Here is a 123,720-nt window from a genome sequence, read left to right as displayed (position 1 = left end):
AACTACACCTTTCTTGACCCAATCCTTATCCTCTACCTCCCCCTCTCCCCACACACACACACTTTCCCTCCAGGGCCAGATTCTGCAACAGACAGGTTAAATACCTCATCTAAGTCTGCTATGTATCATCAGGCCCTGAAGAGGTTAACTTACCAGCTGCCATCTAATATGCAGCAGCAGAAAAATAAGACTCAGAACAGAATGTTTTATCAGCCCTTTTCCAAGACTGCCATTAGGAGCCTTCAGAGAAAAGCCAATCTGCTGTGCTTCCCCATCTCCATATTTGGCATAAACCTTTTGTTGACATTTAATATTTTCTCTCTTGTGATCATGTTGCATTTTTGAAAAATGCTATTTGACATTTTATAGCGAATGCCTCGAGGTTGGGGACACACGTTACTTTAAAAGGCATGCGAGTATGTAAATCTGCAGAGCGCAGGCACGGGAGACTTGGTGCCTTGTGGAGAATGTGCAGTGTTTCCATGCCAAGCCATTTGCAGTGGGCTTTATACAACCAGGAAAATCTGGGACAGGGCTATTTTGGTTTTTAAACAAAATAAACTGTTCATTACCTGCACCAAAGGTTCTCAACCTATGTACTATCGTAGGCTGCATAGCCAGCTCTCTATGTGTTATGTTGGCCGCAACCACACAATATATATATACACACTATCTGTATGGCCCTGAGGATGTCACATGGGCTGCAGCTGTGTGCTGATTGGGCCACAAGCAGAACACAGGCCATTGACCTACATGATAACATCCAGTCAGTGCATAAGGGAATCCAACTTTTTCCGATGTCTAAATGCAGATTCAGCCCATGAGATTGTTTTTCCTTTGATTATTGTACAGTGCCTTCAATTTCCCACTGCTTAGGGGATAATTTTTTTCCTCTTAGAAAGAGCTGCAGTCTGCTGAGGGTAATCAGTGGCTTTTGCTAACATCTCGAGGCTTTTAGTTTGAGACTATGGCCAGAAGAGAAACAGAAAATTGACTCTAACATAGAATTGACTCTAAAGCAGTGTTTTTCAAACTGGGGTCTGCCAGGGTACTCCAGTTAGTCCACTGGCCTTGTTGATCAACTCCACCCCCTCCCTCCCAGTGCCTCCTGCATGCAGCAGAACAGCTGTTCAGTGGTGTACAGCAGGTGCTGGGGGGGGAGGAGCAGGGATGGGGCGTGCTTGGGGGAGGGGCGGGGCGGAAAGAAGTGAGGAAGAGGAGGGGCAGGGTGGAGCAGGAGCAGATAGAGGTGGGGCCTTGGGGGAAGGGGTGAAGTGGGGGCAGGGTCTGGGGCTGAGCCAGAGGGCTTGGGGGGGAGGGTCAGCAAAAATTTTTTAATCAAAACAAGGATCCTCGGCTTACCAAAAGTTTGAGAACCACTGTTCTAAAGAGGTTTGCTATTTGCGCAGCCTTCAGACTAGGGCCTTGATCCTGTAATCAGCTCTGGGATTGGCAGACCTCTGCATCCACATACAGCTCCAGGGACTTCAATGGGAGGTGCTTGGTTCTGCCCACACAGTTCCATTTGCATTGTCAGGACCTAGGGTATATCTACATAGTAAATGCTTACCTTCCTGACCTGACTAGTGCAGGTAACAATAGCAGTGAAGGCAGCCCAGCCTGGGCTTCAGTGCGGTAGTACAAGCTCAGCACCGACCCAGGGTACATACTCAGCTTGCCAGACCATGCTGCTCTGTCTTCATTGCTAGTGTTGCCCTTTCTACCTGGATTCAAACTAGTGTGGCTTGGTTAGCCTATACCAAGCTTGGGCTGTATAACTGCACCCCTGAGAGTTGGGGGGACTGCTGTGAAAATATGCCCTGGAGTGCTAGCTGGCTTTTAGAATTTTCTTCACCGCTGCTGTGGGCCTGAAAGTAGGTTACAGAAGTTAAGGAAATAGCCTGAGATTCAGGAGATCTCTATGTTTGGTTCCTGCCTCTGATGTAGACAGTGTGAGACCTGGGTACATTGCTTCCAATCTCTGCACCTCACTTTCCCTGTCAGGAAGCAGGATCATGTCCATTTTACATTCTCCCACCCTTTGTTTTGACTCTTTAGGAGGGGCTCATGGGCCCAGCCATGGTTCTAGCAGCCTCCCACCTGCAGCAGCTGGTGCTCCCCCAGAGGTGTGGCCTTGGGGAAAGAAGGGAAGACCCACTAGAGCACTAAGCTAGCAGGAGCAGTTTAAGCAGGGATCATCAGACACTGATGAAATCAAGCCGCTTTCACTCCAGCCACTCTCCCCTGTGCTGATTCACGGTTCGCTCCTACTCACTCTCAGCTGCTTCCTCACAATCTCTTCACCTCAGCTTCACTCCACCAGCCTTTGTCACCCCAGCCCCTCACCCCTTCCCTTCTTTATCCCCCTCTCCCTTCAGCTAATCCCCTCCTCACTAAACCTCATCTGATAAAAACAAAAATCCATCCACTGCACCCCCATCCCTCCATGGCACTAACCTGCCGTTTGCTGCCATCACTTGTTATGTTGGATCATATTATATTAAAATCACAAATGAGTTTGATTCCCCATAGTTTAAATTCCAGGGTATTACTAATTAAGAGGTTTCTTGGTCTCTTATTTTTACTGTTTCTCTCCCTCTCTGTGTGAAACTTGCAAGCTGCTAATTGTATTAGTACATCCTAAAACAGAGTCTGTTCTCAAAGCAATACTTTGTAACAACAGAAACAGCACACAGAAACTCCCCGCCTTTTGTTGTATTCATCTCACTTTGTTAACAATTGTGATTAAAATAGAGATAGAGGATGTATGTGGGTGGATGGATGCTTGGTGTGAATAATAAATGATCAGGGAGGTGCCAGCCTAAGAATCCAGTGTTGATTGGCTGAAGAAGGCGTCAAGTGGAAACAACCAGAGGACCCCCGGAGGGCAGACTGGAATCCACCCAATAGCCTCAAGGATGGGAAAACCGAAGAACAAGATAACATCTGGCAGCACAGAGCCATCAGGAACGTGCCATCTGCTGATTGATTCAGCAAAGGCATGATGAAGCAATTCTCATAGACTGGCATAGGAAGAAATTCCTATAAAAACGGACTCTAGAAAGTGAGAACTTTGGGGTCTGATTCTGCAAACCAACTTCCAGGAGCATCAGACAAGACCCTGCTCCCTCCTCATGTCCAGGCCACCTGGCTTGACACAAGCAACTCTAAGGCTGGTAACTATGATAACAATCTTGCAGAACCTATGTGTGAATAAATATGAAATTGAATGGAATGTTATAGCTATAATTAACTGCTTATTACGATTCTCCGTTTCAGAGTAGCAGCCGTGTTAGTCTGTATTTGCAAAAAGAAAAGGAGTACTTGTGGCATCTTAGAGACTAACAAATTTATTTGAGCATAAGCTTTCATGAGCTACAGCTTTTTTGCCTTATTCCCTTTAATAAGATCCTGCTGGTTTTTATTTTATGGGTATAACACACTCTGCTGGGGGGTCTGCTTTTCCCATACTCTGTGTCTATTTAGATATCAGATCTGGGTCAGGTTCTGTCTACTGCACTATATTTGTATGGTACCCAGTAAAATGGAGCCCAAATCTTGGTAGGGCCTGCCAGGTGTGCCTGTGGCCCCGGTGAAAAATCAATTGTCATAAATATAAAGTGAAGAGTAAACAACTTTAAAATTCCTCCTGGCCAGAGGAAAATCCCTTGTACCTGTAAAGGGTTAAGAAGCTAGGATAACCTCACTGGCACCTGACAAAAATGACCAATGAGGAGACAAGATACTTTCAAAAGCTTGGGGGAGGAAACAACAAAGACTCTCTCTCTGTCTGTGTGATGCTTTTGCCGGGGACAGAACAGGAATGGAGTCTTAGAACTTAGTAAGTAATCTAGCTAGAGATGCGTTAGATTCTGGTTTCTTTAAATGGCTGAGAAAATAAGCTGTGCTGAATGGAATGGATATTCCTGTTTTTGTATCTTTTTGTAACTTAAGGTTTTGCCTAAAGGGATTCTATATGTTTTGAATCTGATTACCCTGTAAAGTATTTACCATCCTGATTTTACAGAGGTGATTCTTTTACTTCTATTAAAATTCTTCTTCTTTTAAAAAACTTAATGCTTTTTCATTGTTTTTAAGATCCAAGGGTTTCGGTCTGTGGTCACTTATGCAAATTGGTGAAGATTTTTATCAAACCTTCCCCAGGAAAGGAGGTGTAAGATTTGGGAGGATTTTGGGGGGGAAAGATGTTTCCAAATGGACTCGTTCCTAGTAACCGGTGTTAGACGTTTGGTGGTGGCAGCAAAAGTCCAAGGGCAAGAGGTAAAATAGTTTGTAGCGTGGGGAAGTTTTAACCTAAGCTGGTAAAAGTAATCTTAGGAGTTTTTCATGCAGGTCCCCACATCTGTACCCTAGAGTTCAGAGTGGGGAAGGAATCTTGACACCAGTAATGGAAGTGCTTTGATTTTCTTGAAGGTGATTTTTGTTATTAATAAGTTTTGAGGATACTGCAATTTGCTCCTGGATATTTCTTGAAACTCATGACCCATTAGGAGTGATTCATTCAGCTTGGTTCTGAACCACAGCTTTTAAAAAGCCCAATTAAGAACTAATTATGCCCAATTAAAGAACTTTGATGCCAAACAACCACCTTTGTTACTTTTAGACTTGTCTGATTCTTCTGACTGCATTAAGCCAGAAGGAACTCCACTGAAGTCAATGGAGTCCAGGTGCTGTTGATGATCAGAATCAGGCCTAATGTACCCAATTTTATGAACACCCCGCTGCTTTCTGTAAGTAGCAGATGCGTACCCACACCCTCAGAGCTTTGGGGGCAAAGCCACTGTAAAGCCTCTGGAAGATTTCTTCTGCCTAAGGGGGTCCTCAAGTGTCCTGTAGCCACTGCTGTTCCCTCCTTCCTCTGTCCAGCCTAAGGTGTGCTCCCAGGGGAAAGGAGTTTAGCTACAGTGCTATTATGCCTCAGTAATCCAGGACATTACTGGAATGGCCTCTTGAGCCAGTAAATTTCTGGATGAAAGTTAGAGCAGACTCAGAGCTCCAGTTATGCCAGTGACCACACTGGATCCAGCCCCAGGATAGTGGATGTGGAGGGGGTGGTGCAAAGGTGTCTTCCTAAGAGTTCTAGTCAGGGATGACATGCAGATTATAAAATTTCAGGAGAATTGGTCTCCTCTGCGGAAGCTAGGTGGGGTTGAAATTTGGACTTCAAATGCTAAACTAGCTTTAACCTTGCTTATGAAGTGGCCTGGACCACTCCATAATCATCATTACCTGGTCTTTATCAGCACCTGAAGAGTACTAAGTGCTTCAGAAGAGACATAGAAAAACACACCTCTGCCCCAAAACCTTGACACACCGCTTTATCCTGGTAACCAGAATACACTGTCCCCTGGAAGCGGAAATCTGTCTACTGAAAACTTCAGTGAAGGCTTTACCTCCATCACAGCCTCACAAAGCCATGATTACACTGGTCTATGGTTATGTACTGTTATATTTACTGCTAGTATACCATGACAACTAGTTCTTTGACCTGGCTCATTCATTGTGCAAGCTGAGGTGTGGTGCGGTATGCAAGGTTACTAACTCTAAGCTCTGGTACATGGAGCCCAGTAGTCCATGGAGCTGCTTCTGTCACAGCAGCAAAGCATCTGTCCATCTTCATGCAGTGACACTGCTAGCAGTAGCCCAGGCAACCTCAAACCACAATTAAGGTGCTTCAAACCCCGGCAGAACAAATCGGTGGGGGAGGGAGGGTGTGCATATGCACGTGTGTGAGAAGATTTGCACAGGCCCCTGTGGAACAAAAAAAACAGCGCAGGAGCATCTCTATGATTAGGTGAGTTAGAGATGGCATTGGAGCCATGCCAATGACAGTCCTTCTGTGCATGTGTTGGATAAGGAGAACAAGACAAGTATCCCATCGCGAAGCAACAAAAGAACCAATGGGTCAGTGATATTGCCAGTTGCCCAGTGCTGCATACTGCTAACCAAGCCCGACTACAAGATCCATAGATTCCAAAGCCAGAAGGAACCATTACGATCAGCTAGGCCAGAGAACTTCCCCAAAATAATTCCTAGAGCATATCCTTTAGAAGAAACATTCAATCTTGATTTAAAAATGGTCAGTGATGGAGAATCCACCATGACGATTGGTAAATTGTTCCAATTAAAATTAGTCATTATTAAAACTTTAGACTTTAGTTTGTCTGAATTTTTCTAGTTTCAGCATCTAGCCATTGGATCACATTATACTTTCTCTGTTAGAATGCAGAGCCCATCAAATATTTGGTCCCATGTAAGTACTTATAGGATCAACTCTTTTTAGCTTAACAAAGAGAAAGTTAACGGGTGACTTGAACTCAGAGTTCAAGGACTGTAAGGCAGGTTTTCTAATCGGTGTCTTGGCTCTTCTCTGAACTCTCTCCAATTTATCAACATCCTTCTTGAATTGGACAGCAGAACTGGACACAGGATTTCAGCAGCAGTCACCCTAGTGCCAAATATAGAGGTAATAACACATCTTAAAGATGAAAACTTCTGGATATGTACTAAGTGTTTAATGAGGAATGAGCATCAGTAACCTCAAAAGACAGTTATGGAGGATGGACATCTGAACAAGGCAGGTAGAAGAGAGGAGACAGAACAAAACACATGGGCAGTAAGATCAGGCACAAGCAGCCAGGCTTTCAGTTCCAAAGATTAATTCATATTTCCATTAGAGGCCATCAATCATCCAATTTAAGGTTATGTGACAGGGTTCACTTGCCCCCGCACTGGGGAAGAGTTAACCCTACTTTGTTAACCCCTTGATCTACTGGGCATGCTCCAGGTTCACTGGTATAAGAAGGAGCAACTCAGCTCTGTTGATGCTGAAGGATGTACTCCGCTGGTTCCAGCCAAAGATCAGTTGAAGCCCGAGGCAGTGTGGGCTGGAGATGCCATAACCCAGGCAGACACCATGGTACCCACGGAGACCTGGCTGTGTCAGGAATCGCAGGGGACAGCACAGACCTGGGAACCTGGAGGCAGCGGAGACACCCAGACTGCAGCAATGGGAACCATGGTAGGAAGCAGCCCAGGGACATTAGATAGTGGCCGGGTTAGTGAACTGGACTTTTGAGTCAGTGTGTTTTGGTTGGAACCCCCTGCTGACTCAGTGGGATGTGCCAGGGCCCTGGGCTGGGGTACAGTGGAGAGGGAAGGCCTGGACTCCTTGTGTGTGGTGGCCCCCTTCCCGACTGATTTTGGCCACTAGGCCTCATGGCTCTGCCGAGAAGGGCGACTCTAGGAACTCTGGCCGCTAGGCCTTACTACCCTGTCTTCATGGGGCTACTAGGCCTTACTACCCCGCTAAGATGGGTGAATCTACTGACTCTGGCCCACACTCCCCTGCTGAGGAGGGTGAGTAGAGAGGCTGGGGTTAGGAGTGAGATGGGATGCACTCGCCCCACATTGGATGGGGTTTTCTCCCACCCCATCACAGTTACCCACAACTGTGCCTCAGCTGAATGAGAAAGTACAGCAAGGACCAAAAAGCCCTTTGTTGGAAGGCTGAGATCCCTCTTTCACTAACCTGTCATTTACTAGGACCCCGTTGTTTTTGGCATTACTTGGCCTGGAGAATTATGTCTAACTAAAATAGCTACATCCTAGAACTAATAGTCTATGTAATTATTGCTCTCCTTTGCGTTCTTCCTCCCAATTCCTAGAAAGGGCATGTCATTAAACTGTTAGAGGAATGGTACGTGTAGGCAGAGATGAGGTGGGGGGAGGAAGAGAAATCTCAGTACAAATGTTTACCTACCACATGTCTCTGTGTTTGAAAGTGGCAGCTGGATCACAAAGACAAAACCCAAGAGGCCCTTTGATGCAGAGTCTGTTAGTTGCTTTGAGAGTAGTCCCAAGATTCTCAGTAACTGATGAGTACAGAGGGGCGAGTAGCCACTCTTCACATGTAGCTACTTCTAAAATATTTTTGTGACCTTGTAGGGGTTAGTCCAGTTTTTACTGTTGTAGTAGAAGTTTAAATATCAAGGGAATTGTTCTATGTGGTTATTTCTTTATACCTTGCTTAGCAACATATCTAACTGCAGAATAACCACAAGCAAAACCAGGAGTTGGGGAAGTGACTGCTTTAGTGGCTTTCTAATGGGATATGTAAAGTCACCACTTCAAATTCAACTTGAGCCTATACAGCAATGGTACCAGTTAAGGGTACCTGGGGGAGGGGGAATGTCATTTTTTGCACTTGCTCCAAGTCCCATAGGCTGCAGAACTGGGGGAGCCATGATCCAGACCCTTCTAAACAGGGGTACCTTATTAAAGCTGCATGGCTGCTGCCAGAATGTCGCTCCAGCTGTGTGGTTGCAACACCACTGAAATCTGACCCAGCTGCCTCTTCATGCAGACAGTGGCATGAACAAGCCAAGTTTCAGTGAGTGACTTTGCCACCGAGCATATAGGGTTGCAACGCCATTGAAATTTGATCCAGCCCGCAGTCTGTCCAGATGGAGGTGTGGCCAGGCCAAATGGTGTTGTGACCTGGTGCATTGGGAGTCTGTTCACATATAGGGAGGCCCCTGTGAATTTGGCTCCTGGAGGCATCAGCTAATACACTGTGTGGGTAAGAGAAAAGAGATTCCCTGGCCAAGGGAGACCCAGGGTCTCTGCAGGAGTTGGAGGGGAATGGGAAGAAACAAGCTGGGGCTGGAATTTGCCCCCTTCCAGTCCCAGAAATATCTGAATTGGCATCACTGCTATACAGCCCATCTGAGCTATAGCAGCCTGAATTCCCTATTCTAGTGCACATGGCCTCATCACTGCACATTGTTAGCAGCAAGGTCAATGACTGAATGACCAGAGACTGAACTAGTCTCTCACCTCTAGAGCAGAGCTTGGGTACATTGACAGCACAGGGCAATACGGCCAACAAACAGCACTAAGGCAACATCATCTATTTATCCATGGAAGAGGAACAGCACAGGTACCGCCAGCTTCCTCTGGTTCCCCCGCCAATCTGACACTTCCACCAGTAGTCATATAAAGATCTTGTCATGGAACGGCAGCGCGTGTCCATTTCTGCTCTCCAAACGATGGAACTGCTCAACTGTGGACAGTCTGGCCACACCTTTTCTTGCCCAGGGCTGCCCCCTTCTAGGTGCTCCTGAAATGGCTGTTGCAAGCTTGTTCCCTGGTGGAGGCCTAGGGACCTGTGCTGGTTCATGCTGGTCAAGACAATTATGAATCTGCCTCTGTATTCATTTCAGGCCAGATTCTGATACTCCTACATACTGAGTAGTCTCCTGCTCCACAGTTAGTGCCATTGACTTCAGTAGATCAGACACTAATCAGTATGAGTGAGGATAATACTTGGACAGCTACCCCACAAAGCTGTTGTGAGGATTAACAAATGCCACCAGCATACTACTGGTAGGTAGTGAGGGTGCACAACTGGGTCCTTAATTAGGGCTTGTCTACACAGGATAGACATCCTGACTAACTCCTGGTGTGAATGCTCTTAGTCTTGTTCCATAGTATGTCTACACTGCACTTTGTCATTAACTTTTGTCTCTCGGGGTATGAAAAACCCACCCCTGAACGACAAAAGTTTTAACAATAAAGCGCTGGTGTGGACAGGGCTTCTTCAACAGGAGCTGCTGTCCTGGAGACTAAGCAACTGCCCCTCATTTGGGGTGGTTTTATTTTGTCACTGTGAGAGCTCTCTCCTGGCGACAAAGAGGCTACCCTGCGCACTTTACAATGGCATGGCTGCAGCTACGTAGCCGCGCCATTGTAAGGTGTGTGGTGTAGACATAGCTTAAGAATCATAGAATCATAGAATCATAGAATATCAGGGTTGGAAGGGACCCCAGAAGGTCATCTAGTCCAACCCCCTGCTCAAAGCAGGACCAAGTCCCAGTTAAATCATCCCAGCTAGGGCTTTGTCAAGCCTGACCTTAAAAACCTCTAAGGAAGGAGATTCTACCACCTCCCTAGGTAACGCATTCCAGTGTTTCACCACCCTCTTAGTGAAAAAGTTTTTCCTAATATCCAATCTAAACCTCCCCCATTGCAACTTGAGACCATTACTCCTCGTTCTGTCATCTGCTACCATTGAGAACAGTCTAGAGCCATCCTCTTTGAAACCCCCTTTCAGGTAGTTGAAAGCAGCTATCAAATCCCCCCTCATTCTTCTCTTCTGCAGACTAAACAATCCCAGCTCCCTCAGCCTCTCCTCATAAGTCATGTGCTCTAGACCCCTAATCATTTTCGTTGCCCTTCGTTGCACTCTTTCCAATTTATCCACATCCTTCCTGTAGTGTGGGGCCCAAAACTGGACACAGTACTCCAGATGAGGCCTCACCAGTGTCGAATAGAGGGGAACGATCACGTCCCTCGATCTGCTCGCTATGCCCCTACTTATACAACCCAAAATGCCATTGGCCTTCTTGGCAACAAGGGCACACTGCTGACTCATATCCAGCTTCTCGTCCACTGTCACCCCTAGGTCCTTTTCCGCAGAACTGCTGCCGAGCCATTCGGTCCCTAGTCTGTAGCGGTGCATTGGATTCTTCCATCCTAAGTGCAGGACCCTGCATTTATCCTTATTGAAGAGTGCCTTATCCTGAATTAATTTGGTTAGGAGCCAATTCTAAATTAGGAGAATTTGGGCCTCAGAGTCCACACATGGAGTTAATCAGGAATGGTTAATCCACTTTGAATTCACACCCTACTTTGCTATGGGTTAACTTTCATTTGTAGACAAGCCCTTAGTTAATATTTGACAAAATACTTTGCATAGTACTGTAGTAGTTGCTGTAATGCTTTGAAGTGTGTGACTGGACATGCCCTCACTCAGGCAGAGAGGAGACTAAAAAGTTCCTCTGGGTTTATTCAGCACCAGTGAGGTTCACCTGCAAGACTTGTTCTGCCTGGAGGGTGGGGAAGCTTAAAAGGGAAAACCTGCCACAGGAAGGGGCAGTGAAAAGGAAGAAGGCCGCTCCACCTCAGACAGCAGAGAGGGAGACAGCAGAAGGCCTCCCTGCTCCCAAGCTGTGACCCACAAGGAGGGGCTTGAGGTACTCTGTTTTAGACTAAGCCCAAAGGGCTGAACCAGAACAACTTCCATAGGAAAACAGAGGCCATGGCAACTGGGCTATTGGGATGTCCCTCTCACAAGGGAAAGAAGAGGGGAGAGGACTCTTCTGTTTGAAGAACCCCCCCCCCCTTAGGATGCCTTCTGGGAGAGGGAAGAAAGGCATTATAAAGGTCCAGAAGCTGGGTTTAGAGGGGACTGGAGGGAGCCCTTGCCCCGCACAGAGGGAGTCAGATCACAGACCTGTATGGCTGCTTTTGCAGACCATCTATTACTCTGACCTTGGTCTCTGCTGTAGTAAGTGCGCTGGCAATGTAAGAATTGACAAGTTGGGAGAAACATTTAGATCACATAGCCTTGCCCCTCCACCAACCCCGAGATGATGACATTACGTTTTTCTGTTTAATTTTGCTCAGAAGAGAGTGGTTGTCGGATGCTGACCGAAACAAGGCAAAAATGCATTGATTCTCCGATAGGCCCTCAAAGCAGTTTTCTCTGCTTTGATTCCTTGTGCCCTTTCTACCCTCATCTCTTGGGACAATATTTTTTAATCAGAAAACCTGATGACTCTGTTTTCAGATCTGAGTGTGCTTTGAGCAGTGCACACTGCTATGTATATTCATTGTGATTCTGTATTTGGGTCTGTTGTTTAATAGCAAAGAAAACAAAACAACAAAACCCAGCCAGTGAGGTATATACATTTTAGACACCCACCACCCTATATACAATTATCTATAATCTATATAGAGATTATTCCTCTATTGTTGGATATCTTGCACTCTTTGTCCTTCAGAGAATCATAAACAAGGGACCATATCCCTAACTGGTAGGGATCAGCATGACTCTGAGATTGATGGAGCTATACCAGCTATACCTTACATCAGGTCATCTGCCAATATTTTCTCCCTTCTGTGTCTATCCCTCTCCAGTTCCCCACTTTACTGAATTGTCCAGTACCTGTGAGTATATAGGAGACAACACAGTGAAGGGGGATTTTAAATATCCTAGAACAACATGTTTAACATAATGAGGCCTGTGCCATTATTAAAAAGTAAGGTAGCTGACCAGAAATAGATGAACAAATCTGAGCAAAGACCTTAAAGCTTGTGGATAATTAGCAAGAATAAGCTTACGAGAAAAACCAGAATGCACAGTGGAGACACCAGAGTTGGGTGTGTGGAACAGGAACTCCATAAATTATTTTACAGTCTCAATAGCTACATGGACATTCCCAACATCTGCATAATATAGTCATCACCAAAATATATTAATTATATGCCTGAATCAATTGAGAATCACATTAATTTGCTGCAGCATCCATAAGTAGGGGATCCAAGAGGGGCAGAATGGCCTTTTGTTTCCTGCTGCAGAATTATACGCATGACCCACTTTTTCCTAATTCTACAGTGACTGGAGAGGCAAAGCATTGTTTGTTCAACATGGAATGGAAAAAGTGCTCTATTTTGTAACGTACCATAAATAGACATTTGGATTGCAACATAAAACGAGTGTTTCAGAAGGGTGCTGAAGTCCATTTTGTCTTGTTTCTTGATAGTCCTGTTCACAGCAATATTTCCCCTAGCATCTCCTAGCCAGTTACATATCAACTGACCTCACTGCTTAGGGTAAGTGTCAAAACTCCAATAACTTCCTATAAAGGGGGTCAGGGAGTGCACTCATCTTTGGGGCACCTCCTTGCAAATGGGTGCAATACTGAAGTCCTTCTCTCACTCCTGCTGCCCTGGTAGATTGCCAACCACCCTTGTCAGGGTCTTCAATGGTTGGGCCCTCTGGCTAAGTTACAAAGTCCAAATGAACCCCTTCCAGGGTAGCAGAGTCCAGCAACAAATGTTTTTCAGCCCCAGCTCTGGTCCCCTTAAATTCAGCTCTTTGTTGGGGTTCCTAAACAAGCCTTGTCCCCTTCCTGGGGTTCACCAGTGGTGGAACCCAGGCCCACCCATTACTTCCAGTTCTAACCCTATAAACACCAGCTATGTACTGCTTCCTTCAATTTCTTGTTACTATTTCCCTGGGCCTTTTCACACATCACCCCTTTATCCCTTGCCTTAGGGCTAAAATTCTCTCAACCTCTGTCCCAGTTTAAGCAAATTCATCCAGACCCAAACTCTGGCTGTCCCTCAAGATCAGTTGGCTAGCTACCCCCCTTTGATCCTAGTTAGGAACTATCCTGCTAAGCCCCTACAGCTCCTTTTATTTGAGCCTGCTGTCTCTGATTGGCTAGCTCCATGAGGCCTCTCTAGGCAGGCCTGGAGGACCCACCTTCACTGCTCCTTTTCTGGGATGGGACGTGGTAGGGTCACATAGCCTCCTGTAGGGAGCTACAAAGACTAGGTACACCCTATCACACTTCCATTTTTAAATGCCTTGTGATGGGGTGTTCACAGTAGCTAGAGAGTGTTAAAGTGTCTTGAGCTAAGTGATGGGATAGGCCACACCTGCGGGAATTAGGGTTGATAGACAAGTGCTGATTGAGGGTGGAGCCCAGGAGCAGGCAAGGCTAGTATAAAGCCAGAATGTTTGCAGCAGAAAGGGATAGTAGTGTGGATTCCTGCAGTCACCCTCTGAGCTTGGAGAGGGAAAAGGGGAAAACCCAGGGGAAGAGTAGAAACCCTGGGATCCTGGCCCTGAGGGAAGGATGTACCATGGAGAAGGAAGCTTGATAGAGGCCTTGTAGAAAGGAACCCAGGGAAACAGTAGCAGGTTTTTGGCCCAGTAAAGATCTTGGCTGCTGATTGTAGGGTCCCTAGGCTGGAACCCAAAGTAGTGGGCAGGCCTTGGTTCCCCTACCAGCTACTTGGGCAGTGGCATAACCTTGAATTGGAGGACTGTTGGGAATGCAACATGGACAGGTAGTCTGGTGAGACCTTGATACCCTAGAACAGGAAAACTACAGTGACCTGTCTAGAGGGCCCAGCTGTGAAAAGGGAGCATCCTGAGTCATGATAAGAAAATGCTGCAGTGCAACTGACAGCTGGAAGAGGGCTTCAGAGCAAGTGGAGCTATTCCCCAGATGCAGCTACAAGAGGAATTCCTAGCAGTGAATAGAGAAACCTTGTGACATTCCCCATTCATTCAACATGGAGCTATTCTCTGGGAGTTAGGTATTGGCTTTTTTTAATCCGTTGATTTTGGTGCTAGGTGAGATCTGTGATGAAAAGACTCAGTCCTGCTAGTTGCTGAGCAGCCCTGTAAGGTTCTGAAAGCCTTCAATATCCACTGACTACAGTGGGAGTTGAGGTAGCTGAGGATCTGGTCCATGGTGTACTTTTTTGGTGGGGAAAGTGGGATTTTTCAAATGTGTGCACTATTGGCCTAATGTTAGGTCAATGATGAGCGCATTAGACAATTCCATCTTTCTTGCTTTGGTTTCAGTTGGCACCATGGTCTATAAACTGAGTGCTGATATGACTGATTACTATACTCAGAGGTACAATGTACTCCTAATTTATTCTAGTGCACATACCACTCAGTAACAGATTTGTTCTGGGTTCAAATAACTACACAAGATGTGAGGCAGAGGAGAATCAGCTGCCTGATCTCTAGGGCGACATAATAGCAGTAATTAATAGTTCTAATGTTTCATGGACTTTCTTAAATTGCACAAATGATCACTCTTCTTTTTGAAGACTTCAGGCAAAACCCATCCTGGTAACATTATTGACATCACTAGTTACTCTAGGGGTGTATCTGGCCCTGCATCTGGTTGCAATGACAACTAAAACAAACAAATGCAACTCATAAATGCCAAGCCTGCTTATTGTGAAATCCATTGACTATAGAAGGAGAGGGAGGGAGAGTATTGCACAGCACACCTGTGGCATTAAACAACTGTGCACCTGTTACTTGCCCATCCACTCTTGCATCATGACAATATCAGACAGGAGAGTTGCAGGGTGGCAGCCACTAATTATGCTAATCTCCACTGTCTAAACTTGACATCATCATTTCTTCCTCCCTCTGTCCCACCCACATTCTGAATGGCATTAGAAGGCTTGATTCAGCAAATAGGCACAGGTTTCAGAGTAGCAGCCATGTTAGTCTGTATCCACAAAAAGAAAAGGAGGACTTGTGGCACCTTAGAGACTAACAAATTTATTTGAGCATAAGCTTTTGTGAGTGAGCTGTCGCTCATGAAAGCTTATGCTCAAATAAATTTGTTAGTCTCTAAAGCTTTCATGAGCGACAGCTCACTCACAAAAGCTTATGCTCAAATAAATTTGTTAGTCTCTAAGGTGCCACAAGTCCTCTTTCAAATCGGTACACTCTCTCAAGACCTTTCTTGAACTACAGAAGAAACAGAACTGTCTGGTTTGTACACAGCTTCATGTCTAAGGCTGTGTCTTAGTTAGTCGTCATTTCTATGGCAAACGCCGCAGACCTGAGTCTATGTTCTGGCCCACTATATTTTTTTTAAACCACCGTAGTGCTCTGCAGAGCCTGGGATTTCCTCAGGGCCTTCCCAGATCCTGGCATAAATTACAGTAGCCTCTTGGTTGCTCTTCCTTACTTATGCTTAGGTGTAACAGCCTCTAAGATCCACTGCAGCAGACAGGAATAGCCAGAATGCAGTGGCATTTCAGCCATGACCCCACCCTTGACCATGCTTCTGACATGACCTCTATGCTAGCTGGCTATATTAGCTCTTTTTTATTTGCAGAAGCCCCTCTGCTAGGAATATACCCCAGTGAGCAGATATGCTTCCTTTACAGTCCTTTCATGCCATTAGATCACTGTCAAGGACCAAAGAGATGCACGCCCCTAGTTCTGGTTTTCAAATCTATCTTGGATAATAACATCTGAGAACATCGTACTCTTTAGCTTATTTAGCCTTGCAGCACTCCTGTGAGGGAGGGAAGTTCTATATCCCCCTTTTTTGCTTATGGAAGCACAGAGGGCTTGTCTTCACTGCAGCAGGTAACTCAAATTACTGTGTGCAAGCTAGCCTAGCTCAACTGAGAGTGACCCACACTGTGAAACAACACTGGTGCTCCATACGCTGATTGGTTTAGCAGCTCCTGAGTTGTAACTCGATCTGCTGCATCCCACGCACCTGCATTACTAGCTCCAGCATCAGCACTTGAACTTGAACTCACCCTTCCTGCCAGACCAACTAGCTAGAGTTTAGAGCAGTGGTTTTCAAACTTTTTTTCTGGTGACCCAGCTGAAGAAAATTGTTGATGCCCGACGGTATTGGCCTCCAGGAGCTATCCCAGAGTGCTCCCTTGTGGCTACTCTGGACAGCACTTTCAACTCAGATCCACTAGCCAGGTACACAGGAAAAGCCCCGGGAACTTTTGAATTTCATTCCCAGCATGGCGAGCTCATCAGCACAGGTGACCATGCAGTCCCAGAATCACAAAAGAGCTCCAGCATGGACTGAATGGAAGGTACTGGATCTGATCGCTGTATGGGGAGACAAATCTGTGCTATCGGAACTCCGTTCCAAAAGACGAAATGCCAATATATTTGCCAAAATCTCCAAGGGCATGATGGACAGAGGCTACAACAGGGATCTGCAGCAGTGCCGCGTGAAAATTAAGGAGCTCAGGCAAGCCTACCAAAGAGGCAAACGGCTACTCCGTGTCAGAGCCCCAGACATGCCGCTTCTATGATGCGCTCCCTAGAATTGCATGCAGCTCCCCTACTACTACCCCACCCCAGTCCGTGGACACCTGCAAGGGGGGAGTCTCACGCAACAGACATGATGATTTTGGGGATGAGGAAGATGATGAGGAGGAGGATAGCGCACAGCAGGCAAGCAGAGAAACCGTTCTCCCCGACAGCCAGGAGCTGTTTATCACCCTGAACCAATACGCCTCCCAACCCTCCCAAGGCAGGCTCCCGGACCATGAAACCAGAGAAGGCACCGCTGGTGAGTGTACCTTTGTAAATATAATACATGGTTTAAAAGCAAGCGTATTTAATGATTAATTTTCCCTGAAGACTTGGGATGCATTCACAGCCAGTACAGCCCCTCCTTTTAAATGGCCAACCCAACGGGTGCTTGGTATGGGAAAGGAGAGTGCTGGTGTTTGAAACCATTCCCACATGTTATGAAGGTTGAAGAAGCCGAAAGACTGTGGCTTACCATGGCTGCCTGCAAGCCGAATTCTGTTGTCCAGCCCTGCATGTGTGATCTCTCGCACCAAACCGGCAGGCCCTCAATATAAGAGGCAAAATGCGACCTTGTACCGAAAGCACATGTGCTATGTAATGTTAACAGCTTGGTTCACCATGAAAGAATCTACCCATTGTTCTCTAAAATGTCTTTTTAAATACTACTCTCCCTTTTTTTTCCTCTCACAGCTGCAAATGTTTCAATGCTCCACCTATCGTCTCCGTCCCAGAGGCTAACGCAGATAAGAAGGTGGGAAAAAAAAACACACTTGCGATGAAATGTTCTCTGAGCTCATGCAGTCCTCCCGCATTGAAAGAGCTCAGCAGAATGTGTGGAAGCCAACAATGTCAGAGTCCAGGAAAGCAGAAAATGAACGCGAGGACAGGAGGGATAAGCAAGATGAGAGGTGGCGGCAGCGCAATGAGAGGAGGCAGGATGCAATACTGAGGCTACTGGGGGATCAAACTGATATGCTCCGGCATCTGGTGGAGCTGCAGGAAAGGCAGCAGGAGCACAGACCGCCATTGCAGCCCCTGTGTAACCACCTGCCCTCCTCCAAGTTTCATAATCTCCTCACCCAGATGCCCAAGAATCTGGGGGGGAGGGGCAGTGGTCCAGGCAACCAACCACTCCACCCCAGAGGACTGCCCAAGCAACAGAAGGCGGGCATTCAATAAGTTTTGAAATACAGTGTGGCCTTGTCCTTCCCTCCTCCCCCACCCGTCCCGGGCTACCTTGGCAGTTATCCCCCTATTTGTGTGATGAATTAATAAAGAATGCATGATTTTGAAACAACGACTATTGCCTCTGCAAGTGGTGATCGAAGTGCAGAGGGTGGCTGGCTTACAGGGAAGTAGAGTGAACCAAGGGAGTGGGTTTTCTTCAAGGAGAAACAAACAGAACTGTCACACCGTAGCCTGGCCAGTCATGAAACTGGTTTTCAAAGCTTCTCTGATGTGCAGCGTGCCCTGCTGTGCTCTTCTAATTGCCCTAGTGTCTGGCTGCGCATAATCAGTGGCCAGGCGATTTGCCTCAACTTCCCACCCCGCCATAAATGTCTCCCCCTTACTCTCACAGATATTGTGGAGCACACAGCAAGCAGCAATAACATTGGGAATATCAGTTTCGCTGAGGTCTAACTGAGTCAGTAAACTGCACCAGCATGCTTTTAAACATCCAAATGCACATTCTACCACCATTCCGCACTTGCTCAGCCTATAGTTGAACAGCTCCTTACTACTTTCCAGGGTGTCTGTGTATGGCTTCATGAGCCATGGCATTAAGGGGTCCCCAAGGACAACTATAGGCATTTCAACATCCCCAACAGTTATTTTCTGGTCTGGGAAGTAAGTCCCTTCCTGCAGCTGTTCAAACAGACCAGAGTTCCTGAAGATGCGAGCATCATGTACATTTCCCAGCCATCCAACGTTGATGTCGATGAAATGTCCCTTGTGATCCACCAGTGCTTGCAGCACCATTGAAAAGTACCCCTTGCGGTTTATATACTGGCTGCCAAGGTGGTCCAGTCCCAAGATAAGAATATGCGTTCCGTCTATCGCCCCACCACAGTTAGGGAATCCCACTGCAGCAAAGCCATCTGCTATGACCTGCACATTTCCCAGAGTCACTACCCTTGATAGCAGCAACTCAGTGATTGCATTGGGTACTTGCATCACAGCAGCCCCCACAGTAGATTTGCCCACTCCTAATTGATTCCCGACTGACCGGTAGCTGTCTGGCATTACAAGCTTCCAGAGGGCTATCACCACTCGCTTCTCAACTGTGAGGGCTGCTCTCATCTTGGTATTCTTGCACTTCAAGGCAGGGGAAAGCAAGTCACAAAGCTGCATGAAAGTGCCCTTACACATACAAAAGTTTTGCAGCTACTGTGAATCATCCCAGACCTGTAACACTATGCAGTCCCACCACTCTGTGCTTGTTTCCCAAGCCCAGAATTGGCGTTCCACGGCATGAGCCTGCCCCATTGCCACCAGGATGTCCAAATTGCCGGGGCCCATGGTTTGAGAGAAGTCTGTGTCCATGTCCTCATCACTCTTGTCGCCGCGCTGCCATCGCCTCCTTGCCGGCTTTTGCAGGTTCTAGTTCTGCACATCCTGCAAGATAATGCGTGAGGTGTTTACAATCCTCATAACTGCTGTGGTGAATTGAGCGGGCTCCATGCTTGCCATGGTATGGTGTGAGCAGGAGAGCAGAGTTGCAGTAGAAGCAGTGGCTAAAGACGGATGCCACAAGAATAGATATTTATAGAGAACAATGAGAGGACCTGCGAGGTGGATTCATGAGAGCAGAGTTGCAGTGAAAGCGGTGGAGGACGACTGTTAGCACCGCGCACATTTTCCAAGGAAGAACACACATACCCGGGAGCCCATGCAGACAACATGGAGAAATTCGCTATTGAGACAATAGCAGCAGAGCAGAATTGCAGCGGAAGCGGTGGATGATGACGGTTAGCAGCACCCAGGAGGACCAGAACGGATCCCCCAAGCTGCCGGAGATCAGAGTTGCAGCGGAAGTGGTGGATGACAATGGTTAGCAGACCTACTGCACCGTCTGCTGCCAGCAGCACCCAGGACACAACAGCGGCGGCTGAGCTGAGCGGGCTGCACGCTTGCCGTGGTATGGCATCTGCACGGAAAAAAGGCACGAAATGATTGTCTGCCATTGCTTTCACGATGGGAGGGGCGATTGACGACATGTACCCAAAACCACCTGCGACAATGTTTTTGCCCCATCAGGCATTGGGAGCTTAACCCAGAATTCCAATGGGCGGTGGAGAATGCGGGAACTCTGGGATAGCTACCCACAGTGCACCGCTCTGTAAGTCGATGCTAACCATGGTAGTGAGGACGCACTCCGCCAACTTAATGTGCTTAGTGTGGACATATGCAATCGACTGTATAAAATCGATTTCTAAAAATCAACTTCTATAATATCGACCTAATTTCGTAGTGTAGACATACCCTAAATCACATTGAAAATTAATCTGGATTAATTTTTCTGAGTGCCCTTGTGTAGTCAAGCCCTTAAGCAGCTAATCTTCTTAGGTACTTTTGAAAATCCCACTAAGTACCTATCTGTATCTTTCGGTACCTAAATCCCTTTTAAAAAATCTGGCCCTAAACAACTTGCCCAAGGTCATACAAGAAGTCTCTTGTAGAACTGAGACATGAACCCAGGTCTCCCAAATTAGGGCTAGTGCCCAAGCCACTAGACAGACGTCTTCTCACTCTTCCACACTCCATGTCCTGCCTGATAACTGTCAGTCTCACAGATACAAGCTGTAGGTAAGGTTTTATTTTTCTTCTCCGGCAACTGGGGGCATCTTGCTTGGATTTTGTTAATCTTTATTACTATTATGAATCTAACCCCAGTTTTTTTCATTTTTGGCACAGCATTCCAAGAACAGCAGATGAACCAACTAGTTATGGGTGTGCTGGACCAAGAACTTCATGCCTGGATTGCTAAATCTCATCCATGGGGAGGAGCTCTTGTGGGAGAGGGCACAGTGTTGTGCCATTTAGTGCCAGAGAGGGGAGGTAGCAATTGTATCCTCTGCTGGGATCAGCATGTTATCCCATAGATAGGTCATAAACATTCTGCTGCTGCACTGTGACATGGATGGAAGGGAGGCATAAATAACATGCCTGGCACCATGTCATTAATGAATTCATCCCGTCAATAAACACCTTAACAGTTTGAGTAATGCTGTTCTTATGGCTGAGATTAGTATTGTGATGCAATGTAATGGTCTGCTAGGACTTTTACTGCACTTGGGCCAAGAGAATAAGGAGGTGAAGAGTGGGTCAAGTATTACCTTCACATGCCCACGGAACCTCAACCTTATTATATAATATTAATGTGATAGTAATGTCGACAGGCTCTGACTAGAGCTGGTTGAATGTCAGAATTTTTGTTCCAAAAATTCAGAAAAAGAATTGAGTTGTGTTTTGGAACCAAAATGATCATTTTTTGAAATTTTCCACAGAAGGGAAATGTGGGGGAAAAAAATCTTTCAAATGAATCAAAACATTTTGTTTAGACAATTTCTAAAACCAAATTGACCCTGGGAGCCCAAACTCCAAAGTGCTAGGCTAATATCTGGCTCCCCACTCCTTGTCAGCCAGACTGAAGGGCAGCCGGGAGCCTGGAAGCACTGGGAGCCATGGCTGAGCTGGGAACCTTGCAGCTTGCAAGCTAGGGATCCCAGCTCCACTGCAGGGAGCCTGGAAACCCTCAGGGCCCCAGCTTGAGCTGCTGAACCCAGGCTAGAGCCATGGCTTTCAAGCTCCTTGCTGCAGAATTGGGAGGACTGGTAGGGCTGTCCCAGAGCCAGCGACCTGGTAGGCTCAGGCAGGTCCCCATCTCTGAGGCAGTCCACACATAGGGGGGCTGTCCGAGAGCCACAGACCCTGCAAGCGCTGGGGTTCTCAATTCTGTGGCAGACCGTATAGTCAGGCTGCTTCAGAGCCATTGAGTCTGAGCTCTCCTGGTGTCTGACAGTTTGTCGAAACCGAGACACTTCCATCAAACATTTCCATTTTGATAATTTGGCATTTTACAACTAAAACTTGCTTCATTGGAAAATTCCCAATCAGCTCTAAATCATGCTTAATCTAATGTGTGGGTGCTGTGCACATACCTAGGGAGACACAGTCCATCCCCACAGAGAATCTACAGTCTAAGAAAGAGTCGTAGAGGGGATGTGCTTAGCAAAGAGCTGGGCTGAGTACATTAATAACGGGGATTTGTTTTTCACAGACTAAAGGCAGAACGCATCACTATGATCATCTAGTCTGATCTCTAGTATAGACAGGCCATAGAATTGTTCCCAGAAGCTGGATTAAAGCATGTCTTTTAGCTATCTAATCACCTTTTTAGGACTCCAAGCAATGGCGAGTCCATCACCTCCCTGGTAAGCTATTTCAATGTTTAATCACCCTCCCTGCTAGGAAACTGCATCTTATTTCAATGCTGACTGTATCTAACTTCAATTTCCAGCCCCTGGATCTTGTTATGCCTTTGTTAGCAAGGTTGAAAGTCCCCCCACTCTCAGATCTTTTATTCCATGTGTCAGAACCTACATGTAGTGATCGAGTTACCTTTCAGCCATCTGTTTGAGGAACTGAATAAATTGAAAAGGAGTACTTGTGGCACCTTAGAGACTAATAAATTTAATAATAATAAATTGCTCAAAAAATTTGTTAGTCTCTAAGGTGCCACAAGTACTCCTTTTCTTTTTGCAGATACAGACTAACACTCTGAAACCTGAATAAATTGAGTTCCTTAAGACTCACATCATAAGATTTGTTTTCCAGCCCCTGAATCACTTTTGTGAACCTCCGTTGAACTCTCTTCAGGAATTCTACGTCCTTCTTAAAGTGTGCACACCAGAACTGGATGTACTGTTCTAATAGTGGTCTTACCTATGCTGTGTACAGAGGCATGATCATTTCCCCATTTCTACTTGATATTCTCCTTTTTGTACATCCAAGGATCACATTAGCCCTTTTTGCCCTAGCATTGCTCTGCAGACAACTTGCATTGCACTGAGACCTCTGGTTGAGATGGTTATCTAGTGTGACTCCTGAATCGCTGCTTTTCCAAGACAGAATTTCCCATTCTTTAGATATAACTTGTGTTCTTCATTCCCAGATGCATTTGGCTGTGTTAAAATGCATTTTGTTGGGTCATGCCCATTAATCCAGGTAATTCAGATCACTCCATAACAGTAACTGTCCTCCTCCAATCTTTGTTTTCAGCAAACTTTACCAGTAAAGATTTCATATCCTCTAGAACCTTGATTAAAAGTATTAAATAGCATTGGACCAAGGAGAGACCTCGCTAGAAATGGCCATTGATATCTCCCCATTGTGACAGGGTCGGGCCAGATGGCTATAGGAGAGTAATTTTTTTTTTTTTTTTTGAAGGTGCAGTGAAGAGGGTTGCAACTGAAATGGGGAATTGCACAAGCGCACGGGAGGGGGCATGGGCACACGGAGCGAGGGGCTAAGCGGTCTGGGGGTAGAACAGGGAAACCAAGGGGCTAGCTTCAGAGGCTGGGGCGGGGCAAACAAACAAAGGCTGCACTATAGGAGAGTAATAGAAGGCAGATATATTAGCCCCAGGTTAAGTAGGTCCTTTTCCCTGGGTAAGGTAACAGGGAAGGTTCCAGAACAATCAGGAACCTTCTGGAGACAATTAAGGCTGATTAGAACACCTGCAGCCAATCAAGAAGCTGCTAGAATCAATTAAGGCAGGCTAATCAGGGCATCTGGGTTTTAAAAAGGAGCTCACTTCAGTTTGTGGTGTGCATGTGAGGAGCTAGGAGTAAGAGGTGCTAGGAGCTGAAAAATGAGAATGCGGACTGTTGGAGGACTGAGGAGTACAAGCATTATCAGACACCAGGAGGAAGGTCCTATGGTGAGGATAAAGAAGGTGTTGGGAGGAGGCCATGGGGAAGTAGCCCAGGGAGTTGTAGCTATCGCACAGCTGTTCCAGGAGGTACTCTAGACAGCTGCATTCCACAGGGCCCTGGGCTGGAATCCAGAGTAGAGGGCGGGCCAGGTTCCCCCCAAATCCTCCCAACTCCTAGTCAGACACAAGAGGAGTTGACCTGGACTGTGGGTTCAGAAAAACGGCCAAGCTTTGCTGTGAAGCTCCAAGGCGAGCAAATTTGCCAATAAGTGCAAGACCCACAAAGGTAGAGCAGGAACTTTGTCACACCATCAATAACTTCATTTTGACATCCAGCTGTAAGCCACTTTTAATCTATCTAATAGTGCCTGTTAATTCCATCTAAAACAAGTCTTTAATCAAAATATCATGTGGCACTAAGTCAAATGCCTTTGAGAAATCCAAGTATATTATATCAACACAGTTATCTTTACCACCCAGATCTGTAACCTTATCAAAAATAGACAAGTTTGTTTGACAAGACCTACCTTTCATAAAACCATGTTACTGGTATTTAATTTTATTTTTAGACTCAAATTCCTTGTTGATAGAGTCCTGCATTAACTGTTCCATTATTTTCCCAAGATCGATGTCAGGCCAACCACTCTGTAATTACCTGAATCACCCCTTTTAGCCTTTTAAAATATTGGCATTAAATTGGCAGTCCACCAGTCCTTTGGCATGTGCCCATTTCCCTGTAATTTGTTAAAAATTAACATTAGTGGTTCAGCGCGCTCCTCAGCTAGTTCCTTTGGGACTCCTGGGGGTAAGTTATCCAGGCTTATTGATTTGAAAACGTTTGATTTTTAACAGATGCTGCCTCCCCTCCTCCTGCTTCCTTTCAAATACAGCACAGAAATAGCTATTGAACATTTCTGCCTTCACTGCATCGCTATTTGTGTCTTCACCTTCACAATTACCATATGGCAAGGGGTTTGTACTCCCAATGGAGCACATCCCTTGTGTCCTAAGGTGGCCTGTACTGGATTATACAACATAATTATCAGAGCTGATTCGGGACCACTCTCCTTCCCCTCAGTGCCAAATACTGGATCTGGATACATTTCTGAACAAGCCACTCACAATTATATCTTTATATCTTTATCTTCTCCCTACCAGGAATGATCAGGATTATGTTAGTGTGTTCAATGGACGTAATAACCTTGTGCAAGCTGTAAAACCATTACATCTCCCATAAAATCACCATATCTCCCTTTCTTGGCTCCTCAGCCCAGTCTCTTTTCCTGGTCAGCCCCAGTCTCCCTTCCTCCCAGTTTCCTTGCCTGTCCCAGTCTCTCCTCTCCCCTGACTCCTCAGCTGATCTCAGTGTAGTTTTCCCCCATCTCCCCTCCCAGCTTGTTCTGGGCCAAGGTGTTCAAGGCACCACAGGCCTGGCAGGAGTACTTTGAAAAAACGAGGCTTACACACAGCTGTGAGTTATTGGCTTTACTGAAGGTTGGTGACCTACTTGCAACGGGGACTCCAAGCATTGCAGTCACGGAGGCGGGGAACCCAACACACCGGAGCTTTGCCTGGGACAGAGTCTGACGGAGGGGCAGACGGTCAGCGTTAATAAGCACTACACAAAAAAATCAGCTCATGAATATAGAAATAGGTGTTTTTTAAAGGGGGCTTTTTGCTACCTGGAGAAAGGCCATGCAAAGCAGCTGGGACCGGTCAACGGCCGGTTCCAGCTGGTTTCCTGTGTCCTGCAGTAACTTTTTATGTCCTACAGTAACCTCTCGGCTCGAGAAAGCGGAAGTTCCCTAGCTAGGCCGTAACAAAGTCTTCCGCAGTCCCTTACACAACTCTTTATGTTAATCTCCTTGCACACTAGTCCCAGACTACTCCGGTCACAAGGTGGGCTGACCACCTGGGTTCTGCTCCACCTCTGCCTAGTTATCCACCCTGGCTGGAGCTGCCTGCAGTGAGGAACAGAAGTGGAAGATTTCAGAGGAAGAGGCTTGAGGAAATGCTAAAACAGCAGGCCTGGGGTTTTAGGAAAGAACCATTGAGCCTAACAAGAGGCTGAAACAGCTTGGGGGGGAGGGGGCGGGTAGGAATACTTGTTTTGGTTTAAGGTGACATTTGAACTCTTTGAAAAAAACCAGACCCCGAGAAGGGGTGTCATTTGACTTGAACAAGAGTCAGGAATAATTGTAGAGAACCCCAAGAGGGGGAAACTGAGGCAACAGCAGAGTCAGATACCGGGTCAGATAACACCTCCTTCTCCTTGTTTCTTTCCCTGCCTGAGGGGCCACCCCACCAGATCCTTGTCCCAGTCTATTCCCTCTGCTGCATGCCCCCTCCTCCAGGTCCAGTTCTTGTCCACTCCGCATTCCAGTCAGACTATTCCCATCTTCTGACTGCTTAGGCTCCAACAGGGGAGCATTGGGAGCATGAGAGAGACAATTTCTCTGCTCTCAGTTCCTGTGCCTAGCGCCAGAGCTGCCCAGAGCAGCAATTGTGGGCGAAGTCCTGCTCAGCCCGTGCCCGGGGAGATAGAATCTTTGGAGAATTCAGCTGCCAAACTCTAACACGTCTCTGAGCATGTGCAAACTGCAGTTTTTGACAAGCTTATAACTTGGCCATATTTCAGGTAGGGGTAGGAAATAGCCCACAGAAACCAGCCATTCGTCCGGTTGTGTTGCTGAAACCAGAGTCAGCATGTTTCAGTCAGATCCACTGACCCAGCGGTGGGACCACTTGCCACTGATAGGGCCCTGGGCTGGGATCCAGTGGAAGAGGGTGGGTGCTGCTGCCAAACCCACCCCTGAGATGGCAGCCTACCCAACTTAGGCTGGATGGCCTGTCTGTGTTTGCTGTCTGCCCCAGCCAGCAAGATGGGTTATAGACTGCTCCTGCTCTGCCTCACCCAGAGGGCTTGAGCCTGACTGTGTTTGCTGTCTACTCCAGCCAGAGAGCTGGGCTATCTTTCCCTGTCCCGCCCCACAGGATCAGGGCTCTGGTCTCTTTGCTGGCACTTACCATGCTAATCCCCTGTCTTTTGGCTAAGTGCTGCTAAGTGGTGTAGCGAGGCGGAGTGGTCTCCCTCTGAGGCTGACAGGGAGGAACTACCTGCCCTGCATCCTGGTTCACAGTAGCAGCCGAGCTAAAGCAGGGTGAATCTAGTCCATTATCTGTCAGCTAACTTTAAACCCAACAGGCCAGATTCTGTCCTGAATTACACCTGTGCAGCTCCATTTGTACATGGCTGGAGTTGATAGCAGAATTGGACTGAGCTCCTGTACTCAACTTGAGACCCACTGTGGATGGGGCATTGCCTCTGGCTGGGCTAGTTCTACTGCTGCTGAATTGACCGTGAAGGCAGCTTTTAAGCAGCCATTGCTTTCAGACAGAGGGAAACTTCCACTTTGGAATATATGCGTTATTGTGCTGCTTCTGGGAGAGAGAATGGAAGCCCTCTGTACAGCTTGCCACTCAACTAAAAAGGATTTGACGGGTCTGTTTTCAAACGTATCCCTCTTTTTTTGTTGCCAAGGGGTGGAGCAGAAGCTACAGGAATGCTTGTCGTGCAGTCTCAATTCCTTCTCTTATTTTATCTGAACCTTTTCTTGCAGACTGTCATCACAGGCACTCGATCAAATTCATCCTTGTGCACCTAATATTGCCATCTGTTGCTGCTCTCCGTTTCTGCATGCGGGTTCTGAAACAGAGCCAAAGGGTTTTAGTAGTGGAGATCATCAAATCCATCTTGGTTGTGACATAAGACAGTATTTGAATCCAGGTTTCTTCAGCAGAAATGTGGATGTCTTAACCATTCATCTTCTGCTGGGTGCTCCAGGTATGTCTAAGGGGCGTGCACTTGCTGTGCTGCTGGAAGGATTAATAGTGTCCTTAGCTAAATAGATACTCTAGAAACTTAAGCATCTTCTAGTGTCTGAGGCCTGTCCTGGCTTCTCGGGTGGTTACAAAATCTGGACTGCATGGCATGAGGTGGGGTGTTACCTACTTTTTGTAACTTGTCTGGGGCTTGCATCTTGTAGCGTTTTAAATAATGTATGAGATCAAGGTTTTTTCCTATGAGTTTCAATGAGACATTTCAAATCTTCTTTCATTTCAGCTGCTTTCTGGCTGGTTCCTCATGTGGTGACTGTAGCAGCCAGGGAGAACACTGGCTTTCTTCTGTTGAAGAACGTTGCCCAGAAGTTTATCTGAATTTGTGGTTTTAGTTTGTTTTCCCATGAATTTTGAGCAGCAGCATTAGGTACCGTCTGTGACTGGCAGATCAGTGCCAAAGAGAGAACTGTGAGCAGTTACCACTGAAATCTGCTAATTCCTGAGGTTATTTAAGGTTCCCATGAGAATCTCCCATAGGAACTACCACAGCTCTGTGCAGAATCTAAGCGGAATGGCAGCTATTGGTGCTCAGCATCTCTGAAAATCTGGTCGTCCCAGATGAGGTGTGAACTCATTCATCTCATTGGGAGAATGTTGACTACAAAGCCTAAAAATGAGAGTGGTGATTTAATTTGCCAAACCACAGCTGACTGAGTAGATCAGAAACATCCAGCTACTGGTATGTTGAAATATATCCACTTGTGATGGGATATGCAGATCTTACACTGGACAACACAGGGCTAAGCAGATGCTCTGGGCTCAGCCAGCCCCACCCTGCCACACCTGCAAGACATGCACAGGCTGGAGGAGTTAAAAGGGAGCAGAACAGCTCACATGTGGGCAGACCAGGGGACAGAAGAAACCTTCAACCCTCAGTTCCTGAGGAAAGGGCTGAGGAAAGGCAGGAACTGCCTGAAGGTCCCTCCCTGAGGGAAGAGAAGGCCTAATCCTGATGCTCCCCGGGACTTCCCTTCCAGGGGCTGTAGGCCCGGGCACCCCATCGGTGCCAGTGAAAGTTACTAAGATGGGTCCTGAGGACAACCCAGAGGCTTTCTTTATGGTTGAGTAAGTGGCAATGGTAGCCTAGTTGTCACCCGACCAGTGGGCACCATGTTGGTATCACACTTGATGGGGCCAGTGCAGACCTTATACTGAGGGATGGATGCAGTGTTTGCCCAAGACTATGCGCAGGTGAAAGCAGTCATACTTGACTACCTCAGCATCATGGTGGAGCCCTTCTGACCGAGGTTCTATGGGGAAAAATACCCCCGGGGACCTGGCCCCACGTGGTCACCCAGAAATTAAGAGACCTGTGCTGGAAGTGATTAAAGCTGGAGACTCAGACTGGAGTTATGAGGTCTGAGCTCATCATGGTGGAGCAGCTTGCGCACCTACTTCTGGCTGGGGGTAGGGACTGGGGGCTCAAATATTGGCCAGAGTTCCTCACCAATGCAGTCCAACTGACGGAGAATTATTTAGCAGCAGAGATGACGCTGACTGCATCACACAAGCAACTGCCTGAGACTAAGGAGGCCACTTGATTCAAGGGAGAGCCCAATCAGAGCAACCAGCAATCAGACAGGAAGCGCCAGCCTCTAAAGGGCCCAGCAGGCTGCTGAGCTCTGGACTAGCCCCCAGTGGGAAACTCCAGCATTGCAGGTCTGAGCCTGGACAAAGAGTGGCTCTTGGGACCCAGTGGGCTCCTCTGCTGGGAAGCTGAAGGGCTGGGGAGATGACAAGTCACATAAGGAAGGGCTATCTCAGATATTGGGTCAGAGCCAGCGGCCACACAGCCAGCAGTGGGGATTTGCTTTTCATGTTCCACCAAGACCACCGCTCTATCCCTTTGGCAACACGTGCAACAGCTGCTGGGGTGGAGACTGCTGTTCCATCTTTGTGACAGCATATAGCAGCAGCAGGGGCTCTTCCAAGGCTACATGTCAGCCCTTCCTTTCTCATGACAGTCCTTATGTACCCATGAGAGTGGCTGCCTCCCTGGTGCATTTCTACTATGGGAATCTCCCAGATTAGGGATCCCATGTAAGAGATCCTAAGGTCTGAAATTAGCAGAGCATTGTGGAAAATAGTAGGAACTGCCAGTTTCTTTCATATACGGATGATGGAGTAGCTCCTATGCAGACAAAGAGCTTTCCATTGTGGGAAAAGGCCAGTAAATTCAGATTGCAAGAACACCCGCTCTGTGAAATACTAAGCCCACATTTCTCCAGCTTACTTATTGAATGTCATGTACCACAGTGTCAAAAACCTTGCTGAAGTCTATTAAGTCTACTGCATTCCCCGCCCCCCCCCATAAATCAAGTTACATTATCAAAGAAGGAAATTAAGCTGGTTTGGTATGATTTATTCTTAGTAATCTATGCTGACTGCTAGTGATTACCTCTTGATCCTCCAGGTATCTGCAAATTGAATGTTTTATACATAGCTCTAGTAGCTTCCCAGGTATCAATCAGGCTGCCTGGTCTGATTCCTCAGCTCCTCCTTTTACCCCTTTTTAAAGATGGGCACTACATTTACCCTTCTCCAGTCTTCTGGGACCTCTCCATGTCATCCATGAGTTTACAAATATTATTGCCAGTGGCTCCAAGATTTCTTCAGCTAATTCCTTCAATACCCTGGGGTGAATAGCATCTGGCCCTGCTGCCTTTAATTCATTCAAGTTGGTCAGAAGATCTCTGATGCGTTCTTTACTTATCCTGATCTGCATCCCTTCCTCTTCATTGTCTATGATAACTTTGCCAGTCATCTGCTCATGTATTTTTTTGTGAGAAAACAAGCAAAGTAGGCAATGAGCAACTCCACCTTCTTATCATCCTGTTACCAGCTCACCTTCTCTAAAGAGCAGTGGACCCACACAATCCCTGATCTTTCTTTTTTGTCTGACATAGTTGAAGCACCCCTTTTTCTTGTCTCTAACATTGCGTGCTAACTGTAACTCATTCTTTACCTTGGCTTTCCTTATTTTTTTCCCTACACACTTGTGCTATTCCCATGTATACTTCCTTGGTACCATGCCCCTCCTTCCATTTCCTGTATGTATTTCTCCTGGTTTGTAGATAGCTAAAAGTTCCTTGTGTAGCTACATTGGCCTCCTGTGGCTCTTCTCATCTTTCCTCTGCATCGGAATAGCATGGCCCCGCTATTGTGGAGAACTTTCCTGGCTTCTGTATTACGCCGGAGAGCAAAAGGCTCTGAGTCCTCACTCTAACTCCCTTTACCTGAATGTCTGCCAGACCTTGAGAGCTTCTCTTCCACTCTCCTGGGTGGCAGAGTCCTCAGAACCGTGATAAGGCTGGGCCTAGCATTCCTGGGAGGCTTATCCCCCAGTCTTGTTGTGGTCACTTAGGAGAGGGCCTAGGGGTGTCCCTACTCTGGGGTACTCTTTCTACACCAGCCACTGAACTCAAGAGAAGTCCCAGGTTATTCCTCACATGTCCCAGGCCTCCCTCCCAGGATGTGGCGGCGCTGTGGTGATAGCGCGGGCAGGACCCCGGCCGGACTGGGGGACGGCAGCGCAGCGGGCCGCAGAACCCCCCATGGCGGGCTGCGGTGGCGCGGCAGGGTGCGGGGATGTCACGGCGCCATGGAGCCGGGGCCGGCCGGCAGCAGGAGCAGAAGCAGAAGCCAGGACCCCTGCTGCTGGGGCGGCCGCACACCCTCAGGCTCTCGTGGCAGGACCCTACTCCCCAACATCAGCCCCCCCTTCAGTTCACACTTCCATCTGCCCCCTTTCCAGTTTGACCTTCAAGGCCCTTGTGCCCGGAGCCTCCCCATATGTGCCTAGCTCCCCCAATCCTCGTCCATGGGCTTAGCCCCCCCCCCTCTATGCCACGTGCCGTAGCCCGCCCTATCCATCCATCCTCCCATGGGCCTAGCCCCCCCATCCATGCCATGTGCCCTGGGCCCTCTCCGCCCAGACCCCCATCTTGCTCGCTCTCCCCGGCTGCTCCCCACGCTTGGCTCCAGGATTACGTGTGGCACAGTCCGTGTCTGCTCTTCCCACTAAAAAGATCTTCCCCAGCAGCCCACTGCCCTTGTGGGATCCCTGCTCCAGGGAAGCGGAGTCTCCACGTTCCCATGGACTGCAGCAGCCTCGGCTCCACGGGCGGGGTCGACGGGCCACGCCCAGACCGAACGCTGGGAGGCGCGGTGCCCTACCCGCGTGACGCAACAAAGGGAGGCCCCGCCCCTTTCCGCCTCACGTGGGTGCGCCCCGCCTCGCCCTCGCGCGGCTCCCCCGTCGCCCCGCCCCGCCCCGCCCCGCCGCGCGCGCTGTTCGTTCGAAGCCGGCCGGCGAGGCTGGCGCGGCCCCGCGGTAGCAATGGGAAGCGGGCTCCTCGCCCTTCTCCCGCGCTGCCTGCAGCCCGCGCGGCTGGGGCCGGAGCGCCGGAGCGCCGCGCCGCCGGGGGTCCCCGCCGCGCGCTGAGCGCCCCCGGCCCGCCCAGGACGCCGCGCCTGGATGGGCTGCTCCTCCGCCGTGCACGCCGCGGCGCCGGGCGAGGCGCGCCCCTCTCTGCTCCCGCTGCCGGCCGGCCCCGGCTCCATGGCGCTGTGACATCCCCGCACCCCGCCGCGCCGCCGCCGCCCGCCATGGGGGGTTCTGCGGCCCGCCGAGCCGCCGCCGCCGCCGCCGCCTTCCCCCCGGCCGGCCGGAGAGCCGCAGCCATCTCCAGCCTTCTCATTGTGAGTGCTGCGGGTCAGGGCACATGGGGATGGATGGGGCGGGCTACGGCACATGGGAGGATGGGGATGGATGGATGGGGCGGGCTACGGCACATGGCAGGGATTGGGGGGGCCAAGCCCCTAGGGGGGATTGGGGGGGCCACGGCCCATGGGAGGTTGGATGGATTGGGGCGGGCTACGGCACGTGGCATGGAGTGGGGGGGCTAGGCACATAAGGGGGGGCTCCGGCACATGGCAGGGCACGTGGGGGGATGGATGGGGGAGTGAGGGGCACATGGGGGGAAGGGCGAGGGGTTTGATGGGTGGGGTGGGTGCTAATGGGGATGAATGGGGCGCTAGGACACGGAGGGTGGCTTTTCAGGGGGCTGGGGCCCGGGCTGGGTGCGGGCTTTAGCGCACACGGGCTGTGCACGGCGGGTTGGGGGCCAGGGCACCGTGGGGCTGCTCATGCAGGCTCAGGGGCGAGCTGTGCGTCGCTCGCAGCGGACGAGGCGCCAGCCGCCCGAAAGGCTGGGGCCGGGCTGGGCCGCGGGCCCCTTTGTCCGGGCTGGCCCGGCTGTTGCGGTTCGGCTCTGCGCGGTGCTCGCCCGGCCCGCGCGGCCGTTTGTTGTCGCTGCAATGAGTCATGGTGCGATGCTGCCGCCGGTGCTGCGGCGAGACCCTGGGAAACACCCCACCCCGAGCGGGCACCGTTTCCCCCCTGCTTCCCCCTCCATCTGCCCGGCTCTCCCCCGCGGGCAGATGCCCAGACCCAGGGGAGGGCTTTAGCAATCCCTCCCCCCCCCCCCGCAAGAGGATTGAGGTGGAGCCTGCTCCTGCATCCCCTGGTCTCTCTGCCTCCTCTGTGCATCTCCCCCTGCCCAGCAGGAGGCACCCTGGCAATGGGTGCGGTGTGGGGGTGGATGTGTTGCTTTTGGGGCAGCAAAAAGTCTGTATTGATGATTGGGTGGTGGGGGAGGGTGGATGTGTTGCTGCTGGGGTCTCTGCACAGCTTCACTTTTTTTTTTTTTTTTTTTTTTTTCTGTGCCTGCCTCTTCCCAAATCTACCCAGGGTGGTGTCACTAGGATCAAAAGGGTGGAATAGAGAGGGGGTCTCTCTAGGCGGACTATCAGGGGAGTCCTTCCTGGCAGCGAGAGGTATTAGGCCGTACAATCCTCTCCCCAAGGGAGAGGGTGGAAGCCACAAGACTCTGGACTTTAACAACTGAACTTCTAAGATATTAGACTAGATAGCATAGGGGACAATCCTGCATTGGCAGGAAAATAGATTGTCCAGTTGTCTAGGCCTCTGCCATCTCTGATAGATGTCACTCCTTAACCCACAAATGTGGCAGTTATGGTACAACTAATTGCATCAGAAATAACACACAACTGAGATTATGGGAAATTTAATAGAAGTCAGATGAATTAATCCCCCACCATTCCAAGCATCCTCCTCTCTATTTGCCGGCTGTATCTTGTGCTTGGCTCTTGCAGGGTTGATCAATACAAGGCCCCTGTACGAGACTTTAAGAGGTGAGTTGTAATAGCATGTATTATAAACCCGAGTGAGAGATTTGAATTTCTGATTTTCATCTGGATTCATAAGGAAGCAATTTTGCTGTCTAGACTTAAGAACTCTTCTGAGGTTGGTACAGTGAGAGCTTCCTCATTCTGAGCGTTGCTGTTGCTATGGCACTGTATTCAGCACTTACCATGGAAATGTGAGTTTTTGGTGCAATCCTTGTAGAGAGAGAAGTGAAAGCTCACCAAATCTAAATGCTGTCGGCTGTCTTGCATTGACATTGGGCTCAGGCTACAGAACAGTTCAGAGTTCATTTGAATGTTTATGTATGTAGGTAAGGCTTTAACACACAAACTTCCCCATTTCCTTTCCCAGGAGACACCAGTAAATTGGTATGTCAGAATTAATCCAGGTGGATGATAAATTATGTATTTAAGTGAACTGTATAGCTAAGGAATGTTTGTTTTCTGGATCAGGGAGGGTCTTGGCAAGTCACGGCTGGTTCTACGAGAATCCCTGGGTAAAGAAAAGTGATCTAAGGTCATAAAGGTGTTAAATGGAAAACCAAATGAATTACTACTTCAGATAAAAGAACAATGATTTTTACACCATGTTAAAGATTTTCAGAAAATGGGTCAGGTTAGGTTCATAAATTGCCAAAATATGGTCGTCATCAGGGCCTCATTCTCAATCATAACAAATGATTGAGCAAACCACCCTGTAGTAAACAGCAACAAGCTACAGAGAATGAACTACATTCCCCAGGCTCTGAAACTTACTGACAATAAGAAAAGGAGTACTTGTGGCACCTTAGAGACTAACAAATTTATTAGAGCATAAGCTTTCGTGAGCTACAGCTCACTTCATCGGATGCATTTGGTGGAAAATACAGAGGGGAATTAGTCTCTAAGGTGCCACAAGTACTCCTTTTCTTTTTGAGAATACAGACTAACATGGCTGCTACTCTGAAACCTGTCATTACTGACAATGTTTCCCTGGCTATCACTTGATCATACTTGATAACTTAATTGATCTGACAGACTAAATGGTTAATGATCCTTATCACCTTCTTGGAGGCTTCTATTCAGAAAAAAATCACTTATTAAAATAAAAGGGTTGTTCATAGTTTTTTACCATTGGTACAAACGGTGCAACTTGGCTAGCGGTTCTGAAGCTACAGCTGGCTATCTGATCAGTCAATAATTACCTTATGTAACCTTCTTGTGTTCATAATTGTTTCTCTTGGGTGATTCCTAACAGTATCATTTAACAAGGAGCAGGCAGTGACTCTTTCAGATTGCTGAAAGCAATGAGTTTTAAAGGAGCGTAATCTACCTTTACTTCATCAGTTTTCACAGTCTTTTGCTTGAGTTCTCCTACTCGTTGTTTTGTTTCTCTATCAAGGCAGGCAGGGGGACTTGAGGGTGCTGCTTGTTGTTGATTAGTGGCCTTGGGATGCTCCTATTGAGGTCCGAGAGCGTTGCCATTTATAATGGGACTTGATCAGTGCTTGCTGTTCAGAAAGTGCTACAGAAATGTGTAGTCCCCTGTACCCTTTTAACATTTGTCTCCTTTCTCCCATGTGTACTAGGGTAACTAACCATCACAGCTTTTCCTTGTCACACATTGTCTCTTCAGGTGGGGACTGAATGAGGCCTTGCTACTGTTTCAGCTTTAGTATGGAACAATTTGATTGCATATTCCTTAAATTTCATTATTCTATGCAGACCTAAAAACACTATTGGTAGGTTAGAGCAAAATTCATGAATTCTCTTAAAACCAAACCCAATTAGAATATCTTCAACAATTCTGCAAATGAGAACTCATTTGCTTTCCTTAAGAACCTCCCCATCATTAAACTAGAGTTAGAATAAATAACTTACAGCATATTTTCTTTTGTAGTCTCTGTTTAAGACCCAGGCTATCTTAGTTGCCTTGCTTCCCTGTCTCCTGGGGATGGAGGAGAGAATGGGGGAGAATATTACTCTCCAGGATAGAAGGTATCCTGTCCTATACACAGGTGGCTTTTTTCAGACCCATAATGTAAAGGAAAGCAGGCATAGTTAGGGAAGCTAAAACCACCAGCAGCTGGGAAGAGGAAGTGTCCAAACGAACAGTCCTACATGACTGAAGGGAAAACGTGTATTTGGTGTGTCACCCACTTTAATACGGGTGACAGAACTTAGGCTTGATTTAAACAAAACTTAGTAGCATGAGTGAAATGAATTATAGCAGCTCATCCTTGCATAAACGAAACTACTCATATGGCTTATTTAACAAGTGAAAGGTTGCAGAGTAGCAGCCATGTTAGTCTGTATCAGCAAAAAAGAAAAGGAGGACTTGTGGCACCTTAGAGACTAACAAATTTATTTGAGCATAAGTGAGCTGTAGCTCACAAAAGCTTATGCTCAAATAAATCTGTTGGGTACCACAAGTACTCCTTTTAACAAGTGAAAACTCACTTTACTTAGTGGATTGTCTAGTTCACTCTGCTTGTACAGGATTTTCCCCATTATACAGTTACTAGTGTGATGTCCAGTTCAGTTGTATGCCAGGTGGTGAGATTTTGCCATTTCCCTCCAGAGGCAATTCCACAGACTTACAGTTAGCAGTGAACTTTGATGCTACAGCTGTTACTCTGTCCTTGCCTACGCGTCAGCTCTTGTTTCTACCAGCTTACTGTCATGTGCACCACGCTCAGATTTTTTTTCCCCCATGTGCTTTCCTGCGTTTACCAGTGCCTCGATTTTCCCTTAGTAACCTTGTGTGTGTGTGACATTACAGAAATAAGATGACACAGCAAGGTCCTGAGGAGGTCATACAATCTAAGGATCCCAAGCCACTTATCCTGCCAAAATTTCCATTAGCAGATTCATTTGGGCAAGGAGTGAATCGGGTTCTAAATTGGACAAACCATGACAGTTGTAGGAGGAATGAGTATCGCAATAGATACAGTATCTCTGCCCTGGCGAGCTTAAGGCCCAGTCTTGTAAACACTTACTGTTGGGTTTAGTGCTTACTGCCTTAAGTACTCACAGTGGCAGAACTGGGCCCTAATTTGAGGCAAAGAAAACTCTTGGGGTAACAAGCAGAGCATGGAGGTGAAGAGGAAGGAATATTGAGATTAACAACAAGCATCAGGAAACTCTGCTAGCTCAGTTGAGTAATGGACATGTCCCTTTCGGTTTTACTGCTCGCTCTTAGGGTTTCTGACTGACAAGCTTTATTATGTTGCCTGTGCTTTTTTGGAATCTGGGCAAGAGAGCAGCAATAGAGAGCCTGCGTAGTAGTCTGTGCAACGCTCCATAGTGGGAGAGAAAACCAGGTAAGAACTGGGCTGAGCAGAGGGCATGGGAGTGGGGGACTAGATAGAGAAGGGCAGAATTGTGCAGTGGAATGAAGGCGAGAGTGACAAGTTTGACTTTCATGTGGAAAGAAACAGGAGCTAGCAAAGGGAATCAAATAAGGTGTAGTGTGGCCAGAGCTGATGGAAATAGCGGGATAGCCAGTCTGAATTTCTCCCTTTCCCAATTTGTCTTAGTTAAAGCTCCCTTCTAGCACTCCAAAGAGTCTCTGTACTGCCTTGATGTTTAAACCCATAAAATATTTGAATTGACTGGAAACTCATGGAAGTGCACCATGAGAGAGGTGCACTTCGACGAGAGAGATGTTCTGGCATGCTGCGTTATGACTGAATGAGAACTGCTCTTCCAAATGTAAATCACTCTTTCTGAGGTGGAAAGAATTGGGGGTACTATTATTCACCCTGGATGCAGAGTGCTTTTCTCCATTGCTTATGACAACTTCAGTGGGCATATTGGGCACTAAGAACAGTGCTGAAGCAACAACTTGAAATCTGATATACTGACTAGATGTATCTTGCACAAGATTTTTTTTTCCCCTCATTTTTTCTAATGCAATCCACTCTTTGGTATTTGAGTAATGAATTGGATTATGCTTCAAGTTTCAGTTTGTTATTCCTATGCTCCTGCACATGGGCAGTGAGTATTATAGGCCAGGGGAGGTTCTGCCTCTCCTGGTGCTACTGCCAGACCCTCCCCCGCCCCGCACTCCAGTTGCAGGGTTTGGGGGGAAGTTTGTAATTTTATTATGCCCCATGCAGGTTTTGGGGCACCCAAGGAGATGGTATGTGCTATTCAGCTTCCTCTGGACTCCATGGAGATTACTGATGAACCCAGGAAGCTGAGTAGCAGGTACCACCACCAGCTGAGACCTGCATGGGGCATATCAAATGGAGACGCTCCTCCAGGCAGGTGTGGTGGGGATGGCTCAGGGCTCCAGCCACGAGGGAGGCAGGGGTATGGGGCTCCTGCCTTGGGGGAGAGGCTGAGCTGGGGTTAGCCATGCTCCTGCAACTGTTGATATGAGAAGTATTCGCTTGGTCAGCTGCTTCAATCTAATTTTTGACATTACTAAGCGAAGTCATGGGAATAAGGTATCTATTATCAACACTGAATTAATTTTTAACTAATGTCCTTTTGTAGTTCCTGGCTGTTGTATTGTCATCACTTGAATCTTTCACAAGCCAAGTGACACAAGCATTGTTCATTTTGTGTGCTGGCGGTCGGGGTGGAGAACAAAACTGAATAACTTCTGGATGCCCTGTATACAGCCCTGGCTTCCAAACCATTACTTCAAGCTTTTGTGAGTGGTGGCCTGCACTCCCTCTGGTACACACCTACCCACCTCTAACTGGCTCCTCGCCTGGGCTCTTCAGAGTTCTTATCTCCATGCTAGTTAGTGCACACACAGGTGAATGGGAGACTAGGCAGTGTCTGATACAGCAGAGTTTTCAGTCTGGCAAATTGGTACAAGCGCTCAAGATATCAGAATCCCAGCTGTATGCTTTCCCTGCTCAGACTTACTAGCTCTATTTTAATTTATAGAAATGCTCCTATGTTCCAGGTTAAATGCACAATAAATAAAATGGCACATTTCTATTCAAATGGAGCTCATGTTGATTAAAAAAAACGCTGTACAGGGGCTGCTTCCTTCTTCCCCTAGAAGTGTAATTGTCTATACAAAGGCTTCAAGCTGAAAATAATTACTAACCTATCCCAATTGTTTGTATTACGGTAGTACATAGAGACTTCAGTTGAGACCTGGGCCCCACTGTTCTATAGCATAGGGGACAGTCCCCACACTAACGAGCCCTAATCTTTTACGCTTAAAATGCTGCCACGCTACTGCGTTAGCACTTCAATGAAGACACTACCTACGCTGTTAGGAGGGGTTCTGCTGTCGGGGTAGGTGCTCTACCTCCCCCAGAGAAGGTAGCTAAGCTGCCAGGAGAACTCTGTTGACCTAGCACTGTCCAGTGTGGACCAGGCTGTAGGCATGATAAGAGTGGGAGGGGACACAGAGGTGAGGTGTCACTTTGGGCAAGGGATGGCAGAGCCAAGAAGTGACCCTGGACTCCAAGTCCAGAGTCCCAATCTAGCATTTTATCCACTGGACCAGATTGAACGTGCCATGAGAAGAGCACTCGTACATTGAAAAAATGAACTAGCTGGCCCTACTAGGGATAGGGTGTAACTCCAGGAGTGGTCCCTTTCCCATCTTAAAGTTAATCAAGTCCACTGTTACAGCAGAGTAATTACTCTGCTCTCGTTAACATGAAGACCAGCTTTCTGTTTAAAGCTTGGCTCTTCTGAGTTTCCTAAAATTTAGACGATTTCCAAATTTCAAGGCAATGTGAGTGGTCTCATGGAGTCAGGGTTTTGTTAGTGATCCAAGTTTAGGGCTACTTGACCCAGGGGTTCCAAAGAAACAGCCTCTAAAAATAACTAGTTTTTTTTTCTTTCCTTTCCTTTTACACACTCATGAGCCTATTGTCCCTTCTAAAGCTGCCTGGGCAGGCGGAGGAGTTAACAGGATTCTTAGCCCTTGGACTTGTGCACCAGCTGGATAGCTCAGGCCCAGCTGGTGTCTATCTGAATCTGTGTGCGCGCGCGCCAGGAGCTGGGAGGTCTGAGCCCCTCTTACTGTCTTAATATGAGCTGATTTGTTGGGGGCCTTGCCTTTCTGGGGGTGTCTGAGCCCTGCTCCCTGCCCCTGTGTGTACAGTAGTACCTGGGAGAGTCCTGACCATCTATGGGGTGTGACCCCCTTCCCTGCCTCTTGTGAGTCAAATTCTGTTGGGGGGATGGCTTGTTTTTCCGGCATCTGAGCCTCACTCCCTATTTTCCTCTGTGAGCTGGTTCTGGGGTCTCTGCTGCTCCACTGGTGTCAGAGCCTGCTACCTGTCCTGTGTGTCTGCCATGACCTGTGGGGCCCTGCCCATCTGGGGGGGGTCTGAGCCTGATCCCTAGCCTCCTTTATGTGAACCAGGTTCTCAGTAGGGGGGTACTTGCCTTTCTGGGTCTGAGCCCCTCCATATGAACCAGGATCTGGGAAAGTTGTGCCCCTATGAGTGGGGAACTTGGAGCAGGCAGGTTTGATGCATGCACCAAGAACACACTGCTGACATTGGAGTGAAGAATTGATATACTGCACACACACCAGAAACTCTTCAGCTGTGGGAAGAGGGGAAGGGAACACGCTCTGTCATGAACAGAGCAGTTCGCATGTCTCAGAGCTGTTTCAGGCTTTGTTCATCTCCATCAGATATTTTTTCAGCTGAGAACATCTCAATGAGATGAATGGGCCACTTAACACCTCTGAGCCTGCAACTTTGAAGACTGAAACCTGCCTTGGACAGAAATCTGAGAATGAACTGGAACCTTATGGAGAAAAATCTGTCTCTCACCATCCCTACATGTTGCAGACATTTCAGAGCCTGACTTGTCCCCATTCAATTACAACAAAATGTACAGGAGGGGGAGGACCAGAGGGGAATCTCTGAGCAACCATATGGCCCACTGGAAAGGGATGAAAACCAGGAAATAGGGAGTTACAGTGTAGGCCTACACACCCCTAACTCTGCCATCTTTGAGCACTGTCCCATATTCCCATAACACACACACATACTCTGCCTTGTCACTAATGGACAGGTGCCACCTGCACATGCCGTACATTCAAACACTGAGCCTTCTCCTCTGTCAGAATACCGTGCTTGTAAAACTTAACAACCACTTCATACCCTTTTACAACACCTTCACATGGCTTGCACATGGGACACCATCTAACCCTATACTTTCCCCTACCCATTATTAAATCCACAGGCTAGTCTCGAATCCCACCTCACTCAGATCACCTCATGTCAGTCACAGCTCTTCCAAGCTGCCCCAGTTAATTCCTCCTCCATTCAATACAACTACACTTAACACAGTGAATGCAGCTGGAGTAGATACAAATAATTCCCAGTGGCTCTTGCGAGCTCCAGGGAGCTAGCGTTAAGGATGTAGGGGTGTTCACCTTAACTTTGTATTTCATGGTTTTCAGAAGTTTGAGTTTGTCTGAATTAAACATTCTGACAGGACTTGTGCTGTCACTGAGTAATCTTAACTTTGCCTTAATAAAGTTTTTTGCCACTTAATAGTCTGTTCTGATCTAGTTGACAGGGTCTGGATGTTAATGGCTTTAGATTAGGGCTGTCAAATGATTAAAAAAATTAATTGCGATTAAGCATGCAATTAAAGAAATTAAGCACATGATTAATAATAAAATACATTTGAAAATATAGAAAGCATCCAAAAACATTTAAATAAATTGTATTGATTGATTTCAATTATAACACAATAGAAAGTGTACAGTGCTCACTTTATATTTATTACAAATATTTGCATTGTGTAAAACGGGAGTATTTTTCATGTCCCCCATTACAAGTACTGTAGTGCAATCTTTATTATGAAAGTTGAACTTACAAATGTAGAAGTATGTACAAAAAATAACTGCATTCAAAATAGTCTAAATCTTTAGAGCCAAGAAGTCCACACAGTCCTATTTCTTGTTCGGCCAATCGCTCGGGCGAACAGGTTTGTTTACATTTGCAGGAGATAATTCTTCCTGCTTCTTGTTCACAATGTCACCTGGAAGTGAGAACAGTTGTTCTCATGGCACTGTTGTAGCTGGCATTGAAAAATATTTACGTGCCGGATATGCTAAACATTCGTGTGCCCCTTCATGCATCTGCCACCATTTCAAAGGACATGCTTCCATGCTGATGACGCTTTTAAAAAAAAAAAAAAAATGCAATGCAATGCAAATTTAACTTAATTTATTTAATTTTATTAATTAAAATTGCGATTAATTGTGGTGATCGCTTGAGTAACTGCAATTAATCAACAGCCCTACTTTAGATACAATTTGTTTTACAATATGTAAGTGTCCTATTAGTCTCTTGTGCTCACACTGGTGGATCTCTCCTGGTCTCTGAGGTGGCTCTAGGTTGAAATAAGAATACAAAAGTTGCCTTTAATATTGAAACACAAAATCAAGCTTTAGGTAACCCAAGGCTTGTATTGTCTCTTAGCCTGGATGAGGTCAATTGAACATTGTGTGTTAACACAGCATCTTCCTCACATAGGCATGACGTTGGGTGAAATGTGGTACTCCACTTGTCCTGGACTTATTGTGCCATATCTCCCAACGCTTCCACTGGCCAAAGTGGAATGGGTCTTGCCCTGAGGATTGGGGCAGGGGTTGCAGAGAGAGAGCCCTCACCGCACTCGCCCTGCAGTGAGGCTGGCTGGGCTTGGCTCCAGGTGCTGGAACCTGACCCCTGGCACACGGGGTGGCATTTCAATTTGAGGGTGGAGCGGCTGGGCCAAATCTCAGTGGTGCTGTGACCCTGTGTAGCAGGAGCCAGGTTGGACTCAGCTCCCCACTTCAAGCATTGCAGATTAAAAAAATCGAATCAACTTGAGCATATTCATTACTGATAACCAAAATTTGTATTTGGCATCTGTGCAGTCTGACAACAACCAAAGAGATTCAAGTCAAGTTGACTCAAACTCTTGTCCCTTTTTTTAATCTGTCAGCAAATGGTGATTGGTTACAGTATATTAAAGAGACACTGTTAGACTAGAGGACCTTGTGGTCCCTTCTGACTCTGATTCTATGATAATTCAGAGTTTCTGGAAATTGACTTTTTTTTAAAAAAAAAATCCAATTTCTGATTTCTCCTGCTGAACTTTGTCTTGAGAACCTACTTCTTAAAAAAAAAAAAAAAAAAAAAAAAACCCAAAAAAACTTCTAGGGGTTTTTTCGTCTCCCCTATTTCTAAGGTACTTCCAGCAAGGGAGAAGCTCGCTATACAGCACAGAGTGTGAAAGTGACTATATGCAAAAGCGCTGTAAAATGCACAAAATAAAACCAAAGAGACTTGCTAATGTTGCTGTGCCTCCTACAGTATCTTCAGATAAACATTGACAGGGTCCCTCCTTAAAACGGGAATTGTAGCCTTAACTAAAGCAATACAAATGCTAGTGATAGAGATTTTATAAACCTGCTGTCCTGAGACTGAGCTGAAAATCTGGTAAACCTAAAATGCCTCTAACACTGGGGAAAAACTATAAAAAGCATTTGATTTTTTTTTCTTTTTAAACGCATCTTCTTGGAACATGATTGTGCTTTTGGCACCCCTCCTGACATGGATACTTACAATCCTTAGGGTCAGTTCTGCAAACCTGCCATTTGCAATCTCCCCCACCCCCCATTCTTTGCAGTGGCAATTAAACAGGGGGAGATTTGAGACCCATACCAGGCAGCATGACAGAAGAACACAGCTAAGAGAGCCAATCTCTTGTCAGACTGTCAAAATATAGAGCGTGTACCCCAAACTGGTGGTACATTCTGTCGTAAGATTTCACAAAGCCAATAACAAATGTGTGCTTCCAAAACACTGTACTAGTTATTACGAAGCCACAGACAGCCCCCTTCAGGCCCTCTAGCCTCTTATGTACTGCATAGACAAACCAGACTTCTGTGATAATAATTATTAAAACCAAGAATCACACGTATTTGGTTCTTCCAGCTCCAAAGAACCAGACACACTTCCCAGATCAAAATATACTTCAGATCTTATCCAAAAACCACGCTGGTAGCCAGACCTTTAACAGGAAAACAGTTAAGAGGTTAAAATGAATCCTATACATTACAGTTGATTTCAGAATTTGTAGATCAGGATAATAACAGTGATGTTAAATCTTCCAGTTTATAATAAGTCTCTCTCTGATTCATCCAAAAGGTTGGAGTCTGAGTCCAAATGACAACTTAGATGTCATGTTTTCCATGGATCTTTGAGTGTCCCAAGTAATTACTTGGACCTCTCCATCCAATGGCTCAAACTTTCCCTGTTAAAGTTCAGCAGACCAGAGATGGCAAGATCAAGCCCATGGTTTTTCTTTTATGCTGTTATGAGCACAGCATGTGTCTGGATTCCTCATTGAGTCCACAAGGACCCACCCTTTGAAGTTAACGTTCTATTTCCTATGCATACAAAGATAATCCAGCTGCACTGATTTGCAAAAGGCAATTGCTGATCATTCATAACAGGGATAGATAAGCTGAAGACAATATAGGTAATATTCATTAGATTCATGCAGTATATACACATCTTTGATTTTAAGATTAATTAGAGCTACAGGATATAGACAGGTTTCAGAGTAGCAGCCGTGTTAGTCTGTCTTCAACGAAAAAGAAAAGGAGTACTTGTGGCACCTTAGAGACTAACAAATGTATTTGAGCATAAGCTTTTGTGAGCTACAGCTCACTTCATCGGATGCAATGAAGTGAGCTGTAGCTCACGAAAGCTTATGCTCAGATAAATTTGTTAGTCTCTAAGGTGCCACAAGTACTCCTTTTCTTTTTCGTTGAAGACAGACGCAAACATATGCACAGCCTCTTCCTTAATCTCTTAGGTCTAGCTCTTTTAACATCTCTTTGATGCCCACACATGTGAATTGTTCTGATTGAGAGGCATTGCAATTGTAATGTGCCTTTAAGGGTCACACAAAGGTTACTTGACCTGCTGATTTTAACCTGTGGTGGTTTGCTAGCCCCACACCTATGATGGGGTTGGGTATTAATGGGATCAGGTGGGCTCTCACTGTCTGCTGATGTGATGAAATCCTGTATAGTTATAACAACCACTGTTTCGTGTTCTCTGTGTATATAAATCTCCCCACTGTATTTTCCACTCAATGCATCTGATGAAGTGAGCTGTAGCTCACAAAAGCTTATACTCAAATAAATTTGTTAGTCTCTAAGGTGCCACAAGTACTCCTTTTCTTTTTAGTTAAACCACAAGCAGTTACAAAACATCTGAGCCAAATCCTGCCCTGTTGCTGCCCCAGTGTAACTCCTACTGGAAATTACCAGTTAAATTATGAGTGCTTTACAGAAAATTACCACAGTTAGTAGGAAATGGTAGAAATTTAAAGTGATCAGAATGGGTTAGAAAACAGAACATGTCCCCCTGTATGTAGCTCTGCAGTTAATTGTGAGGGGTTATGTGAAATACATTTTAAGTAGGGCTTCATATCCCTTTTAGAAGCCTAGGTCACTTATTTGTATGTTCATGAAATCAGAGGTGTGGGCCAGCAGCTGCCTCATGTTCTAATACAGGTGTGGATGTACAGTCCAAGTAAACTATAAATCCCAGAATTCCATGTTCTACTTTGATCTGAGTAGCCTTCTCCAATCCACTGGTTCCCCCTCATGTGATCAGTGGAATGCACATGTATTCTGCTACAGTTCAATGGGAACTGGTTCCCTGGAGTCCTGGCGAATTGCTAACATGGTTCTGGATTGAGAGAGTCTGAGAAACTCTAACTAGGTTTTTATCCCTTTAAAACTCCTGTATTCAGTCTCTTCTATCTCTCGTTTTGTTGAGTGTTACCTTTCAAGACCACTTACAAACCAGTATTTTGAAATATTTCTTTCATCTCTGTTCCTACTATTCAGGGTGCAAAGGACTTGTATGTTTTACCTCCATCATGCCTTCAAAACCCCTATTTTAGTTGACAACGATGTATCTTTGCCACCTCGAAGAAATCCACTGAGCCTCTCCATGTGCCACCTTTCTCTTCCCCCCCCCCCCCCGCCCCCAATTCTGTCCTGTCCTCCTCCTGCGCAGCAGAGTTGTGTGAGATGTAGAAATTCCTTGACACCACCTGCAGCTTCGACCTATGCTCTCTGGTCCCTCTCTTAAAGTAACAGCATGTGTTGCAGCACTCTGAAATCTTCACCCCCTCTCCTTCCTGGCAAAACTGCAGCCTCTCTGCTTCTCTCTCTCTCTCTCTCCAGGGAAGAAGTCTGGCTCCCTGGCATCACTTGCCTGCCCCAAAACTCTTCCCTGGATGAGCTAGGTTTCAAACCCTATTAGTAAATACATAATCAGAAAGAGCTAAGCAACCCTTTTTCCTCCTGCTGGAGCCAGAGGGGCAGCAAACCAAAGGCAGATCAATATTGGTTGGACCAGTTGAGCTGTGGGGAGGAGGTGTTCCTTCGCCAACAGATAAAACCCTTTGTAGGCTGCATTTATAGTCTCCATAGTGTAAACATACCCTTAGGGCTTGCCTGCAACTGTGCCAGTATAGTGCTGCAGTGTAGACACTTGTACAGCAAGGGAGGGGTTTTTCCGTCATGGTCCTTAATTCATCCCCTCAAGAGGTAGTAGTTAGATCAATAGAGGAATTCTTCTATGGGCCTAGTGGTATTTATACCAGGGTTTAGGTCGACTTAAGTACATCTTTTGGGGTGTGAGGTTTTTCACACTACTGAGCTACGTAGCTAGGTTGGCCCAAGTATGGAGTTTCCCTATCTGTAGCAAGAGACTTTTATTTCTGTACTGGGGAGGGGGAGAAACATTTTATGCAACCCTTTATTTACTGTCAGATCAATTATTTGATGTACAATAATTGGCACGTCAGCTGAAGCATCCGTGTCAACTTCTGAACACAAGTAATTGCTCCTTTATAAAATATTATGTGTTTTGTACAAATCCTTGGCCATGAATTGAGCAGGGGAAATGTAAATGTGCTAGACTGAGCATACGTTTCCAGGAAGTTGGAGACTGCACCAAAAATGATGCAGTGTAATTTGCTGTTCCACTGGTATCCTTTTTGCAGAGTCATGTTTGCTGGGTTTTTATGTATTCTCATTGGCTGATATCCCGGAATAGGTAGCAGAGCAAGTAACAATATAGTACAGGAAAGTGATATATTTCCCCAGCTGTTAGATTAAAATACATAGGTTTTATTGATCTCAATCCCGGTAGTCCTTTCAGTATTTAATTAAATCTTCACTAGTGTAATAACTGAACTCCCAAACTTGATTTCTGATGCAGACCCCTGGAGGGGGTTTTCAGTCTGTGGTCTGCAAACCCCTGGAGGTCTGCAGACTATGTCTAAGGGTCCACAAAAGGTGGTTACCACCATTAAAACAGTGGCTTTCAACCTGTGGTCTGTGGACCCTTGGAGGTCTGCAAACTATTGCAAAGATTTCCAAAGAGGTCCACACCTCCATATGAAATTTTTTAGGGGTCAGCAAATTGAAAAAGGTTGAAAACCACTATTCTAAAGTAATTTTGACTTAGGTTTATTTATCAAACTTCTCCATTTTGTAAGTTGTCCTCTAGAACTCTGCACGTATCGCATGATGGACTGTGGTGTTGCAATAGCCTTCCCCATAAGAACGTAACATAAGAACGGCCATACTGGGTCAGACCAAAGGTCCATCCAGCCCAGTATCCTGTCTGTCAGTGGTCGATGCCATCCATCTCCACCCTCTGACAAACAGAGGCGAGGGACACTATCCCTTACCCATCCTGGCTAATAGCAATTAATGGACTTAACCTCCATGAATTTATCCAGTTCTCCTTTAAACCCTGTTATAGTCCTAGCCTTCACAACCTCCTCAGGCAAGGAGTTCCACAGGTTGACTGTGCACTCAGTGAAGAAGAACTTCCTTTCATTTGTGTTAAACTTGCTACCTGTTAATTTCATTTGGTGGCCCCTAGTTCTTATATTATGGGAACAAGTAAATAACTTTTCCTTATTCACTTTCGCTACACTGCTCATGATTTTATATACCTCTATCGTATCCCCCCTTTGTCTCTTCTTTTCCAAGCTGAAAAGTCCTAGCCTCTTTAATCTCTTCTCATATGTTCCAAAACCCTAATTTTACTTTCCCTTTTCTAAAGCCAGTATATCTTTTTTGACATGAGGGGACCACATCTGTATGCAGTATTCAAGATGTGGGCGTACCATGGATTTATATAAGGGCAATAAGATATTCTCCGTCTTATTCTCTATCCCTTTTTTTTAATGATTCCTAACATCCTGTTTGCTTTTTTGACTGCCACTGCACTATCCACAATGACTCCAAGATCTTTTTCCTGATTAGTTGTAGCTAAATTAGTCCCCATCATATTGTATGCATAGTTGGGGTTATTTTTTCCAATGTGCATTATTTTACATTTATCCACATTAAATTTCATTTGCCATTTTGTTGCACAATCACTTAGTTTTGTGAGATGTTTTTGAAGTTCTTCAGTCTGCTTTGGTCTTAACTGCTTTGAGCAGTTTAGTATCATCTGCAAACTTTTCCACCTCACTGTTTACCCCTTTCTCCAGATCGTTTGAATCGGTTGAATAGGATTGGTCTTAGGACTGACCCTTGGGGAACACCACTAGTTACCCCTCTCCATTTTGAAAATTTACCATTTATTCCTACCCTTTGTTCCCTGTCTTTTAACCAGTTCTCAGTCCATGAAAGGATTTTTCCCTCTTATCCCATGACAACTTAATTTACATAAGAGCCTTTGGTGAGGGACCTTGTCAAAGGCTTTCTGGAAAGCTGAGTACACTGTCTACTGGATCCCCCTTGTCTACATGTGTGTTGACCCCCTCAAAGAACTCTAATAGATTAGTAAGACATGATCTCCCTATACAGAAACAGTGTTTACTTTTGCACAACTATTTATGTTCTTGTATTTTACTATTGTTTCAACTGATTTGCCCGGTACTGATGTTAGACTTATCAGTGTGTAATTGCTGGGGTCACCTCTAGAGCCCTTTTTAAATATTGGCGTTACATTAGTTATCTTCCAGTCATTGGGTACAGTAGCTGATTTAAGGGACAGGTTACAAACCATAGTTAATAGTTCTGCAATTTCAAATTTGAATTCTTTCAGAACTCGTGCGTGAATGCCATGTGGTCCCGGTGACTTGTTACTGTTAAATTTCTCAATTAATTCCAAAACCTCCTCTAATGTCACTTCAATCTGTGACAATTCCTCAGATTTGTCACCTACAAATGGCTCAGGTTGGGAAATCTCCCTAATATCTTCGGCTGTGAAGACTGAAGCAAAGAATTCATTTAGTTTCTCCGCAATGACTTTATTGTCTTTAAATGCTCCTTTTGTATCTTGATCTTCCAGGGGCCTCACTGGTTCTTTAGCAGGCTTCCTGCTTCTGATGTACTTAAACATTTTATTACCTTTTTGAGTTTTTGGCTAGCTGTTCTTCAAATGCCTTTTTGGCTTTTCTTATTACATTTTTTACACTTAATTTGGCAGTGTTTATGCTCCTTTCTATTTACCTCACTAGGATTTGACTTCCACTTTTTTAAAAAAATGCCTTTTTATCTCACGGCTTTTCTTTTACATGGTTGTTAAGCTACAGTGGCTCTTTAGTTCTTTTACTGTGTTTTTTTTAATCTGGGGTATACGTTTAAGTTGAGGCTCTATTATGGTGTCTTTGAAAAGTGTCCATGCAGCTTGCAGGGATTTCACTCTAGTCGCTGTACCTTTTTAATTTCTGTTTAACTAACCTCATTTTTGCATAGTTCCCCTTTCTGAAATTAAATGCCACAGTGTGGGCTGTTGAGGGGTTCTTCCCATCACAGGAATGTTAAATGTTGTTATATTATGGTCACTATTTCCAAGCTGTCCTGTTATAGTTATCTCTTGGACCAGATCCTGTGCTCTGCTCAGGACTAGATTGAGAGTTGCCTCTCCCCTTGTGGGTTCCTGTACCACTCCAAGACCTACTCCAAGAAGCAGTCATTTATAGTGTCGAAAAATTTTGTCTCTGCATTTCATCCTGAGGCGATGTGTACCCAGTCAATATGGGGATAATTGAAATCCCCCACTATTATTGAGTTCTTTATTTTGATAGTCTCTCTAATCTCCCTTAGCATTTCATCATCACTATCACTGTCCTGGTAAGGTGGTCGATAATAGATCCCTACTGTGGTGGTGGTGGTGGTGTTAGAGCATGGAATTACTGTCCATAGAGATTCTATGTAACATGTGGATTCATTTTAAGATTTTTTTTCATTTTATTCTACGTTTTCTTTCACATATAGGGCCACTCTCTTCCCCCTGCATTACCTGTTCTGTCCTTCCGATATATTTTGTACCCCGGAATGATTGTGTCCCATTGATTGTCCTCACTCCACCAGGTTTCTGTGATGCCTATTATATCAATATCCTCCTTTAACACGAGGCCCTCTAGCTCACCCATCTTATTATTTAGACTTCTAGCATTTGTGTACAAGCAGTTTAAAAAGTTGTCACTGTTTTTGTCTGCCCTTTTCTGATGTGTCACATTCTTTATGTGAATGTTTTCTCGTCTGATGTGGCCCATGCTTTGTCCTCTTTCATCCCCTCCTCCTGACTAAAACCTAGAGAATCTCTATCAATAGAAAAAACGAAAAGGAGTACTTGTGGCACCTTAGAGACTAAAATTTAAGGTGCCACAAGTACTCCTTTTCGTTTTTGCGAATACAGACTAACACGGCTGTTACTCTGAAATCTATCAATAGACTTTCCTCTAAGAGAAGTCTCTGTCTGATCCACGTGTGCCTCTGCAACAATTGGCTTTCCCCCATTTCTTAGTTTAAAAACTGCTCTGCAATCTTTTTAATGTTAAGTGCCAGCAGTCTGGATCGACTTTGGTTTAGGTGGAGCCCACTGATATTCTTTCAGTTCTAATTGGATTTTTTTATTCCATTGGAACCTTTTATGTGAAATCTATAGGAGACTTGGTACACTTGCCTGCACTTGAAGAGTGAAAGCTGGGGTAGCCAAATAGGGGTGGGTAGAGGAGGAAATCCTGGATACAATGTGAAAATAGCTATTGGAGAATGATTCACAATCCCAGTTTAGCCAGAATCAAATCCTAGTTTGCTGCATGGCAGGTCAGTGCCTTAAAAACTTGGGTGTCAGCCTAAAGAACTGGGATGAGGAATTGAACGTATGTCCCATATACAGTAGAACTGGATTACCACAAGACATAGGATGTGAATAAAGAAATAAGACAACATTCCTCCTCCCTTTTTTAACAAAAAAAACCCAAAATACTCAAAACAAAACAAAAAATTTCATCTTAACAATGCATTTGAGACAGTGTGAAAGTCAGTATCTTAATAAAATGCCTCTAACATAGTAGATTATGGGGCTAGAACACTAATATGATGGCATATGTAAACAAAACCTTATTATTTAGCATAAGTCTTATTCTATAGTATGAAAAACCTAATAACATCATCCAGTTATAAAACACTTCTGTGTGGAGTTCTGCCTGTCTTGCATATGAATGAATGTCAATCTCTGGCCCAACTGCTGATCAATTTGTACCTATGTTTGGGGCTCATCTATATCGTAGCATAAATTCCTCAGCATCTGCTTTGGTCCCCCAGTAGAGAGGCGTTCAGTTTGTTTGAAACTTAAGTTATATCTATACTTCACAGACTACACCTGCATGTCTGTCAGCAGAGCTATGTCAACATCATCCTGTAGAGCGTAGACACAGTGCATGCTGACAGAAGAATTTTTCTGTCAGTGTAGGAATGACACCCCACCCCCCAACACCCCAAGTTTGCTGTGTTGATGGAATTCCTCTTCTGTCAAGCTAGCTGTGTCTACGACCCAATGGAAGTGTAGACCAAGCCTTAGTTGAAACTCTTACCTTAAAATATAAAACTACTGTGGATTCCCCTGTCCTGAGTATTAAGTGCATATTTTTGAAATTGAAGGTGTTTAAAAACAAGTTGCAGGCCATCTAGTCTTATTTAGGTTGTAATCCCTTCAAGGACAGGAAGTAGTGCTTACATTTAGTCTGTCTGAACAGCACAGTGTAAGGCGCTCTAAGCATCAAAATGACTGTATAGTCCATTCCTTGTTGCATCCAGGCACCGGCTAAATCCTATACATCTTCAAAATCCATTCTCTCCTCTGCATCCCCTTCTGCTAAATCCCTAGCCACACTGGCCACTTCTCCCCCAAATACTAGAACTTTATCCTGGCCCCCAACCTCTCCAGTCTACCCTACGTTGTTGGTGACATCTGGGCTGTTCTCAGTACTGTACAAGAAGCAGGAAGTTACCTTGGATGACTCTCCAATGTTAACCAAATACTGATTGGTGAAGGGATAGATCTGATATAGGGCTCACTGTTACTTTTTATTTATTGATATCTTGCATATTTCTCTTTCAGGTACTTGTGTTTCTTGGCACCACTGGTGCTCAGTCAAAGCTGACTTCTGAACAGAATGCCATAAGCCTCTCCTCTGGCAAATATCACCACCTAGACCGTGCCACTAACCAAGAGCTGATCTGTGACAAATGTCCAGCAGGAACCTATGTGTCTAGGCACTGTACAAAGACAACCTTAAGAGAGTGTAGCCCTTGTGCAGATGGGACCTTTACTAAGCATGAGAATGGTATAGAGAGATGCCATGTCTGTCGAAAACCTTGCGAACTGCCAATGGTTGAGAAAACGCACTGCACTGCCTTGACTGACCGCGAGTGCACTTGCTCATCTGGAACCTTTCAGTTTAATGATACCTGCGTCCTTTATTCAGTCTGCCCCGTTGGCTGGGGTGTGCGAAAGAAAGGAACGGAGACTGAAGATGTTAGATGTAAACCATGTCCTCGGGGTACCTTTTCTGATGTGCCTTCCAGTGTGATGAGATGCAAAACATACACTAATTGCTTGGGGAAGAATATGGTGGTAATAAAGACAGGAACTAAGGAAAGCGATAACATCTGTGGGTTCTCATCATCTCTTCCTAACACAGTTAGGTCTTCACTGAGCCCAGAAGAGGATGATGTAAACTATGAAGTTCCGTCTACCACTTATCTTCCTGAAGGTAGATTTTTCCCACTAAAAAGATAACTGTACTTTAAAATTCTAAAACCTGTTATCTTGCTGCAGTGAAGCAAGAATCCAGCTATTCAGTTGGGACCAAATTGCAGAACTCTAGGCTCCTTGATGCTGTTAAAAGGGCACTTGCTCTTGCACCATTGATGGGCTCAAACTGCGCTGCTGCTCTCTCAGGCTGTAATGCAGTTTGGGAACACACTTAAAAAGTAGTTCACTCCCATCTGTGCTAAACCAATATGCTAGAACAGGGAGGACCTTGTTCCAACAGTGGTTTCTGCAGGGGAGTTGGAAGCTTGAAACGGTTTCTAGGCAGTCACAACCTCCTCTCCAGTAGTATTTTTATATGTACCATGATGACTTACCTTAAGATAAGCTGTTTGGGCATTTCTGTTAAGTCTGAAATGAAACATCCTTATGTTAAATCTTATTTTTTTATATTTAAGGTTTCCACGAGCCATTGCTGGTGGGGAAAATGTACATTTTATATCTAACTACTTGCTTTAACATGATGAAAAATACAAAATGCTCCCAATCTCTATCAAATAGTTCTCATTTTGACTATATACAGAAGAATTCCTCAATAACTTAGCAGAGTAAAGCTGAGCAATATACAAAAAAACTAAACTCGGAGTGCATTTAGCTGAGACTTTTCAGAAGTGATGATTTTTGGGGTGTCAGTGGTTGGAGTGCTAAATTTGAGGTACCTTAAAGGAACCTGATATTTAGAGGGTAGATGCTCAGTGTTGCCTGAAAATTAGGCCTCATTAACAGGTCTGAAACTGGGCATTCTCATATTGAGGCACCCCAAATTTCTAGTCACCCTCAAACCTCCTCCATTGTTTAAATTTTCTCTCCGATTGAATCCTTAATAGTTACTAAGGTTTTAATTTGAAGCTCTCAAATGTGGACAAGATTCATATCCAGTTTATAGCCAAACTAAGGCAGAGGTTAAATGGCTACAAAAAGTTACAGCCAGTCACTGGCAGGACTGGGAATATTCCAGTCTGAGGAATACTAGCCTTGAGAGTACTGGACTAGGCTACAGTCCCTGCTATGCTATTTTTTTGCTGCTCTTTTACAAGGCTTTTAATTCATAAGATTGACTAAAACTTGAGGGCTGTCACTAATGCATAAATCTATTCATGAAATAAAAATAACTCCGAGATGGGTAAAGAAAATACACCTTAAAGGAATACCTTCAATTTAAGCCATACTTTGTGGACAAGGGACCTCAAGCCTCTCCTAAGAACAACTAGGCTCCTGAAATGGATAGTTTTCCTGCAGCTACTTATGTTGTTTTATGTTTTGCATTTCTCTTAGCAAAATAAGTTCAGTCAGTTTCAGTTTAATTTTAACTACTGCAATATTTGAGTTACAAATGTTATGGGAGAATGCGTTTGTGGGTTAGAAGCTTTCCTGTTGACCTTAAGCTCTGTAAAAGCTGCATGGTTTCCTTTTTTTAAAAAAAAGTCTAAAATTTGGGCTGAATATAAATTGACAACATCCCTCTAATCACCCAGCAGTCTTTAATGAGGAGTTGCCACAAATCCAATGTCTAACAAGTAAGCCAAAGTAATTAGAGATAAGATGAGCAGACTGGTGTGTAAGACACAAACTTTGTGGTGTTCTTATTTCTTATGTAGTTAAAACTGAACCTCGATGTACTAGCAAGTAGAAGCCCATCAAAGTGTGTGTTTTTGGAACTTGAAAGGAAGCATGCTATGACTATTCCAATTGTGGGGTCTTTGTGTGGCTTAAGATTTAAAAAAATAAACCAACTCACCCCATCCTCAATTTCTCTCTTGTTCATAGGTGTCAACACTTCAGTTTCCAGCTTTGCTGCCTCTCGTAGACCAAATGTATACAACGGCACTGTCGACCCAGCAGACATTTACAGTGAAACCTCAGATAATGAGACGGATGGTGTCAACGTGACCATCTCAAACTCCAGGGCTACCAATCACCAGCAAAACTATTACCACAAACACAGCCAGTCAGTTCTGAAACTGCAGCCAGCATTGGAGATGACGAGCGGTGAAAAATCAAGCATCCCCTACGTGCCCCCCAAGAGAGGACCGCCACGCCAGAGCGCCCACAAGCATTTTGATATCAATGAACACTTACCGTGGATGATCGTCCTGTTTCTGCTGCTAGTTCTCGTGGTTATAGTTGTGTGCAGTGTTCGGAAAAGCTCACGGACTCTGAAAAAGGGTCCTCGGCAAGATCCCAGTGCCATTGTAGAAAAGGCTGCTCTGAAAAAATCCGTTACTCCAACCCAGAACAGAGAGAAGTGGATCTACTACTGCAATGGGCATGGTGAGTAATAGCAACCGAGAAATTAACTGCAGGTTATTCAGGGAATAGTGCCCCTTGCTTTCTCCATTAATGGACTGCAGAACTCCTCAAGGCCTCTTCCATGTTAAAAACGTTGGTTGCAGATGCCATTGTTCTGCAACCATCACGTTTAGTGAGTCAGTCATAAGTTTCTACCCTACTGTGTCCATCAACTGCCTGCCAAATCTTCATCCACATTCCTGTTCCTCACTAAATATTCTTCTTTAGGTTACACATTTCCCTCCCGCTTCTTCCCACTCTGTTGTCTGCTTCCCTTCCATTTTCTCCACTCGTTCTTCTGTTTCTCCAGAAATGGAGGTAGAGGAAATGTCTTCTGTGTCACACATCCTTTGACCGCTTCTGAGTTTGGCTTCCTGACTTGCTTTGCAGAAGCAGCTGCCTCCTTCTCCAACTCAACTGGTACGGCATTGAAGTCAGGAGAGGTTTTCTAAATTATTTGGCTGCCTAAACCGTGGCGATAGGAGCATGAGGGATTTTGCTGCCTGTCTTGATCTATCACCTCCCCTTTCTCTGTATATGGGGGGAGAAGGAATATAGGATCTCGAAGACAGGGAAGTAGCCTCATATGAGCTGCAGACAGCTACTTCCCTGGCTTTGAGATCTTGTATTTAGAGCCCTGCACAGTTTCAAAATTTGTATCTGCATCCGATCCGTGGATTTGCAGGTCTCCACTCGTATGCTTCTATTCAGATGCTAGAAGTCTAAATATTAAGATGAGTGAACTTGAGTGCCTGGTATTAAATGAAGATATTGATATAACAAGCATCACAGAAACATGGTGGAATGAGCTGGGGATGGGCCCACCATGCTGGGAGGGAAGAGGGGGTCTCTAGCTCACTCAGCCCCTGTTCCCTTCAGGTCCAGTTAAATACGGCCACCGTCATGTTACTTGAAATCAGACTGCTAAATGGCTGATAGAGGGGAAGGGAGCAGATATATTCTTTATTTGCAACACCGTCGCTCTATTCATAAATTTTGCCAGTGTTAAAGGCCCCATCGCTTTTGATCTTCTGCTGTGCCTGGGAAGAAGCATTCAGTTATTCTACGAAAGGCCTGGTAAAAGAGAAGGTTAATGATGAAACTATAGATTGTCAAGTCTCAGCTGGACCAGGACTGAAAAATAAATTTTTCAAGTTCACATAACCAGTCCTTTCCACATATCGGATTTGGATGTCTGACTAGATTTGTTTGGATCCAGTATAAGGTTTTTCTAAAACTAACTTGTGATTGTCTGTCCCTCAATGGTCAGCTGCTGATCTGCCATTAAAACACCAGAGGCTGAAAAGTAGCCTCCTATCTTTCCTTACTTTATTTGGTATTTCAAGAGTAACAGTGCATCCCATACTGAATCTTGTAGGGAAGCATAGACAGCATTTTTGGGAGGAGTGCATGAGGGTTAGGCAATGATAAATGCCTTCACTGGCACCTCAAGCTAAAGGTATTGGTCTTCCATTTCTTGTAAACAGCACTGAATGGCAGAAGAGTGAGGCAGCAATGGGCAGTTGTCATTTTCAGCCTCAAGATGGGCATGACAGTAGGTCACTGCACCTCAAGGTTAGCTAAGGTTAGTCTGTCTAGGTAACAATTGCTTTTCACTAGTTTATAAACCTAGGTTGTCCCAGACAATAAGATTGTTTGAATAGTCTGAATTATGTTGAGCATTGTGGTGGTCCAAGTCTTGCGTAGCTATGTTGTGTATTATACAAAGCTACAGTTTTGCTTTGTAAAATTCAGTGCAGAACTTGACATTTGCAAGATCTGGACCATGCAAGATATGCATTACTTCTCTGTTTTTGTTGAGGGCTTTGCAAGCTATGCTGTTTTTGGAGTGGTAGATGATGCGGATTGATGTACTTGCGAAGATTAAAGGACTATTGTAGGGAAAAAATCAATATCTAGACTGCACCAAGAGAGTCTAGGTACTATATGCACAGTCTTTAGCTGCAGATCTTAAAACCAGTTATACAAAGTTAAATCCAGTTCGCTGCACAAGGGAAGAAAGATTGCCTTCTAATTATAGAACAAGACAGACATAGGAGCCCAGGGTTCTGTTTTCTATCTGATCTTGGGCCAACTGCTTAACCATGCCTCAGTTTCTTTAATTATAGCACTTCCCCACCTCACAGGAGTATTAAGACTTTGGTGCTATGGAGAAACTGCCATAGTAGGTTCTATAAATAAGGATAAATTAGATCTGCAACACTCCAATTCAGGGGCTTCATTAAAATGGTAAGAAAAGAGTTGTATAAGATTCAGTAGCTTTGTCAGCAGCTGTCTTTTTAAAAATCCTTTAATCCAATTACTGCAGGGTGCTTTTTCCAGCACTTAGACATTGAAGTGTTCTTTAAAGTCTTTATCCTTACAAGTCCCTTCAGAGTAAAGTATTCTCTATTTTACAGATACATGGAGGCAGGCAGATGGTTTTGTTTGCCCAAGGCCAGGCAGCTGGTTAGTATCAGAGCGAGGCCTAGAAAGAACTGTGCTATTCCTGGATCCCGGTTCTGTGCTCAGATCATTAGATCAGTGTTGCCCAAACTTTTTACTAAGGTGACGCTCCAACTGCGTTTTGTGTGTGTTGTGGGGTGTTGGTGGGTTTTTTTGGTTTTGCAACCCACAATTATATAATGACAGGTTTCAGAGTAGCAGCCGTGTTAGTCTGTATTCGCAAAAAGAAAAGGAGTACTTGTGGCACCTTAGAGACTAACAAATTTATTAGAGCATAAGCTTTCGTGAGCTACAGCTCACTTCATCGGGCATCCGATGAAGTGAGCTGTAGCTCACGAAAGCTTATGCTCTAATAAATTTGTTAGTCTCTAAGGTGCCACAAGTACTCCTTTTCTTTTCACAATTATATATGCTCTGTCCACCCCAGCATCGCAATCCTAATCGTGGCCCAGTGTGGAGGGGAGGCCAGTGGAGGGAGGGGATTGGAAAGTTCATCACTGTGCTGGCTTTGGCGTACAATCTGTTGCCCATGTAAGCAGGCTGGAAAGGGATCAGATTTGAGTAAGTACCATTTTTCCATAGTTGCCTAGTCAGATCACACCTGTACTTTAAACTTTCCCTTCTGTATCACTCTTCAAAGTGTTGACAAATATAACTACTATTGTCAGTGCTTGTTAACATGCCTAATTAAAAGTGTACTTTGCACGGGGATTCTTATACTATTGTAGGTTTGTCATTGACTTTTAAAAGTCAAATATTCTCCACTAGGTAAAATCAGGGCATATTATGCCTTTTTTTGCCATCAAAGTAAAATTGCTTTTACTGTCTCTTCAAAATACTCTTCTTCCCGAGTCTAAAAGTATTCTGTGAAGGGGGAAATGATTCATATCCCTTAGACTTGGACCCAGGCTTAACAGAGAGGCAGCAAGTGCATAAACTCAATCCAGCAATGGATTTTGCTGTATACATCCCCACAGGCTTATGTGGTGCCTTATCAGGATGACAAAGGTACAGGCCCTGCCTGGAGGAGCTTAGTCCAGATACAAATATAAAATTCAGGTAACGGTATATTAAGAGGACTAAATAGGTTGCCATTGGAAACACTACTATGAATAGTTAGCATCTTAGCTGTAAACATCAGTCATTTATACTAATGCTTTGGCTTCAAGTGACACTAGTCACTGAGCTTACCGGACAGGTTGGTCATCTGAATTAATAGAATTACAAGGCTCAATTCTGGCTGTTGACTCAGTCACACTGACTTCTGTGGCTACTCATGTGAATAAGTGGGATTTGGCCACTGAACAAGTGCCGGTGAACCTGCTTATAGCCGTAATCTTTTCTTGCTGTTAAAGTAAGGTGTTTTTTTTTTTTTTTGGTTGTTGATGGGGTGCTATTAAAGGGACCCAATGAATCACAAACTGTATGGGGGAGTATCTGGATTTTTTCAAGTGACCTGATGGTCTCGTATACAAGAGCAAGGTTATACTCTCCAGAGAGCTGCTGACGGACAGTCTGGAGCACCTCAGTAAAGGGCATAGACACACATGGCAAAATATAGCACTTGAAGTTACGTCTGTGAAGGAACAGCCCTTTGTGAATATATGTAAATCTCAATGTCTCTCTGGCAGGCAGTGTCTGAGAACAGGGATTAATGTCCGTCTACCTGCCAAAATAGATGAGAGAAATGGAGAGCTGCTTTGAAAGTACTTGCTACTCTGGCAACTGCAACTTAATGATCTGCAGATGTCTCTCTGGTCTGCTAAGCTTAGGCTGCCTTTCTTTAAACTAGATGAGTAATGAAATCACAGCTCTGTGAAATCCCGGGTTCTCTTCATTCTGGTTCTCCTACTTCTGCTTTAGCTGAAGTGTCCCTTGACTTGTCCTGTAAAACTTTTCATTTCCAGCTTGGACAGTATGGCCTGGCTTGTGGTGGTTGGAAGTACCTTCAACCTTGCACTAACCATGCAGGAATCGTACTCTTGTTTCCATTTTAGGAAATTGGACTTTGCCTATTTATAGAGGCACCTCTTCAGCTGTAAATGCTGTGCGTCAAGAGAACATCCCTCAGTCTTCAGCTGACACTAGGGATGTGTCTAGACGGCTGTTGAGAGCGTCTCCCCCGGCCGGGGTGGTAGACAGACATGCTAGCTTGGTGTGAGCTAGTGTGCTAAAGATAGCAGTGTGTATGTCGCTGCACAGGATAGCTGCCCAAGTACATGTCTGCCAAACCCCTCCCCTTGTCACTTCTCCCCCATGTCCATACTTGGCTGGCTAACCTATACTGTAACATCCACACTGCTATTTCTTGCATGGTAGTTTAGGCATGTGTCTACCTGGGCTGGGAGGCATGCTCCCATCAGCAGGGTAGACATACCGTACGTGTCTGGCACCTCAGCAGTTATATGGTAAGCAATCCAGCCTCTTGTCTCCTGGCATGTGTCTACCTGGGCTGGGAGACACGCTCCCATCAGCAGGGTAGACATACCGTAGGTGTCTGGCATCTCGGCAGTTATATGGCAAGCAATACAGCCTCTTGTCTCCTGGGTAACCCTTCACCACTTGCTAGCAGTTGTCCCTTACTCTGTTGCCTGGACTCATTTCCTTAATTAACTCTACACTATAGTCTAAACACAGAGCCCTCAGATCTTACCAGATGTGTGCCAGATACAGTGGTCAGTGGAAGGGAAGAAGTCAGTTCAGTTCCATGGGGGGGAGGGGGGTGTGTGTGTGTGTGTTTTTGTGTGAATATTCTTGTACACATTTTACCAGTAAGCATCCTACATCAACAGGGTTGACTTTGAAAAGGTGAGTTTGAAACAGTGGACTACATTTAATGTTGAAACGAGGAAAGGCTTGCATCTTCTACCCTGTGGCCCAAGTTACATTAAGGTTTCTAGCAGCCTGCTAGCTTACTGGGGAGGAATAGTGAGATAGAACTTGCAAACCCAGAAACAGGCAAGTATCAGTGCAGCTGCACTGTTGATCTTAAAACTCTTCTGTTGTCTGTCGCATTAGGTCATGCATTTTTTGCATTATTTGCTAACTTTCCATACAGACTCTACACTAAATCCACCTTTACATGAAGGCTGAATAGTATTATAATAGGATACAATTGTCCTTTGAAAGTATAGCTGTAGTTTACAAAATGGCAGTCTCCTTTCCTTAGTGGACTAAATAAATACTCCTTCCAAACTGAAAAGGAGTATTTGTGGCATCTTAAACTAACAAATTTATTTGAGCATAAGCTTTCGTGAGCTACAGCTCAATTCATCGGATGCAAGTGATCCGATGAAGTGAGCTGTAGCTCACGAAAGCTATGCTCAAATAAATTTGTTAGTCTCTAAGGTGCCACAAGTACTCCTTTTCTTTATGCGAATACAGACTAACACAGCTGCTACTCTGAATCCTTCCAAACTGGTTCCTTAATTGTGGTGTTTATGTATATTTTAGGGCAATCCCAAATTCAGGAGCACAGTATCTAATTAAATTGGATGTGGATGGGCTATATTTAACGGTGGGGAGGGATCTTTTCTTAAATGTAAATTTACAGAATACCACATCCATACTCTTACGTTTTCATTTGCCACATTCATTGCTTGAATTGCATAGCCTCTAAATGCTGAAGGGAACATACAGGAATTGCTTCTCTTAGATTTCCTCTGGGATTCAGACTTGGAAAGTGCAAACAGAAGAAAAAAGTTGGCAGTTTTCTTTGGAGTAAGATTAAACATAATCAGGAAGACATGGAATTCTTGTTCTCAAGCACTGTTATATTGGCATGTCTCAAAACTGGTTCTTAGTTACTTAGGAGGTCCTGCTGTGCAGCCCATCTGTCTGTACTGCAGTACGTGCAGATCCCTTTACCACTGAGCACTGGCAGATTCTTCTAGCCATCTGGTTTCAGAAGGAACACTTCAAAAGAAATGGCCCCAAGTTTTGGCTGTCAATGGGATGACTTAACATGGTCAGCATCCATGTATTGTATGCTTAGTGTGAGCTCACATCTTTATTTTAAAAACCTCAGCCCCACCCGTTGGAGGCATCCTCTAAAGTGTTAGCCATGCCAGCCGGTAGAAGCAAACTCAGCTAGCTCCTTGAGAGAGAATGTGCTTTACTTCGATTTGCTACATCACGGTAAGAAGATTGCCGTGGGCTAGAGAGGGAGATGTTATGCCTGGGGTCTGGCAGATCTGAGAGGAACCTCGCCTCCCACACAAATTGAAACCGGGCAGGAGGTGACAGGCAGGTAGAAAGAGGAGTTTAATTTCTCTTGTAGAGGTGGGATTGTTCCGGGGAGGGGTGTGTCTTGTCCATTTGATAGCTACTTCTGAGTTAGCCCAAAATTTTTCCCCAAGCTTTTTCCCCTTCATCCAGACTGCTGGTCTTAGGGTGACTTGTTGGTGTGATGGGGGGAGTTTAATGCCAGGCCTGGCAGTGTCCCTCTGTGTTCTCCGTGTGTAGGTTCATATCACATTTGCTATTGGCATGTTTGAGCTCCTGAGTTATCAGTCCATAGCCCAGAATTACTGTAAAGATTAATTCTGTGTAAGTGGTAAAAATTCCATAAGGTGCTTGTACTGTCTGGGTGAATATGCACTTTCTTCTGCACCAAAGGAAACCAGCTGGATGACTAGACAAGTCACTCCTATATACTAACTGATGTGGACTACACAGGGGTTTTTTCGAGAGGTGTAGAGCAAGCATAATTCTTAATGGTAGCCTTGTTAGTCTGTATTTGCAAAAAGAACGAGGAGTACTTGTGGCCCCTTAGACTAACAAATTTATTTGGGCATAAGCTTTCGTAGGCTAAAACCCACTTCATCAGATGCATGCCCAAATAAATTAGTTAGTCTCTAAAGTTACACAGGTACTCCTCATTCTTTCTGCATAATTCTTAAGTAATCACTGACAGTGGTGGATAATGTGGTGGTGGTGGGGAGAGTCAGGGATGGTGAACAGTGGCTGCTGTATAATGAAATGCAATTGAAGCCTCACTGATTCTTGCACTCTCATGCATCCTGGGGTACAATGAATGCTAACCCCACAATGATTGACTGTACACCTTCCTTGACTGGTCATAATGCAAGTTATTACTTCCCATCTTGCACATGGGAATTGTTCAGTATCTTAAATGAGTCCTTTTCCCATCCTACAAGGCTTTTTTGGTTGAGAAGAGAAATTCCTTCAGTGGCTTAGTGAATGAATATTGTTCTCAGTCAGCACATCATTAATCTGTGAGGGTTTAATAGCAAAACTTTCTTCCAAAGTAAAATCTGCTGTTGGCTCACAGCCATCTGCACCATCTGGCTCCAAATCCTTTCACCTGTATTCCCACCCCAGCGTTTCGACTAAGGATTTTGTTCACCTGTAACTTCCCCCCCGGTTTGTCCTTTGAGTTCAAGTGTGAAAATCCCACCTCAGTGGTTTGTTTTGTTTTTCGTTCTTGGAGTGTAAAAATGTTTGGGATTTTCAGTTCTCCTGTTAAAACGCACATGCTGTCTGTGATGCCCTGGGAAGTGGTTTGGATTTGACACATTCTGGCTTGGTGTGAATGTAAGTTCTCTATGTGCTGTCAAAGTTAAACACTGTGTTTTAAATAAGTGCTCAGGCTTGCAACTGTGTTTCATGCGAGTCCATGGGATATTTGGGGTGGTCGGGAGGAAAGGTGTAGGTGAAGTAATAGAGTGCCTGTTGGGGAAAACCAGGTGCTGTAACCTGGCAGTCCAGTCAAAAGTGGGCTGAATAATGACTTTATTCTAAGGGAAGGGCAGATGTAAGCCTGTCTGTTGAAAGAAGTGCCCATGGAGAGACTGAGGTCACAGGTACAGCTCAGCCCTGAACAGTGTGAAAAGAACATTACATTACAAACACCAAAATCCTGTCTGCGCAGAAATGGAAAAACAAAGCTCTGCTTTGCGTAGACTGTCTGCTGACTTCATGTAACTCTTGTAAGGCATTCTTATAATACCGAGTGCAACGCTTAGCTATGTAGAAGTAAACATTTCATACTTTTTTCATTTCAAACTTTCATACAGTGGACATGAATGGGTGCATGTACATAAAGACAATAGACAAATGATCTCATATTACTGCAGCTCTTTCCAAAATGAAAGTGCCTGAGCTCTGGTCTACACTACAGACTTGCATCTGTATAACTGTAGCTTTATCTACAGTGTACTTGAGTTGGTAAAATTTTTGTCGTTCAAGGGTGTGGGGGGGAAAAACACACCCCTGACCGACAAGTTTTACCGACAAAAAGCACCAGTGTGGATAGTGCTTTGTCAGCAAGGGACGCTCTCCTGCCGACCAAGCTACCTACCGCCTCTTGTTGGGGATAGATTAATTTTATCAGCAGGAGAGCTCTCTCCTGTTGACAAAGAGTGACTACATTGCACACCTTTTAGCTGCACGGCTGTGTCACTGAAAGGTGTGCAGTGTAGACATAGCCTGTGTCACTTGGGGTGTGTAGAATATCCACACCCTTGAGTGGCCCCGCACCCAGGGCCTCACTCTGTGGAGGGGTTTCTGGGCAGGGGATGCTGGGCATAGAGGTCTTGGGAGGTGGGCACTTTGGTTCTCAAACTGCAACCCAGGTAGCTCATTGTTGGCCACATATGTGGCCCACAAATGATAAATAGGCTGAGAACCACTGGTGTACACTAAACATGATAGTGGTGCAGCTGCACTGCTGCAGCACTGTAAGCATAGACAAGCCCTGAATGTTTAGCCACACTGATCCTTAGTTCAGTTAAAATGGGGAGAGAAGCCGGCCTTGAGCATGAACAATCAACAAAGGGCACTATTAACTTCCACCCGGTAAAAACGAGACTTATTGGAGAGGGATAAGATTTGTCCAAGAATAGATTGAGTCATTAAAACACGAAGACATTATGCAGACTTGCTTGATGACCAATTAAGTATGTTTCAGCAATGGAATAAGTAACTGCTACATTGAAACAAAGTAGAAGTTTAACTTAAGGAGAACACTGAGCACTCGAGAGTAAGCTAAGACTTGCAAAGATGTCTGGAGCAGCTGGAAAAACTTCCAGTTCGCTATTCAAAGGTAAACAAACAAAAGAAAGACAAGTCAAACCTGTGAGACAGTGCTTACAGGGCGAGCTACCCTAAGGGGAGAGCTGCTTTAGACAGAATGTAGAATAACCAAAACCAGGCACTGGATTGCTGGAGAATAACTTGAAGTTGTGCCATAATTGTCACAACTCTCCTTGGACGAGCACTGTAAGAATCTCTTTTCAACTCTGCATCATTCTATAGTGTCTTTTAATTAAATACGCTTGCAATGTTGTTGTCGCTGTGTTGGTCTCAGGATAATAGAGGAGGTGGGTGAGGTAATATCTTTTATTGGATCGGCTCCAATTCAGTCGCAACTATGACATGCTAATTTAACTGCTTTGCTTGAAAAGCCCGATTTTGTGGGGTTTGGGTCATCCGAAATCCCAACTCTGAAATACCTTGTGATTATCTGGCATTTTTCATTGCAAAATTCAGCTCCATTTTTAGTGGAAGATCCAGTTCTAAATCTCTTTGGCTCCTTAGGAAAAAAAACCCCATGTGCTTCTCCAGAGGCTGCAAAAGGTCGTGGAACTGAAAATGTTTAGAGATGACACTTTAAGCTTAGTTTCCAGGTCTGAACCAGAGACTAGTGGAATATTTTGCATGGCCTTGGGTTTCACAATAAGGGTCAAGCAGCTTTAGTTCCAATCTCTTCCTATGAGTGTGAAACTAAACTAATAGGGCCCATAAAAGATGGACTGATTGGGGTGACATGCCCTGGTATCTGCCACAGAGTTAAAAAGCCGGTACTAGCAGCAGGGCTCAGTTGCCTCTTCCTTTCTCCTCATTGTGAAGAAGATGGCAGCAAGGGAGAAGGTCAGAGGCATTTGGTCTGGCTTGGGAGGAGTGGGATGGAAATGACGAAATAAACTATTGGCAAACACAAAGCTGGTTTAGCCTTAGGTAAGAGTTAAAACCTGTGGCCAGCCTAATTGCTTCAATGCTAAATAGCATGGGTCAAAGTTCTTACTAAAAACCTTGAAAGTGCTTAGCACCCTCCATCCTGTTGCATTCAGTGGGTGCTGCAGATGCCTGGCATCCGTGTAGAGTACTAAATCTAATGTTACCCCAGTTTGAAAACTGGGACAGTGATTGTAAGGTAGCGAAAGGACCTGATGAATGGTGGTTCCGATGGTCCTACCTAGATGGACATGCTAGTGTAGCAACTAATGCTTAAGAAAACAGTCCATGCAGGGTTAGACACTAGAATTCTACTCTCAGTAACACTGTATGAAACTCTTTACTATCCAAAACCTGAGTGAACATTTGAATGAGTTCTAATAATATCACTGTTTACTGCATGTTTTTATTAAAACGGGAAGCTATAACCCTCTATGCTTAGTGCTAATTTTCTACGTTTTTCTGGATATAGGAAGATGGTACGATTAGGTTTATTATGGGCATTAAAAAGAAAAGCAGTACTTGTGGCACCTTAGAGACTAACAAATTTATTTGAGCATAAGCTTTCGTGAGCTACAGCTCACTTCATCGGATGCAAGTGATCCGATGAAGTGAGCTGTAGCTCACGAAAGCTTATGCTCAAATAAATTTGTTAGTCTCTAAGGTGCCACAAGTACTGCTTTTCTTTTTTGCGTATGCAGACTAACATGGCTGCTACTCTGAAACCTGTTATGAGCATTAACTTTTTTTAAATAACAAGTGAATTAAGTTGCACTAAATGGTTCAAATAATATTTATCTCAACTTGGCAGCATGCATCAGTAACTTATGTAATAGTTTTAATATTATTTTGCAGAACAGTGGGCATAATGGTCTTCTGGCTGACTGAAGCCAAATTAGTACTTTCTGTCTGTCTTTTCCGTGTTTGTTCACATAATATATTGCATGTGGGGGATCTAAGATTTCAAAACTTACTTTTAATCACAATGTCTAAGCCTTTGGGTATAGCATAAGGCTGATATTTCACAACCCACTCTTCAGTGGAACAGTTGTTCCTAAAGGCTTTATACACCATTAAACCTCGCACAGGGTGTTTTATCCTAATCTGAGAGGTTAATGACATCTTCAGAGGATATAAGCATGCATAGCTTATAGAACTACTAATATAGCACTAGCAAATTGTGTGATTAAGCTTACTAAACTTGTGAACAGCAGTATGAATATACAAAATGTTCTATGTAGCAAAGTCTTGTTCAAGAACACAATAGCTAAATAGCATATCTTTGTGTAAACTGGCACCAGCTGAGATCTGGCCTCTTAACTCCTTGTGTGAGAAAATGAGGTTTGAAGTTGATATATCTGGATAGGCACAGGTAGCCCAGAACAGAGTACTGCGTTAATATGTGAACCCCTATAGCTAATACTCCAGGACAATAAAATGTCAATGTTTCATTATTTGTGTGGATGACTCTCTTTTACAGCAGCAGGTTGTTAGCAAAGCTTCCAAGTTTAATATTGTTGCAGTTGGGGCACTTATTCCTCATTCTGTGGAACTCTGAGTACTTGTCTACAGCTAGAACAGTCTGAGGTAATCTTAATTCTTATATGGCCTTCATTACCATAGTATCTGAGCACCTTATCTTCTAGTTAGTTTCCTCTCTCATCACCTCGTGTGGTGTAGGCAAATGCTATTATTCCCATTTTGCAGATGGGAACTGGGCCACAGTTCCCAAGTGACTTGTCCAGGATCATCCAGGAAGTCCATATCAGAGCAGGAACTTGAACCCAGCTTTCCTGAGTCCTAGCTGATCCTTTCCTGTCTGTAGCAGTGGAACACCTCTGTGACTAATGGTGTCTTTTCATAACAGTAGCTCTTACCTTTGGTTTTAGCAGAGTTGAAAATATTGTGCCCCAAAAGTTTTGAAAAGATTTTAGCCGAATGTTGTGTGGGCTTTTCCTTATTTATGTGTAAGGCTACGTTTATGTCACAGTGATCGTGGAAGTCACGGAATCTGGGACTTCCAGAGACCCCCATGATGTTCTCTGCTTCAGCCCCAAGGGGTTGATCTGGCCCCCAACGGGGCCCTGACAGGGTTCCAGAGACAGAGGGCCCCCAGCAAGATTCCAGCGACAGGCAATAGCCTCGCACAGGGGGAGGGGGCACCTTGGGCGAGTGGCTGGGGGTGTCCCGTTTCCTCTTTGGGAAATATGGTCACCCTGCAGCTCTCAGCTGCTGTGGGCAGAGGGGGAACCCCACAGCTCCCAGCCACCAGTGTGGCAGGGGAAGCCATGGAGCTGCAGCAGCAAAAGTCAGACCGGTCACAGCTTCTGTGAGTTTTTATTTTTTGCCTGTGACTGGTCCGTGACTTTTACTAAAAATAACCATGACAAAATCTTAGCCCTATTTATGAGAACAGTAGATTAAAGTAGGATTAAAACATGTCTAAGTGACTTTCACCATATCCTGGAGCTTTGGGATCTTGAGTGGCATGGCTAAAGCACAAGAATTCACAATACTTGGCACCGATAGTTCTCACTGATGGTTGCTTTCAGTGATCTCTAAGAGCCTTTCCTCTGTTTAAACCTCCAAAGCAGACTGTTTTTTTTTGTTTTTCCCCCTCTGAACCTGATATCTCGCTGGTTTTTTTGTTTTTTGTTTTTTTGTTTTTTGTTAACCAAAAGCATTAAGGAAGACTTACCTCCAGCTATAGATGGGTTGGATGCCCCTGGAGTTCGCTGTGTAAAGTTATTCCATGGAGATGTTACCTGGGCAGGACGGGAAAGATAAAGCCAACAAATGGTTAAAGGTTTTGTTTTCATGTTGTAAATACGTTGGTGATCATATATTTATTAATCCCAAATTAGGAGGTACCAGATCTTCCACTTAACTGGAAAAGTTAGTTATTTTGGAGTTGTTAACTTGATTGATCTGGCTTCTCTATTCCTGTAACTGTCACTTATGGTCTGGCAACTGAAATTGCATAGCACCACCATTTAAAAAAAAAAAAAAAACAAATAGTGACTTGGATAAGGGGACCCAGTTATAAAGTACAACAGTGTTTGTTACAACTCTTCTCTAGAGACTGCGAGCGTGACACTTCATGTCTCTGGGTTATTTTGAACGATAAACTGTGCAACTTTCTCCAAGGTGTGGTGGTAAAGTAAATCCTCCTAGCATCACTTACGTAGAGGCAAGAGAAATGGAAATAGTCCTTCTGTCTTGCTGATTGTTGGCCTTATAATAAGTAGGGCTGTCCAGTTAATTGTAGTTAATGCATGTGATTAATGCAAAGCAAATTTTTTCAATTCACCTCATACAAATTCACTCAGTCCTACTTGTTCAGCCAATCACTAAGACAAACAAGTTTGTTCACATTTATGGGAGATAATGCTGCCCACTTGGTATTTATAATCTCACTTGAAAGTGAGAACAGGCATTCACATGGCACTGTTGTGGCCAGTGTTGCAAGATATTTACATGCTAGATGTGCTAAACATTCGTACGCCCATTCATCCTTTGTCTTGTAAGCTCTAAAGTTTTACATTGTTTTGTTTTTGAGTGCAGTGATGTAAAAGATGATTTTACATTTGTAAGTTGCACTTTCATGATCAAGAGATCGCGCTACAGTACTTGCATGAGGTGAATTGAAAAATACTGTTATCTTTTTTTACAGTGCATATGTTTGTAATAAATAATACAAAGCGAGCTCTGTGCACTTTGTATTTTTGTAACTGAAACCAATATATTGGAAAATGTAGAAAAACAATCAATTTTAAATTAGTATTCTATTTTTGTTTAATAGTGTGATTAAAACTGATTATTCGTGGCAATTTTTAAAAACTTACAATGAATTATGATTATATATTTAATTGTTTGACAGCCCTAATAAACTTTTTAAGAAGCTGCTCACTGACACACAGCTTTTAGAACATGTTGCTGTGACCCATTCTAAATATTGGAGAGTGAGGGTGGGTGAGGTATTATGTTTTAAAGCTGCGACTTCTGTTCATGAGAGAGACAAGATTTCAAGCTTACACAAAGCTGTTCAGATCTGTACAAGCTCAAAAGCTTGTCTCTCTCACCAACAGAAGTTGGGCCTATAAAAGATTACCTTACCCATCTTGTGTCTCTAATATCCTCGTACCAACATGGCTACAACACTTCATACTTCTAACTATGGCCTTTAACCATAGGTGCCGACTCTGTGGGTGCTCCGGGACTGGAGCACCCATGGGGGAAAAAATGCTGGGTGCTGAGCACTCACTGGAAGCACCCCCTACTAGAACCACCTCCTCCTCCTCCCCTCAGCATCTCCTGCCTGTGGGCAGGCCCCACCAATCAGTGCCTCCCCTTCCTTCCCAGCACCTGCTGCAGATCAGCTGTTTTGCGGTGTCAAGAGGCGTGGGGGGGGCAGGGATAGAGTGAGGGCACAACGGGCTCGGGGGGGGGAGGAGTGAGGGCACAGTGGACTCGGGGGGGGGACAGAACTGGGTAGGGAAGAGGCAGAAACAGGATGAGATGGGAAGGGGTGGGGATGGGAAGAAGCAGGGTAGGGTCTTGAGGGAAAGGGTGGAATGCGGGAGGGGCCTGGGCAGAGCCAGGGAGAGCACACCCCGGCAGATTAGAAACTCAGTGCCTATGCCTTTAATCTTTCCTTTGTGCCTCTGTACTTTAAGTCATTGAATAGTTGGTGACTGTTTGCATTTGCTTAAATGGCCTTATTTAAACACTGCTGTTGCAAAGGTGGCTGCTTCTAGCCAGTGTGGGTTTCTGTAGATCCTACAAACACAGCTGCTCTACCCTACTCTGGTATTGGTTTATGAAAATCATGCCAGTGTCACTAATGTGTCATGAGGAATATGGCGTCGTCTGTATGTATGCTAGACTGTGTGCCATTGAAGGGGTTGCCTGCAGCTATGATGGGTCGTGTCCATATGGGTTTTGTTGATGTAGGGCTGGCAATGATGGTGTAAAGACTTGTGCAAGTATTTCACCACTGAAAGTGCTCGCATTGTCTCTTGAGCATCTGAGTATGTTGGTGTGAGTGAAGCATTGCAGCACCAGGATTTAACCACTAAAATAGTGACCATTCCAGGGGGAGAGGCCAGTTTCTAAATTGTATATAAAGGTTATGTTGTAGACTTTTCAAGGAGAATTCCGGGTACAGTATTGGGGGACAACCTCCAGATCTTAATCCAATTTATGGTAAACAAAATTTGGCTCCCATAAATCATAATACTGGATCTTTCCCTTATTTGACTATGGTGGGAGAGAATATGAATAAGTGCTTTGTATTTAAAATGTGAGTTGGCACTTCCTGTGATTGATGGAAAGTGGGGTCACGTGCCAGTTTGGACTGGCTTAATAACAAGGCTCCTGTTTCTTGGAATATTGAAAACTGTGGTTAGGCTAGGATATGGTTTAAAAGTGAATTTTCACCAGTTTATGTAGGACAGTCTCCTAAGCCTATTTCACTTTTATACTGGTTAAAAAATGTATGGGTTTATGTTGAGTGTTGCTAACATAATTTGACTACATAATTTGTGGCTTGAATTTTCAGTCCTGAGTGTAGAAATGCAGTGACGAGGGTTTTTGCTTAGTCTAAAAATTGCATTACCACAGCTGTTAAATCTGATCCCACTGGGAAAGATCCCCCAGACATTCTCAGTATTTCTCTGCAAGCTATTGCTGTAGTTGCCACAAAGATGTTATCTGACTGCAGATGTGTGGGGAAGTGGTCTGTGTGATCATGAAATGAAAGGGCAGCAGCTGATGACAAAACCTAAGATATGGCCCACCTTGTGAAAATTTGAGAACTGCTTGTATGAAAACCAGTTGTGTGGATCCCTTGTGTGGCTGCTTAAGGTGGATTTTGCTAAGCTTATTTGCCTAAAAAAAAAAAAACCACACAGCTTTCCTTGCTCCAAAACAACAACATGTAGTTTTATATCTGAAGGTTTGTACTTGCTGATTCCTTCTCCCCACATGGATGAACCTGGCTTTTAATTATCCCTTCCGAAGTTTCACAGTGAGAGGATATTGTGTTGGTAGTTTTGTAACAGTCTCTTGTGCTCAGTGATTTGAGAGACATGGTGGGTGGAAGAGGGGAGGGGAGAGAGACTCTTTAATAGAAAACTTGGATCACTTTGTGTAAAGTATTTCATGTAACAACAGAGTTGTTTTTTTGCCTCCTAAACCTCAAGTATTTCACAGGTCTTTAAAGTGTCTCCACAGTGGAGCAGAAGTTTAGATATGGTTTTAGCTAGCACAGTCTCTTACTGTTACGGGGCAATTAATATTTGGGAAAGTGACTGTTGTGAAGAAAAGTTCAGGTGACGCATCTTTTTTCCCTAACACACCCAAGTCAGTGGTTCCATAATGTGTCACAGCTTCAGTGCTTTTGTGCAGGACTGTAGAAAACTTCAATCACTCTTCTTTACTAAGGATCTCTTCACACCAAAGCAACCTATAGGCATTAGCAGTGCTGAATGCAACATGTAACTGGATTTCATCCCTACTGGATGAACTAGATAAGATTGCAGCCCAGAGGACTGGATAACAAGTGTCCCTCTCACCAGAATCCATTCTGAAATGTGTAACATCTCCTGCCCCAAATCAAACCAGCAAGTGAAGGGCTAGTTGGCCAGGTATCCTAATATAATGCAACCACCAATGAGGAAGCTTGTTAATATCAGCAACTGCTCAAACACAGTAGCTAATTTTAGAAGATGTCTCTGCATCAGAGTATTTGTGAATTTACACCCTTTCCTTATATAGCAAGTGTTAAATGTGCATTGTTAAAGCAAAACCCTGGGAAGTAGCACCCCGCCCAGTATTATAAGCATCCTTTAGGTCTCGTATTAGCAATAAAGAGGTGTTAAATGTAGTTCTTAGATGGACGAGACCCACCCTTCTGCGAGTACAAAACATAAATAGTTGGATATTTAACGGACAAGAGGTTGTAAGGCTGGAAACTGCTGTGCTTCATCTCCACCTCTTCTGTTTGCCAGGCATTGACATCCTGAAGCTCGTAGCAGCCCAGATTGGAAGCCAGTGGAAAGAGATCTACCAATTCCTGAGCAATGCAACTGACCGAGAGATGGCGGCTTTCTCCAATGGGTACTCTGCAGACCATGAAAGGGCCTATGCTGCCTTACAGCACTGGACCATCCGAGGCCCGGAAGCCAGTCTCGCACAGCTCATCAGCGCTCTTCGTCAGCACAGACGTAATGATGTTGTGGAGAAGATCAGAGGCCTGATGGAAGACACTACTCAGGTAAAGTGTATGTTGGTTGAAATAAAACAGGCAGCTTGTTTTATTTTGTTCCATTACATTCTTCATCACAGAAATGTGCCTTAGTCCAGAGGTGGGCAAACTATGGCCCGCGGGCCACATCCGGCCCACGGGACCCTCCTGTCCAGCCCCTGAGCTCCTGGTCCGGGAGGCTCGCCCCCGGCCCCTCCCCTGCAGCCTCAGCTCACTGCACCACCGGCGCAATGCTCTGGGCAGCTCTGGACTGCGAGCTCCTGGGGCAGCACAGCTGCAGAGCCCGGCCTGACCTGGTGCTCTGTGCCGCATGGTGGCGTGGCTGGCTCCAGCTGGGTGGCGCAGCTGTAGCGCCACCAGCACTCCAGGCAGGTAAGGGGGCAGGGATGTGGATAGGGGTTGGGGTGGTCAGAGGGTGGGGAACCGGGGGGTTGAATGGGGGCAGTGGTTCCGGGGACAATCAGGGAGAAGGGGTGGTTGGATGGGCAGGGATCTGCGTGGGGGAGTCAGGAATGAGAGGAGGGGTTGGATGGGGCAGCGGGGAGCAGTTAGGGGTGTGGGTTCCAGGGGTGGACAGGGAGTAGGGGGGTTGGATGGGGCAGGAATCCTGGGGGCTGGGGGGAATAAAGGGTGGGGGCCGGGCCATGCCTGGCTATTTGGGGAGGCACAGGCTCCCCTAACTGGCCCTCCACACAATTTCCGAAACCAGATGTGGCCCTCAGGCCAAAAAGTTTGCCTGCCCCTGCACTAGTCTATCCTTCCAAGGCCAGGTCTATACGACAGTCCTATGTCAGTACAAGTACATCACTCAGGGATGTGACAAATACATGCCCCTGTGCAATGCAGTTATACAGACCTAACCCCCAGTGTAGACTGGAGAGCTTCTCCCACCGACATAGCTACTGCCTCTTAGGGAGGTGGATTTTAACTATACCAATGGGAGAAGCTCTCCATCTGAAGAAGTGGGTTTTTTACCCATGAAAGCTTATGCCCAAATAAATCTGTTAGTCTTTAAGGTGCCACCAGACTCCTTGTTGTTTTTGTGGATGCAGAATAACGCGGCTACCCCTGATGCTTTATATCAGCGGACGAGTGGCTTCACTATAGCACTGTACATGAAGACAAGTCCCAAAGAAATGAATGACACCAAGCTTACAGGTTATTTCAAAGCATCTTGTGGGCTCTAGAACTTGTATATGGTGCAGCCTCAGGGTTCTGATCAGCTGCCATGGACGTCTTGCTGATGACTTCAGTGTGAACTTGTTTAGGCTTCAGGTTAACTGAAGGTTGATATCCCCTAGGGCAGCTTCTGTTAGTGCAGCCTTTCTGTGGGGGGCCCTAAACTACCCAGGGGCTTATGTTCAGGTTTCTGCCCTGCACAGTTGAGCTTTGCTGGAGTAGAATTCTCATGCAGCTTTGCTCATGAGGAACGGTATTTGTCTTTATGAACTCATACCTGAACCCTTGTTAGGGGCGTGCTTGGGGGTGAGGGGAAGGTCTCCTTAGACTTTCACAGTCAGCATTTCTCTTTCCAGTGGTGCTGTCTGCTATTACTGTTTTGTATGTCATTCAGATTGCCTCATGGTTAAATAGCTCTTGAAACTATTCCAGGATTTTGCATATGGAGGTGCCAGCTCTCACATTAAAGGTAAACTGCAAACATCATACATACCTTTATGGTATGTATTAACAGCTACAATTGCTGGAGCAACCTCAAAACTGGGCGCTCCCTGCTGTTTGAGTGCTTGATCTTGAAACCATGTATTATATTAGTGGGTCTTTTACACTCTGTAGTAATGACTTTGTGCTTGGACTTTAAGTTAATTTTCAAGAGAGATACTTAGGTGTATAGAGCTTCCTAGTTGTAACCCTATGAGAGCCATTTGTGCATGGAGTACAGCTTTGTGTTCCATGTTTAAATAATGAATAGCTTTGTCTTGCCCTGTCCAGTGCAACAGCTTCTATTCTAAGTTAATCTTAATAGGTCAAAGTATACAACTGTGTGGTCTGCATGCTGTTCTCCAAGACATCTTGCATCCAAGATTTAAAACCCTAAATGAAAAGCATAAGACATAATTATATGTAAAATCAACACCTGACATACTTAGATGTATTTTTTTTCTCTGTGGTATGCATGCAAGAAGTTCCTGTTGTGTGTAGCATATCAAACTGACTTTCCTCGTCTTCTTGAGTATGTAGTAAACTGTTTTTTGTCTGGTTACATTTTGACATTGAATACCTTTGATAAATCCTGGATTAGAACATCAGATAAAATGAAATTTGTTTTGGATTTGTCATCAGTATCCGATTAGAAAAATTAAGATTGCCCAACAACAGAGGTAATCAGTGTTGGAGGACTTGTTGAGGCATCGCAGTCAGTAATTTAATTAAAACCATTGGGTACTGTACATTTTTCTCCTGCCCTAAATTCTTATCTTCACTGTTCAAAATAATTCTCAGGGATTATGTTTTTATAGCCTGGCAAGGCATTATGTTGAGAGGTAAATGTCTTGAATAACTACTTGATGCTTGCTTACACGAAAGATATGTCCATATCAGGTTTGACCATCTCATTCTCTATAAGAGAACTTCTAAAAACAAGCAGGGAATAGATACATTTAATGTCTCTGAGAACAAGCAAAAACAAACTTTCTACACTACAGGCTTGGATCAGTTGTGATGAAGTGAGCTGTAGCTCACGAAAGCTTATGCTCTAATAAATTTGTTAGTCTCTAAGGTGCCACAAGTACTCCTTTTCTTTTTGCGAATACAGACTAACACGGCTGCTACTCTGAAACTACTGCCTATAGTTACAACCATATATGTAAGGTTTTTCTGTGTGACACACCCTCCTCTCTGTTAGATTTAATGAGCAACAATGGCTCAAGTTCAGCAAGGCACTTGAGCATGTGCTTAATTCTAAAAACTAGATCCTGGTGGGAAATGGATTTGTGCAAAACCCCCTGCAATGCAGAGAGCCCGTGCTTGCACTGTATGGGGCTGTCTCACTTTTGAGGTCAAGAAATTGAGACATTTATTGCTTAGGAGCACTGCAAAATCTTTCATAGGAGGGATATTTTAAAAAGCCGTCTAAAAGTTTTGTCTCAACTAGGGTTTTAAGGTGTTTGGAATGTGTCAACTAAAATGTTCTATCCCACCTGTTAAAATCTTAGGCGAGAGAAAACCTCCAAGATTCCTTTCTAAAGATGAAATAGGCATGTGCCTTCTGCTGTTGCTTTATAACATGGAAAGAAAATGAACATTTTTTTCAAGTGTTTACAGTAGAAATACAGATCTTGTCTACCAGAGAAAGTTTTACTAGTTTTCTGGTTGGAATCTATAACATCACAAGAGAGCCAAGCGATTAAGGGGGAGAAATTTTTAGTTAGCAAGAAGCAAATTTAGATGGACCTTTGATGAACTCTAGTGCCTGCTAATGCCCGTTATGGAGAGGATGGCTTCTGTTAAGTGGTCCAAGTGAGCTCTTTCCCTTTTTAAAAATGGAAGCTCACAATATACATTATCTGAGGCGAACTGAGGCGGCCGCGGGGGGAGGGAGGGAGGGAGATGCCACTAGGACCCAGAATGTAGGAAATTGTGTCTGCTGTAGGTGCATATGTATTCTCTGCTCTAGATGCACAGAGATGGTGGAGTGCTGTGCTGGAGGAAGGAGAGCACAAGAGACATAACTGGCAGGCAGGCAGGAGAAAAGGTGAGAGGGAATAGCAGCAGGAGCTGCAGAGAGAGAGGAGGAGGAGCCTCTTGTGTACCTCTCTAGCACCCCAGGAGCCTGGACTGATTAACACCAGCTTCTCAGGGAGCTTCAAGACTAGACTGGACATTCCTTTATATTCCAAAGCTTTAAAAGAGAATTCTCAAAACCACACACACACAGAACAACACTAACTTGGGCACCTGTATATGTCTCCTAAAAAAGCAAAAAGGAGTACAAATGTCATTTTAAACATTGCAAGTCATCTTTTAAAAACTAATCCATGAGTTCCCATCGAAGGAAACTTCGTAGGTCTGTATCACTGGGGACTCTTCAGTAGCCTTAGGCCAGGTCTACACTTGAAATCTTTGCTAGTATGATAGCAAATAATTACTGGTAACCAAATTAATACTGGTTAAGGATGTGACTTTTGATATTTGTATACTGGTAAAAGCCCTAGCATAGACACAGTTACACTGAAAGAAAAGTGCTTTTCCTGGTATTGCTTATTTTGTTTAGGGAACTGACAGCAAACCCTCCTAGTGTAGACTAGGTCTTAATACCATCTTTCAAAAAATTGCCAAAGCGACCTCTTTCCTGTAAGAACATGACAGACTAAGGGCTTGTTCTCCGAAACTAATGTTATGGGGAAGGGGCCCTGATTAAACACAAGTGAGAATTGCTGCTCCTGAGTGCTTTTTAGCCAGATTGTGTTCATCTCTGGAGTATGGTACTAGTTCAGTGTCTTACTCTGGGCTTTTGCCTGGTGGGATGTTATCCAATTGGATATTGTAGACACTTTTTTTTTCTCTGACTCATTTTGGGTAAGTGGCTGGAGTTTTTAGAACTTGGGGATTTACTAAAAATAGTGAAGGAGTAAATCTTGCAGAATCCTTGGAAATACTTATTTGCTGGTAGGAAATAGGAACTGGTGGGATTTGTGATCTGAATTGTAGGAGCATGGATGTTAGGGTAACATGGATGCAGTGATGGGTGGACCGGAGGCTTCCAAGCACAGATCACACTGGTAACCTCAAACTCGGGAATTTGGCATCCCAAGAGTTGCTCACAATATTTGCCCTGATCTTTCTCTCATCCCTATTCAGTGCAATTCCAAACACCGACTATTTATTTAGCATATGCAAACCAGTCAAGCCAAACCACAGTGGTCGTACAAGATAATTTTCACTTACTCTGCAGACCATGAAACTCGCCACAAATCCTCTATTGCAGTGGTTCTCAACCAAGGGTATGAGTAACTCTGGGGGATACCTAGAGGTCTTCCGGGGATGCATCAACTCATTTAGATGTTTGCCAATTTTTCGACCAGCTACCATATGTAGATAGAAAGACACTATTTGAAAATGATTTGAAAGGACACAAAAATCCTGTCTGTACTTGTTAGGACATAGCCATTGTCACATATCTACTTTGCCAAATAAGTTCTTTAGTGACATGTTTCAGAGTAGCAGCCGTGTTAGTCTGTATTCGCAAAAAGAAAAGAAGTACTTGTGGCACCTTAGAGACTAACAAATTTATTTGAGCATAAGCTTTCGTGAGCTACAGCTCACTTCATCGTATGCATTCGGTGGAAAATACAGTGGGGAGATTTACTTACACAGAGAGAGAGAGAGAGAACATGAAACAATAGGTTTTATCATACACACCATAAGGAGAGTGATCACTTAAGATGAGCCATCACCAGCAGGAGGGGGGGGAGGAGGAAAACCTTTCATGGTGACAAGCAAGGTGGGCCATTTCCAGCAGTTAACAAGAACATCTGAGGAACGGTGGGGGGGGGGGGGAGAAATAACATGGGGAAATAGTTTTACTTTGGAAAACCTTTCATGGTGACAAGCAAGGTTCTTTAGTGTTCCTGAATGGAGAGCTCGTGGAGAGAAGACTCACCCAGAGACGCTGACTGTAGATGGAAACTGGTTTTAGTTAAAAGCCAGGAATGTTTTCTGCAGCTACCTTTTAAAAGAGATTGTGTGAATAGAATGCTGTTCAGTGGAACACACGAGGCATATAAAAGGGATGTGGGGCAGGCTAGATAAAGGTGCCTTTTAAACCAGTGGCTCTCAACCAGGGGTAAATGTATCCTTGTAAGTACTCAGGGGTCTTCCAGGGGGTACATGCCTACTTTTACAATAGGCTTCATAAAAAGCACTTTTATGTCTGATGTAAGCAGGTCGTTATAAAGTGAGGTGAAACTTGGGGTACGCAAGACAAATCTGACTCCTGAAAGGGGTACAGTAGTCTGGAAAGGTTGAGAGCCACTGCTCTACCATAAAGTCACAACGGGGCTGTTAGAGGAAGCTGATGAGCAATCTGTTTAAGATCAACTGAAATAAGTGTCCACAAAGGGGGCTGCACCAGCTGAATTTCATATTTTTTTTTTAAATGAACCATTAGAGCTCCACTGAGTGAACTCCTGTAGGCAAGCCTAATGCAGCTTGCTGAAGGGATTAGTGACCTAATTTCACTACTTTCCAGGAAAGCAAACCAATGCCACTGCTAGAAAGTGATCATTAGAGGTTTGAGGGTAGATTGCTAGCCTCCAGATGCCATATGATGATTGGAAACAGAGAACATAGCACTTTTAAAAAAGGAATATCTTTCAGAGTTGCTGCTTGGAGAGTTTAGCTTGAATAATGTTTTGATATATAGGCACTCCTCTATTCACAGCCTACATACTACTGCAATAATATTTTGCACAAAATATACCGTGTGAGGTGTCATAAGAAAGCCTGTAACATGAGAATCATTGTAAAGTGCATGTGTTAGCCTTATATATGAAGTTATGAATTCCTCTGTAGGATATTAGTAGAACATGATTAAGACGAGACAGCCTAGCCTAGGTAGACATGATAAGCAGGTCTCCCCTATACAAAGAAATGTGGGTTTGCCTCACTTTACATACTAGCAGTGAACAAAGCCATTGAGCTAAACCACTGGGTGTTATGTTTGTGACCTCGAGAGACAGAAAATTAACAGGGCTCCTGCACCCCAGAGGGAGACAGGGGACTAAGTCCCCCAGAAGTCTTCCTGACATATAAGAAAGAAATACATTTGAGGAATATAAGGAACAGAGAAACTCCATCATTATCCTTCACTTGAGGAGACCAAGAAAACTGTTTGTTTCATCTCTGTGATGCATTCTGACTGGTAAAAGGCTGGAAAGGAGACTAGAAAGAAACTGTCACGAACAAAGACTCTATCTTGCTGGGAGTTGGGACCCCTCAGAGGGTCATGAGCTGTAAGCCTCCACTTCAAACCCCACTTTGCCTCCAGCTTTTATAATGGTGTTAAATACATAAAATGTTTTTAATTTAGGGAGTGGGGGGATCTAAAGGCTTGCTACATGAAAGGGGTCACCAGTACAAAAGTTTGAGAACCTTTGTGCTAAATAAGTTTTAGACTTTGTCATAAGAACATAAGAGAGGCCATACTGGGTCAGACCAAAGGTCCATCTAGCCCAGTATCCTGTCTTTCAACAGTGGCCAATGCCAAGTGCCCCAGAGGGAATGAACAGAATAAGTAATCATCAAGTGATCCATCCCCTGTCACCCATTCCCAGCTTCTGGCAAACAGAGGCTAGGGTCACCATCCCTGTCCATCCTGGCTAACTGCCATTGATGGATCTATCCTCCATGAACTAATCTAGTTCTTTTTTGAAACCTGTTATGGTCTTGGCCTTCACAACATCCTCTGGCAAGTAGTTCCACAGGTTGACTGTGCATTGTGTGAAGAAATATTCTTTTGTTTGTTTTAATTCTGCCTATTAAATTTCATCGGGTGACCCCTAGTTTTTGTGTTATGAGAAGGAGTAAATAACACTTCCTTATTTACTTTCTCCACACCAGTCATGATTTTATAGGCCTCAGTCCTGTCCTTCCCTTAGTAGTCTCTTTTCCAAGCGGAAAAGTCCAGTCTTATTAATCCCTCCTTATATGGCAGCTGTTCCATACCCCTAATAAGTTTTGTTGCCTTTTTCTGAACCTTTTTCAATTCCAATACATCTTTTTTGAGATGGGGTGACCACACTCCATGCACTATTCAAGATGTGGGCATACCATGGATTTATATAGAGGCAATATGATGTATTCTGTCTTATTATCTATCCCTTTCTTAATGATTCCCAACATCTTGTTCACCTTTTTGACTGCCGCTGCACATTGAGTGGATGTTTTTCAAAGAACTATCCACAATAACTCCCAAGTTCTCTTTCTTGAGTGGTAACAGCTAATTTAAACCCCATCATTTTGTATGTATAGTTGGGATTATGTTTTCCAATGTGCATTACTTTGCATTTGTCAACATTGAATTTCATCTGCCATTTTATTGCCCAGTCACCCAGTTTTGAAGGATCCTTTTGTATCTCTTCGCAGTCTGCCTGGGACTTAACTATCTTGAGTAGTTTTGTATCATCTGCAAATTTTGCCACATCACTGTTTACCTCTTTTTCCAGATCATATGTGAATATGTTGAATAGGACTGGTCCGAGTACAGACCCCTGGGGGACACCACTGTTTACCACTCTCTATTCTGAAAACTGAACTTTTATTCTTACCCTTTGTTTCCTATCTTTTAACCAGTGACCAATCCATGAGAGGACCTTTCTTCTAAATCCATGACAGCTTACTTTGCTTAAGAGCCTTTGGTGAGGGATCTTGTTGAGGCTTTCTGATAATCTAAATATACTGTATCCACTTGTCCACATACTTGTTGACACCCTCAAAGAATTCTAGTAGATTGGTTAGGCATGATTTCTCTTTACAAAAACCATGTTGACTCTTCCCCAACAAATTGTGTTCATGTATGTGTCTGGCAATTTTTTTCTTTACTATAGTTTCAACCAATTTGCCTGGTACTGAAGTCAGGCTGACCAGCCTGTAATTGCCATGATCAGCTCTGGAGCCCTTTTTAAAAATTGATGTCACATTAGCTATCCTCCAGTCATCTGGTAGAGAAGCTGATTAAAATGATAGGTTACAGACTACATCTGATGAAGTGAGCTGTAACTCACGAAAGCTTATGCTCAAATTTGTTACTCTAAGGTGCCACGAGTACTCCTTTTCTTTTTGCAGATACAGACTAACACGGCTGCTACTCTGAAGACTACATTTAGTAGTTCTGCAATTTCACGTCTGAGTTCCTTCAGAACTCTTTGGTGAATACCATCTGGTCCTCATGATTTATTACTGTTTAGTTTATCAGTTTGTTCCAAAACCACCTCTAATGACGCCTCATTCTGGAGCAGTTCCTCATATTTGTCACCTAAAAAGAATGGCTCAGGTTTGGGAATCTCCCTCACATCCTCAGCCATGAAGACTGATGCAAAGAATTAATTTAGTTTCTCTGCAATAGCCTTATCGTCCTTGAGTACTCCCTTTAGCATCTCGATCATATAGTGGGCCCCACTGGTTGTTTAGCAGGCTTCCTGCTTCTGATGTACTTTAAAAAAAAAAAAAAAAAAAAATTGCTATTACTTTTTGATTCTTTGGCTAACTGTTCTTCAAGTTCTTTTTTGGCCTTCCTAATTATATTTTTACAGTTCATTTGCCAGAGTTTATGTTCCTTTCTATTTTTCTCATTAGGATTTAACTTCCACTCTTTAAAGGATGCCTTTTTGCCTCTCGCTGCTTTTTTTTTTAAACTTTGTTTAGCCACGGTGGCACTTTTTTGGTTCTCTTACTATGTTTTTTAATGTTTTATGTGTATACATTTAGGTTGAGCCTCTATTATGGTGTCTTTAAAAAGTTTCCATGCAGCTTGCAGAGATTTCACTTTTTGCGCTGTAGCTTTTAAATTGTTTAACTAACTTCCTCATTTTTGTGTTTTCCGCCTCTCTGAAAGACTTGTTTTCACTTTTATTTGCTTGTAATCATCTCTACATTTTCTTTTTTTTGTTTGTTTGGTATCACTTAATCTCTGCTCTTTTTTTAATGAACTTGTTTTACTTACTGTAAACCAGCCGAGGGCCATGTTTGAAGGGAAGCATGTATCCACTTAAATTAGTAAGCTGTGATGTATTGACTCCAACAGAGCAGCAAATTTTAATATCTTCTGTGAATGCACCATGGTAGGACTTGTACACAGCAGAGAAATATCTCTGAGGATCTTGGGAGCTAGAGTTCACTGATTGTTACTTGCCAGGCAATGTTTGGGCTGGGAGCCTTGAGGAGTTTTCTGGCAGGGAAAACAGGCTGGTGCGTCAGGAAGCTGACACACAATCTAATTGCCAGTAAAACTCTCTTGCCTAGGCAGAGAGGTAACACAGTGGCTCACAGCTCTGGGCATCCCCAGCAGTGTATTTCACCTGTACAACAGCAGCATCCACTAGCTTGGAGACTGGCTGTGGCCCTGTCACTAGTACCATGTGGCTTCTGACTTACCATTCCAGTTCACTCACTGGCATGATGTGAGACCAAGCCCTTTTTCCCCACTGCTCTGTAAGTCATGCAAGTCATGGTCTGTCTTTTGAGTGGCACTTAAAATTAACTCCTTTGCTGGAGCTCTTGTATCAGGCTCATGGCACTGGAATTCCTTTGGTGTGTGGTTTGTTTGGAGGTTGCAGTGTAATTGTAGCTGTGTTGGTCCCAGGATATTAGAGAGACCAGATGAGTGAGGTAATCTTATTGGGCCAACTTCTTTTTTTTTTTTTTTTTTTTTTTGTACCGATGTTGTCTCTACTGGTAAATGTTCCACACAGAAATCCATCTGCTGAATATACGGGGCTAGTTAACATGCCGAGGCAATACCCAGTATGTTAAACGAATGCTAATAGGGCCCTAAGGGTATGGATTTGAGATTGGAGCCTGGTGCATTTCTGCAAGTTACTGCTATGCCTGAACATGCTTACCCCAAAGTATTCTCTAAATGAGTTTCTGGAATTTGTCAAGATGGAGGTAAGAAAAGGGATGTGTGGGGAGAAGAGAGCCTTGGGGAGATGACTGGAGAGGCACAGCAGACAGGTGAGGGGAAAGTGTTCTCCTGGATTCTGGGACATGTACATGAACCTTACCTAAGCTAGAGAGAGTCCCCATTGCAACCCATCCCTTAAAGGTTTGATGTAAGTAGACACGACAAACTAGGGTGGAATCTGGATTGTTTTCTCCCCTAGAGGTGTCACCCGCAGAGCAGGATTGAGATGCAGTGATGATGTGAGACACTTGTGCTGCTACCGATGGCGGCCTATAGGACTTGCTTCCCTTAGTGTTCCCAGTAGCTGTCACTGGGATGAAGCTAGCTTGTTCCTTAAGAATTCTCCGTTCATTTTAAGAAGCAGTTAGCTATGTACATAGCACAATGCCTGGCAATGAACACTTCCGAAGCAGTAACCTTCTCATACAAAGAGAAAAGGCGGACTTGTGACACTTTAGAGACTAACAAATTTATTTGAGCATAAGCTTTCGTGTTAGTCTCGAAGGTGCCACAAGTCCGCCTTTTCTCTTTTTGCGAATACAGACTAACATGGCTGCTAGACTGAAACTTCTCATACAAGCTTTTCAGGTCTGAAAAACCGTTCATTTCTTTGCACCTGTAACTCGCTGTTCCTTAAAGGCATGGTTTCAAGGCTTCCAAAAAGGTTGCCAGTTAATCCAGTTCCCGCTGGATGAGTACCCATCATCAAACCGGCTTCTTGTGGAGTCACCCTTGAGATGAATAGCGGCTGTACTGCCGCAGAATATCTAGCTATGGGTGGCCCTACTGCAGAGGCTCTCATTCCATCCCTTAGCTTGTTCTGGCCATGCTCTGCTCTCAAATCGGTGGTGTATACCTAGCATGTTTTCCGTACGTAGGACACAGCAGGGTATGCTAGAGTCTTGAGAATTAACCGGAAAGCTGAACTCTGTTGCTCTCATTTGTCCAACCTTCTTCCAGTGCATCCATAAGACTTCTTTGCCACAGTGCCTATAAAATCCAGCTCGCAGACTGTGGCAGGATGATGGGTGACTAGCTGTGACTGTTCCTCTTCCCCTTCTTTCCTTTTCCTGCTCGTATCCTCAACTTAAAAATCCGCACTACAAACCCATGTAATAAAGCTTGATAAACCTCGGGGACTTGCATGGCCTCGATCACTGTCGTAACTGAGCATGTCAGTCTTTTATGAAGTTATCCTCCGAATATACTGGTGAGGTGGGGAAAGTTCTTATCTCCATTTTATAAATGGGGTGCAGAGGAATTTTTGTCCAAGGTTACCCAGGAGCTGCAAATTGAAGTCTGGTTTCCAGAATGCCAGGCTAGCACCCCGATCACTGGAACATCCTCCCCAGCCCTCATTCGCTTACTTGTCTGTCTCCCCTCCTCTCCCCTTTATCTGTTTTACCTTCAAGGCAAGGATTCTTTCTAGGATTTGTCCTGTACAACAGGGGCCCCACTCTTGGTTGGAGTCTTTGGGCATTACCATCATATAAATATTTACTACTAATGCATACACATAGATGAATGGATTTAAATTAATTCTGTAGAGAGCAGCATGGCATATAGCAAGAGAATTTCTCTGCTGAATGCTTGCTGGGTTGTTACTGTGTAAGGTTATGCCAGTCTTGCATCACACTTAGTGAATTTAGGTTAAAACTAGATTAGCCCTCTGGCTCACTTTATCTTCTGGATCAGTGACTGCTGTGAACATGAGCAAAGAGCAGAACAGCTCTGGGAAGAACTTTGAGGTGTTAACATGTACAGATCCGAATGAGCTCTGGCCTCCATGATAAGCTGGAAAAGCACGCACCGAATTTGAACAATGTTTGCAAGAAAGAGCACATTCTGCAACTTGTGTCCTTTCCAGGTTTGTCCTGTTGGGAAAAATTAATGGCCGTTTTCCGTATGATGGGTTCTGTTGCCTAATTGCATCCAAACACTTTGTAGAGCATTAGCTCTTCCCAGAATCCCAGTAGCATTCTGCCCAAAGGACTTTGCTTTCTGGTTACTAATAATTTGCAAATCTCCGTTCTTGGGATGGTTGTAGCTCAACAATTGTGTCCCTACCTTAAGCTGTACTTGGTTCTGTTTGGGCATAAGGTCAATTGCAGTGATCTGCTTAGCAGCTTACAGATGATAATAGGCCCGTATAGTTTGTCTTGACATGACCCTAAATATCTTCACACCAGCTGCAGAATGCAGCTAACTGTAACTAGCAGTGTTGCATAGCATGTCCGGTTTACTAAAATAACAGTGCCCGAACACTATAGGTGCTCTTACGTACTAGGGTTTTTACTACTTATCCCTCACTTACCTTTTTGTGACTTTGCTGGATACAGCTGAAGTATTTTAGAGCCCTGACTTAAGGGCAGTAAACATCCTTGTCACAGCAATATTTGTGTTACTCATGTCAGCTGAGGCCCATGCTACTTGTTCTCCCAGGTGCAATTGTTTTAAAGGGGGTAGTTAGTGCAGGGAATTCAGTGTATCAATCTAAACAAATTCTTGAATCTTCATAGTATTAGGGCTGTAGATTCTGTTGCTGACTCGGCACTTGACACACTAAGCAGCTTTCCCCAGCTGGGGGATGGTGAAGGAAAAGAGGATGTGAAAGTTCCATATGAAGCAGTATTGCAAATGGCCTAATAGCTGTTCCAAGATTCAGTTGTTCTGTTACTTCCTGTTAGAGCTCAAAACCCTTTGGTCTGGATCTTAAGCAGCTCTTTTCAAATGTAGCCTAAATCTTTTGCTGTGTCAGACTCCTGGTTCATGAATTATTTACTTTACTTTATTTCCCCTTTTAGCAAAACAGAGAACTGGGCACTTCTATAAGGGGGTTACAGCTAAATTCCTCGCTTGCAAGGTTCAAGATGGGAAGGAATTAAACACTGCACAGATGTCAGTCTGTATAGTGAGTATCTAAAATGCAAAGACAGCCAATTTAATAAGAAGGGTACATGAAAACATCTTTTTCCTCCAAATTTCAGGAATGCGATTTATTTAACCACCCATTGTACCAAAGTGGAGTGTAAAGAGACCTAAATTTGGGTTAAGGCAGGTCTTTAGGGAAAACATGCATCAAACTAGAATGGGGTGGGTGGGTGTTTATGGCTGAATATCAGTTGAGGTCTGGGGAATCTGTTTTTGTGATCTATCTGAACACTGGTATACCTTCCAGTGAATTAGTAGGGGTGGGAGTACAAGACCTTGAAGGACTTAGTATGAACTGAGGGAGAACATGCAGTGTGGGTGTGACAGTGCTGTTCTCTAAACATGTTAGGGAAACCTACTTAGAGCCTAGTTCTCAAACTAATCCGGCTCTGGATCTACACTGGTTACTGTGGTTACTACCTGTAGTGCCCATGTAGTCTTTACAAAATCTTTGGAAAGTTCAAGGCTCTCAGGCTACAAGAAGTATTGTAACTAGCTGCTCTGATTTTGATTATATTCGCAATGTAGACAAACCCCAAGATTTTGACCTGTACTATAATGACGATCCCTAATTCGGTGTTAGAACCACAGTGTGTCCAGTCTACACTAGTGACAAAGTATTGGAACAAACTCTGTTAATCATGGCTGGCGCCCTGTTAAACTTAATACCATTAAAACTGAGTCCTGCATGCACGCTTCAGGAAGACATAGCCCAATAAACATCATTATTGGTGTTAACAATGTTCTTCGCTTTGTACAGGGCACAAATACAGCCCTTGCCCCAAAGAGCTTAACATTTCAACAGTAGCCACTCAGACTGAACTCACTCAGAAATCAGAGGTGGGGAAAGCGTAGATTTTTAAGTGACTTTTTTTGAGGGATGAGGGTGTTGAGCTGGAGAACTAAGAGCGAGGGTGTTGGCATTGCGCAGTCTCTGTCATCTCTCTGGCTCTTGTGTGCAGGAGAGAGGGGTGAAGATTTTGTACGAGTCTTCCTGGCACTTTTAATTTCTTTCAAAATGGGCAGTCTTTTATTTCAAACCAGAAAAATTGTGGAAGAGTGGTAAGAGGGAGAAGCCAATTGTTTGTCTTTCAGTAAACACAGCAGAAGTCTCCCTTTTGGCTGGCTGTCCAGTTAATGGTAGTAGTTAACTGACTTTGAATGAAAAAGACCTTTCAGAATTAAAATCTCTTTAATGAATATATAACACTGTAGCTTGAAGAAGTGGTGTGAAGTTCCTCTATTGATAAAAATGAGCTTGGAGCTCTGAAGAGGTTTGGGAAGAGAACTGCAATATAAATGGAGTACTTGTGTCACCTTAGAGACTAACAAATTTATTTGAACATAAGCTTTCGTGAGCTACAGCTCACTTCATCGGATGAAAGCTTATGCTCAAATAAATTTTAGTCTCTAAGGTGCCACAAGTACTCCTTTCCTTTTTGCGAATACAGACTAACACGGCTGCTACTCTGAAACCTGCAATATAAATGACTTCCTCCTTTGAAATTCTGTACGGGAATTTAATCCAATGTACACTCCCATCCCCTGCACCCCAAACAGTGATCAAAACTGCTAAGCTGTGGACATTGTGACCCCTCCTATCTTCCTCCACTGGTGCAGATAATCTGGAAACTTTAATTTAGAGGGCTGATTGTAAAATGGACAAAATCTGGTGCCAGTTGAACATGTACACCATTTATTGGGGTGTATCTTCCTCGTGTGCATGGAGGGCTTATTAGGTTTATTGGGAGTTAAGTGCTTTGAGAGATTATTAATTGCAGTCTGGCTGGCATTACAGTGTCTTGTTCCTCCCACTTGCTGTGCCTTCTGTTCCTTCTGGTAAGATCATGCCTGCTTGCAATGAGCACCTGCTGAGACATATCTCCTCTGCTGTACTGTGTGTGCAGAGTATGTCCTCCCTCACAGCTTGGAACTGACTGGGCTCTCGTCAGTTTCATTCAGGTCATCCCCTCCTCCAGGGCTGTGGAATTTTAGTGCAAGGAAGCAGGAAAACAGCAACCCCATCCTAAATGTAAATCCCTCCTCTCTTATGCAGTGAAATCTGCGCTGTCACCTGACCCAATGACCACAAAGTCTTGGTCTCTAAGATTTTTCTCTGACTAGAGCCAGCTGCTAAATTGGCCAGAAAAATTACAGTCCCGTTAGTTGTGTGTGTTAGGCAAGAAAACTGTTGCTTAACCAAACTACAGGTAGCTGTTTCTTCGTTGGCATTAGGCAATTAGCCAGTATAATGCACTGTTTAATTAAAACTTACCATCAGACTTCTTTTTAATCTTCAGGTCCCAACATTTAATTGCCCTCATTGTAGTTTAATAACAAAAACAATGCAAGTGCTGTTCTGGTTCCAGTGAGCCAGATTCATCTGTTAGCACTTGTTCATGAGCTGCATATAAATTTTAAACCCATTTATGCTGTCTGAAGGTCTCTGTAAGGTGAAGAGATAGCAGAGAGAGTCTTGATGCGTTCCTTAACGAAGCACCTGCAACAAGACTCGCGCCGAGGGAATGCAGAGAGTGCAACATGTCTTTTAGGGGGAAAAAATCCAAACAGCTATTGTGTCGAAACGTGTTCCTTGACTGTTCCCTTCCATGAGGGGGCTGCAAATGCACATTTGAGTTCACTTGAGTCCTCAGACATCCCAGTATGAATTGCAGCTTTGTACAAATGTGAATTGAATTTAGCTGAGCCCAGTGTTTTTCTTAACTTCCAGAGCCCTCCATTTCTACAAATTAAGGTATTCAGTGAGTCATATGGGCGTGGCTGTAATAGAATTACCCTTGATGTAAGAGACCTTGGCAGTTTGCTGACATGCACAGAAAACTGAAAGGTTCATTGCGAGAGGTGGACCAGATAATCTTTCTAGCTAGAGTTAAGAGCCTGAAGTAGTAGCTTTTCTTGCACTCATCAGGTGAATTTGTCTGTCCCACCATGTGCTTCTAAAAGCTATTGCTAAATTTAAGGAATAATCCAAAGGGGTGATGCAAAGTTAAAATGAGTAGAAGTCCAGCACCATTTACTAAATTCCCCACCTAGCAAATCTAAGTCTTCTGTAACTCTGGAGACGCTTGTGATGTGCCAATATTGTTATACCAATAAAATAAAAACCAGCAGGATCTTATTAAAGGGGAAAAGGCAAAATGCCACATTTATTGTGAATACAGAAAGAATCATAGTAAGCAGTTATAGCTATAACATTCCATTCAATTTCATATTTATTCACAAATTCATTCATACACACACAGGTTCTGCAAGGTTATTGTAGTTACCAGCCTTAGAGTTGCTCATGCCAAGCCACTGGCCAGGTGGCCTGGACATGAGGAGGGAGCAGGGCCTTGTCAGATGCTCATCTGATGCTCCTGGAAGTTGGTTTGCAGAATCGGATCCCAAAGTTCTCGCTTTCTAGAGTCCATTTTTATAGGAATTTCTTCTTATGCCAGTCTATGGGAATTGCTTCATCATGCTGTTGCTGAATCAATCAGCAGATGGCACGTTCCTGATGGCTCTGTGCTGCCTGATGTTATCTTGTTCTTCGGTTCTCCCATTCTTGAGGCTGTTGGGTGGATTCCAGTCTGCCCTCCGGGGGTCCTCTGGTTATTTCCACTTGACACCTTCTTCAGCCGGTGGACACTGGATTCTTAGGCTGGCATTTTTCTGATCATTCAGTTATTATCCACACCAAGCATCCATCCACATACATCCTCTGTATCTATTTAATCACAATTGTTAAAGCGAGATGAATACAACAAAAGGGCGGGGAGTCTCTGGGTGCTGTTTCCGTTATGAAGTTTTGCTTTAAGTCTCTCTGTGTGAGGAGTTGTTGTTACAAAGTATTGCTTTGAGAACAAACTCTGTCTTAGAATGTACTAACACAATTAGCAGCTTGCAAGTTTCTCACAGAGAGGGAGAGAAACAGTACCAAAAACCAAGAGACCTCTTAATTAGTAATACCCTGGAATTTAAACTATGGGGAATCAAACTAATTTGTGATTTTTAATACAGAACTTCTTTAATATGATCCAACAATATATGATAAATTCTGGGATACCATTAATAAACCAGCAAGAGCTGGCAGCCATCACAAATGGGAAAGAATTGACAGTTTCATCTGGATGTTGCCAGATGGAGATAGGTGGGAGGAGAGGGCAAAGATGTTCAGGCCTCAGTGTTCCTCCTCTGGTTTTACAGTTCACCTTAGAGGTGGTTCAGACATAGGTCAGTCTTCCCCCTATATTTAAGATCACTGAACTTCAGACTCTGCTGACTGAGTTGCCCAGGTATCATGATGAGTGCTCTAGAAGGGGCTATAAATGAATGAGGATAAGTACATTCATATTATTCAGATGTTAATACATAAAGATCAGTTCAGGTGGCTAAGTTATTGTGAAGACTATCCAGTACTACAGTGTAATAAAGCCAATGCAAACATTTTCAGCCAAAATAAAGAACCAGCTGTAAAAATGCAGGCTGTAGGGATGCTGTCGCAGATGGTTGTTGGCTGAAGGTCATTTCAGAAGGCCCTCACAGCTGTCTTTAGGAAACGAGTCCTGTGTATTTCAGCAGGCCATTTTAAGTGCCTTCTAGGGCTTTTTAAAAATTGTTGCCTCTCTGTTCCCAGCTAGGAACTAATCCATCGTGTCTGGGGCAGCAAGCTTGAAGCTATCTGTTTTGCCTTGGTGCCAGTTCCCATTGCTACAACGTTTAGGGACTGAACAGACATAGAGGGAGGTGCAGTCACTCAAGTCCTTGGAGCCTGGAAATTAAGGAGCCTGGAATAGCAGAAAAGTGGAAGATAGAAGTTTGCATTGCAAAAAAACTAGCTGCAATAACTTAGAAAAAATGGTGTGATTTAATCATGTTTCGTTGCAGAGGGTTACTGATTCGTCAAAGCCATTGATTGGTTTCAGTATGAAAACCCAATGTGTAACTGCTTAGTGAGGTAACTGCGGGTCAGTGGTAGTGAATGCCTCTTTGATTAGACATGGTGATTCCCAATGCAGTGAGAGAGCTCTTGTTTGCCACCACTGCACTTTACAGATATTTTCTACCATCATTAGACTCTTACCACAATAACTAGTGTAAGGCTCCCCTGTAGAATGGTAAAAGGGAATGAGAAAACGGAGTTCCGTAGTACCTTCTGTCTAAGCATCCATAAACTCTAACCAATTGTGACTAGGTTGTATTGTCCCCCTTTTTCCCACAAATGGGGTAGCCCTAGGCATAGAAGCTGTCTTGGCCAGGATTGCGCAGGAAGGCTGGGAATAGAATCTAGATGTCCAGAATCCCAGACCAATGTCTAATCCAGGAGACTATTTATGATCAGCTTGACTCAGATTCTAGGAGTATGTTCACTCTCCAAGGAGCCCATGGTGCTGGATAAATGGTATATGGGAATTGTTTTTCCAGCTTCTGAAACATAACTACCCATGGGGCAGTGCTCAGCTGGATGCAACACCATGAACCCAGCTTAGGTCAGGAAGTGGACAGCACCTTTCTAGACTAGTGCTTTAAAAATAAGACTTGTAAGCAAGTTCATGTAAGTTACTCAGTCTATTAATAGTTCTCCAAAGCAGTGTTTTACTCTCCTTCTAAACACTGTCACTCCACTCTGCTTTCTTTCCCTCATCGTTTAAACATCAACACGCATCCCAGAATCCTGTGTACTTCACTTATTAAGCAAACTGTGTGTTCAGAACAGGTCAGGCTCTGAGGATTTTTACATTCTAGAAAACCACCCTTTCCTGAATGCTTTAGCAGCTGTTTGTGATTTATTTGGTGTTTAGTGTTAGGAGGCATGAAGTTTTTAACATCTCTGATCCTTTCAGTCTTGTCTCTTCATGCCCCTTGTTCTTCAGACTTCTCTTGTGGGTAAAAATAGGCTTGCACCTGGATATTGAGCAGGCAGATTGCATGTTTTGGAAGAGTTAGCCCCACTGTCAAATTATTTTTAAAGGTAAAATCCCTATCTTGTAGGATGCTGTGTTGGAAGCATCCAGGTTTACTACACCAATTCTCTACTGGCGTTCTTTTTCTCAGTTAAGAACAATAGTCTAAATCTTGTGAACAAATTGTGCAGAATCATGCAGGGCACTTTAATGGAGAGTACAAAATTGATTTAAAAAAAAAACAATCACCACTGTAAATATATTGCAAAACATGTTGAAGTAGAACAATCCTTTGTCTCCTGCTGAAAGAAGTCCTTTTATTACAGTGGAACAGGATTGAAAGTTATTTTTATGAATTGATGGAAGTGAGGTGGGCGGCTCAATGGACATTTGTAGGAGGTAAATGCTTTTCACATGCAGAATGTAGAATTGCATTCATGTGAATCACAGTACTAAAGATCAGTGCAGAGTTCCTGAGAACCACACAGTGTGTACAGATACCTCTTTGTTAGGTACATAAGACATTTGTATGAATGTGTGGGAATGACTGTAGTTGTCATATGTCTTAGGGGGTCAGGCTGCAGAACTAATACCAGCAACAACATTTTACCATTTCCAGCATATGCAGAGGGCTGAGTGGAGCAAGCTTCTTACTTTTAATACAACACCTAAAATGCCTAGCAGAGCTGGGCTGCATTAAACAATCTGATGGCATGCAAACATTGTTCCATAGTTCCTTTGTATACTAGAGCGTGGGGTTTGGGTGTGCTTATGAAATGCTATTGGGCTAGCAATGCTAAGAAATTGCCTTAATATGATTCTAAATCTATACCTTGGGCCTTTATTATTTATCTAGTGGAATAGTTAAATGGGCTTCATTGCTTGTGTATCTAGCTAGCCCATGGAATGTAAATTGCCTTGCATGTTGGTATTATGCTCCTTATTCTCTATCCGTGCGCGCAAGTTAAATAAACCTGGCTCCATCTAGAAATTGGTCTTTCTGCTGCCAAGTGAAATGAGTAAAGATGTGGGACTTGAGACCGAAAGACCAGAGTATGAACAGTCCTAGTCCTTCCTGGGATATTCTGGTTCTCAACAGTGCTGTTGCCTAAATATCTCTCTCTCTCTCTCTCTCTCTCTCTCTCAAAATACCTATAGGGTTAGATGAAGGACAGTGGGAGTCCAGTTCTGATGTCCACATCTAAAAAGGATGTCGATAAATTTGAGAGCATGCAAAAAAAAAAAAGCTACAAATTATTTGAGGACTGGATAAAATGCTTTATGGTGTGATGTCAGGAGCTCAATATATTTAGCTTATGAAAAAGATTGAGAAGTGATTTGATTAGTGTATAAGCATCTTCACAGGGAGAAAATACTGGTTACTCAAGGCCTCTTTAGTCTAGCAGAGAATGGCATAACAAGAACTCATGGCTGGAAGTAGACATTCAAATTAGAAATAAGCACACTCAGGTTGATTAGCCATTGGAATGACCTATCCACGGAAGTGGTGGCTTCTCCATAGGTTGATGTCTTCGGACCAAGGCTGGATGTCTTTCTGGAAGATGCACCTTAGCCAAACACAAGTTATCGTGCTCAATAAGAGATAACTGGGTGGAATTTTAATGGCCTGTGCTCTAGAGGAGGTCAGGCAGTTCATCATTTAATGGTCCCTTCTGGCTTTAAGATCTGTGAGTAAGCCCAAAGTGGAGTTAAATACGGTGTAACTTTTAGAGCAGGTGTATGTATTTTCGGGGAGGAGACACAGTTTGGCCAAATAAATGAGTAATTTAAAATGTAAAAATGAAAAGTAGCTGAAAATTGCACTTCATTTAATGAAAATATCTTCAGCTCTAGGAGAGGGAGCTAGATTCTTGTTGTCTGGTGCGTCAGCAACAGAACTGTTCAGGGTGTTTCATTAAGTTACACTTGTGCAACCCCACTCGGTGCTCTGTGGTCACAGAGGTATAGCTGTGGGTCTCCAATCTGCTATGCAACACTAAGTGGCCAGTAGTTTCCAGTGAATAATTCCCCCCAATAGCACCAGCTCCTACACAAGTCCCTTCCAAACCTGCCATAAGAAGACCTGGTGGGTTGGGGTATGAGCAAGTGTGGCAGAAATGAGCTCAGCTATTCCTGAACCCCCTATTGTGGTGCATGGACCCTCTGATCAGAGCTGGTTGGCCCTGAATTGGGGAGCTACAACCTGCTCCCTGCAGCTGCTGCTCTCCAGTACATTAGCACAGCTTAGCCATAGTGAGAAACTGGGGCCTGTGTGTTTTACTTCGGAGCTGTGGAATCCTGACTCTTGGTATCAGCAAGCCATCTTGGGCTTTCTCTCTTTCCATTAACCACGCTAAGGAATGAAAAGAACATGAAGATAAGCTATAGTGATTCACCTTTGAATATGTATATGGGATACTAAATGGCCAGTATATTTTTAATTGCTTTTAACACAAGGACTTGGACACCCATGTAAGTACACCAAATACTGGTAACGGTTTTCCATCACGTAAGAACGGCCATACTGGGTCAGACCAGTGGTCCATCTAGCCCAGTATGTTGTCTTCTGACAGTGGCTAATGTCAGGTGCTTCAGAGGGAATGAACAGAACAGATAATCAAATGATCCATCCTATCGCCCATTCCCAACTTCTGGCAAACAGAGGCTAGGGACACTTAGGACATGGGATTGCATCTCTGACCTACCTCTTGGCTAATAGCCATTGATGGACCTATCGTCCATGAATTTATCTAATTTGTTTTTTTTAACCTCATTATAATTTTGGCTTTCACAACATCCCCTGACGACGAGTTCCACGTTAATTGTGCATTGTGTGAAGTACTTCATTTTGTTTTTATATCTGCTGCTTATTAATTTCATTTGGTGACCCCCTGGTTCTTGTGTTACGTGAAGTAGTAAATAACACTTTCTTACTCATTTTTTCCACACCATCATTTTATAGACCTCGATCATGTCCCCCGTTAGTCATCTCTTTTCCAAGCTGAAAAATCCCAGTCTTTTTATCTGTCCTCATAAAGAAGCTGTTCCATACCCTTAATCATTTTTGTTGCCCTTCTCTGTACCTTTCCAGTTCTAATGTATCTTTCTGGAGATGGGGTGACTAGAACTGGATGCAGTATTTAAGATGTGGGTGTACCATGGATTTATATAGTAGTAGAATATTGTCTGTCTTGTCTTTCCCTTTCCAGTAGTTCCAAACCTTCTGTTTAGCTTTTTTGACTGCTACTGCACATTGAGTGGATGTTTTCAGAGAACTATCCACAATGGCTGCAAGATCTTTCTTGAGTGGTAACAGCTAATTTAGACCCCATCATTTGGAACTCTCTGCTTTGTTCCCTATTTACTGGGACAGTAGGATGTAGGGAGAGAAATTCCTTTGAGAACAAGCCATTCACATTAGGCACTTTCAGTTTTCCTTGTGGAGAAGTCAGTCAGAATATTGTGAACCCTGTTAAAAGGTAGAGCTATTACGTGTTTACTTTAAATTCTACTGAGAAGGGGCTAGAGTCTACCTATAAAGTTACAATATTAATGTCCTGGCCTCTGTCCCTGTTTGGTAAGTTGAGATGCAAATGGTTTTGAATATGAACTTTGCTTTAGGTTTTGCGTAACAAAACATAATCAACTTTTGTCTTCACAGCTAGAACCTGACAAACTGGCCCTTCCAGTGAACCCCGGCCCACTCCATCCCGTTGCCAGTCCAAATCTGAAACTTCCTGATGCCACTATCCTCCCCGTAGAACAGTCTCCTTGCGAGAAGAACAAGGGCTTCTTTGTCGATGAATCTGAACCTCTTCTGCGCTGTGATTCGACTTCCAGCGGCTCCTCTCCACTCAGCCGAACAGGCTCTTTTATTACCAAAGGTACCCAAGTCAGCACACTAGTCTGCATGTTTAAATGTGTTTTCAGAACAATATAAAAGGCAGAAAGTGTTAATGTCTGACCGTAGGAGGGGGTGCTGCATCCAGTAAAACTAGGAAGCCAGGATATGTGGAGGAGAAATTAGTGAGTTATTGGGAGTATGTTGTCACTAGAATAAACACAATTGTAATGTCAATTGGAGAGACTATTATGAGTTGACAATATAAGCCCTTGATATGGGGATTCAGGTACCATATACCTTTGTTGTAGACATGGTGTAAAGACCTGAGTAGAAAGGACAAAGTGCTTTAAAGGGACACTCAACCTAAAAATCACTCTTCTGTCAAATTTTGTCTATTGCTATACATAACATCTAAAATCTCTCAGATTGGAGATGGCTTTTTAATGTCTTCATGGCTACTGATCGAATTCCCATTAAAGGAAAATGCCCATTGACACTATTTGGTGTTTCACCGGGTCCAGCATTACAGTTGATTTTTACTGTATTCCGTGGGTATTCAGTCAATGAATTTCCTTCCCTTTGTAAAGGTTTTTAACACATAGGGGGGGAGAGATTTTTAAAAGGAAAACGTGGCTATAAAACCACAAGAATTGACAGGGTCATACCTGAATTTATTTTAAATTTGCTGTCTTTGAAACAGACTAGGTTTCAACACGGTGATTTTCCTTGGATTTTTTTTTTATTCCCACGACACTTGCCTCTTTCCTAGTCAGTATTAGATCTGACGTCTGAGAGATCCCAAGGAAGGGAGACCTTCTTGCTTGAGCCTCTTCCTCACATGAATTCCAGGTCGTACATTTTCTTTTTTTAAACCAACTTCCTTTAAGGTAACTTGTAATTTGAAGCATGACTCATTGGAACCTAACCCAGTCATCTACACTTGAGGACACAAAGTAATCTGACGCATTAAAACGACTGAAACCAACAGAATGTAGCACTCCCTGGCTTTTGGACTCTTCTTTCCCTGTGATTTTCAATATTTGTAATTCAGCATTAGCAAATATTCTGTGGGGAACAATGCTGCTGTGGCAGAGATTTGGATTGGGTGACTCAATAGGCTTTCTCCATCTCTAGTTTCTGTGACTAACACCCACCCACATTTTTCATGTTCTTCGCAAGTTGTGACCTGCCTCCTAGAGGCAGGGAGTGGGGAGTGAGGTCTCCAAGGTGTGAATTTGTTTGTTTGTCTCATGTCTGGGAGAATGCTTTTCCAGCAAATGGTGCCCTAACCATCAGTCCCTTCTTCCCTTCACAGAAAAGAAAGACACAGTGTTGCGTCAGGTGCGGTTGGACCCTTGTGACTTGCAACCCATCTTTGACGATATGCTTCACATCCTAACTCCTGAGGAGCTCCATGTGATTGAAGAGATTCCACAGGCAGAGGATAAGCTGGACAGGCTATTTGAAATTGCTGGAGTCAAGAGCCAGGAAGCCAGCCAAACACTGCTGGACTCTGTCTATAGTCATCTTCCCGATCTATTATAGACTTTGGCAACCACACACTCTGAATCTTGCTAGTACTAGCTTGGCACTCATTAAAGATGAGTGACAATATGCAGGCTGTTTTTTTGTAGAATACATGGCCAGTATTTTCTTCAAGGTCTCTCTCTCTCCTTTGTGGAAGGGGCAGTTTGCAAACATTGCCCCTTTCATGCTTAATTTTCTTGCAGAATTAAAATCTTTGTTCCCTCTGTCCCCTTCTGAATTATTTTTCTGTTTTCATTCCAGTCAGTCATTTTATGCACTTTAAAATATGTCATTAACGAAAGACCACGAATCCGGTGTAACTTACACATTGAATCTGGAGTAGTTCTTAACTCATTTTAGTTTTTGTCATATCTGTCTTAATCCAAAGTAGCTTTCCTCTTCACAAACCTTTCTTTCCCCTTGTCCCCTCTTCTCCTTGGTGGAAAATGGGAAAACATGAGAATTGAGTTTCGTCTGTTACTCTCTAATGCAACTAGCTTTTATTCTTTTTCTTGAGCTGACTTTTTTAAATGTACTATTGTATGGTTCATATTCCTTGCGGAGATTTTACTAGCACAGTTATTTATTGTATGGTTTTCACCTGGACAATGCATAAAATGCTTGATTACTTGTGCTCCTTTAAGCTAAAGCAGAAATGTTTTAAAGAAAATAAATGGCTTAATTCCTCCAGCCTTCAAGACTATAACAGTCACTTGGCCTGCAGCTGAATGTACCACATGCAACAAGAAGCATCTTGCCTTGCAACTTAAGAGATAAGCAGGCCCTGTATAGATCATCTCAGTCAGCACTGGTGCTGAACTGTGGAAGGTGAGGGAGAGCCCTGGCGGTGACACTCTCCTTGTGCTCATAAAACTTCGTGAGCTATGCTTTTACAGTTCTCTCTTGTTTGTTTGGGGTTTTTTTATACAGGTGTTGGCTAATAGGTAAGGGTCCGAAGACCTTACCTGGTCTTAGTGGTCTCTTAAATCACACTTCACTTTTTATTTAAAAAAAAAAAAAAAAGCGAAAACCAGAAAGGCTGCATTGTAAGAATGGTCTGATTATATTTGCAACTGTTATGCTCCCATAATGAACAGTCTGTAATATGCTCAGTTTGAAGAACTACAATACAAGGATGGCATTTGCTACCTTGGGATGGGGTGAGGTTGAGGGGAGGGGAGGTTCTGATATGGAAAAATTGCCTTCCAGTGTACTAATTTATTAATAAATACTAGATGTTTGTTACTTGACATGCTTCTGTGTTAACTTCTGTGATGCTTCGCTGTGTGGGCTGGATGTCTCCAAATCACTGCTATAAATAAGATGATTGGAATCTGTTTCAGTAAGCCCTAGTTTTGATGTGGGGCATTTGAACTAGTTCTAAGATGTAGTCTGGTTTGAAGTTCTGCATACGTGGTCTAGGCATAATGGGTGATTGTCTTAAGTGAAACTGTTACATTAAATTCATACCCAAGAAAGCTCACACTTTCTCTTCATTTGTGTTGATGGTTTTGGATATGTGGACTGCCACAGAGGGTGAGGCTTGGTGCCTTGTGCCGGGAAACCACACTTTCCTCTTGAACAAGCATCTAGCCAAGATGATATATGCCGCCAGGTTAGGTTGCTGCACCTCTGTTTACCTGAAACCGAGCATAACTTGTCACCACTAGAAGGCTGAGTCTGGTGCAGCACATGTAGTAAACGACAAAGGCAGAGGTGAACACATCTCACCGTGGTAAATTGTTGCATCCTCTTTGTTCCCAGCATGTTTACGGGAGGAGATTTCTCACCGAGTTACCCCTCAATTGTGAGAGATTTTTCATGTTGGTTTCTGGCTAGTAGGTGGCTACTTTATTTTTTCCAAAGGCTGAATCAAGCCATGTTAAGGAACTCTAATGTGTGGACCCTAGGGTAGGTAGGGGTGTACTAGGAGAACCCAGGGTTCAGTTGGAGGAGACAGGCTTCGTAGATCTTAAAGTAAAATGGTGCTATAATTATCACCTAAATTTAGGTGCTCAGTATATACATGGAGTACTTTGAAAGCGGACTGAGGACTTTCCCACGGTAAGATGAATGCTGGAAAACTGGCAATCTTTCCTTTCCAGTGGTTTAAACCTCCCTATTTTTCTAACCTAATGAGCCATAAGCCTGTCCGAAGTGCAGGACTGGATATTTCCCAGCTCAACCAGTAGAGGCTCTCTGCTGGGGAAATAGAACAAAGAAACAACTTTTTTTAGGCAGCCTTTTAAAAGTAGCAGCTTAGAGCTGCTCAGAGACTTGGAATGCTAAGTTGTGGGGAGATGGGTCAGTGGCCAGCGTGTGCTTGTGGTAGTCAATGTTCAATTTATCACACTGATATTACCATTCCATAATGCCTGTGGAAGCTTCAGACTAAAACATCCCCAGTTCTTTGTCCGTAGAGACAGTCTCAAGCAATTGGGTAGGACTGATTCCTTCATGGCCTGGAAGCACAAAGTGAAGCCCCAAAAATCCATATAAACGACACTGCCTGGCTGGAACTGTCATTTTATGGGTACAGCTGATTATTGTGGGGCCTGTAAGTCAAGTGCAGATATTTAGACATCAAAGGAGATGGGAAAGAAATCTGCTTGCTGTTTCACTTTGAAATTTCACTGCCTTGTGTGGTCGAAGCTGGGTTAAACCAGTGAAGCATAGATAAAACTGAAATAGCAAAACAGCTGTCTGAAAACTGCTGCTGACAAGGAGAGCTTTGTGGCTTACCCCTCCCTGTTGATCTGCATCTGTACAAATTGAACAGGGCTGTTTTTGCCAGAATAGAGGTTTGTCCGTTTCGAATTGTTCCTTCCCTTTCACCCTTCAATCTTGAATTGCCTTAGCATAGCTGTCCAGTCTCTGTTGCGTTTGAGATAGCACAAGGCCCGTACAGTGTAGTTATTCCCATTGTGCCTATACATTGTGCCACGGTTTTTCCTGTTACTTTAAAGTAACAGCCCAGGCAACAGCTTGTCAGTCTCGCCTGTACTTTTGTTAGGTGTGTAATTTGTAATTGATACACCTGAGCCAGTACTGAACACCACCCCCAGCAGAAATAGGGGGCACTGCCTCAGAGAAACTAACAAACCAGTTGAGAGAATGCCCTGTTTGCAATCTAAGTGATGTAATTCTGTAGCTGTGGCTACCAGCTTGATGAGGTATCTTTTAGGGGAACTTGTGGGGCAGGAAAGGGGGCAGAAGGTGAATTCTAGTGCTTTATTGATAATCTTGGAGACTGAAGCCCTCTGTCTATCCATAGACTGGGTCCAATGCATGCAGTGAGTACAAACCTCCCTGCATTGCTCTGCCGGTGGTGGTGGTATTTTGTGAAGGTTTGTGTACAGACTGAGACTTAATGAGTCAATCAGGCTGACCCCAAAGAAGTATCAACTGGTGCAACTTTGGTTGCTATCAAATGGGACTAGATTTAAGCCAGCTTCCTAGAGACCTACAGCTTTTACATCCAATTCCCTGCATCATCTAAATCTCTCCTCTGTTTTTTCCACCAAATGCATCCGATGAAGTGAGCTGTAGCTCACGAAAGCTTATGCTCTAATAAATTTGTTAGTCTCTAAGGTGCCACAAGTACTCCTTTTCTTTTTGCGAATACAGACTAACACGGCTGCTACTCTGAAACCTGCATCATCTAGTGCTCTAAAACAAATCCCCCTTTACAAACTACACTCATAGTCACTTTGTTCTTCTCTAGCATGCCTCCTCCCACCCCCTATTTTGAGTTCCGGATGTTTGAACCACTTGCTTCAGGTAGGAAATTACCCTCCTAATAAATCCAGCCTTTTTAGGTTTCAGGCAGCCCTTACAACAGCTTTGCTTTCAGATTAGTCATCCTATTGCTTTCCTCCCATCAACTTCCATTAGGTCTTCCAGGTTCCTTAGGCCCTTTCCCCAGATAACTGTCATAGAGACTGACTCCACACTTTCAGTGGTGGTTATGATCTATGCCTTCACTTTCTCACTAGCTCAAGCTCCATTGTATTTACTTGGGCTGCCAGAAGTATTTATGGGAAGCTCTTTGTTTCTGTGGCAGGCTTCAGAGTGGCAGCCGTGTTCGTTGTTTTTGCTGATACAGACTAGGAGTCCTTGTGGCACCTTAGAGACTAACACATTTATAGAGCCTTCCATCAGAGGGTCTCAAGTATTCGCCTTTCCATTTAGTCCAGTAAACAAGACACTAAGAATTACAACCTTAAAAAAAAATCTGAGCTGGTTGCACCAGGCAAGAGAGCAAACAGCATGTGAGCAGGATCACCCTCTGCCCACCTCCCATAATAAGGTTTTGCATTCTGTAGCAGCTAGACAATGTACAGCCTTCCTGCCAGCCCACACTACATGCTTGGGTGACATTGTGACAGGGTGGTTGCATCACACTAATCAGAGTTGTCAGCTCAACAGTTTAGGAGGCTGCAGTTGAGATTCTAAACTGCTGATAACCTCACTGGTTGTTAATTAAAACTGCTCTCCTAGTTTAAGCCTCAGTTACAAAAGGCCACTTGGGCAACGTCTTTATCACAAGAACCTTCTGCAACAGTGTCCCACTGAAAATGGTGTCTTGTGTACTGTTGCTCTTACCACATCTGCCTCAGCCAATCAGGGGGGTGTTAGTTTTGCTGGGATTTGATCTCCAGTAAAATTTCTAAAAATGCCTAAGTGACTTCAAAGCCCGAGCTGCATTTTTTTAAAACAAGCAAACAGCCAAAGTCTCATTGAAAGTCACTTAAGTGCTTTTGAAAACTTTACCCTCAAGATAGTTTTATATCATCCAATTGTTAATTAACTATGATACAGTCTTGGGATACAGTGCAGAGTGTAGGGAGAACTAGATATGGACACTATTTGTGTGAATAATCCACTTGGAGATGGGCCTCTGATGTCGCGAGACCATCTCTCGTCAAGTGACTGCAGAAGAATCTGAACCATGAGCTCATAGAGAACAATAGGGTTCCCCAGATAACATCCTAATGCAGGCCAACAGGCCACATCAACTGAGTATTAGAACCAGTTACATTCAGTTGTGGTTCAGATTAATCTTCAGTGCAGTGCAATAGATGCCATTGGGCTAGTATCAAACACTGCTCGCAGCCGGGGTAAAGGATGTGCCTATTTTAGACACTGTGATAAGTGCATCATTTATGACTGTCTCAAGGCCAGTTTTAGCTCCTTGGAAACGTGCCATTTTCTTTTCTCTTTCTAGTTGTTCTGCCTTTGTATGAGCCACCCTGTGGCTGCTGAAGAACAGGTGTATCACTTGCAAGGTTTTGAAAGACAAACTCTGCTGCTAGGGTGTGCAAGGGCCATGGCAAGTTAGGGTAGGGAAGGCTTGAATTATTGTGAAGCTAACCAGCTATGAGGGAAACTCATTCTGGGCAGATTACTGAGAATGTTTAAATTAATCCCATTTGAATTGGTGCTTTGCTCAGGTTTTCCATTTGCTCGTTGATCATTGTTACTGTTGATGGCATAATGAGGGAGTTTCCAGGGTTACTGCTACCACATGGGAAGGTAAAACACAAACAGAAGTCTAACCATTTAGTGATGTAAGAGCTGGTTAGTGGTGACATCCTCTCTCGTAGTTACAGAACCAGGCTGGAGTACCAGGCTTTCCATTCATCTTCTTAAGAGGGAATTTGCACGCGAACACGTATGAAATCTGTTTACAATTTGTCTAACTATTGCCCTTTTTTTTTTCTTCTCTGCTTTAGGCCTGGTCTGTGCTACAGAGTTAGGTCGATGTAAGGCAGCTTACATCAGCTCAACTCTGTGAGCGTCTTCAGTACATTGTTGCTCCTGCTGCTGTAAGTTGCCCACTACACTAACCTAATAACTCCCACTCTGCGAGAGGCATAGCACCTACGTCGATGTACTTAGGCCGACACATGGTGTCCGTGTAGACCAGAGTTGGCAACCTTTCAGAAATGGTGTGCCGAGTCTTCATTTATTCACTTTAATTTAAGGTTTTGCATGCCAATAATACATTTTAACGTTTTTACAAGGTCTCTATAAGTCTATATATTGTATAACTAAACTATTGTATGTAAAATAAAGAAGGTTTTCAAAATGTTTAAGAAGCTTCATTTAAAATTAAATTAAAATGCTGATCTTGCGCTGCCGGCCTGCTGCCAGCTTGGGGTTCCGTTCACCTAGGCCAGCAGGAGGCTGAGCAGGGCCTGCGGCCAGGACCCCGGCTGGCAAAGGGCCTGTGGCCAGGACCCCAGATCGGCAGCAGGCTGAGCAGGGCTGGCGGCCAGGACCCCAGACTAGCAGTGGGTCGAGCGGCTCAGCCCACTGCCAGTCTGGGGTTCCATCCGCCAGCTCTTGCCAGCCAGGGCCCCACTCAGCCCGCTGCCGGTCTGGGATCCCGGCCCTGCCCACATAGAGTGGGCACCTACCTTCTCCCTGGTTCTCTCTCTCTGCACTGAGCTGAGGGTGGGGGTGCACTGAGCACAGGGCTGGGGGTGAAGGAACAGGCTGGGGGTTGGGGTGTAGGGTCTGGCCAGGAGCTAGAATGAGGGAGGGGGCTCAGGGTTGGGGCAGGAGGTTTGGGTGTGGAGTGCTTACCTGGGCAGCTCCCATTTGGTGCAAGGGGTGGGGTGGGGTGCAGAGCTCCTGTTTGGTGCTCAGGGTGGGGGTGGGAATGTGCGGGGTGCAAGAGTCAGGGCATAGGGTGTGGGGGGGCTGGGTATGTGGGGGGGTACAGGAGTCAGGGCTGGGGGTGTGAAGAGGGTGTAGGAGTCAGGGCAGAGGACTGGGGGCATGTGGGGGGTGCAGGAGTCAGGGCATGGGGTGGGGCTGGCTATGTGGGGGTGGTGGTGGTGGAGAGGGTGGGTGCACGGGTGAGGGCAGAGGGCTGGGTGTGTGTGTGAGGGGGGTGCAGGGGGCAGGGCAGGGGGCTGGGGGTTTGGGCTGGAGTCATGGGGGTGCTCCCTGCCCAGAGCAGCTCACGGCAGGGGGCTGGAGGGGATATGCCCTGTCCCCCCCCTCTTCTCTGCCTCCTCCCTGGAGCAGTAAGAGCACTATGGCTCCGCTTCTTCCCCTCCCTCACAAGGGCCATCAGCTGATCGGCAGCAGGGAGGGAGAGGAGGAAGGGCAGGAACCCAGCATCGTGGGGGAGAGGGGGACCTTGCCTGCCCTGCAGCAGCTGGCAGGACCAATCATCTTCACCCTGCCCCTGTGGGGGGGGTGGAGAAGAGCAGGTCAGGGCGGGCAGGATTTTTAATGGCACGCTGCTGCCTGCTGGGGTCCCAGTCTGGGTTCCGCAGCGGGCTGAGTGGGGCCGGCGGCTGGGACCCGGCAGGCAGCAGTGTGCCATTAAAAATCGGCTCGCATGCCGTAGGTTGCTGACCCCTGGTGTAGACGCTGCGTTGACTGTTCTGGCTGTCAGCCCCTGGCGGCTGACAGCCCGGAGCCCCATCAGTGGGGCTGACAGCTGAGAGTTGTCAGCGGCTCTGGGCTGTCAGTGAACAATGCTCCGTGCTGTCTAAGTAGGTGGAAGCCCCCTGATGAGAATACGCACCGCCAACGGAAGGAGCCTAGTGCGGCCATGAAAAATCAATTTTATTTTACTGCAGTGGCTGTATGTCAAGGTAACTTAAATGGACTTGATTTTTTTAATGTAGACTTGACCTTAGTCACTCCAGGCCCTAATAATCATTGGGTAAAAGTTTCAAAAGCATCTAAGTGATTTAGCTGCCAGATTTTTAAAGGTAAGTGATGCAATCGGAGTTAGGTGTCCAGGCACATCCCACTGGGGCCCACATCTTCAAAGGAATTTAGGTGCCTACTTCCCATTCTCTCTTCTAGTGGAGCCGTTCCACTTTTTATAAATAATTAGTCCTTGGAGCAAAGACTTGAACTTGGATCTCCCACATCTCAGGTGAGTGCCCTAACTCCTGGGCTGAAAGTCATAAGGTGGGTGGCTCCTGCTGCTGCTGTCATTTGTGAATCCAGTCATTTAAAAATAACTGGAAAAAAATCCATTTCTAGTCAAATGGAACAGAATTTTTATTTCAATTGCCAAAACTTTGTGCAATGTTTAGGGTTCAGTTCAACTGGAACCACGTTTGTTTGTCTCCTGGGAGCTGGAGGCAAAATGGAAAAACAATCGTTCACCCAGCTCCGTTGTTGCCTTCTTTTCACTGATCTTTGGCCACACCCAAGTGATTGATGAGGCATCACTAACTGAGATGTTCAAAAAAGTGACTGGGGAGCATGAGCTTATGGGAAAAGTGGAAGGCCATGTCTACACGGCACTTACGTCAGCAAAACTTATCTAGCTCGGGAGTGGTAAAAAAAACAAAACAAAAAAACACCCCCCTGATCAACATAAATTTTACTGGCATAAGTGCTCATGTGCACTGTGCTATGTCTGTGTGAGAGCTTCTATTGCTGACCTAGTTACCAATGCTCGTTTATTATGTCAACAGGAGAGCTCTCTCCAGTCGGTGTAGAGTGGCTACACAAGCACTTTTATAGTGGCACAGCTGCATCGGTACAGCTGTGCTGCTGTAGGTTTGCTCATGTAGACATAGCCTTAGCCCTGGTCTACACTGGACAAGGGTGGGGGGTGGGGGTCTATCTAAGTTACGCAACTTCAGCTACGTGAATAACTTAGCTGAAGTCGATGTACTTGGAGCTACTTATCGCGGTGATGGTACATAAGGGGATATAATAGGTGTAGGAATTAGACCTGATTCAAGGGGTTAGGCTGGATGATATAATAAAACAACCTTTAATCCCAATCTCTATCTCAAGGAAAATAAAATTTGAAATGTCTGAGATTTGTAGAACTATGGGCCTTATTGAGCCAAGTTTGGCTTGGAGCAATTTAGCCTGAGAAGTGAGGTGATTCATGTGTGTTTAATAGTGTTAGAGTTCTTTGTAACCAGTTTAGTTTCATAATAAACAGCTCCTCAGGGCCTTGATTGCTGCCCTTTCATTCAGACATTGGCAATAAAGTCAGTGTTCAGCCAACAGATTAACGTTTCACTGTCTTAAAGGCAAGGTGCATAGCAAAACTGGAGCTTGGCTTTCTGTACTCCGTGTTCTTGCTGGCCAAGCGGTTGGGGCTATTCAACACAGAAATAAGCTTTAATTTTTGTAAATGCTTTAACCCTTTGTGAACTTGGTACTTCGTGTGACATCCAAAATGTCTAATCTCCCACTGAACCCCATGCTACTTGTAATGTCACAGTGAACTGGGCCATACCAACAGAAATCCTGAGGGGATTTTTAAAAAGGGGTAGTTTAATTTATTTTTATGCTGAATGCCCTCTGATACATGGGACTTTCAGCTGATGGTGGAAAAACCTGGATTTAACTCATGCTTGCTTTGCAGTTCTTCTATAAAAGGGAGCATTCTTAATATCATAGAATCATAGAATCATAGAATATCAGGGTTGGAAGGGACCCCAGAAGGTCATCTAGTCCAACCCCCTGCTCAAAGCAGGACCAAGTCCCAGTTAAATCATCCTAGCCAGGGCTTTGTCAAGCCTGACCTTAAAAACCTCTAAGGAAGGAGATTCTACCACCTCCCTAGGTAACGCATTCCAGTGTTTCACCACCCTCTTAGTGAAAAAGTTTTTCCTAATATCCAATCTAAACCCCCCCATTGCAACTTGAGACCATTACTCCTCGTTCTGTCATCTGCTACCATTGAGAACAGTCTAGAGCCATCCTCTTTGAAACCCCCTTTCAGGTAGTTGAAAGCAGCTATCAAATCCCCCCTCATTCTTCTCTTCTGCAGACTAAACAATCCCAGTTCCCTCAGCCTCTCCTCATAAGTCATGTGCTCTAGACCCCTAATCATTTTTGTTGCCCTTCGCTGTACTCTTTCCAATTTATCCACATCCTTCTTGTAGTGTGGGGCCCAAAACTGGACACAGTACTCCAGATGAGGCCTCACCAGTGTCGAATAGAGGGGAACGATCACGTCCCTCGATCTGCTCGCTATGCCCCTACTTATACATCCCAAAATGCCATTGGCCTTCTTGGCAACAAGGGCACACTGCTGACTCATATCCAGCTTCTCGTCCACTGTCACCCCTAGGTCCTTTTCCGCAGAACTGCTGCCGAACCATTCGGTCCCTAGTCTGTAGCGGTGCATTGGATTCTTCCATCCTAAGTGCAGGACCCTGCACTTATCCTTATTGAACCTCATTAGATTTCTTTTGGCCCAATCTTCCAATTTGTCTAGGTCCTTCTGTATCCTATCCCTCCCCTCCAGCGTATCTACCACTCCTCCCAGTTTAGTATCATCCGCAAATTTGCTGAGAGTGCAATCCACACCATCCTCCAGATCATTTATGATAATATGATAATATCTGGGGTCTGAAGTCCAGAATGGATGAGCCCCTGTAGCTCCATCTGACTTCACTTGTCACTGTGTGCTCAGCACCTTGGAAAATCAGGCCCTGGGTTTCTAAAATTTCTTCTGTCACAGTCAAGGGGTTTTGGTATCCCATCCTTGCCCTCGGTGGTGGCACACTATTGGAAGCATGCTATAACATGTCCTTGCTTGACTAACTGTCAAGGGTTTTACAAGGGAAATGAAACTCAACTCCATGGGAGCAGACCAGACTGTTTGGTAAGTGAGACAGACTGTGGCCATGCTAATTAAGCAGGAAAGAGGAAGCATGGTTCTGAAACCACAAAGGCTGAGCAAGAAGAGAGAGGCCAAACAAGTAGTCATTTTGACAAGAGGTAAAGGAAGCACTTTCTGTGCACGTGAAGAATATGGTCAAGCTGTCTAAAGCTAAATCCGCATGTATGGACTTAAAGAGACACATTACCAGGAATGATTGAACTCTTATGGAGACAAGTGTACTTTAATAGCGTGCCTTCAGAGTTCTGTGCCAGGCGCTGCACAAACACACATCGAGAGGCACCCTTTACCCTGAAGACGTCACTCCTGAAATAAGACGGACACACAGGGGAAGGGGAACAGAGACACAGAGAGGTCAAGTGAGTTGCTCAAGGTCACCTACCAGGTCAGTGACAGAGCTGGGAATAGAATACAACAGAATCCAGTCTCCTAACTCAGTCCAGTTCTCTACCCACTAGAGTGCACTGCCACTAAGCAGGGTCAGTTGTCCCTCCTAAGCAAGCCCTAACAGAGAGATTTCAGAGTAGCAGCCGTGTTAGTCTGTATTCACAAAAAGAAAAGGAGAACTTGTGGCACCTTAGAGACTAACAAATTTATTTGAGCATAAGTGAGCTGTAGCTCACGAAAGCTTGTGCTCAAATAAATTTGGTAGTCTCTAAGGTGCCACAAGTTCTCCTTTTCTTTTTGCTAACAGAGTTACTTTGGTTCTATTTTGTAAAGTCACTTCTTTTTCCTTCTCTTGCATAACAAAGAGCATTAATGATTGAAAACAGACCACCTTTGTGCCACTGGAGATATGGCAAACAGGTTGAATGGGGATAATGAAATCCTTGGCCTGGTAGAAAGAATAGAGTGAATGGGACTGAAAGGAATGTGGCAATATGTGGGAGTTCTGGCCTGGTACAACTGCCTGAAGCTGGATCACAGAGAGCTGAAGGCGCAGGCTGCCTTGGGAAACAAGTAGCATCCCTGCTGAACAGCAGACTCTTCCACTTTCTCCTTGAAACCATAACATCTCTGCTACCTCCTCCTCATTCCCCGGGACTCTGAATGCTCTTAAGTGGCACTTGCCCTGTGATAACCTTGTTCCAATTTTAAATCTCCAGTTAGACATGCACTAGAGAAACAAGCTCCAGTCTGGGTCGGAGTGGCACCAAAGCACAGTGATTGCTGATTTGGGGCTTGGGGCCCAGTCTCTGATTTCAAGATGGTTGTGGTAAATAGTGTGTGCTTATTTCTGTAATGGTGTGGATCGTTCAGTGTCCTAATAGTCTTCCTGTATTAAAGCTCACTCTCCAAGTTCATCAGGTATGTGCAGGCATAAAAGAGCTGAGACCGCACCTTTTATTGGGCAAGCTCATGTTCTGTAGCTTTTGAGAGTTGTCTAATGTTCACTAGTGTCCTATGAACTCAGAGGCCAATGTAAAAACCTGTTAGTTTCGCAATCCATAAAACAGCTGCTGATGTTCCATGGGAAACTGTGGTTTTAAGATACTCTTACTGCTTCTGTATAATCTAGAGGGGACTTCCGCATTCTTCATTAATCAGGAGACTTGCATAATGAAGAGGATGTTGGGGAGGGGACAGGTGGTAAGAATCTGTTGTTTATTCCCCACCCGAAGTCATGGTTCTCTATGACATCGTCATAATCTCCACAGCAACTAATTGTTACAAACAGGATTATGATTTTGAGCAGGGAAATGGCAGCGAGGTGATGAATTCTTAACAAGGGCACTTGTTTCCATACAAGGCATTATCAGTTAAGCAAAAAGGAGAGAGAAACGATAGCTTCTCTACAGGATATTTGTGGACATTTGAAGAGCCATTGACTTGATAATTTTATCAAGAGCCTGTGGCTAACAACGGGTATTAATCTATCAGTAATTCAGAGGAAGATGGTCTTATCTTTAAGGCACTGAACTGGGAGTCAGCAGATCAGTGTTCAATTCCACGGTCTGCCACAACCTACCTCTGGAAAATTTGGAAAATCAGTTGATCTCTCTCTACCTCAGTTGCCCATCTGTAAAATGGGGATAACTATACTTCCTTTCTTCTGCTCCTTGTCTGTTTATATCAAACTCTTCAGGGAATGGTCTCTCTTATTGTGTTTGTACAATGCACTGCACTTTAGGACACTGATCTCAACTGGGGAAGCTACGTGCTACTGTAATGCAAATAATAGTCATTAGTTTCAACTACTATTATTGGGTAGATATTAATGACTTTCAGTCATGTAACCATTCCACATGAAGGGTTTAATTGTACAAGGTACTTAAGCCCACTCAGATCATTTAGGCACCTAGGGTGGTATTCACAAAGCTATTTAGGTGTCTAATGCCCATGGACTTGAATGGAAGTTAGGAGCCTAAATACCTTTAAACATCTGGGTCCTCACTCCCATTGAAATCAATGGGATTTAGGCACTAACTAGCCTAGACGATCTGGGCCTGAGTGTTCTCGGCTCATGTTATCTTCATGTCTCTTATTCTGTCCTTCTCTGCCTTCCTTGCTTTAGTGACATTGATATGTGTGGAATGCAGGATGCTTAGCACCTTGCAGGACTGAGCCCTAAGTGTGTAAACTGGTTTTCATCCAGGCTGGTATTTGTCAGTAAGTTACAAGATCTTTACAAGAATTTTAGTGCTTGTTTCATGTTCATAGAGTAAAGAAACTCAGCTATCCAGACAGGCCAGGAATGGTGAGGAGTTCACAGCTGCATGCAGACAGCTAATTCCTGGCTGCAGGCAAACATATGTCTTATGCCATTCTTCTTGGGTTTCCCTCAGCCTACAGCTGTTGCTGCTGCTCCTCCTCAAATGGCGTCTATCCCCTCTGGCTCTTTATTTGGCTTCTGGGGTATGTGTACTCTACCCTGCATCTGCAAGTGCCATTCCCTGCACAGGCGGACAGACTTGTGCTAGCTCAGTGGGAGCGAGTGCACTAAAAACACCAGTGTGGGCATTGCAGCATGGGCTCAGTCCCTGAGCACGGACCCGGGGGGTCAGGCAGACTTGGACTCAGACAGCTAGCCTGAGCTGTAGGGGAAAAAATTTTGGTGCTTAACATCTTAGCATCACCATCTTAGATGGTGCGCCATCTTGAAATGCCCAAACAACAATTGGGAATCCATCTTGGTTGCCCTTCTTCCCTCTCCCCAGGTGTAATTTCCTGCCCTTTCTACCAAAAGGTGGGAAAATAAGCAAGCCATGTGACCTATGATCTGCCCAGTAACAGCAGGGCATATAAGGGCCTGCACAGCAGAGGAAAGGGGCTGCCCTTCTGAGTGGCAGAGTCTGGAGGTGCTGCTGCTGCTGCAAGTGTTGGAAACCGCAGCAGACACCTCACTCTCTAGATTGCCTCAGAGGAGTACGCTGAGCACCGTGCTCTTTCATCGGGTTGCAGGAGGGTGATTCTCACTTGCATGCAGTGTGTGTCACCAGCTCTCACTCTTTCACTGAGGACAAACACACACCCACGATGTCGTAGGGGGAGTACAAGCTGAGTCATCACTGGGGCAGAGCTGTCAATGCCTGATCCTGAGGTCCACTCCTTACCTATGGGTTCCACCTACCTGGACAGAGTCCAGAACTGTCCCATTGTCGTGAGGGTCCTTAGAGCTGCAAGACATGGTAGTGGTCCATTGATCCTCTTATCTGGGTCCCGTCCTAGGGGAGGGAACTCGCCCTCAGTCACAGTCAGCATACTTACCTTATATCACCTGTTTTGGGGGTCCTTGCCCTTACCTGTGTTCTTATTCATTTGGTTTACCTCTGGTTTAACTTGTTTAGAACTGTCAATGGTTTAATAAATACCTGGTTGTTTACACACATCCTAGTTGGGTTTTTTAAGGGGCCAACAAAAAACCCCGATGACAGATGCGGGTATGGGGACATTCCCCTAGATTGGTTTCAACAGAGCCATTTCTAGGGCCGAGACAGCCACACTGCTATTTTTAGCATGTTCGCTTGAGCTGAACTAGTACGAGGCTATCTACCCACTCTGGGAATCGCACCTTCCAGCTGCAATGTAGACATACCCGAGTGACCCACTCCCACTAACGAAGATTGCTCCAGTAGTGGAGGAAAGGTCTGGGACAGAGGGTAATGGCTTGTAGAAAGTGGTGTTGGAGAGCTGTCTAGTAGCCTCTTGTTCATATTCCAATCTATTCATGATGACGACAGCACCTCCTTTGTCAGCCTTTTTGATTATGATGTCAGAGTTGTTTCTGAGGCTGTGGATGGCATTGTGTTCTGCACGGCTGAGGTTATGGGGCAAGTGATGCTGCTTTTCCTCTGATCCCACTGAGGGTTACCAAAAGAAACTACAGCATTTGCTCAAGAAACTCTCTGAAAAAGCACAAGAACAAATCCGCACAGACACACCCCTGGAACCCCGACCTGGGGTATTCTATCTGCTACCCAAGATCCACAAACCTGGAAATCCTGGACGCCCCATCATCTCAGGCATTGGCACCCTGACAGCAGGATTGTCTGGCTATGTAGACTCCCTCCTCAGGCCCTTCGTTACCAGCACTCCCAGCTATCTTCGAGACACCACTGACTTCCTGGGAAAACCACAATCCATCAGTGATCTTCCTAAATACACCATCCTAGCCACTATGGATGTAGAAGCCCTCTACACCAACATTCCACACAAAGATGAACTACAAGCCGTCAGGAACACTATCCCCGATAACGTCACGGCAAACCTGGTGGCTGAACTTTGTGACTTTGTCCTCACCCATAACTATTTCACATTTTGGGGACAATGTATACCTTCAAATTAGCAGCACTGCGATGGGTACCCACATGGCCCCACAGTATGCCAACATTTTTTATGGCTGACTTAGAACAACGCTTCCTCAGCTCTCGTCTCCTAATGCCCCTACTCTACTTGCGCTACATTGATGACATCTTCATCATCTGGACCCATGGAAAAAAAGCCCTTGAGGAATTCCACCAGGATTTCAACAATTTCCATTCCACCATCAACCTCAGCCTGGACCAGTCCACACAAGAGATCCACTTCCTGGACACTACGGTGCTAATAAGCGATGGTCACATAAACACCACCCTATATCGGAAACCTACTGACCGCTATTCCTACCTACATGCCTCTAGCTTTTATCCAGATCACACCACATGATCCATTGTCTACAGCCAAGTTCTACGATATAATCGCCTTTGCTCCAACCCCTCAGACAGAGACAAACATGTACAAGATCTCTATCATGCATTCTTACAACTACAATACCCACCTGCTGAAGTGAAGAAACAGATTGACAGAGCCAGAAGAGTACCCAGAAGTCACCTATTACAGGACAGGCCCAACAAAGAAAATAATAGAACGCCACTAGCCACAACCTTTAGCCCCCAACTAAAACCTCTCCAATGCATCATCAAGGATCTACAACCTATCCTGAAGGATGACCCATCACTCTCACAGATCTTGGGAGACAGGCCAGTCCTTGCTTACAGTCAGCCCCCAAACCTGAAGCAAATACTCACCAGCAACCACACGCCACACAACGGAACCACTAACCTAGGAACCTATCCTTGCAACAAAGCCCATTGCCAACTCTGTCCACATATCTATTCAGGGGACACCATCACAGGGCCTAATCAAATCAGCCACACTATCAGAGGCTCGTTCACCTGCACATCTACCAATGTGATATATGCTATTGTGCCAGAAGTGCCCCTCTGCCATGTACATTTGGTCAAACTGGACATTCTCTACGTAAAAGAATAAATGGACACAAATCGGATGTAAAGAATTAATTCAAAAACCAGTCGGAGAACACTTCAATCTCTCCGGTCACACAATTACAGACCTGAGAGTGGCTATCCTTCAACAAAAAAAACTTCAAAAACAGACTCCAACAAGAGAATTTGCAAACTGGATACAATTAATTTAGGCTTGAATAGAGACTGGGATTGGATGAGTCATTATATAAAGTAAAACTATTTCCCCATGTTATTTCTCCCCCCACCCCACCCCCCACTGTTCCTCAGACGTTCTTGTTAACTGTTGGAAATGGCCCACCTTGATTATCACCACAAAAGGTTTTCCTCCTTCCCCCCCCCTCCTTCCTGCTGGTAATAGCTCATCTTAAGTGATCACTCCTCCTTACAGTGTGTATGATAAAACCCATTGTTTCATGTTTGTGTGTGTATATAAATCTCCCCACTGTATTTTCCACCAAATGCAGCCGATGAAGTGAGCTGTAGCTCACGAAAGCTTATGCTCAAATTTTAGTCTAAGGTGCCACAAGTACTCCTTTTCTTTTTTGTGTTAAGAGGGAGGTTTACTCCCGTTTTCTGTAACTTTAAGGTTTTGCCCTGAGGGGGATCCTCTGTTTTAAATCTGAATACTGTGTAAAGTATTTTCCATCCTGATTTTACAGAGGTGATTCTTTTACCTTTTCTTTAATTAAAATTCTTCTTTTAAGAACCTGATTTGATTTTTCATTGTTCTGAAGATCCAAGGGTTTGGGTCTGTGTTCACCTGTACAAATTGGTGAGATTATCAAGCCTTCCCCAGGAAAGAGGGTGTAGGGCTTGGGGGAAGACATCTCCAAGTGGGCTCTTTCCTTGTTCTTTGTTTAAAATGCTTGTTGGTGGCAGCATACTGTTCAAGGACAAGGCAAAGTTTATACCTTGGGGAAGTTCTAACTTAAGCTGGTAAGAATAAGCTTAGGGGGTCTTTCATGCGGGTCCCTACATCTGTATCCTAGAGTTCAGAATGGAGAAGGAACCCTGACAGGATCTAAAGTGTCTAAATATCTTGAAGGATCTGGGCCTCACTCCTTCAGTGTTGAAGGTCCCAAGTGGGTTGGCCCATGCTGGGCTGATTTTACAGTCATGGTGGAGAATGTCAAATTATGAAATTATGTTAAGGAATAAGGGGTTCAGGCTCATTAGTTAGCCAGTGACTGTCCCTTCCCCGTCTTTGTTGTTCCTCCCCACTTCATTTGTCTCGTTTATATCCTTTGCAATGTTGTGTGAATTCACTGCTCCTGAGGCACTAATTTCATTGGTGGATGCAACTTCCTGCAGAACTGCTGATGGTCCTCGCTCCTGAACCAGAAGCTCCCATTATGCCTGTCTGAGGGTTGTCTTGCACAATTCTTGACTTGCCCTAAGTCAGTCTTCCCAGACTTTGTGATGCAGACTAGAGCTGGTTGTGAATTTATCCATGAATCATTTGTCTGTCAGAAAATGCTGATCCGTCAAAAAAAAAAAATTCTCTTTAGAACAGCCAACAGCCCAGTGGTTAGGGCAGTCGTGTAAGATTTCAGAGACTGCAGGGTATCTGCAGTCATTCATCAAGTGTGAGGGAAATTTGAGTAGTCACACCACAGCTAGCTTGAATTCAGATAGTGGAGTGTTAAACTGCAGCTGCACATGCTTCGGCACAGGCCAGCCCCTTGAGTAATTACCCAGTGTTCCAGGTGGGATTGTACAGCCCACCCTGAAGCGCCTGCTGCTCCAGCTTGGGTAGGTCTACATGAGCTTCAGTCCCACCTCTCACTTACAGTACAGACAGAGCCCAGGTTCGAATCCCTGCTCTGTGGATTCTCGCTGTAGACCAGTGACTAATTACTTATGCCCAGTGGAACAGCTCCAACAGGAGAGTGAGAAAACGAGCCTGACTGATTCTATAGCCTGGTGGTTAGAGCCCTGTCCTGCAATGTAGGAGAGCCAGATTCTGAATCAGGCACAGCAAGAACTTCCCAGGTGAGCGCCCTTCCCCTGCTCTATTGGCTAGATTCGGTGAGCTCTTCCCCCCCCCCCCCCATCTTTTGGTGAAAAATTCTGAAAGTTCTGTTGTATTCTGATGTGCAACAAAAACACATTCAAATATTTTTCTAAACCGATGCAGTTCTGGTAGCAACACAGACCTGGAGGGAGCCAGCCACCATGATGACCAAGAGAATCTGGTTCTGATGGGTCTGCCAGTGGACTCTCCTTGCAACCCAGGGTGATCTGAGAGCTGCATCTTGCTGGACGATATCTTTACCCTTCCCTATCCACATTCACCTCACCTATTGGGACTCTTGCTATTCCAAGATGTTGTTACACCACAGGAAGAGACTAACCTGATGATGCAGTTGTTTTTCCATTCCACCTGCCAGCCTTGAGGCATAACCATTGATATCATCAATTTTGCCGGAGATCAGGGAAATGGCTCTTTGGATGAGTCCGAAGCCCCTAAGGACTCTCTGTGGCATCCGTCAGAGGGGAAAGGAATTTCAGAAGACTGCGGGTGTAGCCTGTCACCAGATACAGTTGGCCGAGAGATGGGTGGTATCCTATGCCATGGTGTCCTCCTTAACCAGTTGATCCAGCCTGCTGGTAAAACAGGGGACTGAGGGAACCTTACTTTTGACACCCTGGATCAGTGCAGGAATCCTATTTGCCATCACCTTGGCAACTGATCCTTTTGGAATATTTATTCAGAAGGGGAAGGTGAGCCAAATTTGTCAGTCCCAATGGTTCTGGGAGCAATCTCACCATCTTCACCAGATGATGCGGTTACTCCATCTTCTGTGTCTGCAAGACAGCTTTAGTCAATGTCAAGAGCTTATGCACAGGATGGCTGCAAAGCTAAAGCTTCAGCTTCAGGAATTCAAGGAGCCTCAGCACAGTTTATTAGACATTCTTCAGCCTGCTGGTTCCATTTGAGTGACCCTCCCCATCAAAAGGACCATTCTGGATCTAGCAAAGACTGTTTGCTTCTTGTGCTCCCCTCCTAAGAGGAATGAAAAGCAGTACTTCGTTCTGTCCAAGGTGGGGGCAAAGCTTTTTGTTCTCTTATCCACCACCTAACACTTTGGTGGCTCAGGTGGCTACAGAGTGGTCCAAGCGAGAGCATCCAAAGGCTACTCCTTTGGATAAGGTACACCAGTGACTCAACCTTCTAGTGAGAAAAGTCTTCTCTTCTACCTCCCTCCAGTTTAGGATCTCAAATGATCAGGCCCTCTTGGCCAAATATGATTTTACTAATTATATGGTTTATGGTATTTAAAGTCCAGCGTAGGGCCTTTTCCAGACTTTAGTGGATGAGGGCAGATTGGTGGCTGAAACTTCCCTCCAAACTGTGGTGGACACAGCACATACTGTATATCTAGGGGGATGGCTGTGGCCATTATGAGGAGAGACTCATAGTTGCAACACTCAGATTTCCAGACAGATCTGCCCTTTGATACTATCAAGCCATTCCACAAATAGATGGATGAGTATCTCCACTACCTCAAAGCCTCAGGGACAACGCTTTGCTAGTTGGGCATTTATACCCCTGGCCTAAGAGAAAACACCATAGGCAGGGGTATAAAGAGCAAGACCACCTCCTCAGCCTTCTTACTTACCAACATCCTCAGGAGCCACCATACAAGAGACAGAGGGTTATAGACCCAGGAAGCCAGTCTCTGCAACATCCACTGCCACACTGTACTCTAGGCCCCAAGCAAAGGGCATCTTTTGATGGGACTGTCGAGACCTGCTTCCCTTTGTTGAAGCCACTTCATTCCCCTCCTCTAATATTCGGAGGCTGCCTTACCCAATTTGCCAAAAACGTGAGAGCCCTAACTAAAGTCAAGTTATGATACTAGAGATTATTCATGGTGGCTATCTGATCAAATTTCTGTTAACTCCTACCCACAAACCCCCTTCCTGGTTCCTTTTCAGGGATCACTCTCACAAGGAGATTCTACAACAAGAGGTGAACTCCGTTCTCAGGGAGCTGTAGAAAGGGTTCCACCTCAATGTCAAGGGAAGGGATTTTGTTACCCATACTACTTGATCCCCAAGAAGAATGAGGGATGGAAGCCAATTCTCAATATGAGACAGCTGAACAGGTTCATTCAAATTCCACATGATGATATCCTTGGCATCAATAATTCCCTCGTGAGAGGAGGGCACCTGGTTTGCAGCTCTAAACATGAAAGATGCATATTTTCACATAGATATCCTCCCAGACCACAAGAGGTTCCTCAGGTTCCTCTTTGATCAAGACCATTACAAAATCAGAGTCCTCCCCTTTGATCCAGCCACAGCACCCATGGTCTTTGCAAAGGTTTTTCAGTAGTGGCAGCTTGGATGAGAAGAGAGGGATTTACAGTCTTCCCTGACCTCGACACCTGGCTTCGGATGGGCAATTCCTACAAGAAAGTCCAGTAGGCAAGCAGTGTTCTGCTCAGCCTTTTCCCTTCTCTTGGCATCTACGTCAGTCATTAAAAATCTACCTTGACCCCCACAAGGTTCAAAAACTTTATAGGCGCAATGTTGGTCTTGACCACAGCAAGCGCATATCTTCTTCTGAGGAGTTTTTAAGCCATGAGCTCTCTGAGTACTATCAGAGCTAGAACGTCAATCAGAATTTGCCTTTCCCTCCTCAGCCATGTGGCCTCATGCACACACCTGATGCAGTTTGGTAGGCTTCATTCACTGTCTACAAGCCTGGCTTCTCTCTGTGCACTCACCAGAGATGGGCAACATAAACAGCAAAGTGACAATTCCACCTAAAGTTTTAGACTCTCATCTGGCGGACAAAACTGGTGAAGGTTCAGGTGGGGATCCTTTTCCTCACACTAATCCCCAAGACAAACATCGTTACCAATGCCTCTCTCTTGGGTTAGGGTGCTCACATGGGTAATCATATGGCACAAGGCATCTGGACCCTACAGGAATGCAGAATGCATATCAGTTTACTAGAATTCTGAGCAGTCCATTGTCTGCAATGCCTTACTCCCACTCATCTGATTCAGACATGTCCAAATGTTGGACAAGATGACAACAGTATTTTATATAAACAAGCAAGGGGGAGTGACATCTCTTCCTCTGTGCATACAGGCAGTCACCATCTGGAATTGGTGCATCAGCATGGCATAACCCTACCACCCTCTGTACCAGATGACTGGAGGATAACTAATGTAACACTGATTTTTAAGGAAGGCTTTAGAGGTGATACTGGCAATTACAGGCCAGTAAGCCTAATTTCAGTACCAGTCAAATTGGCTGAAACTATATTAAAGTTCAGAATTATCAGTCACATAGATGAACACAATTTGTTGGGGAAGAGTCAACACTGCTTTTATAAAGGGAAATAATGCCTCACGAATCTATTAGAATTCTTTGAGGTCTACAAACATGTGGACAAGGCTGATCAGTGGATATAGCGTACCTGGACTTTCAGAAAGCCTTTGACAAGGTACCACAACAAAGACTCTTATACTTTTAGAAGTAAGGAGTCATGGGATAAGAGGGAAGGTCCTATTATGGATCAGTAAGTGGTTAAAGATCGGAAACAAGGGTAAAAATAAATGGTCAGTTTTCATAACACGGAGGTAAATAGTGGGGTCCCCCAAAGATCTGTACTGGGACCTGTGCTGTTCAACATATTTATAAATGATCTGGAAAAAAGGGGTGAACAGTGATGTGGCAAAGTTTGCAGATTATGCAAAATTACTCAAAGTTAATTCTGTGAAGAGTTACAAAAGGATCCCACAAAACTAATGATTGGGCAACAAAATGGCAGACATTCTGGCAAAGGAACAGTTGGAGGTTCCTATCCCCACAGACTTGATGTCTCCTGAACCTCAGCTGGAGACTCTTTTAGACTGCCAGATGCTGAGACTGGACAACAGAGCTTGGATCACTTGGTAATTGCCCGGTTCTGTTAATTGCCCCTGAAGCAACCTGCACCAGCTACCATCAAATGACAGGGTACTGGGCAAAAGGGACCATTGGTCTGATCCAGTATGGCAATTCTTTTGTTTCTTATATTTCTTAGTGTAGCAAAGCGACGACTCACCGCTGCGGCACCTCCTGCTGGTCGTCAGGGAATTGGCTCTTTTCCAGCGTATGAAGCGTCCTCTGCAGGCCAGTGGCTCACCTGCCGCTGGCCCCCGTGTCCCTCCTGGACCCCGGTGCCCTTTGCCTTGGGTTCTACCCCCAGCAGTAACCCACAGTCTGGGTCTCCCCTCCCAGTGGAACCCCCAACCCTCTATCCCCACCTTGCCTCAGTAGCTACTGCCAGTCATCATCTAGCCGCTGCTCACTGGGGCAGACTGCAGTCTGTAATGGCCACTCATCACTGGCAAGGGGTTAGGACCTGCTGTCTTTGCCTATCCCTGGGCTACACCTCTGTAGCCCCAGTACCTGCTTTGGCCTTACAAGGCCCTCAGCCTGGGACGTTGCCAGGCTGGAGCTCCCCAGCTCCTCTTGCCTTTTCTTCCCGCCTTGCTCCACTTCAGGTACCCTTTTCTCCCAGGCAGCTAGGCCCTTCTCCCTCCAAGGCTGGAGAGAGACTGATTCAGCTCCTTGCTCACAGCCCTTTTGTAGGGCCAGCTGTGGCCTGATTGGGGCGTGGATCCAGCTGTGGCTGCTTCCCCAATCAGCCTGGCCTTTCACAGGAGTGGGATAACTGCTCCGCTACACTTAGCAATAGCATATTTACCAGGGATGCAAAACTCCCTAGTGGACTGCCTGAACAGACATTTCCCCACAAATCACAATAGGGAATGCTGGCCTGGGACTTTTCTGTTCATGGGCAATCAGGAAACTTCCTCTGTACTGCTTCAGAGAAGCCCTGGACAATGGCTGGGTGGGTGCCCTACTGGTGTCATGGAAGGATCCCTTGGGGTATGCCTTCCCTCCCATTTCACTGATACCACAAGTTCTACAGAAGACCCTCCAAGACAGAGCTCAAGTTGTCCTGATTGCTCCCAACTGGCTGAGACAGTGCTGGTTTACAGATCTGTTGAAACTCAGTTCAACCAACCGTGATGTTGCTGGACCTTAGAACATAAGAACAGCCATATTGGGTCAGACCAAAGGTCCATCCAGCCCAGTATCCTGTCTTCTGACAGTGGCCAATGCCAGGAGACCCAGTGACCTTCTAACACAGCACAGCGCCTCCAGTTACAGGTAAGTAACCTTCATTTTCCAGCCAGCCTTAGTGTGGACTAATGTCCACCAAGGACTACTATATTACAATGACAAGGCCCATGCAAGTACCTACACAGATAGGGTGGGACCCACCAAAACTCTTCTTATGTGTGCTGTAAAGTGGAGTTTAAACCCATCTCCAGAGATGAAAAGCAGGTCTGTTAACAGATTGGTCTGGTGACCAAAAATATGTGTGGAACAAAAGATTCCCCACTTTGGTTTGGACTGAAGTAGGATGTGTCTATCCATTTTCTCCTTCCCCTGTTTCAAGACCTGCACCTCTACAGTTGTGCTGCTATGACTCATCTAATTCTGCATGCCGACAACAGACACACCCAGGATATCAGGTTTGGACCAGACAAGGGAAAAATTCTACATTGCAGCCTGAGGAATTAGGACCTAATGGGTTTATCTCCTTTATTTAATCTTTAAGGCTGACTGTTTACCTCTCCACATTCATTCTTGAACACAGATTGTCTTCAGCCTAGAATGCCATTATGAGTATGCTAATTATTCATTTTTGCTATCATTAAGCATGTGAAAAGATGTGCTAATGAGGAGAATTATGGCTGTATACATGATGCTACTGAGTCCCCTGGAAGCTTAGGTGGGATCCACAAAGGGACTAAGGCATTGCAATGCTGAGATACCTAGAAAATCATGGGAACAACACTGCAATCCCTAAATCCGATTTAGGTGCCTAGGTTCCCTAGACAATGCGCAAGAAGAGGTAGGCGCCTTCAAATGGGATTCATAAAAGGGAGCCTCTTAAGCAAGCCAGTGGAAGATGCCAGTGAGAGGGGTGTGTGCTAAGCCCTGCCCCTCTCTGAGATAAGCAGCTGGCTCTGCTTAGCGAATCGCAACCCAAGAACCGGCACCTGCTTCCTGACTCCATGGGGCTTAGGCATTTCTTGAGGGCTCCAAGATCAGCTGTTTAGCGGCATGTGGGAGGCGCTGGGGGGGAAGGGGGAGGAGAGAGGGCAGGATGTGCTTGGGGGAGGGGGTGGAGTGGGGGCGGGGGCTTGGGTGAAGCGGGTCGATCAGCCCTGGGGGAATGAGAAAGTCAGTGCCCGTGCTTGAGGGAATGCGTGAGGTGCCTGCCTCACACCACACAAAATTGGGGAGGGAGGAAGGAAAGAGTCTGAATGATCGTTAGTCCAGTGGTTAGAGCACTCAGATGGGGAAACGCAGGTTCAATTCCCATTCTGTCAGTGTAATCCAGGGTTTCTCGGACTTTTGTGCTGGTGATCCCTTTCACACAGCAAGCTTCTGAGTGCGACCCCCTTTATACATTAATAACGCTTTTTAATATATTTTAAACAATTTATAAATGCTGGAGGCAAAGTGGGGTTTGGGGTGGAGGCTGACAGCTCACAATCCCCCCCCTGTAATAATCTTGCAACCCCCCTGAGGGATCCCAACCCCCAGTTTGAGAACCCCTTGTTTAAGCCATTTCATTGTGGATACATAATGAGTGATTGGAGCAGGGGACAGGGCCCTGGGTCTCCCACCTCCGAGGGAGGTGCCCTTACTGCCCTAATCACTGGACTACAGTCATTCCCACTCTCTTGCTCTTGCTTGCTAGCTTAATGACTATTTAATGGTTTAACCATAATGGAACAGCTTCAACAGGAGCGATTGAGTCCCTCCCCCCCCCCCCCCCCAGTATCCCATAGCTTGGTGGTTAAAGGACTCTCCTGAGAGTTAGGAGACCCCTGTTCAAACCCTTTCTTCCCCCTGTGGCAGACAGGGTCGAAACTGAGGCTGGGTCTCCCACATCTCAGGGGAGCGCTTTGACCACTGGGCTAACAGTTGTAAGGTGGGCTCTGTCTCCAGCCAGAAACTGAATGGGACCTGATCTGGTACAGGTGGTTTGAAGCTACCTACTGGACTGGGCCCCACACATAAGACAGGCAGCCAAATGCCTGTCTTCCCCCAGTTCGTGATTCACTCCGGGGCTAGGCATAGGGACACTGATAGGGAGGCATCAGTGCTCATGCTCAGAGGCTGAAACTTAGGCACTGAGTGAGTTTAGGCACCTACAGGGTTCAGTGGGAGATTCTGGATCACAGTGGAGCCAAAACTAGGACCTAGGTGCCTAAACCTAAGACTTACAATATGTCTCCACTGCCGTTGGATACCTGTGGCTGGCCTGTGCCAGCTGACTCAGGCTAAAGGGCTGTTTAATTGCAGTGTAGACATTTGGGCAGCCCAAACTGTGGGACCCTCTCACCGCGCATGGTCCTAGAGCCCAGGCTCCAGTCTGAGCCCAAGCATCTACACCACAATTAAATAGCCCTGTAGCCTGAGCCCTGGGACCCTGAGACAGCTGGCACAGGCCAGCCACAGGTGTTCAATTTCTGTGTAGACATACCCTTAGGCACCTTGGGTACCTTTATGGATCCCACCCTAAGCTCTCTA

The 123,720-nt window shown here is 44.9% G+C and overlaps 1 protein-coding gene across 1 annotated transcript; it reads left to right on the top strand.

The window, feature by feature from the left end:
* Positions 1–31,774: 31,774 nt before the first annotated feature.
* TNFRSF21 (TNF receptor superfamily member 21) lies at positions 31,775–98,722 on the top strand. The gene is made up of 6 exons (XM_038397625.2): positions 31,775–32,249; positions 52,160–52,814; positions 54,641–55,144; positions 72,616–72,881; positions 96,007–96,229; positions 97,505–98,722. Exons 1-6 carry the CDS (start codon positions 32,157–32,159, stop codon positions 97,732–97,734), a joined length of 1,971 nt encoding a protein of 656 aa, XP_038253553.1. The 5' UTR covers positions 31,775–32,156; the 3' UTR covers positions 97,735–98,722.
* The last annotated feature ends 24,998 nt before the right edge of the window (positions 98,723–123,720 follow it).

Source organism: Dermochelys coriacea, chromosome 3 (assembly GCF_009764565.3).
Source record: "Dermochelys coriacea isolate rDerCor1 chromosome 3, rDerCor1.pri.v4, whole genome shotgun sequence".
NCBI lineage: Eukaryota > Metazoa > Chordata > Testudines > Dermochelyidae > Dermochelys > Dermochelys coriacea.
This window is presented reverse-complemented; position numbering and strand designations above follow the sequence as displayed.

Coding starts and splice junctions, on each gene's coding strand:
- TNFRSF21 (XM_038397625.2), top strand. CDS start 32,157: ATGGGGGGTTCTGCGGCCCGCCGAGCCGCCGCCGCCGCCGCCGCCTTC. Junction 72,882..96,006: donor TGATGGAAGACACTACTCAG/GTAAAGTGTATG, acceptor TTGTCTTCACAG/CTAGAACCTGACAAACTGGC. Junction 96,230..97,504: donor AGGCTCTTTTATTACCAAAG/GTACCCAAGTCA, acceptor TTCCCTTCACAG/AAAAGAAAGACACAGTGTTG.